This window comes from Microchirus variegatus, assembly GCF_963457635.1.
Source record: "Microchirus variegatus genome assembly, chromosome: 15".
NCBI lineage: Eukaryota > Metazoa > Chordata > Actinopteri > Pleuronectiformes > Soleidae > Microchirus > Microchirus variegatus.
In genome coordinates this window covers 16,477,553-16,621,731 of record NC_139816.1, presented here as the reverse complement: position 1 = coordinate 16,621,731, position 144,179 = coordinate 16,477,553, and the positions used below count along the sequence as shown (strand labels likewise).

The 144,179-nt window shown below is 41.2% G+C and overlaps 10 protein-coding genes across 14 annotated transcripts in view; 5 read left to right on the top strand and 5 right to left on the bottom strand.

The window, feature by feature from the left end:
* Window positions 1-21,386, bottom strand: part of LOC310937461 (receptor activity-modifying protein 3) — a gene marked incomplete at its 3' end in the record, with an annotated part of 41,208 nt that extends 19,822 nt beyond the window's left edge. The window contains exon 1 of the mRNA XM_083901741.1: window positions 21,260-21,386. Within this exon, the coding sequence (XP_083757867.1) occupies window positions 21,260-21,311 (52 nt within the window). The 5' untranslated portion in view covers window positions 21,312-21,386. The remainder of the gene's footprint in view (window positions 1-21,259) is intronic.
* Window positions 21,387-45,264: 23,878 nt separating this feature from the next.
* On the bottom strand, window positions 45,265-56,959 carry slc22a17 (solute carrier family 22 member 17; the record flags this gene model as incomplete). Its single annotated transcript, XM_083901860.1, has 9 exons — window positions 45,265-45,541; window positions 47,212-47,323; window positions 48,149-48,372; window positions 48,475-48,580; window positions 49,996-50,120; window positions 50,842-51,007; window positions 51,720-51,874; window positions 53,184-53,287; window positions 56,483-56,959. The coding sequence occupies 9 exons, from the start codon at window positions 56,957-56,959 to the stop codon at window positions 45,265-45,267; spliced, it is 1,746 nt and encodes a 581-aa protein (XP_083757986.1).
* An 11,350-nt stretch (window positions 56,960-68,309) lies between these two features.
* ngdn (neuroguidin, EIF4E binding protein) lies at window positions 68,310-71,978 on the top strand. Its single transcript, XM_083901372.1, has 11 exons — window positions 68,310-68,331; window positions 68,582-68,641; window positions 69,061-69,132; window positions 69,239-69,376; window positions 69,463-69,547; window positions 69,657-69,709; window positions 69,890-70,007; window positions 70,150-70,324; window positions 70,431-70,584; window positions 71,619-71,682; window positions 71,866-71,978. The coding sequence occupies exons 1-11, from the start codon at window positions 68,311-68,313 to the stop codon at window positions 71,883-71,885; spliced, it is 960 nt and encodes a 319-aa protein (XP_083757498.1). The 5' UTR covers window position 68,310; the 3' UTR covers window positions 71,886-71,978.
* A 1,442-nt stretch (window positions 71,979-73,420) lies between these two features.
* On the bottom strand, window positions 73,421-85,684 carry pabpn1 (poly(A) binding protein, nuclear 1). 3 transcript variants are annotated; one of them, XM_083901402.1, is made up of 7 exons: window positions 85,267-85,684; window positions 82,987-83,095; window positions 82,539-82,606; window positions 81,746-81,852; window positions 80,506-80,593; window positions 79,246-79,397; window positions 73,421-73,942 (listed from the first exon to the last, which is right to left on the bottom strand). In XM_083901402.1, exons 1-7 carry the CDS (start codon window positions 85,399-85,401, stop codon window positions 73,747-73,749), a joined length of 855 nt encoding a protein of 284 aa, XP_083757528.1. In that variant the 5' UTR covers window positions 85,402-85,684; the 3' UTR covers window positions 73,421-73,746. The 3 variants fall into 3 exon arrangements, with proteins under 3 accessions (XP_083757528.1, XP_083757530.1, XP_083757529.1); XM_083901404.1 differs by lacking the exon at window positions 85,267-85,684 and adding an exon at window positions 84,853-84,953; XM_083901403.1 differs by having other exon boundaries at window positions 73,807-75,035.
* Window positions 85,685-87,370: 1,686 nt separating this feature from the next.
* On the bottom strand, window positions 87,371-99,219 carry zfhx2 (zinc finger homeobox 2). The gene is made up of 5 exons (XM_083901852.1): window positions 99,184-99,219; window positions 96,216-96,374; window positions 95,307-95,367; window positions 90,975-95,143; window positions 87,371-90,396 (listed from the first exon to the last, which is right to left on the bottom strand). The coding sequence occupies exons 1-5, from the start codon at window positions 99,187-99,189 to the stop codon at window positions 89,959-89,961; spliced, it is 4,833 nt and encodes a 1,610-aa protein (XP_083757978.1). The 5' UTR covers window positions 99,190-99,219; the 3' UTR covers window positions 87,371-89,958.
* thtpa (thiamine triphosphatase) lies at window positions 98,940-101,533 on the top strand. Of its 2 annotated transcripts, none has more exons than XM_083901851.1 (4): window positions 98,940-99,050; window positions 100,453-100,522; window positions 100,725-101,222; window positions 101,329-101,533. In XM_083901851.1, exons 2-4 carry the CDS (start codon window positions 100,453-100,455, stop codon window positions 101,436-101,438), a joined length of 678 nt encoding a protein of 225 aa, XP_083757977.1. In that variant the 5' UTR covers window positions 98,940-99,050; the 3' UTR covers window positions 101,439-101,533. The 2 variants fall into 2 exon arrangements, with proteins under 2 accessions (XP_083757977.1, XP_083757976.1); XM_083901850.1 differs by lacking the exon at window positions 98,940-99,050 and adding an exon at window positions 99,869-99,931.
* Window positions 101,534-107,302: 5,769 nt separating this feature from the next.
* On the top strand, window positions 107,303-116,154 carry dcaf11 (ddb1 and cul4 associated factor 11). Of its 2 annotated transcripts, none has more exons than XM_083901593.1 (15): window positions 107,303-107,496; window positions 108,826-109,015; window positions 109,682-109,809; window positions 109,906-110,024; window positions 110,178-110,242; window positions 110,382-110,482; window positions 110,702-110,848; window positions 111,637-111,691; window positions 111,950-112,018; window positions 112,661-112,718; window positions 113,328-113,513; window positions 113,661-113,814; window positions 113,942-114,094; window positions 114,285-114,391; window positions 115,129-116,154. In XM_083901593.1, exons 2-15 carry the CDS (start codon window positions 108,840-108,842, stop codon window positions 115,204-115,206), a joined length of 1,596 nt encoding a protein of 531 aa, XP_083757719.1. In that variant the 5' UTR covers window positions 107,303-107,496; window positions 108,826-108,839; the 3' UTR covers window positions 115,207-116,154. The 2 variants fall into 2 exon arrangements, with proteins under 2 accessions (XP_083757719.1, XP_083757720.1); XM_083901594.1 differs by having other exon boundaries at window positions 107,303-107,570.
* A 997-nt stretch (window positions 116,155-117,151) lies between these two features.
* On the top strand, window positions 117,152-119,609 carry fitm1 (fat storage inducing transmembrane protein 1; the record flags this gene model as incomplete). The annotated part of the gene is made up of 2 exons (XM_083902009.1): window positions 117,152-117,441; window positions 118,300-119,609. The coding sequence occupies 2 exons, from the start codon at window positions 117,152-117,154 to the stop codon at window positions 118,967-118,969; spliced, it is 960 nt and encodes a 319-aa protein (XP_083758135.1). The 3' UTR covers window positions 118,970-119,609.
* A 102-nt stretch (window positions 119,610-119,711) lies between these two features.
* Window positions 119,712-127,506, bottom strand: psme1 (proteasome activator subunit 1). Its single transcript, XM_083901354.1, has 11 exons — window positions 127,337-127,506; window positions 127,188-127,220; window positions 126,712-126,774; window positions 125,817-125,918; window positions 125,084-125,159; window positions 124,321-124,418; window positions 124,137-124,205; window positions 123,952-124,019; window positions 123,324-123,378; window positions 123,138-123,224; window positions 119,712-120,672 (listed from the first exon to the last, which is right to left on the bottom strand). Exons 1-11 carry the CDS (start codon window positions 127,373-127,375, stop codon window positions 120,592-120,594), a joined length of 771 nt encoding a protein of 256 aa, XP_083757480.1. The 5' UTR covers window positions 127,376-127,506; the 3' UTR covers window positions 119,712-120,591.
* Window positions 127,507-138,867: 11,361 nt separating this feature from the next.
* On the top strand, window positions 138,868-143,961 carry pck2 (phosphoenolpyruvate carboxykinase 2 (mitochondrial); the record flags this gene model as incomplete). The annotated part of the gene is made up of 10 exons (XM_083901785.1): window positions 138,868-138,935; window positions 139,538-139,722; window positions 140,547-140,617; window positions 140,833-140,968; window positions 141,063-141,250; window positions 141,780-141,942; window positions 142,043-142,258; window positions 142,420-142,557; window positions 142,676-142,771; window positions 143,492-143,961. Exons 1-10 carry the CDS (start codon window positions 138,904-138,906, stop codon window positions 143,959-143,961), a joined length of 1,695 nt encoding a protein of 564 aa, XP_083757911.1. The 5' UTR covers window positions 138,868-138,903.
* Between the last annotated feature and the right edge of the window lie 218 nt (window positions 143,962-144,179).

Sequence of the window (144,179 nt, the reverse complement as noted above, 5' to 3'; positions counted from 1 at the left end):
TGTGCTGGCTAATTCACAAAAAGATACTCCGACACAGTATTTTTATTTGTTAAACCGCAGACTTGGCACCAACTGTTTACTACATTGTACTAATAGACCCATCACATCAGGATGTGATTAAAATAACGCACAATGACAGTCCAGCAGCAGGACTCCCTTCAGTATGAGCTCTGATTAACAGCGGGGAGGCAGTCTGAAATTTAATCTGTTTCATCACCAGCAGTGAGTGAGTGTGTGTGCGAGATTTGATGGAGTAGTTGTTGTGATTCATGCCAGAGTGCGAATTATCGCTGCTTGATTAATCTCTCATCCCGGTGTCAAATCACTACCCAATTCCCTGTGGATTAAGGTATATATGATATATAATGTCAGAGCGCTGACTTTAGTTTCAATTTCCACTTCCGCTCTTTGCATCCATCTGTTCTAGTCCAAAGACTCTCTCTCTCTCCTTCAGCTCAGACTTTGGACTCCACAACCTCCCGAGGGAAACATCTGCTCTTCAGCAGCAACATGTTTCTCGAAGTTCACCGACTGCTCTCTAGTCTTGCCTCGTTCAAGTAGAAAACAGCATGCACTGCACCTGCTGCTGGGTTCCAGCTCATGGCCCTCCATCATAAAACTGCATCACTACAGCACTCATTCTTTAAAGAAGTAGAGGAAATGTGACAAAAAAAAAAACAACAGTGTGAACTCTTCACCTCGTTAATTAAGGAACATTCAGGTCTATTAGAGCCATTGAGGGGGAACATGATGAGAGTTCATCACTGTGTGCTTAGCTCCTGTCTTGAAGCTTTACTTAATGTAGCATACGTGAGTGTTCATTAAAGTGTGCACCAGCCAAAAGTTTATTTAAAACATGGCGTAGAACTTGAGCAAAATCAAAGACTGAAGCACTCGAGCAGCATGCGATGGCAAGAAAACATCCATGTATAGCACAGGTGATTGAAAAGATGTGGTTTCAGAGTGCAGCAGTGCTGTTGTTGTTGTGTTTTTTTAATCTAAATGGCCATAAGTCTGTCTGATATTTGCTGGTAGTGGTTGATGGGTTTTTAGATGTGTCACGTCTTTACATTTTGTTATTTAAAGTCCAGTTTGATATAAAAGTATAAAGCTTTAAAAGGCTACATAAAGCCTTAGCTCCTCACCGTATGGCTACTATAGCTCATATAATGGCAGAGCAGCCCCTCAGCAGTGGATGAATTGTGCCGGTGTGCTTCATCTGTCATTGCCTCCACTATCACACATACTTTGAAGGGTGAGCGCTGCAATTTCTTTTCAATTTACTGAAACCGCGAGTGTCTGAATTAACTGTGTAAAAAAAGCTGAATTAATGAGCTGAACCTCAGGTGAGTGACACGCTTTGTTCTTCACTGCATGTGTAGTGAACATTTAAAAATGTATTCCTTAATAATTCACAGCTTCTATAGAAAAAAAAATCAATCAAATCTCAAGGTTCTGCACACAACAGAGTCATTAAAACTTGCATTGTTATGGTACAAAACCCGGTCCTTTTAATGGGACTGACTGAATTACTTTGGTGCTGCAGAGCATCAATTCATGCCAATCAGAGTAAAATGTCAGTACCTGAAGGCACAGTGAGTGAGGAGAGTAACATGTGAGAGTGAGAGCGAAAAACCACTGCTCCACTGTAAAACTGTGAGATACAACACAGATCGGTCACTTTATTTGATGAGTTTTTCAAAATGTAAACTGCATTTTAAATATTCTAACAGTGACCAATAAGAGTTGGTACTAGGGCTGAACAGTTGCAAGCTCAAATAATGGAATTAGCGAATGGGAATGTCTGCAATTTAATCATTCTGTTCTTGTTCGTTGTTATGCCAATTAATTTAATGTAACACATTCATGTTACAAACAATTCATTCCTTTAACTCCTCATCTTTTCATTAAAGTACACTGGTTAATATTTTGATGGTGTTGCTTCATGTTTCACAGTGAATATTAAGCCCAAGTTTGACTTAAGAAATTAATAAATTTATCAGACAAAAATCGCAATTTTTATATTTTCTATAAACTGCTCAGCCCTAGTTAGTACTAAAAATTGTACTGTTTAAGGTACCACTACCAGTACCGGCACCAAGTCAAATGGCACCAACTCAAAACCCATCTGTTTTCATTTTCCTCTCTGTACAGGTCTTGTTTTATTCATGCTTGTGGTGTTTTTTTATGTACAGTGACCTTGAGCACTCTGAAAGGCGCCCTTAAATAATGTGAAAGATCCCCAAGAGGGATAACCACAAAATCACAATAGCGATCGATTGGAAAGGGGGGGTGGCAACACAACTGTATAGAGCTACTACAGGCTTTCCTAATTACATTAAGCACTAAAATGATTAACTAAACCGCAGCTGACTCAAAACCAGAATTGTCCATGAGATCCAGAAAACACGAAACGAAAGGCAAAGGCTGCCCGGGAGACCTTTGATAACCCGAAAGGCTGAAGTCACAACAAACTCTCCAGCACCACAATTTATACACTGGGAAACAGGAAACTGACATCAAACACACACAAAGTTCTAAGTTGGTGTTTATAGATACACCGACAACCTAAGAAGCCACAGGGAGAACCTCTCACTACCTCTGAAGGTGAGACAATGAGAGCAGAGCACTGCAGACTCAGGGTATATGAACACTCTCCACACCTGGGCTTAATCAACACCAATCAGAGCCACACACACCTGATTGTAGTGAGTTGATTCTCCCACCACTCTCACAGAGCCTGAGGATTGAGTGTCCTCACAAAGTTAAGATAAGTTTTTCCCCTATAATGAAGATTTGAATTGACATGGCAGCACACATTGTTGCAGCAAAATGTAATCAGATATAAATGAGCATAGAAATGAGAGCAAGAAAAAAACGCATCATTATAATGTACAATAACAACACACAGAAAGCTACAGTATAAGATCTTCACATTTTTAGGTCTACAGGACTGAGGTCACTGCTGCAGGTCACTCAGCACAGCAGACATTGTTATGCTAATGAAACCTTTCCTGGACACACAGCACCTCAGGATGAAACCTCATCACTTCAGATTTTAAAGAGGAGAAAGTGATTGAATGTCATCACCAAAGTTTATTTAAGCACCTCGGTGTGAGCAGAGTATCATGCCTGCAAATTAACATTTTAATAACTTATTTAATGAGTTTTTTTTGCTTTGAAAAAAATAATAATCTGCATGTTATGCCCTCGTCAAAAGGACTTTAACGCTGAAACTACGCTTGTGTTGATAAAGCGATGACTGACTAATGAAGAGAGAATAAATATGTCTAATCCTGGGATTATTTATATACTTAGAAGGTTGTCAACTGCTATAGAATGTTCACACCTATAAGCAACAATTAGTGCATATACTAAGATTATAATAAGAATTAAACCTTCTCTCAATTAGAAACCATTGCGTGATCATGGTGTTACATTAAAACAACATCCAACCTGTGAAAACTAAATAAGGAAGTGAAGACACGTGTAGGCGTTCTTCACTGGTTAACAGCATGCCAGTGGAGAATCAGCTCAGCTGGCATGAACGCTGAACACTGCCAAGCTGTCATCAACGGCCTGTTAGTTTGTCAGGATAAATATAGACGAGAGGAAACGGAAGATAAAAGAAAGCGGATAAAATGCCAGCACCGTCCAAACGGGTGAAGCCTGAGCAGAAGTGTCGGATCAGCCTCGACATCCTCATGCCAAAAGGGAGGTGATGACTGAACAGTGAGCAGGGCAAAGAAGGGGTCGATAATAAGGGTCAGAGTGAAATATTGAAGCAAAGGTTTGGGATTTGGTGCAAATTGATCTACGGATTCACCGGATGACACCGCAGAAGGTCTTGAAAGGTGGAATGATGTCTGATTTGATCGTGTGGGTTTTGATGTATCTATCCATCCATCCATCCATTATCTAGCGCTTTATCCTCCTATCCTTTAGGGTGCTGTGCCTATTTCAGCTGACATAGGGCGAGACAGGGTACACCCTGGACAGTTCGCCAGTCTATCGCAGGGCCACATATAGAGACAAACAACCATTCACTCACACTCTCACACCTACGGTCAATTTAGGGTAACCAATTCACCTAATCCCCATATTGCAGATTTTTGGACTGTGGGAGGAAGCTGGAGAATCCGGAGAAAACCCCTGCACACACAGGGAGAACATGCAAACTCCATGCAGAAAGGCCCTTGTTCCAACTGGGGCTCGAAGTTGTTCAAACCAGCAAGAAGACAGGGAACCCCGCAAAGGTGAGAGAGCTAACCACTACACCAACCGTGGGCCCACACAAAGAATATATGTAATATATAAATTAGCAAATTAGCTGGTACTTTTCCACCAAGTGGTGTAGTGTAGTTCAGCTCGTCACTGTGGGACTTGGAGTGCTACACCAGAAACATGGCTCGCCTTTCCACCATATGGTGTGTGGGCCAGATGGTGAAAGTCGAGTCAGCTCTAAAAATATTGCGAGCATGACACAGACCTTACCCACATGGAAACAGAACTTTCCCGATATGATCTTTTTCTTTCTTGTAAACATGTGCCAGGTGGTTGGTGTAGTGGTTAGGCCTCTTGCCTTTGCAGCAAGAAGACCCGGATTCACGACCAAACAAGGGCCTTTGTGCATGGAGTTTGCATGTTCTCCCCGTGTGTGCGTGGGTTTTCTCTGGTTTCTCTGGTTTCCTCTCACATTCCAAAAACATGCAATATGGGGATTAGGTAAATTAACTTAACTTAAATTAAATTATAGGTGAGAGAAATGTCTTCATACATGTAAAACAACTCTAAAAGCTGACCTACTTGTGCCAGAAACAGAGGGACAGGAAAAGAAAAGAAAATTAACATAAAGAGAATAGACCAAACAAATTCCAAACACAAGAGGAAGAAGACAACAACGATGAAGATAGTGACAATGAATGCTGTAGAGCAGGGTTACTCACACCTGGTCCTGGGGAGCCACTGTCCTGCATGTTTTAGATGTTTCCTGCTCAAAAACTCCTGATTCAAACAGTTAGCTCGTCAGTAAGCTCTGCTGAAGCCTGATAACGACCCATTTATTTGAATCAGGTGTGTTGGAGCAGGGAAACACCTAAAACATGCAGGACAGTGGCTCCCCAGGACCAGGAGTGAGAAACCCTGATATAGTGCGAGAGAATTTTTTTCAGGCTGGGACCCGTTGACACCAGTTCCTTATGCATATAAAGCTGAAAAAATACAAATCCTTTGTGGATTCTCTAAATTTCTTATCGTGTGTACAGGCCCACAGTATATCCAACAAAGAAGAAAAACAACATGACACAGTAATTGAAGAGCAACAATAGACGTCATCCAGCATTTCATGTGTTTTCTTGTTGTCGTGTTTATCAGAAGAAGAGGACAGGCTTGGTTTGAGAAAAGGCTGCAGATTGCTCAAACAAAAAAAACAACTTGTCTGAAACGTAACTAAGGTTTGTTATGGTCAACACCTGAATATGACCCATAGTGACATTTCGTCTCAGACTGCAGTCTTTCTAGCTTCACCCTATAGGAATCGGACCACCCCAATGAAACCCCAATGTAAGGGACCAAAAACTACAGTGTTACTTGGTTATTTTGGTACCCTTCTAAACTTGTAACAGTTGAAATGTAAATAACAGTGTAATATATAAAACTAAACCAAACTTTGGGGATTTTCAAGGTGATCAGTCTGTCCATGTAATTAGTAGTATAAGGATTGATTTCTCATGCAAATGCTCACATGCATCCCTCATTGTTAAACAGGGGCAGCCCATGGCCAAGGGGAAAGGGAACTTGGCTAACCCTAACCCTGGACAAGGCACCCAATCCCCATTGCTCATTGTTAATTGGACACTCAGCCACGTGGGAGTCACATTCAGTGAACTCCTAGTGCCGGTCCTCAGCCTGGATAAATGGAAGGGTTGCGTCAGAAAGGGCATCCAGCATAAAAATCTCTGCCAAACGAAATATGTGCATCATCCGTTGTGGTGACCCCGAGGGAGGGAGAAGCCAAAGAAAGGAAGAAAAAAAATCCCTTGAGGTTTAATCATAATGACACTGGTGATCCTCTGAAATGCTCCAAGACCATAAACTTCCACAAAGACTAAAATCTGAAGTTTGAAAAACCAGCATCTGCACTCTACATCTGACTGTTGTTGTTTTTTAGTTATTCCTTGAGAAATGTATGAAAATGCTGACTCATTTCTCAATTCTGCAATGTTTAATAAAATGTGGGGGGAAATTCCTTAATTGGATTCAGTCTTGAATGAGTTCATCTTTGGGTCGTACCCCCACAACTCAAGAAGCTCCATCTCTCTCTCTCTCTCTTCTTTATTGCAACAGTATGCAGGCATTATTCAGATTTGCAGACTGAGCCTGAATACATTTCAGGAAGCAACATGACCTCTCCCTCTCTGCTCTATCAAGCTCCTTTGAAAGTGTTGGTATTGTCCGCAGTGTCCCTGTGTTCTCCACCTGCAGGAAAACAAGTGAAGTGGGCTGCGTCAATGACGAGGAAGTCTTAGTTTGTTTGCATTGCAATGTGACACTGAGACGGACCAGACAGAGGCAGAGCAGCAGAGTGGGTGATTTATTTTAGAACATGATGTGTTTGTAAGGCACTGACTTACTGAATTGTTATGTAATTAAATACATTATACAATCAAAACTGAAGGTTGTAGTTAGCTGCAGTAATTACCTTACCGAATAGATTTATTTTGTCTTCATTTGTTCTTTCTGTGGGGAATTCTCACCTCCCAGAACAACGACTACAGTCAGTGAAGCAAAGAGTTCAGGGGGATGTGTGTTTTGTTAGGGTTATTTGTTACCTCTTTAGGACTTTTTTATAGACCTCATGAAGACCAAAGCGAGGTTCTGATACAACAGAACCTCATATCATAAGGATCATAAGTTAAGTTAAGATCAAAATTAGAATTGTGGTTAGGTTAAGGTTATAGGGGTAATGCTTTGATTCAGCTCTGCAAATGAATGGAAATCAATATAGAGTCCTGTTACCTCCCGAGATGTTAACCAGGGGATGAGGGGAGGAAAACAAAATAAAATATTTCCCAGGAAAAAGGAAACGACACGGAGGTTGATCAAGGTGTATAAAATAATGATATTTCCTTAAAAGGATAGGTGTGTGAATCAAAACACTGAATCGGTAACAAGAGAGTTACAGGTTTCTGGCCCAGTCCAGTCCTTCCTGTGTTTAGTTTGCATGTTCTCACTCAGTCAGATAGTTTTCTCCTAGTTCTCTGGTTTCCTCCCACAGTTCAAAGACATGCAGATTCGAGGATCTTGGAAATTGGACATTCTAAATTGACTATAAGTTACAGTTGAGAGTGAATGGTTGTTTGTCTCTATATGTGTCCCTGTGATGGACTGGCAAACTGTCCAGGATGTACCCTGCCTTTCGCCCTATGTCAGCTGAGATTGGCACAGCAACCCTCATGTGGAGGATAAAGCGGTAGAAGATGGATGGATCACATCTGTGTTGTGCTCCCCTCCATTGGCCTCTATTAGTTTTGAAGTGGATTTTGAAATTGTATTGTTGGTTGTTTTAAAAGCTTATTGGAATGGCACTGTCTTTCATGTCGGAGCACTGAGGACAAATAACCAGATGCTCTTGGACCAGGCTAAAATCTGGCTAAAAACAAACATTGATTCTTGTTATTGTACCTTATTGTCTTCACCACACATTATTAATGTGAGCGTAAATAAGCATGATCACACATTTACATAAGTTAAACGCAGAATATTCTATTCCCTTTTTATTCTGGTCTTGAATATTTGTGATAATATTTAATTAATGTTTTTTTTGTTTTTTTTAAAAGATGAGTGTAACATCCTTTAAATTGAGTAAGGATGGATATGTTAAAAGCAGGAGCTACAGCTCAGACTTTGACCTTCCAGCAGTAACAACTCTCTGTGTCTCGGCTGTCGATCATCAGCATTCGTTATCAGCACAGCTCTCTCTTTCTGTCTCAAGAAGCAGAGGCTGTAACAGACACGACCACCATGTCGTCCTCATCTGACAAAACAACATGGAGAGAATGTTGTTGCAGTTGACATTTTGACCTATTAGATCATGCTGCCTTATTTTAGAGCAGATCTCTGAAGGTTCAAGGTAAAAGAAGAGGAAGTGGAAACAACGCCATGTTTTCTGCTCATATTTTAATAACGTCTCGTCCTCTCCACGACGGTAAATAAAATCCAATCTCGCGCTGACTCAAGTGTTAAAACATTATACTTCGTGTTCGCTGAAGTAATATGTTAACACTGACTGGAGTTGCTCTAGTGCCAGTGTCCTTGTACGGAAACTTTAAATTAAAAAGGCTCTCATAAGGTTGAGGTTGTGTTTGAATGCTTGAAATTTAAATAGGCTGTTGCAAGATTGAAAGTGAGTTTTGAAGGCGTGTGAAGGCAGATTCTGATCTCCAACACATGGTCTGACTTTTAAATCAGTCCCATATTAATCTGACCTGCGTAAAATATGACCGAACACGTTCTGGTACCGAATGTTTTCACATTTGACACAAACGACTATCGGCTTTCATGTGTAAGAGTGATGCTTTGAATGCCAGGACTCTTTCGTATCTCACAGTTTTGAAAATGCATAAGTGATTTATCATGTTTTTGCTTTTGAGTATAAAGTTCAAGGCCAGAGATGATTTAGTGTTGTTACTCCAGAGTCTGGAAGCTGCACTCCTTAAAAGTGCTGGCAAACACACTGTGAATTCTTTCCCACTACAAGAGGAGCGGGACAACAACTCGCTCTGTCATGATGCTGCGGAATTTCCCAAAATGTCAAAAACTAGGATGTTGTTATTAAAATAATAATATAATAATAATAGTTGTATCTGTAGAGCACCTTTAAAACACAAGTTTATACAAGTGTTTTTGTTTTACAGGCAAAGCAAATGAAGGATAATCAAGGACAAGAGAAACACAGAGACAAAGTCATGGAAATTTAGACCAACAAATGTCAAAATACAGAAAAGCAAGGGTGAATATGAAGATAAAAGCAAATTTAAAAAATGTAAATAATAGCTTTTAAGCAGTGATTTATATAGATTCCACTGAAAGTGCGAGTCTTGTCTCTTCAGGAAGGTCATTCCAAAGCGAATGGAACCCGATGTCAAACGTGCAGTCTTCACAGCAGGTTCAGAAAACCACTGATAAAGTTTCAGTAATTATTTTTCACTGTCGCTTCCTTTTTATGTTAATTTTCCATACTGATGAAATAATCCCACTAGGTGAGAAACAGCTCCCAGAGAGGATATTAGATATGCTAAAGCACTTTTTGTGGAGATGGGCACTATTTGATGGACCTTCACTGATTAATGAAATTAAATTCTCATGGTGAATTTAAATGCAGCGAGAGGAGCTTACATACAACAACACTCTGCTGTGGTCGCACTGGTCACTGCCTCAGGTACCAATCACAAAAACAACAATATACTAAACATTTATTTGTTGAGATGTGCTTTTTTTGTTGCCATAACACCTGAGTGAGTCCCGTTCCTAAGATTTGCATCTTGATGTGAGCTGCTAGTGTCAGACCTGATATATTGATGGTGAATTTCAAATAACATAAAACCAATCAACATCAGTATTCATTATCATAACTGCTTTTTTAATATTTCTTATAATTATATTGTTTCATTATTAACAGTATAACATGTTGTTGGTCTCTCTCTCTATTCTTTCTCTTCCATCTCATCTTCCAACTCTTTTCTCTCCCCCATTTTCCTCCTTTTGAACTCCCCCTCTATCAGTCTGGTTTTGAGGTTTTTCCTGTTAAAAACAAGGTTGGTTTGTTTTCTCGACTCTCACTAAGATGCCGTACAGACCTGGTGTTAACACCTGCCTCAGTGAATCTGATCACACATGGATAGCACTTATAATATGACACCTGGCTTTAAAAATCAGCAATTTACAATACATCACTGTAAATTGATCTGAACTGAATCTGTTTACTGTGTACTGTTATGCCATATTACTGTGATGTAGCAGCATTTTCATGTATAAATACTCTATCTTGCTTCACAATAGTAATGCCAAGCACTATAGTACTGTGCTTACTGTATTTTTCTATACAATACGTAACAATCTATCAATTAAATATTGAAATAGCCACACCTATAGTAATTTCACAATAAAACGCATACAAATACAGCATTATATTTCAAATAATCCCAGTTAAAGCCTGGTTATTAATAACCGGTCTGAGAAGTGTACAATTGCTAGCTTATTACGTGAACTGCTGGTTTTCTCTATATCGGGATTGCCAGTTCAAATCCCTGCAGCAGATATAAAATCCATGGATGATGACACAGCTCTCTGACCTTCCACTTCCCTGTCAGTGTTGCTCTCACACTGATTAGAAAACTATATTCTGCTTTGTAACTCATGCCCAACAAATATCAGAGATTATAGAGATTACAGAGATTACAGTGGTTGAGGGCTCTGCTACTGAGGGAGCACATGCAAATAAGAGTGGAAAATTATTTGCAATTGATAACTACCTTCTAATAACTTTGTAATATATGGCCCAATCTGAAACAAACTTGCTATGATGGACGATGGGTAGTTGCTGAAGACGTCTATGCGACGTTCGCACATTCAAGTTTGAAAATATCGCCTCCTTGTGGTGACAGAAAAAAACAAATAAATGTAAGTTTCTTTTACGATTTTGGGAATAACTTTTACAGGAATTATCGCATCCAAGTCCAAATTGGTGAAATTACTCACAACACATTGTGCATTGTGTTTGTTGAATATCATGACATGGTTAAATGGTGTTCCCATAGGAAAAGTGCAAACTTAGAACTTTGGGAAACTAGGTCCTATTTCAACCACACTAGCTATGCTTAATTATACTCCCGCCCCGAAGACTTCCATATGAACATATTCCATTTTCTCAACAGCACCCACTAGTGGAGGCAGCTTTCTTCAGGTGATTTTTTTGTGTACAGCTGCACATAAGGTCTCAGCCTGAATTAAATGATAATAAAATCCAAGTCTTTATGAAAGGTCTGGGCAGGAGAGAAATACCTGCCACTCACACTGTGACTTTTTGAAAATGTCGAGTTTGACAGCTAAACTGACAGACAAAAGAAATCCCAGAGTGGGAGCCACCGAATCAGTTTCTATACCCACACAGTCCTCAGTGAGGAAAGGTAAAGTGATCGACTGCTGGGTGATTATTGTTCACCTCCCAGCTGTTGTGCTTGGTGAGTCAAAGACATTAATTCAGAACGGAACAAAGCAGCTGCTGAGGTAAATCTTCAATGAAGGTCAGACAATTTCGGTCCCAAAACCTGGTCTCACAAAAATAAAAAATAAAAAATCAGGTTCTCACAAACTAAGGTCGCAAAGATCTTTCGCTTCTCTCGAGGTGGAGCACAAGGTTTGTTTGAGTCAGAGCGGAGGAGGGTTTGGAGGTCAAGGAGGGAGGAGAGGAGGAAGATGAAACTGAAGAACAACACATGTGCAAGACAGAGGGGAACTCTGGGTACTTGGCAAACAAAAGCAGGAAAGAAGGAAGGAGAGGAGGGAGGGGGTTGTGCTGGATGACCATGATGGAGAGAGACAAAAATAAAATGCCAGGGGAGAAGAGAAGAGAGAATCCATGATTGTAGAGAGAGGTAGAGTGTTTTTGTTTGCGAGGAGGACATGCAGCTCAGGTGATGGGCCACATCGACTGCTGATCACAGGGCTGGTGGTAAGGCAGCATGCTGTGTATGATTGTGAGGGACTGTGAGGGGATAACGGCTGTATATAAATGCAATCCATTTACCATGTGGAGAGAAAAATTACAGGCCAGCTTTAGGAGAACAGGCCCTGGGGAGCGAATCCATCTGTCTACAAGCTATCACAGTTTGTTTGTGAGCACTCGAGCTGCTGCAGCGAGAAGCTCCTGAATGTTTTTGTCTGGAGAATCTAAACAGAACAGTGCCATTAAAGTGTTTGTGCACAGAAGTGCATGCTCACACATGTCAGGCTGTTGGTGACAGATAAGCAAACATGGATGTGTTTCAAACGAAGTTAATGAATTCCTAGTTTTATCAAGTGGAATAACATCATTACGAAGGCTTAGTGTCATCAGTATTCTGCTATGCTTCAAGTCAAAAAGAGCCTAAAGCCACTTTTTTTTATTCTCCCTTTGACAAATATCAAATTCAAGCAACGGAAAGCAAACATTTGCTTTTTGAGAGAACACTGTGACAAGTGTTAAAGCTGCAGAACATGACGTGGAGATTACTTTTTCAAAAGGTATTGTTCTGCCTCTGTGAACTGAAATGATGGCACATTATTTGGATGTTGCATTTTTCATCTCAGTGAAGTAAAACTAAACTATAAGACCTGATTGAGAGAGCATTTTGTGTGCACTATAGGTGGGAATCATGGGATACCTCAGCAATAATATCACAATACAATGATTCTGTGAGAATCAATATGCTGGAAGAAGACAATTATATAGCGATACATCACGCTATCTGTCTAACTGAAGGAAACAAAAACGTCTGTGAAAAGTGTTAAAAGTGCAGGATTTCGATATTTATTCACAACATAGAGAACAATGTGTATTGAACATGGATGAGGCATCTCTTAATGTAGCTTTCTCTGCCGCCGCAAGGGGTTGTTTATCACCTTATTTTGTTAATTAAAATATCAGCATTTGCCCTGGCATATGGATTATGATATTGCACAAAGATGGACAATGATATGTCTCCAAATCAATATTTAATATTGTTGTATACTCTGGCACTGAGCAGTAGAATTCACTTCTTAAACTTTCACGGACTGTTCTTCCTATTCAGTCAGACTCCTACTTGTTTTCAACCGAGTGCAATGTTGCTGTTGCCTAACCTGCCTTGACATAAAACAAATCACTTCTTGTACGCAGTGAGGTAAGTTCTAAACAACATTACACTGAGAAGATTAAAGTTGTGCTCATAGGCTTAATCAGCATTGTGTGAATTCAGTTGGCAACGATTTGAGTGTCACAGACATCTCTTTCTGTTTAGTTTCTCTTCAAATTAAACACTACAGCTTTATCCACAGTAGAAACAAACAAAATGCCCGTGACAGTGGTAACAGTTGCATGGATACACACAAAAAGACAGAGCTGTAAATTCAGATGTTCAGTGAAAATGGCTCAGTTTTTTCTTCTCGGATAAATGAGCTGTTTACAATCCAGATTCTTTTGGCACTTTGATATAAAAAATAAAGTGCTCAATTTTATTTTTTTTTGCTGTTTACTTTGCCACTCTGACACATTAAATTGCCCAAAAAGTCAAATTCTCCAGACAGACCGCAGTAGCAAACACTCAAGGCCCACACACACAATCAACATGTCAGTTTGTCCTGGCCATTAATTACAGCTCCAGCACAATCTGTGGGACGAATGCCAGCAACAGCCGTGGAATGCATTCTTTACTCTCACTCTCAGTCCAGCTCTGGCCACGACCTCATCAGGGAAGTGACGGACAAACACACAGAGACCACTAAACACTCATATAATACAATCAGGGAAATGAACAATCAACCACCCAGTTTTTAAGTCAATGCATGACTCATGACTCACATGATCAACAGCACACAACCTGTTTTCCCTGAAGAATACATTTATCACGCAAACTGTTCGACAGGAAAAAAAAAAAAGCCAACAGTCCGTCCATCTCTCTCTCTCTCAGGGACAGCAGGGGAGGACAGGAGGAGGAGAGACGACATATCATCATATGACTATGACTCAGTTCAATTTACTTTCGGTGCTTTATTTTTTTTTAAATTAACTAATATGTTTCTAGTGCATTTGTGATACAATGTATTTTTGGCTTAAACTTGTCATTAAATTTGTGATGACTAAGAGACTTGCAATAGATAAAAAAAAAAACATGGCCACTCAGACAGCTAGTAGCTTACTCATATACTTAAAAATAAGAAATGCACTTAATAAAACCATGAAAATTCAAAATACAGAGGTCTTTTAGGTTTCCTTTTCTCTGCCATTGTAGCTCAGACGTAACTGGCAACCCGTGGTTGCTCGGCAGCTGAGACTCTACTGACTGCAATGACTGGTAAACGGCGGTAGGTGGCGCCACTTGCCAAAACATGATTTCAAAACATAAACATGATTTGTGGTCCGCAAAAGATTTTTTTTTAATGCAAATATTTTGGCTGTACTGTTGTTGTTGGTGAGTTCAGTTTGTTATATGAACATTATTCCTGAGTGACATATTAGGAGGATTTTACGGCCAGTTGGTTTAGATTTATTACATAATGCACCTTTAATGTCACAGCGATTTATCATTTTATGATAAATTGTGCAGCCCTGATCGCTAAATCAAAACTGATAACACACGGTGTAACGTGAAAGTAGGAATATCCTCTACTATCTGTATGCATCTGATATAAATCGTGCTGTCATCTTGTTTATCTCTCAGTCACTGCATGATGTGGGGTTTTCAGACAAAAAAAGGAGCATACAAGATCTGTGATTACCAATTTCCCCAAACAGTAAAGAGAACAGCATTCATAGGTGTTTTTCTCAGCAGGGCAGACGATTATGGCACAACCCAACAGCAGCTCCGGTGAAAATTAGTCCTTATACCAGCGTCTTGTTGCTGCTGCGTCTTTACCACAGTGATCAAACAGGGACTAAAAAGTTGTCAGTTGCCCCCTCACAGAAAAACTATATTGATTTTTCTTGGTAAACACCGTGTGATTGCTGCCTGTGAGCCGCACAGTTTTGATTTTTCTTCCCTAAAGTTCACGTCAGCATGAGCCACGGCCTCAATGAGTGTTAATTAAACATTATTGTTTTCGTGTGAGCCAACAGCTGATTGGACTCCTGCCTGACAGACCGCCAAAAAAAACTCTGCTGCAGCCACAGCTCCGGCTCATTACGCATCCATTTAAACTCAATTACTTTTCATCCACGCTGTGAACAAAAAAATGACTCGTGATCATCAAGCGTGACCTTCTCCTGTCATTATTCGGTCACTTCAGTCATCAGACTCAGTGTTGATCCAGTTCCACACAGTTTAATAGTGCTCGTCACCACATATTCTCCTATGTGATTAGACACATCGACTGAGGAGAGCTGACCAAGAGCTGTGGCCCTCCCTCTGATGACAGCTCCTGCACAGAGATACCACCTCTCGCACAACCGTGTGTTTGTGTGCACTGCTTTAGAGATTAATAACAGAGGATATTGGATTATTGTTCATAAATTGAAGTGAAATACATTAGGGCTGTAGTTAATTATTGTCTTAATTATTGATTAAGTATATGATTGTTAGAAATTTGGTCTAAAGCCAAAATCACTGGGTCAGACATTGGAAAAGAAAAAAGAAAATCCAGTATGATCTGTAAACCCTATGTAAATGCTTAACTGAAGTTAAAAAATAATGAGAATGGACGCAAATGGGTTTTTTTACATATATGTGTATAGTAGATTGATATCTGTATTTGTAGAAATTCAAATTTGTGATATCTATATGTGCCAATTTTGGCTTATTATGTTACACTTACACGTTAGATACACACATTTGCTGCTTTCCACATTTGCGCTGATGGACTATTGCCTATTTATTCTTATTATTTTATAGTTTTTCCCTTTATATTGCTTACATCTATTTATATTACTTTGAAACATTGATTTTTGAAAGCCTCTTTGAAAGTCTTAATTTGGTGGCACTCATGCAAAGGTGAGATGACCAGTGCCTGACATTAAGGCATCATCGCAGATTCTGACAAGCAGCGTTCCAGATCTGACTCATAGTTAGTAAGTATTGAGATAGTGTATCCGGTCCAGATGCCTGGTGCCTTGGTATCTAGTGAGGGAACCTTGAAAGGCGCCTAGTGTGTGTCTTATCCTAAGTTATGGCTGTTAATACTGTACACCAGGTCTGGTTATAGGAATATGTGAGTAATTAAACTTAAAGTTGACTGAAGAGTAGAATTTTCTCTCACATTACCAATTACACTGTTATAACGTGCAAACTATATTGTGATACTGCTATTTAGAGTTCAGGATTCAACCAAGTCTAATTTTAAAATGGTCTCTAAGATGAAAGCACACTCCACATACTCGGTCACACATTCCATTCCTGTAGCCTCTTCCTCAGGAATTCACCACTTTTTCTTGTATCTTTACATTCTTTGAGTTGTACATGTGTAGATACTGGTGGATAATGCATTATCTGAAGCACGTTTCCATGGTTACTATCTTCTTTATAGTCTCTTTTATCCAAAACGAGAGTATATGCCACCGACTGGACATGATAGGAGCGTCTAAAACATCTCTGCATATGGTGCTTCACCGTGGACGGCTGTGTGCTGAGCTCAAAGATCAAGCCTCTCCTGATGCATGAATCTTTAACAAGCATCTGAAAGATTAATAAACCTCCGAACACACACTCACTGCATCTGATATATGTCTGTGGATGACCTATACTTTTTATAACTGTAGAGGCTTTGCAGAAAGATATATTTAATTAAGCCATAAACACAAGAAACACAACTTTATATATAAATTAAGTTTAAAATTCAGACTGAACTCCTGTAGGAGAGGACATAGACACTCAGCAATGAGCCATAACATTAAAGCCGGTAATTTTAAAATCTGTAAACAACACTGTAAACAGTGCCGCTTTTATTTGACAGATTAAAGAAACTAAACTAAACGTTATTTAGTTCAAGAAAGGGGAGACTTTATTTGAATCCACAGCTTTTCAGTTAATTTTGAAGATATTCAGGTTTTCACATATGGTGGATTTGAATATGTGATGAGATGTGGAGCTGGGTGATGAGATGCTGAATCAGTGCGTACATTCAAAAACTGTTCAAAAACACAGATTTTTGATGACTAGCCTTTAACCATGATCAATTTTTAGCATATTCTAAAACAGCTGTGTCAAACTCAAATGACCTGGAGATCCAGTCTGGACAAGAAGAGGGTGGTCTCGAGACAATAAAGTAATTCTAATGTTGAATATAATACATTTAATAATGTGATAATTACAACAAAATGTCTTATTATTACTATTATATAAATATTACTAGCAAATATATTTAGTATTATATTCATTCTATCACCTATGCTTGTAAGGAAGAGGAAGCCGAAGGCCAAGTTTTCATTATAACATGATATTGTTATCGATTGAGTGGCCAGATGTGCCCCCAGTATGACACATCTGGTCTAAACTGTCAAATGTGACCTCTGTAAATGTCTTTATTCTATTGTTTTTATGTACCGTTCAGTACTTTGTGACTGTGTTTTTAAAAGTGCAGCATAAATGAAACCTTGCTTACTTATTTACTGTGTGTAGGAGAAATTCCATAGGGATGAACCGTAAATTAAATATTGAACATTCTTCACAGAATTGTCAGGAACCACAAAATTGCAATAGTGATCGATTGGAAGGGGGGGGGGGGACAACGAAACTGTATAGAGCCACTACAGGCATTAAAGGACTCATATTATACCCTATTTCTCCAAGTAAACTTAAGGGACAGGAAATGACATCAGCCAAAGAGGCTACTGGGAGCTAACAGCAGTTATTTGGAAAAATGATCATTTGCAGGCTCTAGCAGGCACATTGCCATCATATATAACATGTATCCACTGGACGGATAAATCCTCTGAGGCTGGAAGTTTGTGTAGAACTCTGTGCTGCACTGTGGAGCCAAGAATAGAACTTTTCGCAGACTTATGGTTTTCGGATATCGTTGCCCTCGACAGCACTCTTGCGTGTTTTACGGACAAAGCTGAGCTACACGAGACAACTCCAGGAATTTAGCGCATTGTGACGTCCCAATGAGCGCGGAAGTCAAAATCACACTTTCTGAAAGTTAATCCAAATATAAGGATTTAAAGGTCACATAGAGTGGTCCTGTTGCACATATATGTGAGTTGTGGAGGTCTACTTACATATATTAAGTTGTTTTTATGGTCAAAATCCTCCTAGTTGATGTAAACGAGCCGATTGAAATCTGTCCTTTTCGAAGCGCTTGTCAGTCGCGCTATTTTTAGCCATGAATCTCGCCCGAGAAGACAGAGTGTGTTGTGATTGGCCAGCCAGCGTAGAGCCTTCCCACCTGTGTTGTGATTGGCCAGGTATCTGGAAGTGACGTAATCTATCACGTCAGCTCTCAGAAGTGCAGCTCCCTCTCTGGAGCGGTGGATGCATTGCTACTCATTATCAAAACATTGTTTTAACAGTGTTTAAAAATAGCTTTGTCACGACTCCCCGCCGCAGTCCCTTTATGACTTTAAACCGGAGTCAGACCCAGAGTCAGAAGACACTGTTGCTCGTGAAACACCTCCACAACGAACATTATTCTTCTTCTGCGGTTCAATGTACGCAACCGGATGTGCCCGGACTACCGCCCGGAGCAGGACGATCGGTTGTTCAGGAGAACCGCCGCTTACGTAACGTTTACGGGATTTTCAGTGATCTCGTTGAGCCCCGAGATTACAATAAAACACAACTTTCTCAGCAATGGCTGAACTGTTTGTTTCGAACCGTCAGGCTTCATAAACAAGGTAATGACGCAGATACACACCAAAAAAAACAGCGATAATAGGAACTTCCGGTCTAGTTCCGCTTTAACTAAACCACTGCTGGCCAAGCAGCTGACTCAAAACCAGAATTGTACCCAAAAAAAGGCAAAGGCTGCCTGTGAGGCCTTTGATAACCCAACTCCAGCACCACAAGTTATACACTGGGAAACATGCAACTGACATCAAATACACGCAAAGTTCTAAGTTGGTGTTTATGCACCAACAACTTAAGAAGCCACAGGGAGAACCTCTCACTACCTCTGAAGGTGAGACAATGAGAGCAGAGCACTGCAGACTCAGGGTATATGAACACTCTCCAAACCTGGGCTTAATCAACACCAATCAGAGCCACACACACCTGATTGTAGTGAGTTGATTCTCTCACCACTCTCACAGAGACAGAAGATTACCCTCACACAGAATACACCGAAATATGACAATGAATGTAGGTCACTGGTTAGTTGCAGACAGACTGCAGAGACTTCAGACATCAGCAGCTCTTTCCCCAAAAGTCTCACACAGCAGACACTGGAATGTGTCATGTAATGAGTGCCTACATCTAACAGACATCAGCCGCGTGCAGACACGCTGGAATCTCACCAAACTTCTAAGAAATTTTTGGTTTTCAGATGCCAGGGTAAGAGAGAGGAACCCTGAGGCTTCTTCCCTCCCTGAGAGAGAGCATGGTTCGCTGTTTATTGGGTTGAACAGATGCTTTTTCTGTGCTGCAGCTGAATACTTTACACACATCCTGCTCTGAGAGTGAATGTAACAAACCACCCCCGTCTCAGAGGGATGTTCTGGGCTTCTTTGAACATCTTTATTTTCTGGGAAACTGTTTTAGATATGGGCTATCACAGTGAAGTCAGCTCATTTTTAACACACTCTAAACATGAGTTTGACATTTTACTCATCCCCCTTCTTTCTCTTTTTTTACAGTGTTGAATCAGTGTTTACAAACTGAAGGTAAATGGAGTTTGAAGTGAGAACAGGAGCCTGTAAGCCTGTTTTCTGCATGAGCACACATCGCTTTAGGGCCACAGCTGTTACAAGGCAGAGATCCAGAAGAGTCCAAGCTGAACATCCACCGCCTTCAGTTTACTTTGCACACAACTCTTTAAAAAATGCTCAAATGGATTTCCAGTGTGTTGGATCCTTCAGAAGCTGGAAATGATGACCGTCTACCTCTATATGCCTGAATCTGAAGTGCTCCTGAACTGCAAGACCTTGAAATTGAAAACTGATTAAGCCCTTTATCACCTGATTCACGTGTCTACATGGGGAGAAGGTGTTTTCAATCAGTGTCAGAGCAGCAAAAAAGATCAACTCAACAATTGTGAGCGATCAGTACCTTCACGCAAGGGAAGCTCTGCTTCTGATCTGCTGACTCTACGTGTTTCGGCTGTGCTAATAACCGCAGGGATCCAAATAACGAGACATTTAAAGAGAAGCACATCTCCACAGCACCAGCACCAACTGTAGTAAGCTGGTGTGTGTCAACGGTCACAGTGCTGCACCACAGGAAGCATCACTTCATACATGATTTCATCCATGTAGCAACCACCGGCTAATGAGCCAGATCCTGAAATTCCCATTGGCCCCCGATATAGGTCAGGTTTACCCACTGAGGCATGATGCTGTGTTGCAGTTTCACTCACTGAGATCCTGGACATGCACAGATTCACCACAGGTGCATGGTGCTCAAACACCTCCCACCACGTGAGTCTCTCCGACTACGACTGTGTAAAATAAAAGACAAACTACAACATACATCTACCAGACAATCAAGCTCAGTCCTTCTAAAATGAAAAGTGTTTAAGTTAGATCTACTTAAATCAAATTAAACATCCCCAACAGCCCCTCCTGTAACTTTAGGGTCAAACACATCCAACAAAAATCAATTTTATGATGTCAAGGCTTGTGATATGGTTTCTTTTCAGTTGCCATTGTTTTGTTTTTCAAATATTTTGTACATGTTAAAGGGCACAAATGTTTACAATTTGTAAGTATTACCTTAAGCTCAGCATAACACTTTACAGTATGTACAGTGACAACATGGTAAGGGTATGAGAATAAATACAAGTAATAAGTAATAGGAAAGTAATATTTACATCCAAAGCTCTAACATTCAAAATTATTATTACTTATTATAAGTTGAAATTCATCCTCCCATTGTGCCCAACACACATTTCCCATAGTAACTACCAAGCTATTACTATATAGTGATTATATATACAGTATGTATATAGAAATAAGATGGTATTACGAACTTATTACTAACCCTAACCTGTGTATAATCCACACCCAAGAAAACGCAAGGTCGATTAAAATTGAGTAATAATGCCCTAAAATTGCATTTAAGTTGTATTTTCTAAGCGACAGCAGTCATTTTGTGTAGTTATCCTTGTAGAAACGTGTTGAGTAAGACCTATTAAACATAATCTGTTTGATTGACAATAAAATATGAATGGAACTACAAGATGTGCCACTTTAAAAAAAAATAATAATAATACAGAAGGTGCCCTCTTCTTTATTTGAGGCTGTGCTGTGTGCGTAAAAGACAGTGTATGAGCGTCAATCAGCTCCAGTGAGTGTGTGTTTGTGTGTGTGTGTGAAGCTGAGCACAACAAGACCTCGTTGGTTTTATTGAATCAAGAGGAAAAAGAAGATCACACTCACCCAAAATCCCGACAACAAAAAGTTTCAGCACTGCGCACTCATGCGTTTCCATCACGCTTTGACAACCCAGTCAAGACTGTGAAAAGAAACCTCAGCTGCTGTTGCTGCTCCGTTTGAACCGAACCATCGTTAAAAAATTATCCTTGTTGTGTCAAAAAAAAAAACGCGGTCCGTCGTGAGTCCAAACTGTGACGCTGAAAAAAAAAAACGAAATCTGGAATGAGAAACACGGGGGGATCTGATCCAGGCGCGCACGCGACTACCGTCCGGACTGTTCCAAGTCTGATCTGAGCTCAGGACCAGGATGACTGTCCTGCATCCTCTGCTGGGGGAGGAGGAGGAGAGGAGAGGAGAGGAGGAGGAGAGGAGAGGAGAGGAGGAGGAGAGGAGGAGAGGAGGAGAAGGCTCTTCTGAAGCAAACCGAAGCACAGTGGATTATATTCACTTAGAGAGAGCAAAGATTAAACCGCAGCAGGAGCTAAAGATATTATAACTATGGCAAATAAAAAAGGCTGCAATCAAAATCCTAATTCAAACACGATTTATGAAAATGTCTTTCTTTCTGACTTCCAAAGCATAAAATACACAGTGCAGATAGTACACAGAAAATGTCACATTGCATTCTTCTTTTTCCCTTTTTTAAATCCTTTTTTGTGTTTTTGCTTCTTTATTTTGTTTGTTTTATGTATTTTGAACTATATGAACTGTTATTTCTTTCTCTCCCATATTACAGGTATTTGATTGTGTTCATGAAGTTGCCATGTCTTTCTTATTATATTGTTATTTATTGTCATCATTCTATGTGCTTTATACTTACTTGCTATATCTTCTTACCTGAAAGAATATGATTAGTCTATGATTACTATGTGATTACTATGTAATTAAACCATATCCTGCTTCTATCTGACTGACAACATCACCTCTCTGCTCTGAGACACACTCATTCAAATGTTAGAACAACACTGACCTCGTGTGGTTTCCTTCTGCACTGCAGCAGAAGACCCCCTCAGGTTTTTCTTCTGTCAGTCAAAAAACATAATGTGAAATGCACCAACTTTGGACTGTTTGAAACTAAAAATAAATGTTGTAGGGGATTGATGAATGTGGATTTACAGGTACAGTCTGAATTTGAGAATCAACAACATGAATCCATGAGACAAACGCAGTTCACTGGAGTCAAACAAACTGCTGCTGCTGCTGTTGTGATGGTACATGGGGAATGTTTTCTTGACACACTTCACGTCATCAAACACGATCAGAATGTGACTGAGTATTGTCACTATGTTCATGCCCCCAGGGCCCACGGGAGGTTATGTTTACTGTGAATGAAGCAGAAGGAGGTAGAATAAACAGATTGGCAGCCTGATCTATACAAAAATCTGCTGAAATTATATGATGAAATCCTAAAAGTTTAAATCTGAAATAATTAATAACACGGAGATAATAAATGCATAGATTTCTTTTGTGGAGACACGAGTGTTTTGTGGTATTTTGCTGTGCGCTGCATTGCTCCCGCATGATCGCACCATAAACAGTCCCAGGCAGCTCGCATTACATAACACACACACAGTCTAAGCTTCCTTCTTCATCTCTGAACAAATGGAAAGAGTGGACTCCTTTTGCGGGAAGAGGGCGCTAGCCTGACTTCAGAGAAGGAGCCAGAGCTGCCATGTGCTGAAGGGTGTGGACACCTCATGGACACAGAAAGCAGCTCTCCAACATGTTCCCTCTGCTTTTGTTAAGACAGAAGACAACACTGATGTCATGTAACGCCGTAAATCCACCAGGGTTTACTGGAGTTCATACACCAATGTAATTAATCATTTGTTTAAAAAAAAAAAAGTCAGAAGTGTTTGTTTTAAAATGAACCTGTGTAACATCGTGTTCCCAAACCGCCTTTAGATGGCGGAGCATCAGATAAACACTTTTACAAGTGTTGAATCACTGGTGGCCACTGGTGTGTGTTTAATTATGATTACGAGTTGCAGGGAAATTAGTTAGATGGTTCGGTTTCATGTGTTTCGAGTTAAAATACTCACCTTTTGAGATCATGTCTCTCTGTCTTCCTCTCATCAGATCAGCACAGAGAGATGCACTTGTTATATATTCAACAGATGACCTGAGGCAAGCTCTCCGTCTCTGAAACTCTATATCGACACATTTTGTTGTGTTTATTGTGTCTTTGAAACTCTTTACTTTTTTTCCAAGGTTTTTTTGCAGCATAGGTCGTTATTTTGTTGGTGTTGCATGTCATAATAACCTGTTAACAACACTTTAAAAGGTTACGACACCAAAAAGGTCTGCCAAGTACACCTTTAAAGGCCCAAAGTGTACGAATTAGTGACACTTTTCCAACCTTACTTTCCCAAGTGTATACGTTTGTCCATTTGGGCTTGCTGTAGAAACATGGCAATGCACTTATACACTCTTAGAAATCAAAGTGCTTAGTAGAACCATATAAGGTTCTTCGGCTTGTCCTCATAGGAGAACCCTTAGTGTCACCAAGAACCCTTTTAAAACCCTTTATTCAGGAAAGGGGTTTTAAAGGGTTCTCTGGATCAAAATGGTTCTTACTGGAACCATTCTTGAAAAACCCTTTCTTCAGGAAAGGGTTTGTTCAGAAGCAAATGGTTCCAGGTAGAACCTCAGCCCTTATGTACCCTGTAGCACACTACAGCGTGTCACAGTGTCTGAAATGTGAGTATCTGTTTGAAAATTGCGGAAGTATAAATTACAGCAATCTGGTACATTGGATGTGTCATCATCAAGTAGCTTCAATGAGGTTTCCGCCGGCAGATTGCTTAGTGGTTAAAGCATTATACTTTGGTATGATTGACATGGATTAGACTCCCAATTTTTTTAATGTATCTTAATGCCGAGCCCTGTCTATTTTAAGCCCTAACTTAACTCCTTCAGTGGGCCCTAACCCTAACCTCATTAACACTTGTGCCTATCGTTGAGTTGAAAATACCAGTATGTTAAAAATGTAAATGTCCTATGGGTCAAATTCTAAAAATGTACATTACCTATCGTTAACATTCAGGGGTTGAGCAAAACAACCCATGGCTACATTTCAGTGGGAGGACAAGTTGTTCAAAATATGCACCCAAGGCTCCGTGTTCAGCCAATTATTTCACGTATTCCTAATATGTCTGCAGAAATAAAAATATTTTAACATAATAAAGACATTTAGACATCTTCAGAGTTCTTTTGGTTTTATTTTGTAGATGAAGATTTGCTCATTTAGTGCACATTAGCACATCTGTTCTGAATGACTATAGTCATTCAACTGGTTTAAAGCTTAATTCAAGCTCAGTATCACCACACTTAGTGCTTCTCTTTGAATATGAAAACATATTAATACTAGGCCACTTTTGCGATTTTACTGCCCTTAATAAGCCCCTTTATAAACAAATAAAAGTGACACTATAATGAATGTAATTTATGGTGTTACATATGTATCAAAGACTACTCCGAGGAGGTGGAATGAAAATTCGTTTAGGGCCCCATAAAAGCTTGGGCCGGGCCCTGTATACCGTCTTCACTTTGGATCCATCAGAAAAAATGAGAAGATGATGCTATGTTGTTGTCAGAATCAGGGTTCTTAACTTATTGTTTTACTTGTGCATTTTCACAGTAAAACTGTGAGCCTGTCCTCTTGAGCGAACAATCACGACACAAAACCATTTGGAAAACAGTGTGTGTGAGACTGTCTGGTTGTGCACTGTAGACGAGAAAGTAAGGAACAAATCTGTGGAAGCAGCAGAAGAAGCATCACAGACGGGCAGCACACCAAGTTTTTTATTATGTTATTTATTCCTTCAAACTTGATTTTAGGAACAAGTGACACACTGCACCTTTAACTGGAGCACAGGGGCATATTGATATGAGCTTATATAAAGGTTTGTGCGCAAGAAAATATGCAGCAACATTAAATAATGTGGTCTTTATTATAATAGTAAGTAGATTGTAGTTTGTCATTTATTTAAAAGATAAATAAATACATTAAACAAACAGTGATTTTCTTTAGAAACCAGTCATAACAAAGGAGGATTGAACCTTGAGCAGCTGGACTGTGTCCCAGGAAGGAGATGGCTGAGGGAGCAAAGCTGGAGAAAAGGGACGCGGCCGGTGGACGGTCTCACCTGCGTGACTGCAGGTGTTATTACTGTTCAACTTTAACCTGCACGCGGACACTGGCAGCATGCACTTTCACTGCTCCGCTGCTCCTTCTTTTTTTTGGCCTCCACACCACATTTCACAGATGTTTCATTCTGCCCGTGTGAATATTGATGGCTCACTGAACCGGTTCGTGTAGGATGTCAACAAGTGACGCAGGAGCAGCAGAGCTGCAGCAGCTCACAGTCAGAGCTGCTCCGCCTGCGCACAGGACACCACGAGCTGCACGGACCTGGACTGAACGGTAATCTAAACGTCTGTACATGGGTTTTCTTTACCGCACACTTTATTATCGTGTTAACATAATGTCATTGTGCTTTATGATCACTTCTTTTAAATGTTGCTGCGCACTTTTGTTATGTTTCTGAGAGATTGTTCGCCGTGCTCGCGAGTCGGGAGAGCACGACGCCGAATCCCCTTGACTTATCTGTATATTTAATGTTTGAGTGCGCATCGGGGAGCGCACGCGTGTCCCACAGCTAAATGAAAACAACCCGAAGAGCCGTGGCTATGTTTGAGTGAATTCGGCGTTAAAATATTGGATCAGACAATAGTTTAATTCTTAGTTCAGTGTCTGTGTTGACACCGTAGGAAGCGGGACGAGTGGTATTTTTGCTCTATATGTGTGTTATGACGCATTTTGGTAGATTTGAGTGTGATGCCAAAGAAAGTTAGTGCCACTGTAATCCTTAATACTTATTATATAAGTGGTTCTTTGCGTGGTACGTAACCATGTTTGGATAAGGGTTTGGTATTGGCGCTCTCTCCGTATAACAACGCGTGTCGCATGTGAACTATGGAGTATGAATATGCTCAGCTCGGGCCTGTGCCGATGATTGACTCATCCTTAACATCGGAGGATGGAATTTTATACGACATTGTCGCGGATCGCGGTTAAAAACACCAGTATAGTTAAGATTATTGGTGACTTTTCATTTAAATACAATATCACGTGGGTTATTTCAAAAAATGCTGTCTCGTCTTGCTTACCAACATTTAGTCCAAGTTTTGGAGACGGTTATAGATTCTTGATATTCACTTTAAATGTTCTTTGTAAGTATATTTTTATAACATTATAACTTTTTTTTTTACAATGTCATTTTAATTGTAATGTTTGTAACATGTTTTTGCAACATCCTCAACATGTTTCGACTGTGTTGTCAATATTGTGGTGACATCACTTCATCTGGTTCTGCTTTGACACATGGATACAAACTAAATGAAGGTGGATCGTGCAGAGTTGTTGATGTTACGGTTACGTTAAGATAACAAAGCATATTTTGTTATAGTTATTGCAATAATATTGTGAATTGCTATTACCAGGACATATATTTTCATATGGTACGCAGAACACTACAGCAGCACTGTGTGTTTAGCACACGAGCTGACACATGCACATCCAGGCCTGCACTTCAATCCCACAGCACCTCTGTGCTGCTGCTGCTCCCTGTTTATTGTTATATATCATCCAGAGAGAGTGCAATATCAACAGCCATGCTGGAAGCGTGACAGGCACTGAAGGTGTGGCGTGACACACGGAACAAGTCTCACTCTGTTCTGCACATCTGATGTTTCCACTTTACAAAGTCATTAGTTGGGTGAATCCTCGAAAGGACGTTCAGGGTGTCTATCATTAGCCGGGGTGTTTCGTGTGTTTCTTGTTTGCCGCATGTGTTCATCAGTGCAGAGCACATACATATACACACCCACACTTCACTTCAAGCTGACTCCATGTTATGTAAGTGTTAGCTGGCATATTTGGGCACACACCCACAGACAGGCAGGCTGACCTCCAGTGAAGAACACACCAACATACTTGTGTGAGGCACACTGCACAGAATGCAAAGATAACAATTAGTCATCATCCGCCCATGGAGCATTTAAAAAAAAAAGAGCTTCTGCTCACACAGTGTGAACACTGTGCAGCACCAGTGTTGTATCAACGTGAGTGTCCACATTCTCATTTAAATATAAAAAAAAAATATGCATAAGATGTAGCTTTTTAAGTGAAATTGCAGAAGTTAAAGGAAAAGGAAAGATCACACAGCATACATATTTAAAGTAGTATACACTGTAATTTAAGATAAAATACTACATACTACAAGAATACAAACATTGTGGTGTGATTATTTGTTCAAGTTCAGCTGCCAAAAATCCACTGTCTCCTGCTCCTGCTATGTTTTTTGTTTGTTTAAAAATAAAAACATCCTCTGTGATCAGGGAATATCTATCATTGATGTAAAAACTAGACATTTTTAACATGCACATTTGTAACTGTTTTGTGTAACTCCGTGTGCTGGATTTGAAACAGAGAAAATAATCTACAAAATAAAAGACCAGGCCTGAATATGGGTCACTGCAGATTAATTGTGTTTTGTAAGGATTAACTCTGCAGCCACAGACCAAAACAGTTACTTGTATTTGGTTAGTCAAACAGAAGAAAAATAATCAACAATGTATGGAATAATTTGTTTGCTGAACACTTCTTTCTCTTTATAAAACAACAAACTATCGGAAATCTGTTTGGGCTGTGTAGTGTTTGAGCTAATCACATACCGTCTGTAAAGTTTAACATGGGTTAAAAGCTGCGTTTGTAATAATAATAATAATTTATTAATTATTTATAAGCGCCTTTCCAACACTCATGGACACTTTACTTAAACAAACATCAATAGACAACAGGACGACACAGTAAACAGATAAGGGAGTGAAATTACAGAGAGTAGGCTATTTTGAACAGGTGGGTTTTGAGTCAGGATTTGAAGAGGGGAAGAGAATCTGGTGGGAGTGGATTCCAGAGCTGGGGAGCAGAGCAGCTGAAAGGTGCTGAGGCGGGCAGAGGGCACAGTGAGGTGGATGGAGGAGGAGGATCTGAGGGAGCGGGAGGTGGCGATGTGGAGGAGGTCAGAGAGAGACGGAGGGGGTAAGGTTGTGGATAGCCTTGAAGGCGGATTTTGAATTGAATTCTTATATTAACTGGGAGCCAGTGGAGTTGTTGTAGGATGGACGTGATGTGGCGGAATGAGGGGGTTCTGATGATGATGCTGGCACCTGAATTCTAGACCAGTTGAAGTTTAGTGGTTTAGTTTAGTTTTTGTGAAGGAGACAAGAGAGGAAAGAGTTACAGTAATCAGTTGTTTCCATTCCTCTCTTCCCAGAGTAAAATGGTACAGTATGGTCAGGGTGGAACTAGACCATAATAGTCAGCTGATTGGGCAACAGAGAAGTGTCACTCTCTTGCGATAGGTGTAACTATCCATGGAAGTCAAGGCAAACGCTTGCAGTCTATTCCCATATGAAGCTTGACACAAACCGAGTAGGAAAAGAGCTGTTGGATGTCCTCCTTTGTTGTCTGTTGTGTCGCATTTTATATATTCATCAAATAAGTCATTATTCGATGTTGTTGCACCGGTGCAGCGTCACGCTACGTGTCTCGCAGCACATCGGGGCACAGCCCAAACCCTGTCTACGAAAATGCATAGATAGTGAAAACGCCTGCCTGACCCAGGGCTTTACCATTCCAAGCCATACCGTACTGTCACAAAACAAACCATACTGTAGTGGAAAATCTCGGTGCAGTTGGCCGTCAGTCCTACTGAGAAACGGTTGTACAGTGTGATCTGCTGCAGGAGAAAATGAAGGAGTACTTTATTTGGCCATGTAACAGGCAGAAGCACTGGATGAACCACATAATTAATTAATCATGACGGCAGATACATACTTTTGAGCTGCGGTGGACATAGCGTGAGGGCAACATGTGATCCTGGATAGGGAGGTGTAGCACGGGACATTAGAACAACGGCTTCTCATGCTTCACCCACCACACGCCTCATGTCACTTTGGCCAATCCTTGTCACTCGCAGGTTTATAAGTACTAATATGGATGAGATGTAAGATTTGTTCTGTTGCCTCAGGCAGAGGCAGAACACTTCCACATAAAAGGTGTGTTGGCCTTGGCAGGGAGTTAGTAGCTGAAGGCCATGAAGCTCTCCCTCCCTCCCTCCATCACCCTCCCTCGCCCCTCATATTTCTATCTCCCGCTCTCTCATGTCGCATCATGTCAGTCTTTTATTATAGCAGCAGTGATCTTAAGCCGTAACAAAGCCAGGGAGTTGCAGCACCTGAAGGTAAGGTGGACAGGTAGAGCTGGGCGTGACTTAAATAAATAATTGTAATATTTCTCTGTGATCGTACCACAGATCAGTCAAGGTCATATAAGGCCTCCCAATCCATGCATGCGTACATGAACCAGTTAAGTGAAAGTGACTGCGGAATGCATGTAAACTACAACTTCGATGCTGAACAAAGGCTGCACCAGGACTCGTCCATGTTCATATTTATCGCGCCGACTCGTCTTTGCTCTGTGCCTTTACTTGTGTTGTTGGCTCGGTGTGGGTTCAGCAGTGAAAGTACATGTTCCTTTTTGAGTGGGTGTGTTGGCGCTGGTGGTGAGAGCGAGTGTGGAGTGAGCAGCGTTAGCTCATTATGTAACCACGTCTTATCAGTCCAGCACTGTCTAAGTGATAAGAAGCATGTCTGCCCGATTCTCCTCTGACCATAGTTTTCTATCTGCACCACTTTTATGACAACACCCAGTCATTTAGGGCGTTGCATGACAGGTTAACATACTCTCAGGATGAACCTTTCACTTAAATATGTACCATTTATGTATACACGCATGAATAAATCACATAGATGCAAATAGTAGTAACACTGTCACTGTATAAGTTCACTTATAACCACAACCTTTTAAGCATAAAGCCATAATCAGCTACATGTATAAATCGGGACCTGAGTGCAGCTCGGGACACATTTTTCTGTCCAAACCCCGAGTGAATATTGTCTGAAACCAACACTCAGCCTGTATTTATTGTCTGAGACTGACACAAAGTCTACAGTAAGCTAAGTAAGTAAGCTGGAGCGTACTTTGTTCGCCGTGCAGGTGGTTGTTAGCATTTATTTATGGTTACAGTAAATACCAAAAGTTATCGTTGCATCCAGGAAGAAGCAGTTAGTAGCCCTCTAAACACACACACACACAGAGATACTAGAGTTATCACCAGCACTTATGAATATGATAACATTTAAGACTCACCATTAACGCCCATCAGTTCTTCTTTAGTAACTCTTGGAGAAGAGGGATAGTGTTCACCATGGATGGCGTCACAGAAACAGGTCCATTACTTATGAGTTTTTAGTTACTCTCACTATATTATGTCAGTTTAGTAAGGGTTTATGTTGTATTTTCAATAAATTAAACATTAAAATTTTACTCTATGTTGAAATGACAATGAGCCCAACAATCATTTCTGGATTTTTCTCCAAACCTGTCCTGCATCCATGCGCTCTAATCTAAACACTGCACATTGTATCTAAGCTGGGTTTTACTGTCCTGTCATAAATACCCTGACCAAAGTATTTGTGATTCACAGTGTTATTGCAACAGTAAAACAAAATGCTTTGAAATAGTTATTTTAGATTTGTACGTGTAAACTTGTCAGGCTTTCTGTCCTTTATTTGCTTTATATCCGTGAACGAAATGTTATTAATACAAAAACATGTTTTATAACATATTTTAAAGTCAAATAAAATACAAGAACCTGAAATAAGATCAACAATCAGCAATTATGAGGTCCTAAAATCTGTTGAAATATGCAAGTACCCCTTGTGTCACTCAAAATTAATTATTAATTGATCACTAAGACTGTATGGTGGTGAGCTGGACAGCATATTGAAGTCACTCATGTGAAATATTAATTTTGAGGGTAATTCCTCATGATTAACCTAATATAAGTGGTTTTGACCACTACGCTTGTATCGTCCCAGCCCTAGTTTGGACTCTCGTAAACTCCTTGTGTTGACTGTAAATCCAGCTTGTTGTTTACCTCAGCCCTGCAGCTGCTTCAAAGAGGCTAGAGGTACAAGTGCTGGAACCAGCAAAACGTTAACAAACTGACAACATTAATTCTTCTTGTTTGTGTTCAGGTCACAGCACGATGAAACAGTCGATGAGAGGGACCAGCCAGAAACTCCGTCTGGCCAGGACCGTCACCGGTCAACCATCGGACAGGAGAGAACGCACAGAGGTGGAACACACACACACGTTAAATATGTCCTTTTACATGGAAAATCTGTTTAGCCTTGTTTATTTCACTTTGCAGCAGTTAATCAGCTGTTCTGAATCTATTGCAGTAATAACATTTGGAGGGGGTGGAATAAGACGGCAGGAGCCGGCAAAGTCGTGCGGGCCCAGATTCACCACTTCTCTTTACGTTAAACTTGGAGTAAAACTCCTGTCGGACTCCTGTCAAAGCAGGTAAGAGTGGTAGCTGTCTTTTGTTCACTTGGACTAATGAGGCAGGGTCTTGTGCGGTTGTTCAGTGCTGCTTTATCATGCAGGACATTGTGTCACCATCATGTCGCCTCTCTGCGTGTCGTGACAGGCTCGTCACGTATGTAAATGTATGCAGAGTTGTGCTGATCTTCTGGACCAGCAGATGAGATTAAACGGATGGATTCACAGTGCAGCTTTTCCCACTCAGTATCCACATGAAATCACGTGTTAAGTCGCTCATTAGGGGTCTGGGAATACAGGCTCATTGACTTTGTGAGGCTCCTGCAGGACTGTGCCCTCCATTCTTTAATCATCCTATCAGCACTCTGTTTGTGGAGGAGAAGAAGCAGCGTGAAGATAACTTTTCAGGCCCGTCACCACGTTCTGATATGTAATTCTGGCACATGTTTACTGATAAGTATAGAAAAGTGAGATGCAGGTCAAGCAAGAGTAATTTAAAGTATATTTTTGTGACCTTTTTCAAAGACAAATCTGATTCAGCTGCATCACAGCACACAAACAACGAAGGGTCACAATAAGCAGCAGATGTAGCCGTCGCAAACCGCATCTAATGTGGCCCCAGAGACTGGAAGGGGGTCTCTGGAGCACAAGCCAATCACGATTGTTATCTTAATTTCCTGCATGAAGTTAAACATCAACTGAACATGTTGACCCAGTCTGCAGGCAGCAGTCTTTGACACACTATCTGAAAGGGTCAGCTCTTTGTACAAACAAGGAAGTGACCTGAACATAGTGACCCTGCTCTCTCTCCCTCTCCCTGAGAGGAATTTGTTCCAGTGACTCAAGTAGAGGGATGTTAAGCACTTACCGTAATCCAGACTGAACTATTTCACAAGTTAATGTGTCACAAAGCATCTAACATCTAGTCAGCAACACGAGTGAAGTAGAGGTTATATCATATAAGAATTGCTGCCTTGGTTTTGCAGGTACATTTTGAGCATATTGATTGATTGTGTGCTCCAAATGTTCACTTGAACTTAATTTCATGCCACTCTGTGGTACAGTGCGAGTCGTCAGTAGTCAATAAATGGCATTGGTTCTATTGGTTCAACAAAGGCACACCTCTCCAATTGTTTGTGAGCCACCTGTTTGTCCTTTCATGCAGGTGAACAACACAATCGTATTCAGGATCTAATGCTGAGCGTGTGATTGTGTCTGTGCATTCACAGTGAGCAGGACACACACCTGCGATAACATGTGCTTTCATGTTCAACAGTCAAGTACATTGTTCGGGCTTTCACAAGCAGTTGCGAGGTGTGACCCCCCAGTTACACACATGTGACATTTGAGAAAACTGTTAAGTAGGCAAGGAGGAATGCCGACCGCCCTGTTATTCAGCGTTGCTGTGGCGAATGTGAGGTGTCCAATTCCTCAAATGTTTCACACAAAAACATTACAGCAGCAGAGCACAGTAAAAAGTGACAGTGAGATTTTCACACCGTCATTATCATTTCCATAATCTGAGGAGGTTGGAATCTGAAACCTCTGATTGCTTTTTTCACCCCAACAGTTCAGGAAGAATAAAGACCTAGTTCATTTTCCTGTTTCCCAAATTCCGTCTCAAACATTTGGACTATTTTACAAAATCAAATCAACTATTTTACAATGGTTTTCCTCCGTTACTGAGTAATGTCCCCATTGCCAATTAGTGAGTGTGTTTATAGTAAACACACACGACAGTTCTGACCGACCAGGACAAAACCCGCATGCCATCTAGATGATTTATAGCCTTGTCAAATTTAGTTCTTATTGTCTTCAGTTAAAGATTTGCAATGCACCCAATAATTATTAATAGTGTACAGAGAAAGTGCAGCCCTTTGATTGTGTGACAAATGCCGTTGGTAATCAAAGCTCCATACTCATATTTAGTTTGGTAACCACAACAAGCTGAGCGAAGGGTACATCATTTGCATTCTGCAGTTAGCTGGCAGTTGTAACGTGTAATCTTCATTAGTGTGCTCAATGTTTCCTCTCTTCCCTGTTTTGCTAGTTTGCCGGACCCACAGAGGGTTGATACTGAAGACACCTGCTGTCAGGTAAAGAGCATACTCATTTTCTTTTATTATAATGTGAACAGGATGTTTCGCAATACTGAACCTTAGTTAATCCAAAATATTCCAAAACTGAAAGAAAAAAAAAGGAAGAGCTGTCCAGGTGCAGACACTGAGAAGAAGTTGACATAACACATCACAGCATCTTAAGTGACATTGTGTACTTTAGAAAACACCTGAGATTGGATATTATTTTTAAGCGTTCCAAGGGAGTGGATGTGTGTGCTTTGTGTGCACGCTCTTTGAAGGCTCTCATGTCTTTGAAAATAACCCGTTTGTCAAGGCTTGGATTTCTTAAATAGTTGAACCATGGGAACATGCGCGGCAAAGATTTGACTATTGCAAGCAGATCATTTACAGGTGTGATAACATACCTACAGCAAAGACCAGAGGAGAAGCTCTGAGTTAATGAAAATGAATTCTTAATTTTAAACATTTTTTTATAATGAACTCAATGTGTTGTTTGGGAAAATGTGTGTTAGTACACAGACAGTGCACTAAGTCTTCTTCTTTTAACAGGTTAACCAGGGAACATCACCACCAGAAACCCCTGCAGCGACAGCCAGTGACTTGTTACTAAAGACAGTTCCCCTGACAGTAACAAAGACTGAGGAGGTTATCACAACTGCTTGCAATGAACCGGACACGACCAGGGACGTGAATATAAATCACCTTTTGTCAAATGGCGACTCTGGACCACATGATTATAATGGCTTGCACATACTTCCACGTGTGACTCATCCAAAAAGTACTTGCTCTGGTTTAGAAGAGATTAAGGGCGATACAAAGGTGCATACAAAGGTTGAGAACCAAAACAATCTCTCCAATGCTGCTGTAACCATGCTTTCCTCCACCATGGTTACTGTTCTTGCTCCACACTGGAGTGGCCGAATACGAAGGACAAAAAGATTTGAGGGAATTGGAGATTCAGAAGCCCGGGGGATTTTCGAGGTTATGGCCAGCACTGCAACAAACCCTGCTCCAAGCCAACATGGTGTGGAGAGGGTGGTCACAGAAAGATCACAAGCCCGACAAAGAGACCCATTCCTGGTTACCAGGAGCAATACAGTGGAGTGGTCAACTAAGAGTGATTTTGCAAGATTGGACTATGAATCAAAAAGGAAATTTAATCAGCCTTTGTCTCTGGATGTAAACTCTGAAAGAATGGACAACAGGAAACTAGATAAAGGTATTTTAAGCCCTGTAGCGCCAAATGTGTCTCCACTATCTCCCCTGTCTCTTGACCCAAATGAACAAAGGAGAAATCCACAAACTGGCAACCAAGGAGTGCACTCAGCTTTAAGCTCTAAACCAACAACCAGCAGTCTGCTTCTGTCTTTAAGAAGAATGAACTCTGGTGGCATGAGCTCCAATGCTGCCTCTGGTTTGTCTGAAGAAAACCACACAGCTAGAGATCAACAAGGAAACATGCTCACGCCACACCTCTCTCAAAGCATTCTCAATAATAATGAGAAAGACAGGACAAAGTCTGCCCTTTCTCCACAGTTAATTTCTTATAGGACAGCTGAAACCGGGCCTGTCCTTTCACCATCATCCTCCTCCAACCGCAGAGAAGGGAACATGTCTGAATCACGCTTCTTTTCAAATTCACCAACGAACAAAGATACAGAAGTCACACCCTTCGCCCAACAACCCCAAACATGTTCCAAACCTGTCTTTTTGAGTCGAGGAGAATCAGTGATGCAACAGAACTGCAGGGGCTCAAACACCAATACAAACATATACCCAGACAGATCAGTCTCTTCACACAGACATTCCTCATATGATACCTCTGCTCTCCTAAAGAGTAACGCACTTCCCAGAAGGACCACACTGACATCCACTTCATGGTGGAAACAAGTTACCCAGGAAGACAGTTCCTCTGTAGCCCCCAATGTTACACCCAGCATCAATGACCAGCTGAACACACCCTTATTTTCACCCTGTAATGATAGAAGTAACTTGGCTATGCCAGTTCCATCTGACAACAACAGATTAAGAAGTCAAATCCTTAACAGAGACAACAATAACACGACAGAGACATTTTGCAAAGGTAACACGAACATCACTAAGGAGACTCAGGGAGGAACTCACCTCAAAGAAAGAAATGCCAGGGATTCACCTGAGCAGAAATTAGACAAACAGCTATTTGGATCCAGTTTAAACAAAAGGGAACCACAAAAGCCTTATAATGTGGAAGATATGTTGTCTACACCTAAAATTAGCAGAGATACACCACAGAAAACACTGACTCACCGTACAAATGTCAACACGGGTGCTGTAAGTAATGCAAATGTATTTGAATCACCGCCTACTTTCCAAAATCTCAAAAGCTCAGTTAAGCCCACTGAAACCAACAGTAAATACATGAGTGATCATTGCTCATCCAAAACCTGCATCAGACCCATATCTCTACACAACAACTATCCTGGAATTACCAAACTTCTTTCTACTACAACTATCAATAGTCAGAGTGCTCATTATAAAACTAGCACCACACCTCTTGGTTTTGAAAGAAGCTATGCCCCCATTCCCAAGAATTGTCCCCCCAAAACTGTGTCCAGTATCATTCTCACAGGCAGTGCTTTCTCTAAAACAAAGTACGCTCCTGTACCCATCTCTGCATCCATCACCTCCACATCTGGAAGCTATCCCCCATCCACAACTGTCCCAAGCCCATCCCTCCTTACCCCTCCTGCCATCACATCTTCTTCTCCCACCACTGTCACCCACTCTTCTCTCCTAACACCCCCTGCCACTCCAATCCTCAAAAGTCCCAGCTGCTTAAAAAATTCCAGCCCTAAGGACGGGACGATGTTCTCAAGCAGCCCAGAAACGGACCCAAAGAAACTGGGGCTAGAAGGAAAGAAAGTGAGACGAGTAACTTGGGAAGACTCTGTGGATTCTCCGCCCATCACAGTGAAGAAGCCAGATCCACCTGATGTCCCAACAAGTCCTCTGTCTTCCTCCAGATCCCCATGTGTTAGAACCCCATCCATTTTCAACTTTCTGAGATCAAGCAGTCCAACTACAAATACAACTCCTCCTCCCCCCAAAATCTCCAGCCTAGAAGTGGCAAAGGGAAGCAAGTATCGATCTCTGTCATCTGACTCTGCTGATTTCAGAGAGCAAGACAGGTCAAAACAAGAATCGAGTGGCAGAATGACCACTGATCATGTAAGGCAGGACTTAAGTAAAAACAGACAGGAGAGGACATTATCAGTGGAGTCTGGCACAGTCAAGTGCCATCCCTCTACTTCTTTCTCTCTCCCTGCTGACTTTTCAAGTGGTTATAAGCTTCGTTATAGCTCCCCACCGTACTCCACTCTCATGTCTAGCAGGTCAGCACAGGGAGAATCTGTGCCAAAATTACCCAGATCTCCTCTTTATCCACAGACTTCTCAGTCAACGTATACCCCAGAACTTCTCTCACATGCTGACCCCAGTTTAGCCAAGACCATACCCACATCCAAACCCCCCATGTCACAAATTAGCTCACCCAAGACCGTATCGTTGCCTCTCCAAAACAAAACTGCCACACAGGAAAGTTCAAAATGTGAGCTTTCAGAAACTAATGCACTCAAATTTCACACCAAGAATAGCAATCAAGATCTCCAGATTGGTCAGTTATTACTCAACAGAGTTGATATTAGTTCAACGTGTTCGCACGGTGACAAGCCACAGAACCCCTCTTCAACATGTGTAACTGAAACACTGGTTTACAGCATTAAATCCAAAGTAAATACAGCTAGAACTGCGCCACAGAACTCCACACCTAAACCCGTGCAACACACTGCAAACACAGAGGTTTCTATGGAGAACGGGTTAAGTCAACAACCACATACATCACAGAGCAAGGAAGTGTCAGGTAAATCACACAATCATTCAGACCACAGTTCTAGTGGTAGCAGCTCAGCAGGTAGTCAATCCCAGGGTGAAGAGAGCAGGAACAAAACAATGAAGGAGAGTGTGCTCGGTAAAAGCAGGTTCTTTTCAGTGGAGAGCAACAATGAACAAAGTCCAAAGAGAAGCCGGTTTGCTCTCAAGAAAAGTGTGAGCACACCAAGTTTCAGTCTATCAAGGTCAGACTCTGACAGGTCCAACAAGACAAACAATAAAATGGACCAGGTTCTTAATAAACTGAGACAAACATTTAGCACCAAACGGTCTGAAGATGATCTGTCATTTCCGTGGAAATGGAAGCGGGCTTCGCAAGCACCTTCTGTTAGTGGATCGAGTGACATCAGCAGTGTCAGTGATGTCGCTGTTGACAGTGCCAAAACACTAGAGGAGGGGGGATCAATGATGAAGGACAGTGTGAAGGGAACCGAGGATACAAACAGATGGACACAAAACAGATACACCATCATACCACCCCCAGCGACAGGAGATAGTTTCTCCTCTTGGTCCAAAAAATCGTCTCCAGAAACTGGCCCAGATGAGAAAAGTGCTTGTGAAGGGCAAAATGTACAAAGTGCAAGCCAAGCTCACCTCACAGCTCGCAGCCCAACAATACACCCGTTGGATTTTTTTAAAGAGAACAAGACTGATTATAAAACCACAAACCAGTCGCCCACATGCAGAGATCCCAGTCCCAGTTTGAACCCCGACCAAGCTGATGGTTATGCTACTCCGTTCAGGAAGTCCACATCCAGTCCCAGGAGCCCATTCTCCCCTTTCTCCTCTCTTACCCCTATGTCCCTTACCCCTGTGTCCCCATTTTCCTCACCTGATGTAACAGAAGACAATGTGTTCTACAGCCCAAAGATGCAGCGTCGCAGGGAGTCCCCCTCATGCGACGCAGGAGAAGGAATCAGCCTGGGGAGTTCAAGAAGCCGGGCATCCACAGGTCCTCCAAGTCCAGATATCGGACAAGACAATGATCTCTTAGCGTCCTCCTATGCAGACTTAAAGTATGGCATTGTGCCTGGGAGGTCATTTTCTGTGAGCTCTGTACTGTCCAGTCGACCCTCAGGACCTGGACGCATCTCCACAGGTTCCAGATTCATGAGCGTGGGTGATCTCTCTAAACCATCATCAACTTGTAGCGGTACTGGCAAGGACCTGGATCAGGGGTCTGCAGGATTGCCGCCAAGTGAATATAGTGTGTCAAACTACCACGGTGACTGTGGTAAAATGAGGTCAAGGTCACTCCCTCGATCATTTAGCAGTTGCTTGTCAAACTGGAGTTCAGGGGTCAATAATTCTCCACCAAGAGCTGTCACAGCGTCAAAGCCAGCTCACCTTTGGGGTGCTAATGTGAACATTTGTGACTTTGAATGGGACGTGGAGGGTCCCCCAACACCTCCTCCAACACCTCCCTTATCACCAGTGTCCAGACGCATATCCACACCCCCGAGCGTTTCTTCTCCGACCTTTCCCAGCCCGCCAGGAGCACCACAGTCAGCTGAAAGCCAGTCCTCCAGAGGGCACTTGCCCTCCAGAGGTTACGTGTCCAGCCTCAGCACCTTTGAGGAGTCTTCCGACAGCAGCTCGGACACGACAACCGATGATGAATATTTCTTAGAAACAGGTGAAGGTGAAGAAAAGGAGACAGAGTTGTGAAAGCAGGAAAAACTGCTCTCCAGTTTTGTGATCCGGGACTTAATGATGTTGAAGGAAATTAATGCAGGAGAAGAAAGATGGGCAGTGATCTGTCATGAATGTGCAATGAACTTCACTGCTTGTTTACTCTCACATTGTCAGAGAGGAGGTCAACATGGCCAGCTGATTGCCCACATGATTTGCTTCTCCATATTGGTGGTGGCTGTTATGTTAAATGACCAAGCATGATATTATCAGTACAGTTTTTTTGATGTTTAAAAGCACGTAGAGTGGACTGTATAGTGTCTGCATATTAAATAACCTTTGCCGAACCATTACAATTATGACAGCTGCATGGCATTTGTGAGGGAAATACAATAAGTAGCTGTTTTAGTTAAGCTAATATGTAAGGTGAGGGTCTTTGCCACTGCATTTCATCCTGCTAATTAACATAAAGTGCTGAGGTATTTGTGGATAGATGAGATATTTACTATGAGATATTTAATCGTTTGTCTTCTGTGTTTGAAGATTTAAATCTATTATAGTAATTGTCAGCAATTTATTTTCACTTTTTATACATATATATATATATGAAAGGTAGAGTGGTTTTAAAAAGCTTCGTTCTCTGGTATGTAACATAATGTGCCCTAAGCAATGCTTGTACTTATTTGCACAATGACAATCTAAAATCTTAATATATGTATTTTATAAATATTTTTTTTAAAGAAATAAATGTAACATTACCAACAGTATTTGTGGGTTTTTGTCGGTTAATTGTTTACACCTGCGCTCTTGTGATGTGGCGAGTGATTTCATCGCAAACTCTATGGTAGTGTTGTTTTCCATGGCAGCACTTGACAGTATGTGACATTAATTAGTCCAAGGTATGTAAGTAATGGCACTGTAAAAGTTTCAGTGCCTCGGGTCACATTCCAGGTGGCAGGGAGTTTTTTTAATGACCGATATTAAACACAACGTTATCTACTTTACATATGGCGAGGCTGTTTCAGTTGTCACACAGTGTTCAAGTGGGTGTTCCCCTATGTCCTTTGCTATGGCAACGCACACACGCTGCTGTGGTGATAGGTGGGCAGAACACAGAACAGCCTCGCTGTAAAATCATTATTGTATTACCTGCGTGTCTGCTGACTGAGTGTTAGGTGTGCTTGACCGGTGGCTCTCCGGTGTATAATTTTCCTGGGGAGACACAGTTCACACTGACACAGTATAATCCGCAGCCATATTATTAGCCATGATGTCACTGGGGAAGGGCATGGCAGCTTTTGTCACCAAGAGACTCATTTGAACATAACGTTTTTTTCTGCTGATGTCATATTGAGGCGAGTACAGCATTTGTTCCAGGCAGCAGCTCTGAAATCACAGAGTAAAAACATGTTTACAAGCACTATAGTGAAACCTATGGGTAGGTGACAGATGCCACAACAGACATATAACAGTATATATGTTCATTATAATAACTTCTGGATTTAAAGTACAAGCCCACAACCCAAATATAAACACTGCAGGCTTATGTTAAAATAATTGGTGTTTTTAATGAGGTAGCCGAGGTTTATCAGCAAAAGTGAGATATGGTTGTCTGTCAGTCTGCAGCTCATTAAGCTACAGTCCACCAACAGTAAACAGTGAGCTTATTTGGGTTAGAGATGAGCCCATACACTACAGAGTATTAGTATTGGTCTGATACTAGTGAAAAACACTGGATCAGATCATAATGAACTGTTTATCCAAAATCAGTACTGGGGGGTAGCAGCTCTAGCAGGGCCACATACTGACTGGGGATCTCCAGGTGTCAGAAAGGAGATATAGTCTCTCCACCTTGGCCTGCCTTGAGGTCTCCTCCCAGTTTGACATGCCAGGAACAACTCCCTAGGGAGGTGCCCCAATGGAATCTTAAAAGGTGCCCGAGCCACCTAAACTGTCACCTTTCCGTGCAAAGGAGTAGCGGCTCTACTTAGAGTCTCTCCCAAATGATCAAGTTCGGCCGTTGTACCCGTGATCTTGTTCTTTCTGTTATGACCCATCACTCATAGGTGAGGGTGGGAACGAAGATGGACCTGTGGCTCAGCTTTCTTTTAGTCCCAACGGTGCGGCAGAGAAAACACAATACCTCACATCATACTGAAACTCCTTCACTAAAGACTCTTTCCCCACCCAGAGTAGGCCATCTATCGATTTTCTAATGAGAACATGGCCTCTGATTTGGAGGTGGTGATCCTCATCCCCACCGTCGCTTCACACTCAGCTGTGAACCGATCCAGTGATCAAATATCGTAAAACTAAATATATAGAATCAGATAAAATCCAAAAAACTTACAGCTTAGTCATTAGAGGAAACATTATTGTATTGGTATCAGTATTGGTAGATGTGATCTGTATTGGACAAGAAAAACTGGTCTTGAGCTATTCCCCATTTGGACTCTGATTTAAAACACAATCATGATATTAACTTCACTTATTGGAAGAGGTAAAGCTTAAAACGTTAATGATTTTCACAGTAAAATATACTTACTGTGTACAAATAGCTTTTCACAGGACATGATGTGAAATTTATAAGATGCTAAAATAAACAACAGACCAGGAAAAGCAACACCTTTTTCTATCACACAGCAAACCAGTAATAATTAAATAAATACTCATAATAATATTTACAAAATACAAAATGATTTCAAAATAAATCATCCCAAGGTCTATTGTGTCCAAAGGTTAGGTAAAATGAGTATCATGTGGCAGAAATAAAAGATAATGTTTTTTTATAAGTGTACAATCACCTGATTGTATTTTTTTTTATTATCCTGAATGAGCATTTTATCGTCATGGGTCTATGGAGGCCACCATTTTGGATCATCATGTTCTTACAATAGTCCATACTAAACATCTTTTGAGTTCTGATGCTCACCGATGGCTACTCTCCAACGCACTTCCAACTTCTCCAATAAATGTTATTAAATGATTTATTTAAAAAGCACAACCGAGACATTTGTTTGAGCAGCCCCTTTATATGTTTACACTTTGGTTAATACTGTTAAAAACTCACCTTCTAGTCATGGGATTTTTACAAATATTTAACAGGATTTTATTGATGTTCCTTCTTTCCTTTCTGTCCTCCATAGTGGGGCAAAAAACCTTATTAGTGGAGCTTTTTGGCCACCTAGTGGTGTGAGTTCATAACAATACAATGTCACCTGATTTAATGTGCGACATCTACAGGAACATACCATATAACACTTATGTTTGCAGTGTGAGAAGCAAACTGCACATAAACTAATTTAAAGGCCATTTCCAGACTGTGTTTGACCTGATTATAGAGTAAAATACTGTGATGTTTCTACAGCCGTGATCAGAGAAGAGCCAACACCCTCTGGAAACAATGTCTGGATGCTTAAATAATAACAGTTTTCCTCTTTGTTATTGTGCATGTATGCATGTGTCAGCTACACAAACAGCACCAGCACTGCACAGTATTATCTCAAAGAACGGAGCAAAGGACTGGACCTCTTTTCATGCCTAAACATGTAACCATTTCATTTAGTGGTTTGGAAACTGTTGTCAGGAGTTTTAATTACTGGTACTACCTCATTCTGACGTTTTCTTTTTTTCTTTGAAACATGATGAGTCATTCCTTAATCGTTTCTGTGAATGTGTTTGAGATGTGCTCCTCCAGGTGCATGAGTGAAGTACTGTGAATTGTGGTGCATTTAAAAAAAAAAAACATTTATTCTGTATTAATGCTAAATACTTCCTTTGCTGTGCGTCGTGTTGGTTCTTGTGTTGAAGGAGCGACTTTTTCTCTCGCAGATCACAGGTTGCAGTTTGATCTACTTTTGTCGTCAAGAACTAGATGTTCTGCTTGAATAGTTTGCCTTCTCTTTCACTTCTAAGTGTAAATCATCCTCTGTGTTCTTATAAACCAGAGGTGTCAAACTCATTTTTGTTCAGGGACCACATGCAGCACAATTTGATCTCAAATTATGCTAAAATAATAGCATAATAACCTATTACAACAACAAGAACTCTGAATATCTTCTCTTTTGTTTTACATTGAATGAAGTATTTTTTTGATAAAATATGAGGAAAAAATTCGAAAAACAACTGCAATTTCAATAATATTATCCCTAAACGTACCATTTACACATCACACGTGTAGTTTAGTATAGTTTTTCAACAGCAAATTAATCCTGCAGGCTGGATCAGACACTCTGGCGGGCCAGTTCTGGCTCACAGGCCATATGTTTTGACACCCCTCTTCTAAAGTGAAGCAGTTACATGCAGCACTTTCTCTGTTGATCTCCAGCATCTTGTGATTCATGAGTCCATCACTCGTTTAAGTAACAAGTTTTAATTTGACATGAAATCAGGCTACAGAGTTAACAGCATCACAGACCATCAGTGTTGTCAGATATAATATTACTCGAGCCAGGTTAATAGTCATCGTATAAGTGTTTTGTGTCGAGTGTAACATACAGATAAAATTAAGAACTAATTAAAGGCTAAGGTTCGGTGTCCTTCAGTGACTCCTCAAATCAAAACCACCCCCTCACGTCCTCTTACTGCCACACGCTCGCAAAACAAGAATTGACCAGATCAGAACAGGCGTCAGCCAACAGACTCAAAACAAAGAAGGTAACAGTCGTCTTTGGTGTGCGGCAGAGGCGGAGTGGAGGGGGGGGTTCATTTGGAGGCTTCGGGCCCTCTTCAGCTCCCAGTCTCACTTCATGGAGCGTCATCATCATTGGGCCCTCATTTTTCCAGCATTGATACACATTAGAGTTCAAACAACAGGGGACTAACACGTTCACAGTCCTGCCCAATATCTGTGTCTGCTTACACAAAAGTCAGTGTTTAACTTCTAATGTTTGTTTCTACCCATCTTATTCTTTTACAGCAGAGTGGCCATGTAGAGAATTACTGAAACAAACAAGAGGAGGAGAAAAAAAAAACCTTCAAGTTCCTCTAAACGTGCAGATAGCAATGTTACGAGATCAGAGACGTCAGGAAATGTCAGCTTTATTCCATGCCAAATTAGCAATATATAGCTTATTAAAACTCTTAATAATTTATTGATTACACTTATTAACTTAGGTTTTAAATATAGCTGGCTCCAGGCCAGATTCAGTAACTGCAGAGAGAAGATAAACATGTTCATTGAAGGACAATTTGTTAATTTTTTTGTCTCTGATCCAAAAGGAATGTTGATTTAAGTTTTAAATTTGCAGACTGGTCAAATTAACCTTCATTGCTTAAAAAAAAATCTGTGAAAATCCTCTCTGCTTTAGAGCAAACTGTGCAAGTGTGCATACCGTCTCCAAAACTCAAACAGCCACACAAGTTAAAGAAACTAAGTCTGAAGTATTTACAAGGCAAGTGTCACTCACAATCCGTCTCTGCTCGGAATGGAACCCTTCATGCTAGTTTTAACATTTAGTGTCGTCGTACACAACAAACATGACTTTAAAAAAAAAAAAGGGTCTACGCAGCTTTTAGATGCACTCTAAAAAATTATTTGCGACTTTGCGGCATCTGGACCGTGAGTCGAAAAAGCAGCTAACATCTCTGTCACAGGCTGTGTGGGGGAGCGTCCACCATCTGTCGTGAGGAGATAGTACTAAAGATACTAAGTGAGTGTCTGAACATCTGAACAGAAAGATGAAGAGCAATGGCTGCTCGATCATCAGCCTGTGTTTGAAATGACTAGAGGTCTACAGTATATGTCAGGAAATCTCAACCTCTTTCTCTCTCCGTCCATCTTTCGTCTCTGCACTGCTCCTCTGTGGGAGCCTGACAGATGTTAATGTTCCGGCTGCACGCCACTCTGACTGATGTCAGCACAGTCCTTCCCCCTCTGTCTCTTTTGTCTTTTAAGTCTCCGGGTTGGGTGTTGCGAGCAGCGGCACATTGTCCCTCCTCCTCCTGCCCAGCGGGGGGCGCCTGTACTGTTCACCGTCGGCCAGCGTCTGCGGCAGCGGTTTCCTCTTGCTCTCGGGCAGCAGCAGGATGGACAGCACGGCCAACAGGGCCAGAGACGAGTAGACCACGTGGTGCAGGAAGTAGCCATAGTGGTTCCTCAGGTCCATGAGCGGGGAGCTGAGGCGGCCAACGCAGCCCAGAGCGAGGACAGCGCCGACACCACTGCCCCTGCACAGACAGACACGACAATCACATTAAACCATGACTAAGTTTACTTTTTCAGATTCAGGCCCCATGCCCTCAAAGATTTTGGTATCTTCTGTGTGTAGTGTGCAGTGTTTTGAATATAACTAAGTATCATAGTTCATTTTTATTCTTCTGGTCCATTCCACATGTGGTTATACCATCTCACACCACCAGACCTTATCTCTCTACAAAAAGTAAACATCTTTCTGTGATACAAATATCAAATAAATGAATACATAAATCATAAACTCCCATTTTGCCACAAAATGTCCCTGTGTGCAATAGAAAAAAATGGTGTCATCTGTTGATTATTTTCTCGTTTAATGGAGTAATTGTTTGGTACATAAAATGTCAGAAAATGTTGATCAGTGTTTGTCAAACCAAGAAATGATCCATCCATCCATTAACTAACGCTTTATCCTCCACCAGAGATTCACGGGGGGTGCTGTGCCTATCTCAGCTGACATTGGGCAATAGGCTGCGTACACCCTGGACAGTTCGCCAGTCCATCGCAGGGCCACATATGGAGACAAACAACCATTCACTCACAATCTCACACCTACTGTCAATTTAGAGTGACCAATTCACCTAATCCCAACCTAGAAATGATGATATTCTCAAATGTCTTGTTTTGTCCACTAAACAAAATGATTCAGTTTATTGATTTATTTGTTGTGTGGGTTATGGTTAGGTTTAGGATCTGCCAAGCAGCTGACCCAAAACCAGAATTGTCCAGGAGACCCAGAAAAAAACTAAACGAAATGCAAAGGCTACCCGGGAGACCTTTAATAACCCAAAAGGCTGAAGTCAAAACAAACTCTCCAGCACTACAAGTTATACACTGGGAAACAGGCAACTGACATGAAACAATGAGTCAGTACAGAGCACTGCAGACTCAGGGTATATGAACACTCTCCACAGCTGAGCTTAATCAACGCCAATCAGTGCCACACACACCTGATTGTAGTGAGTTGATTCTCCCACCACTCTCACAGAGCCAGAGGATTGTAAGTGCCCTCACAGTTATGTGGAGCAAAGAAACCACAAAATAATCACATTTAAGAAGCTGAAACAATCAGAAATCTTGTTTCAATAATAAAAAGCTTCAAACCAATCAATTATCAAAATAGTTGTTGATTAATTCAGTGATCGATTAATAATCTAGTCATTGTTTCAGCTCGACAAGGAACTAACTGAATAATGCAGATGTATCCTTTGTCTGTCACCATTACACTAAGCAATCCATGGTAACATCACAATGACACATGTATGCCAAAATGTTATCTAATCCAGCTTTATAGCAATTAGTATGTTGATCAGATTAAATAACAGTAATGTTTCAGAGAGATTTTGGCTGAGTAGCTTAGAAGCAGTGAGCTTGAAGCATTTTCAACCCTTCATTTCAAAAAATAATAAACCATGCTCTAATTTAACTGCAATCTCAGTAAATAGGGATTATTTTCTTCTCTGTGATTTGCTGAATCCTCTAATGTTCTGGTTCGCTATAATAACAATAAAGTAAAAGTCAGCAGTTCTTAAAATAACAGTAACACCTACATCTGCATCTTGAGACATTTCTCACTGTGAGTGAATGAGGGGGGAATCCAATTTATCTTTAACTTGGTGCAGAGTGTTAGTGTGGGCTGTATTACCTGATGATGGTGGGCATGATCTCTGCAGTGAAGAGGATGCAGAGGGAGGCAGTGGCCTGAGAGGAGAACAGGCCCAGCGCCGAGAACACTGTGATGGCCGTCTCACTGAGGTCTGGAGGGGAAACATAAGGAGGAGAAAGACACCTATCAGATCTGATGCATAATGTTGATTAAGTACAACATTTTATACATCTCGGTTTCAGACGACATTTTATAGTTTGTTGTTTGTAGGGACATTTAAATATGCCAGAATAAAGACATTAGCTAATGTACATCTGTACTCCCTTGGCAGGTTGATGTCATAAAACAAATCAGTTAAGTATATACTGTATATACGTGACAATAATATCAACAAATGAGGAGAAGCAGCATAGGCTCTGTTTCGTTAATGAATATAATATGATGTAGCGGGGTTAAGTAATTAATAGAGCAAACTGTGAGGTGATTAAGCAGTAATGTCCTCATGGGACGATGCCTCTGCCCTTTTACCCCCATAATACATGAAAGCACTGCCAGACACAGCCTCGACTTTGCTGCCACTGCAGTGTCCTATATAAACTCAGTGTCATGCTCATTATCAGCCACATGGGGGAGACCCTGTGTTTCTACACCCAGCTGTGAAAAACACAAAGGAATCTGGTTAGTGTTTTTCCATGACAGGTTTAAGTTAAATCTCTCGCTCATAATCTGTAAGGAGCCAGGTCAACGTTACGCACGTGGAGCAACAGTCTGACATGACAACATCTGATTCACTTTAAAATGCGTTCCAGTTCAGAGGGGACAAGTGAGTGACGTTTGATTCCCCCCGTACAAAGTGGCGTGAGGGAAAAGGCAGGTGATGATTTATGGAGGTCCACCTTGTTGGCAAGGGCTATTAATAGCTCTGCTCATTTAACTCTGAGTGCCCTTGGAGGAAATGACATTGCTGCTGACTTACACTCCATGAGTCCGAGAAGGATCAAAGAAGCCAAACCCGTCATCGTCATGGAGAGGAGCAGGATGCCACGGCGACCGCACCTGTCCACGGTCGCCCAGAGCAGGAGCCAGGCGCCGCCGCCTGCGCACACTGACAACAGGTACATCCAGTAGAAACTGGGGGCGGTGCCTCTGACGTCACCTCGGAACGAGCTGTAGCAGTGACTAATGCCATGAGAGATGAACCTGAGGGAGGAAGGACAAAGAGACGCAGAGTGAGCAGCCATGTTTTCCCCAAACTCACACAATTTCACACAGGACAGGAGCCGAGGATGCGGGGCAACTTACGATGTGAAGCCAAGCACACACAAGTTCTTCCAGATGTTCCTGCTGTGGAAGAGCTCGGGGAAGGACAGGTGGGGTCGGGAGGAGGTGGTCGGCTCTGAGTCCAGCTCTGCAGGAGACAAACAGGACAGGTTTCTCTGTTTAATAACAAAATATATTCAGTTAATCTGTCTTTTACTGCACAGCATTCCAGACAAAGACACATTTACTGACATCCCTGGAGACAAAAAACTATTTCATATCATATCATATTAAACTAAAATTGACATAATATCTTGATTCCACGGTGTAAAAAGTAAAATATTACCGAATCAGAGTAGCATTGGTGAATGTAAAATGTCAGTGCACTGCGTCTTTAATAACATAGTTTGCTACAGTAGATGTTGATCTGCTTTGACTGTGATACTTCCCCTCACAAATCCCAGGTGACTCCTGTTACCGGAGGTGATAACAGTCAGATCCCAGATGTTTGTGTAACTCCCAGTGTAGAGTAACATACCGTCTGTTTCTGTCTGACCAAGTTTAAGGTTTCTATGCAGAATTCATGTGATGTTACGTAAACTGTTGTAATCTATGCAAATGTGAGTCATTTGCAGACACACCAATATCTGCCATTAAGCTTGTTGAGTTCGTGTATGACATTTAAAGTCACAAACGATGGAGAAAAACACTTTGGCTGTTGTAAATGGTTTTATTATTATGATTCGTAATTCAATTTGAAATTAAACACTAAAATATGAAGACCTGAGTACTTGAATAATCATTGTTTGGTCCATAAAATGTCAGAAAATGTTTCGTGTTTTTAAAACCTAGAAATGATGATGTTCTCAAATGTGTCATTTTTTCCACTAATCAAAATTATTCTGTATTAATAATTTCTTTGTTTTATTCACTTTTTTTAAAGTTGTTTTTATTCTTTAAAAAAAAAACTCAATCGAGTCATTGTTTCAGCCCTAATTTTAGCTTTGTCTAGGGTAATGCAGTATCTGCTCAGACAGTACTGACATCACTGAATATCCAGCTCAGATTATTTCCCAGCTGCTAGATCTGTTGGTATGCTCCTTTAAAATTCCATCTTGACACAGGAACATTGAGCTTTCAATAAATAATGAGTTAGAAATTGGCATTATTATGTGCAAGTGGTAGTGGTGTGCGATAGGTGCTCAAACAATAAGAAACATATCAATAATGCAGACTGCATAAACTGAACGTGTATTCAGACTGATGAGTTGCTCTCATTTTAAAAAGCAGGATGTAGAAGTAAACCTGTCGCTATATGTACGTACACCAAACCGATGATCCCTAACCTAAAGATGTAATAAATAAGTATTTAGTAAGTATTTAATACCTCCCTTGCCTAAACCTAACCTCAACCTGGCCTCAACCCATCCCAACCTAACCACCTACCCAATGCAATGGTTGGCACACAACCAGGCCTCAGCAACAAAACCCTACAAAATAACCTTAAAAGTCGTGAGGACCAGCTAAAATGTCCTCACGTGGTCCAAATGTCCTCACACACACCTGTGAAGCTCTCGTCGTCCCTCAAGTCTCTGCTTGAATTTCTTCTCTCGCTGAAGGGGTTCATGTCTGAAGATCGCTCTGACAGAAGGAGCCAGCGAGGAGACTCTGGAAAAACCCCAGGAATGCTGCAGGAGAGCAGAGAGGGAAAAAAAACAACTCAGCTGACCTTTACTAAGCACCAACACAATTAGGGATTAAGTGCTTTGACTCCAACATGGAAAAGGACAAATATGGGTCAAGAAGTAGCCACATTCTTTATTTATTAATCCAGCTTTTCTTCTATTCATATTAAAAAGCCAAACTTTATTGCCAGTAATCTTTCTATAATTAATTTGATTTTGCAAACTGCAGTGAAGGCTGATTTTGCAACAGAGGTCTTTAACAGAGTCAAGGCTCTTATGTGCTCTGACAGGAGCAAAAGAGCTCAGGGCAATGAATGGACCTGAATCAATACAATCCAATAGCTTTCAACACTTCAGTTGGCATCAAGGCACTCTGACGACAGAAGGTTCCTTCATTCGCCCTGTTTTACTCTGCACTTTCATAGTAAAATGAAGTCATATTCAACAAAAAATGTTACTTGTGACTTAAAGATCCAGAGATCCAACATTTTGGTTTATTGGCAGGAATTGAATATACTATCTATATTTTTCCTTTAGACCAAGCAGATGTGTGTTTTGAAGCAGGAGTGAACTGCTGAAATCAGAGAGAACATCTTTTCTAATATGAAAAGACCATTCTAGTCCCCTGATGCAATGCAGTGTTCATGGAGGAGTTTGTTATATTTGTTATAATGGCCCTAATATCCATATACTGGACCATTAAAAGACAAAAACTTCAAAATACCCATAGCTGAGAAACAGTGTTAGTGGTGCGGCCCCAGCTCCCAGCAGGCCCCTCCAGGACTGACAGCCCAGAGCCACAGCGAGCAGCAGCAGCTCTCCGGCCACAGTCATCAGCCCGGCCAGCATGGTCACCACCAGCCTCAGTGAGGGTTCACACAGCTCCAGACCTGTCGCACAAACACAACAGGTTTGTTAGGTGATGTGAGACACACCTTCTCTTGTGCTGCTCAATGAGTCAAATCAATTTTAACCACTGAACCCATAAATGTTAAATGTGCAAACAAACAAACCACAAAGTCTGCTGGGGAGTGTAAACAGTAGGGGTGGGGGAAAAACCTATGATATGATTTTTATTTTACGTATAAATATATATAGGAAGTTTAGTTAATCAGTGTTATCTGCAATCCAGGGTTTTGAGACATGTTTCAGTTTCATTTGAAAACGTTTTAGCACAGCATGTTATTTTCTTTTCTTGCAGCACTAGCTCAGTGAACACTGAGCAGGAAAAGCTATAAATACTCTATATTATGTACTTGGCCTGATTGTATTTATTTTATTAAAGAGCAGCAGCAGCTAAATGTAGCAAGTTAATTTAAAAACAAAATGTTATGTACCTCTGTCCCATTCACTTTAGATAAATGTGCATTGATTGTGGAACTATGACTCATGTGTTATTGTCTCAAGAAATCATTATCATTACATTTTGGCTACAAGATGGAAAGAGAATTGGAAATATTGATATAGTCGCAATAAATTAAGTCACAAAACAAAACAAATCTGCATCCAAGTATCGAGCTAGAGCTGAATCATGATAAAAAGCACATCAACCCATCTGTGCAACTTTGAAATTTAAATAAATGTGTATGTCCTAATACTTACGGGTGATGTACAGAATGAGGTAGACTCCTGCACTCGCAGCTGCCAGACAAAAACGCATGACGATGAAGATGGGGGGATTCGGAGAGACGCAAACCAGCACCCCAAACACCACAGACAGGGTCAAGGAGGTCAGCAGAGTCTTGGACCTGCCCAGTCTGCAGAGACACGCAACAGTATGATAACACAACAGGCAACACAGTGTCTACAGTGTCTTAGTGACTTATATGACTTCCATAATGTTCACCTTACACTCAAACTAACAACAAAGCCACTTTTATACATGTCAGTTACAAGTGATTCGTGTTTATAACAACTTTCTTTTTACATATTCAGATTCATTCTGTATTGAAACCCTCATCAAACAAATAAAAACTGTGTCATCACTACTTGACAATTATCTAACTTCCAGCTTCATGCACGTGCAGCACTTTCCCTGCTGTAGATGGGAACTGTTCCCTTTTCTCCACTGTGTCCCTGTACGAGGCATTATTTCTCCAGTCTTAACAGACAGATGCTAAGCTCAGTTGGTCAGCAAATTAATGAAGGCTGTTAGCTGATTAAACTGGCATCATCTCCCTCACAGTCCCCGCAGAACTGCAGTTCCCCCTGTGTGCGTTTCAGTCTGACAGCACTGAGCAAACAGACAGCTTGTCAGAGGTACTTGGGGTGTGTCTAATGCAGACTGAAAAGCGCGGAGTCCTGAAATAAGCTTTTTCTTCTTTATTGCTAGTGTGTAGTAAATTAATTGGTAACATACTGTGTTCAGTGTCTCAGTATTTGGCAAAAATGATTTCCCACTGCGATGAAAGGCACAGTCAGAACAGTGCTAAATCTGTCAACTGTGCGCAACAGTTGCTGACTGACAGGAAACACTGACAGACTTGGTGCACTTACAGCAAAAACAAAAATACATGTTTAATGTTGAACATTTAAAAAGAATTAAAGTGAAGGACACCTTGGACAGGTCGCCAGTCCATCGCATTTAGAGTGTTCAATTAACCTCTACATGTTTTTGGACATGGGGTAGGGAACCAGGATTACTCGGGAGAAAAACCCTCACATCTGCACACAGAAAGGTCCGGACCAGGATGCAACACCAGCAACTTCGTAAGGTGAGGTAACGGTGTTAGCGACTGTGTGTTCTGATTGGTCGAATCTAAATTTAAAAATGCTGCTGAGTCACCAGCTGAGTCACCACCTTAGTCAAGAAAAACACCAAATTATATGAGCTGTTCATCCCTTTTGAGGAGGTTTACACCTGTGTGTCCAAATATACACATAGCCTTTCACAGCAGGTTAAGACAATCTTTTTATTTGAATTTGTGCTTCCGAAACACTAAATATCTTGTGTGCATGCGTGTGTGTGTGTGTGTGTGTGTGTGTGTGTGTGTGTGTGTGTGTGTGTGTGTGTGTGTGTGTGTGTGTGTGTGTGTGTGTGTGTGTGTGTGTGTATTTGCGTACTACCTGTCAGCAGCATATCCCAGACCCAGACAGCCAGTAAGGACACCCAGGATGAAACACACCTCCTCCACCGGCACCAGCCAGTACTGACCACACACCAGATCCCACTGGACAGCACAGACACAAGAGTGGAGAGGGTGTAACTCGTCAGGCAAACATGAGATTGTATCAGGAACAGCAAGAGCATCCAACAGTATGTTTAGCTCATTGGTTAACCTATTTATATTTACAAAATAATAACAAAAGCATGTTACACATTTCTCAGATTTGCAGAGCATTTTCTCTAGCCTCATGATAAAGGCACAGGAATATTTCAAGCACTAGTATTATGCAGTATCGTAGTGTATTATATATAGTTGTAACACTAACAGCAGCAGGAGCAGCACCAATAATAATAGCAGTGTTAGGGACATTCTTGTCACGTGTATTATAAAACAGTGCAGCCACATGGAAAGTCACCACTTCTGTTAACCCAGATATCTGCTCTCACATCTGAGTTTTAATCACATCAAATCAACCCACTAATTTGCACTCACAGCTGAGCTGTCCACTGAAGGCAAAAATGATTTTAATGATGCAGAGAGAGTGAGGGAGTGATGGAGGGAGAGCAGAGGGCCAGTGATAAAAAGGCCTTGTATAGTCTGAGCCGGTGCAGAGCTACATAAAAGCCTGTTACATACTATCAGCCGTCCTGTTGCTAAGGCACAGAGTCACAGCAGTGCTCAGTACCCGGGTTAAGGGCAGCAGCACAACTCACAGTGCTCATGAGGGTGGAATGCGTTGGACAACAGAAGGTAAAATGCACTGAAACCAGTTTGGAAACTCCTCTGACTGGTTTTGTAAGTGACATAGGAGATGTGATTGAATCAGATCTGCGCCGGAAAAACTGAAACCTGCTGCCACATCTCAGACTCCACGTGATGTCGCGCCGACTCACTGCCACACTGGCATGACGTACGTAAGAAATGTCAAGACAAATTATTGAGCTTCATTATAGTGATGTAACCAGCCTATGGAAATGGAACAGTGCTGTTACACAGTCCGGTTTATTGATCTTTGATCATTGATATTTGAAATGCTGATACCTCCAGCTTGACACACCCACTCATATACAACGATAATTATAATAATAATAATAATAAGTAAACATTTGGCTTAAAATGTAAAAAGCATGTTATATATGAGAGCTCATAGATCCACAGCACAGAGAGGTTTAGTCTTGTTAAGTAATTAAGTATTTATTGATCAGAAGCGGACGTGAAGCTGATCAGACCTCCTTCCTCCTTCCTGCGCATCAGAGTGCCAGCTCAGCAACACAAAGCAAAGCAGCACTGAAGGAACAGCAAAAAAAAAAACTCTATAATATGTAGCCTGAGGGATGAAGAAGACTATCAGCTTCTTGTTGTTCTGAACAGATGTATTTTTTTATACATGCTGCTGCTAAACACTCCCCATGGCAGCGTTTTTGTAAGTTCAGCTGCAGTGGTGTGGGTGGATTACCAGCAAAATGCCCTAATACCACAGCCTGGAAGACTGGGTGTGGTTCCTACATCAGTAAGCACAGAAATGAAAAACAGACACACAACCCGCAGGCCTTAGAATAAGACTATGAGCGGCCACTGAAAACAGTGACAGCACAGGTCCAGTGGTCTTATAAGGGAATCCAGCTCTGGATCCTGGGATCTTCTCTACACATGCAGTCTACAAGGTGACACAACACAGTCCTGCTCTGTTGCATTTATTTATCACATGTAATATCGGCCAAAAAAGTCAACAAACATGCAAGAAACACAATATGAAGAGCAGGATCAGCAGACATGTGAGAACCATAGGAAAGTCTCACATGTCATTTAGAAACAAGAGCTCCACTGTCAGCCTGAATGATTAGGTTTCCCTTAGGGATGCAATGGTATCGCCAGTTTCATGATACAACTGTGAACCTGTGATGAATCGAAGAATAGGTTTTCTGGGTTGCAGCCGCAGTGGAGCAGAGCAGAAGAAAGCGAGTTGAGACTTTGACCAATCACTGGGCAAGTTCACAGAAAGAGTGGGAGGTGTGTTGGTTGTTCTGCTACAATTACTCAAACTCTGCAAAAGAAACTTGAACAAGGAAAGAGTCTAAAAGAGAGAAACTCAACAATCAACTATACTATTGTGTAAGGAAAGACTAACACTTAATCTTTCACATATCAACAGAAACTCAGTGCCTCACCACCAGAGCTCCCCTTTGTCAAAAGTAGGTGCCTACATCAACTGTACCTCTGACAGGTGGGTGATAAATGTAAGTGTATTCTGGACCCTGCAGTAAAGATTGGCTTCATTATTTCACACTTGTAGTCTTCAGACCTGACCCACAATTTCACTCTCACACACACACACACACAGCTCCATCTGGAAACAGTGAAATAAAAAAATCAGCACACTGCTCCTTGAACAAGCTCTAACAAGTCTTGACTGTAGCTGCTCAGAGTGACAAGTTAATCGCTCATCTTTGAACAAGTCTGTGTACTTTACCCCCTCCTGCCATCACGACCCTGCACACACACCTGACGCTGAGCAAAGGCATGAAGTGCACTTCCATTAGAGCACTTCATGTGTTACATCACATACTACAACCTACCTCACATGTGAAAGCACAGAAAGAAAAGCACAGTGGGAGTGGGGGAGTGTGTGAGTGGACATTGTAGCTAACCTGACCAGAACCTTGTTTTGTTACATAATCACAGCAAAGAACAATCTGTTTATTCACTCTTTCAGATTTTTAAGTTCAAAATTAATGTTTTCTGTAGCCTCAGAATAAAGGACCATGTTTTACGAATGCTGCCATTTTGCAACGCTGTTATTACAGCAACAGACAAACCAGCTGGAGTACATATTTGAAGGATTTTGAAGTACATGCTTATTTCGCAGATGAAGCACGACATCCTCTCTGGTATGAAGGTTTAGCAGCAGTGTGTATGAGACAACAGCACCAGACTTAAATGGATCGACCACTGCGCACATTCATTGACACAAGGTGTGCAAAAGAAAATGGGATCAGGGATCTCTTACATCTAAACGTAACGTTTAAAAAGGGAAGATAAAAGCTATGATGGATTACAATCAAAAAGAATCAAAGCTACTTCACCAAAAGCAAATGAATGATCAGAGAAGCTTTAAAGTTTCAGAGACTTTGTGAGGCTTTGCAAAAAGAGAGCCGGCGTGCTCAGCAAGATGATTAAAGGAACAAACTTAAGTCCACACAAACAAAAGCTGAGACAGTAAACCATGCCAGGACTGTAAACAGAGAAGTGGAGTTTTACCTCAGTGACTATGTTGTTCCTCAGCCCCTCTGTGACGTTGTAGTCCCAGCCTGCCTCACAGTCCACCACTGCTGACTGGCTGCCGTTGACATACTGCTTACACTGGGATGGGCCCCTGCTGTCCCCAGGCCCAACAACCTTCTCCCAGGGCAAGGAGGCATTCAGGACCTCCAGTGATAGTGGAGGCCCCGGCAGGTGGCAGTGGTGGGGTGGGGCGAGGGTGATGAGAGAGTCGGACGCAAGCAGAAAGGCCAGAAAGAGGTTGGGGAGGATGGAGAGAGCAATCAGCACCCTCTGCTTCTTCCTGCCCAGAGCCAGCACCATCACCTCACCTGTGGGAGGCAGTGAAGGTGGAGCAGGGAGGGAGGAGGAGGACGGGGCCGGGGAGGATGGCACGGGGGACGAGGGGACAGATGGAGGGGGAGCGGGACATGGCGAAGGGGAGACAAGTGGGGGAGAGTCCGGGGATGTCATCATCTGATGGGTTTACAGGCAGAGGTCAGAGTTGTTGTGGTGGTGTTTTCCCACGTAGAAGGGCAAGAGTGGGAGAGCTCTGCAGGAGACAAAGATCAGATCAGCGACATGCAGAGGTGATTCATGTGAGTGATTCATGTGAGTCCAAAGAGATTATTACACACGTCACAGGAAAAAAAACTAAGCAGACTAGCAGAGCCACCTGTCTCCTACTATGAGCAGTCCAAAAAAATGATAACCTCATCAGGCTGACCTAAAACTGTCATAACTGTGATCAGCCCCGTCCTCAGCTATCTAACTTTGTCCTAAACATGTTATAAATGTGTCCTTCAGCAGCAACCTTGTCCTAAACCTGTCCATGGCTATGTCCTCATCGTACTAATCTTGTTCTTAACCTGTCCTAACCGTGTCCTTGGCAGTATAACTGTGTCATAACCTTGTCTTCAGTGATCTAACTTTACGGCACACCTGTCCTAACTGTGTCCTCAGCAGCCTTTGTCTTACACATGTCCATGTCAGTCTTACCCTGTCACCATCCCTGTCTTCAGCATCCTAAACCTAGTCTAACCCTGACCATTGCATTCTGTGTCCCTGTCTCCTGCAGACTAGCCAATGTCCCAGTCAGTCTAACCATGTCTCAGTCCGTTTTTAACAGTCTAACCCTGTCATAACAGTGTCCCAAATCAATCTAGTCTAGTCTTTTCAAGTCCTCAGTCACTTCCTCTGTGGGGGCACATACACTTCTTCCAATCAGGACTTCCAGTCTCTAACACAGGAAGAAAAGAAAGAATTCCCAAAGGGTTACATAAGAGCTTTCACTCGGGGATGTGGGCGGGAGTAACCCACCAGGGTCTATCCTGTCCGGCCTCTGTTGACGCACTGACCCCCGAAACAACTGAGCAGCGATGTGAGCGGAATAAAACGGTGATGTAAACCAAGGTAACACACGCAGCTGGACCAGGCGAGCCACACTGTGGAGACAGGACTCACACCAGCCCCGGTACAGACCCTCAGCCCCCGCTGTCTCCTCTTAAAGAACATGTATAGGGCTTTACTCACCTCTGGAACGTCGTTAAATACGAGGGGAGATGCAGCCGACCGTTGTCTCCTGAACACATCCACACATTGCGGGCTGAGGAGGGAGGCACAGCGGAGTCTTTTCTCCACCCGCAGTTACGGTCACTCCTCCTCTGTTACGTCCGTGAAACCGAGAGACATTTACCAAGAGACGTGTCGTAGTTTGACTAACGGCGACACAACAGCTGTAGCTGACAAAGACCACCGGGGCTGCTGTCAGCCAGTCAACCCAGAGCGCGGCTAACCCTCCGCCGCTTGGAGATGTGGGATGCTACGCCGCTCTCCTGCTGTCGCTGCCCGACTCCAAGTGTCTTACTGCCGACATGACACCCTCACACCATGAGGCAGCGGACGAGTGCGTCAACTTCGGCTCAGAATGAAAACGTGTCGGTTGCTGCGCCGGTGGCGAACAAAGAGACGTTGGAGAAACGGCGCTGGGAGAAGGAGAAGCCCGTGTGTGTGAAGGTGCGAGGCTCCGGGTAACTTCGACAATGATCGGCTGAACCCGTCAAAGCGACGTCCCCTCGTGTCATTGTTGACGAAGATCGTTTCTGTATGAGAAATGAGTCACTCCGTGCTGAATTCACTTAATGCACGGTCACTTCCTGGTTTCCAATCAGTCAGCCTGCCTATTTCCGGTGAGCTGTTTGTCAACTATGTAGAGACGTTGGTGTCTATAGAAGTTACCAAGAGTATTTATATTTAGTGACAAATTAGTGGAAGTGAACTGGCCAGCTTATATTTTAGCAGAAATGTAAGTGACACATGCATTTAATCAAGTGTGCTCTCCGTCAGTCTGCATATATATATAAACAGAAATGTGTCTAATAAAATATAACTTTCCGCTTTGTTATTCACATTCTAAAGGCTCTGTGTGTGTAAGAATTAGTGATGTTTAATGGTGACACTGCACATTGTAACACATGGAAGCCTTTTCCAAGTGCATCAGGGAACTACGGTGGCCTTTAAATACAAAAAAGCATGTTTCACTTTTACAGAGTAAAAGCCTCTGCTTTATATATACATATATATATTTTATTTTTTTTAGACCCTACAATATTTCAGATACAGGCCTCTACCAAATGGTTGAGACGTCTGTTCATAATAAACCTTGTTTGCACAATTCATAAAGTACAACATTCAGAACAAGTCACATTAAGTGTTAGTGAGTTCAGCTTGATGCATTTTTCTATGAGATATAATTTGGTCGACCAAATGGTTGAGTAGTACCTTAAAGAGTTGAAAAGACAAAACACCCGATCTGGTTGCTCTATCTATTCAAGCTGCTGAAGAAGTATGGCAGCACAAGGCCCTTGCCTAAACTACATGTTATTTTCATTTTAGAGCGATTATACACTTACTGTATATAAACATACTTATGTGCAGTATATTCAATTTCTACAAATAACATTTTCATCATTTTCTGACATTTAAGGGTTCAAATATTGAAATTAACTTAAAGTGTGTCCAGTGTGTAACAAATGTATTGACAGAAATGGTCTGCCTGCACTTTTATGTGTGTACCACCAGTCTTGTATAAAGTACCCAAAAGGGATTCTTGAGTACCAAATCTTACCAGAAAATGAATTTGGTAGAAGTTGAAGCCACTTTTTTTATAATATAACTTCAGTAAAAGTCTTAAAAGTATATTTACATTTACTGAACTTAAGTATCAAAAGTCATTTTCTGATAACAAATGTACTTCCTTTTTAGAAGTAATACACTTGCATGTCAGTGATCTGAGATATTCTGGAAAACCAAAGGAGCTGAGGAGAAAATATCATCTATTTTTAAAGTTCTGCAGTTTTAACAAGAATGTTTATACTCAGTGAACGTGATGATGGACATAATGGCAGAGGTGGTACACAGAACCAGTAGCAGAGTGACACATCTGTCCTTTGCGTGCTCTCTGCTACAGGAGGCCTATTTGTAGTCCTGAGCCACCGCCTGGTGGAGCCACAATAACACAGTGATCTACAGCTCCTCCATGATTCAGGCTGCTATTCTCATGAATATATCATTGTTCAAATGTCGCTTGCAAAGACTGGGAATGTAACACAGTGTTCTCTCGTTTATCGTTTATATTTTATTTATTACTGCTGCAGCTGCAGCCGCCCAAACCTAACAACTATGTCTACTCCTCTTGTGATGTACAACAGTCTGACTTTTTGCAGGGTGCTGCACAGGGAGTTTTGTGAGCAGTCACAAAAGCCAATTAAAAATTATAATTAATAAATAAAACAGGAAATAAACCAAGTCGCGTTTTCTTAATAGTTTGTCATCTAATGTATCTGCCTTTTATCATAAAATATATGGAGGGGAATTACTACATTATACATATATATTAATATGTATATACACACACACACATATGTATGCTTGTGTTTTTTATTTAAATAAATATTTATCTGTTTAAAACACTCCCTTACAGTGTTTTCATGAACAAGCACCTTCTCTATGGCCTGGTAATGACAGCTGACCTACACTTGATGGCACCAGCACAGTTTTGTTCCTGTGAACACAGCACAAGTGTGATTTAAAGTGACATCACTTTAAACCTAGCTTAAGTGCTTGAGTGCAAACATGAAAGGAGCCGTAAAATGATATAAATGTTATTGAGACAACACTTTAAGGTCTGTTTTATGTTACCGCAGCAACACTGCAAATGTGGATTCACGTGGCGAGTTTGGTAGCTTTCATTTTGTGTCGACGACAAAAAGGGGGCCCTTCCAACCAGTGTTCATCACCATTATGTTATAAATAATCTGAGTTCAAAATTATTGTATTTATTTTTTTAAATGAATGAAATAACATGGAAAAACCTTGTAATAAGTAGGTGAAAATATAAATGTAAAGAACAATAAAATACTGTAAGTAGCTTTTAAAAAACTATATAAACTTAGTAAAAAAAGATATGCATTACATATTACATATTTAAGGATGTTTCCTACTGAGGTGAGGGGAGGGGAGGCGGCTGGTCACTGCACATTTCAGTAAAAACAGCCCTCAGTCTCCAAGTGTCGGGGGGCCCCCTATCAATTCTCCCCAAGCAGTTGCCTGCCTTGCCTGTTCACAAGCTGCGCCTCTGGGGATGAGAGATAATTTAAAAGTCATATATTTACACTTTAGGGTTTGTAAGTTTGTGATTTAGCTAGTTGATTTTTAACAATTAATAGCACCCACAGTCTATGCCTATGAATTCACTTTTGCAAAATCTGCAGAAAGGATGACTTAAGGGCTATAGAGCAGGGGTCTCACACTCAAATGACCTGGGGGCCACTGAGCAATGTAGTCTGCTAAGGAGGGGCCGTCAAGTAAAAAAACAAAACAAAGGCCAACTTCTTTGGAATTATCAATTGTTCAGTGGGAAGTGGGCGATTTTGCAATAACTCTCTTTCAGACGATTATTTGCAGAATTTCAAAATAAAAGTGTGTTGCTATTGAATAATGTAATTTACATTAAAAACGTATTTATGATGCAATGTGAATCTGTTAACTTATAAAAAAAACATACAGAAATCACTTATTATAACTTGATATAAGGAGACAGGTCACATGAAATCAATTTGAAGGCCACATATGGCCCCGTGCAGTGTCCGAAATGACCATGAGAGGGGCTGAGATTCCACAATGGAAGTCTAGTCTGACTGTGAGTGTGTGACAGTGGACCGTGTGTGACAGTGGTAGTGGGACGCTATCTGGGTGCCATCACAGCAAAGTATTTCACATGTGTGGTGGGAATCTGAAGCAAAGACAGCAGAGTGCCAGCTATAAACACGGAGGAGTGTTGGAACATGGAGGAGGGGCCCTGACAGTGGCTGAGCACCATTACCTGCTTCCACACTGAGGTCCACAGTCAGAGAGCATGAAAAAGAGAACACAGATGTCAACAATATTTTCCCAGAAGTATAATCCAATTTTATTTATGTATGTATTTATTTCTACATTCCCCACCATTGTCTTAATCTCAATCAATCTGGAATTCATACTATGTGAACTGAAAAAGTACATTCACACGTGCCTTTTTAACTTTGATAGAAGGTAATTTAATTCAAACCCTTTTTATCGGTCCTGGAACAATATGAATGTACAGTATATCATTTATTTGACTGTTCTATATTTAATTGTGTAGTTTATTCTCTATCATCAGAGTGAAAATATAATATAATGCATTATTATTATTATTATTATTATTATTATTATTATTATTATTATTATTATTATTAATAATAATAATAATAATAATAATAATAATAATAATAATAAATTAAAAAACACGTCAGAAAAACCAGCTACAGTCAATTTAAATATGAGTGTGTAGGTTTGATATTATGGATATTATAAACCTCTTGTAACTTTTACAATTTGCTTCAGTAATAATACAAACATATTTTATATATTTATTATATAATTATATAATTTTTATATTTGTTTTTAAAAAGAATAAACATGAGAATACAAGTGCAAAATAAGTGGACGGTGTGTAATCTAATATATACATTTAAGTGATGAAAAGTGCAACTGCAGTGTTAAAATGTCAAGCACAAAAGTGGACAAAAGTGAATGTTTCTGTTGTCTGAACTGGAGCCACAGACAAGAGTGGAGCCACTGTGTGTGTGTGTGTGTGTGTGTGTGTGTGTGTGTGTGTGTGTGTGTGTGTGTGTGTGTGTGTGTGTGTGTGTGTGTGTGTGTGTGTGTGTGTGTGTGTGTGTGTGTGTGTGTGTGTAGTTTGTAGGGTCTGCTGCTGTTGGGTAACCTGGAAGGGATTAGGTGAAACACAGTCTTTCTTCACTCTGTGGAGATGTTGCAGTCCTGGGACCACAGATTGCCCCACACGACGCTGCAGGACATTTCAACAGACACGGTCGCACAACAAAAGACGTGTGTGTAGCGCCTGTGTGAACGCACACTGTGTCACACTTTCACTCTCCTTTCTGTAAATCAAGAGAGATTATCACCTGTAACAACGATATGAAAACAGGGTTCAGGATTATGTAACAGGGGTAGTTGTTTTAAAGTTACAATAAATATTGTGTTAATCCTTGTGCTGTGTTGCTGCCTGTTTGGAGAGAGACATGATCAATGTGTTGTTTTAATGGGAATGTGAACAGCTGATAAAATGTGTTGCAGTCTTATGAAAGACAACCCACCTGAAGAAAATCAATCATTCAAGTTATTAAATCCTATGCCTTTTTCACCTGATGAGAAATGCAAATAAAACCAATCTCCTATATCAATTTACATATGTATGAATTGTGTCATATTTGTACACACAGTTTACACAGGTGTAAGTTTATTTAAATCTATCAGTACGGCGCCCGGTGACTATCCTTATACATAAACTTTGTGAAAATATTTATATTCTTTCATTTTTTTAAATTCAAACAGTTAATGAGTGAATGCCTTTGCAGTTCTGTATTCCACTATAACTCCACAATTGGAAATACGCTATAGTTATTTGTGCATTATATATTATGAAATGTAACTTTATGTACAGTATATGAGCATTTACAAGCTCGGTGAATATTAAGATACACACATATCTCTAAATCCTGTTTTTGGATTACAACTTCCTGAGAAGTTTTGTATGCATTTTTTTCAATTAGGTAATACATGTGAACAGTTAAAATATATATATACATATATATATATATATATATATATTTTTTTTTTTTTTTTTTTTTTTTTTTTTTTTTAATGGAGCAAGTCATTGTTATAGAACATGCTTGGATTTACTACATGGGATTGAGATTGGGATTTTGGACAGTATTGTTTGTGCTTTTGTGCTGTTGCAATCATTCATGTATAAGGACATGTTGAAAAATAAACCGTGTCTTTAAGAAAAAGTGCTGTCTGCTGACAAAATTCAAAACACCAGGCTGTCCCTCAATGTATGGAAGAAGACTTGCAAAAGGTTATGTTTTGAGAATTATGCATAACCCAGATTTTAAGACGAGATATGCAATTTAGACAATGGATAATGGTACAACATGTTATTGCACTATAACTAAAATGGTGTCTTGAAATCCTTTTATTATCTCTCAAAAACATTATAACATGAATTATTATTTTTTTCAGGTACCTCCAGGTATAAGGAATTGCAGTAATCACCCAAAAGACACCTCGTATCACAACATTTACAAAACTTTACAAAGTTATTCTTCCTTATATGTTAAACAGAAATAGGAGAAGGAGTCTGGCCTGGAGATATGTGAAGAAACCTGAACTGATATTTGTGAGGGTCAGGTCAGGACTTTACTCATTTCAGATCGTGGCAGGAACTCTGCTGGAAATGCACAACATGGTATTGAAAAAAGTAAAAAGTGACCTTCTGGATAAATGCTGGAGGAAGTGCACCACACGTATGGGAGATAATATCAATATTTTGTTCTGCCTGTCGTCTAATTAAAGAGCTGGTTAAAGAAATAAGGACTGTTTTTGGAATCTGGAACACTGGACTGCATTTATTAGTGAAATATACCACATAGAACATACATACCCATTGTATGTGTAGATAAAGACTAATGTTTCGTACTAATGTATGTTCCTTTATCTGGAAAAAAATATATATATATTCAAAATGATTCCAAACTGTAAGACTATATTTGTTTAGTTGGACCTTCATTAACATATATAATATCATATTCACTCTATTAAATCTGTAATCGAAATTAATCAATCTTAATGTGATTGGGTTTAAATGTTATTGTATTGAAGAAGTGTTTTTTAAGTTTAAAAAGAGGAAATGTATATAAAAACAGAGGTGAACATCTGTATTGCTTTATTCTGGTCTTTGTGGGGACCAATTTTTGACAATTTATAAGACGAGGGCACATTTATGCATACGTTTTTCCATCTATTACTAATTTCACAGCCATTTCTGTCACATTTACTGTTTTTTTTAGAATCAATAAACCAGCCATTACAGTAACAAAGCTGAGATGATGTCTAACATAACAATTAAAATTGTAACTTCAGAGTGAAACAGAAGACTGAAGTGGGAGTCATTGTCTTGGCTGCTCTCACAAGAACGTTCAAAAGCTTTTTGCCAAATGACATAACGTGAAACAAAAAAAAAATGTGTGTGTCTTGCTTGTTGCCCCACCACCACCGCCTCCTCGCCCACCCACAACCACCCCCCTATCTCTGTGTCCCTTCACTACCATCACAGCCACAGGAAGGCCCTGGCAGCCCGAAGCACTGATACTATCTCTGTGCTCCTCGTCTCCGTCCTCCACTGTGTCGAAATCTTGCCCATCCCACAAAGGGAAACCGCTGGTGCACAACGGTCCGCGGCGTGACGTCCGTTTCTGTGGCTACAGACTTATGGTAAATGATGTGACAGGTGCATGTTCCCTGACGGAGGATGCAGAGGAGGATCAGTGAAACATCCTGTGGACTGCATGTCAGAGTTAGATCAGGATCAGCGTTCCAAACGTTTTGCATGAGATATTTTAAGGTTTTCTTATAGGCAATCATTTATTTCATTTATTTCATTTACCACACGTTTATTTATAAAGCACATTTACACACATTAAAGTAATTCCACGCTCACTTGGGTGTTTCTGTACAGAGAAAGACACTTAGAAGTTATTGAATCTTCAACAAACCACAGGTTGTTGTGAAATCCTGTTGTGCAAGTATCAGGTCGATAATTAGGCAACGTTTTTTCGTTAAAGCGAATCAAGGAGCGAGTCAGTCTGTGGCACAGCATCTGGAGCCCCTTTTTCCAAAATGTTTAAAAGATGCTCCGGTGTGCAAGGTCATAGACCATCCTTTCAGAGGTCACAACAAACATACCCCCCCAAAAAAATGTTGTTTATTTGCAAATATCTGATTACTTAGCACATGTTTTTGTTGCCGTGACTGGCAAACGTAAGATTTCTCCATGATTCTGTTGCACACAAGGCTTGAACTGTTCTCTGGATCTGAAGTTCTTAGAGAGTCCCAGGAAACTGGCAATGCTGCTGGTGTGTTGCACTTTTCCTCTTGTCACAGTTTTAAAAGTCTGAGACTATAATAAACTAATTACATTCATTAAAAAAGAGGCTTCATATTAAAAAAAATTCTCAATCCACCACTGTGCGTGTGAGTGTGAGGCCACTGGATGTGATGCATGGACCTGGATGTTGTTTTTTCCACTCTGCTCAGATCCCAGTCTCTCCTACTACACCCTCCTCGACTCCCTGCATGTGCCGTTGTGACAGGATGTGTTTGAGAGTGTTTAGCTCCTCCGTCAGCTGCCCTATCCTCATCTGCAGCTTGTGGTTCTCCTCCTGCAGCTGCACCGCTCTCTGCTGCGTCAGCAGGATCCTCCTGCGAGCCTTGTCCCGGCTCTTCCTCACGGCGACGTTGTTCCTCTCGCGTCTCAGCCGATACTCTGCGCTGTCCTTGCTGATGCTCCTCTTGCTCACTGGGGCCCTCACAGTCGGTCGCAGGAAAACCGAGAAATCCTGGAGGTCACACAACACGACATGTTGCTCACACTGATGAGTTTGAATATTTATTCAAAAAGACAAATAAAAAGCCTGTCATGTTCACCTGCTGAGTGTTGGCGTGGCTCTGGTGGTGGTTGGTGCTGACCACGTTTGACATGTTGCTGAGGCAGGACGTGGAGTACGGCAGGTACGAGAGTCCCATCATGTGCTCGGCCACTCTGTCCTCGTCGCCCTCCCTCATCATTCCCTGAGACTGGCCGTACTGCAACATCTCCATGTGAGCCAGCTGACCGCCGGCTTCCGTCTGGACAGAGGTGACGGGGCTGAGAGCGTGAGTCTGACCTGGAAACACATTGGCCCACTCCTGGATGACAGAGGACACCCTGGAATCAGACATCTGTACAGATCCACAGGAGGGATTGGACAGTTAGTGGATACTTGTCCACTTATTTGAAAAGAAGACCACTGTGTGAATAAATCAGACAACTGCAATATAAAAAATAATGCTAATTTCTGCTTGTTAATTAAGTTGTAATAATTATTAAATATATATGAGGTATTAGATAATTCAAATTAGGGAGGAGAGGAAGAAAATAATAATAATAACATGCCATATTGCAGTTTATATACATTTTTTAGACACATTCTACAACATTAATGCCATAAGCTCTAAAGCTCATGAACCAACGAAGGATTTTAACTAAAGAATATTTAGACTTACTGTTTACTTATTGTATAGTCAGTGCAGTATGTGTAATTCAGAGGTACCTGAACCTTGCTTAAGTTTTTCCAACAACAAAAAAACCATAGCAGCTAAAGTTAAAGCTGTAGTGGGTTTTAAAAGGTAAGAGTTACTGTGTATAGACACCACTGCCACATACAATACATGTGTAAACAAATGTACACATTTACAGTAATATACCGTATTTGAGAGCAAGCAAAAAAAGCTCATTTATATGATCTTAGTGCAAAAACAACATAACAACATTTAAAATCTTAGATAATTCACTCAATTCATATTTTAGTAAAATTCAAGCAACAGTGTATATAATGACATGGTTATTTTAATGACTTTATGAGCAAATACAATTGGAAGTGCTCAAATGTGAATATTTGTTTCCCCAGTCGTCTGTGAAGGAAAACTGTGGCTCTTTTGGAGATTTGATGAAGTAAAACCTACATTTACTTATTACTAAACTAAAAAGCAAATGAATTACAAAATAAAAATAACTGTTTGATGCAACCTACATTCATACATAAGGACAACAGTAAAAATTAAAATAAATTTTTTTGTGGTTTTCTAATATTATTTCACAGCTGTGAGCTGTCAGACTCTGTGATTACGTTCTATATTTGTTGTTATTCACGTAGTTATTATTTAGATGAAGTTGTATTTATATGTAATGTAAGGATGTAGAGCCTGTTTGTTTAAAGGTGTGTTTAACAGCTGCAGAATAAAGTTCAGATGAGACTCACCATGACTCTTCTTCAGGGTCCAGTGAGGTGTGTGACAGTCAGAGGGGCATCAGGTTCTCCTCATATGATGGTGATGGTGATGATGATGATGATGTTCACTCCATCACTTCCCCTCCCTCCCTCTCTCCCTCCCTCCCTCTCTCTCTCTCCCTCTCATGATTTAATATAATTTCTCTCTCAATAATTCGGCGGTGTTAAACATTTGCATTAGTCCGTCACTATTATTTTGTGTGAGTTAAAGTAGCATAAACATTTACGTCTGCTACATTTCAGTTTAACGGCCATAAACGCCGACTCCACTAAAGCGATTTTAATAACGCTGCACGGGGCCATCCGCGGCTTCCGTAGATCGGCGTATTCAAAATGGCTGCCCCTGTTGACAACGTGAGTAGAGCTCAAGCATCTGTTGATTATTAAAATGCTTCTTTCATCTGTCAGTGTGTGATAGGTTATATAGGTATTAATTATGACCATTTTATTTATTTCGTATTCTGCCTCTGATTCTCACCTTTTTTGGCGTAGTCGCGGTGGTTTTAAAGACGGAGCTAACAGCTAGCCACCAGCTAACGTGGTTTCCTGCTTCAGTAAAAGTGTTTTTTTCTTTAAAAACATTGTATATTTCTTTTTCTGACAGGATTTGATTGAAAGTGATTTACCCCAAGCTGTGCAGCTGCTGAATAATCTCACAGAACAGGTACGACGACAACAACACACTGCGTTCGTGTAGAGCTCCAACTAACGATTATTTTCATGATCGATTAATCTGTCTGTAATGGAGCAATGGATGTGTTCTGGTTGTTAAAGTACTGGTCTTAATTTATCACCCATCATACATCAGTATGATAATTTTTCATCTGTTAATGGGTGGTCTGTGTGGTCATGGTTCATCAATAAATCTTGTCTTTTCTTCACCCGTCCCAGTTACATGCTTATATTTAATTTAATTTAATTTATTATAATTATTATTATTTATCTATTTGCGTTCATACTCACCAGTAATCAAAGTGATGTAAGAGTTGTGGAATTTATCGCATTGAATTGTATTAATTACTTGTGAGATATTGATTTTTAGTAACTTTCTTTTTTTTCCCCGACTGTCTCCTTTTTCTCCAGGTGGTTTCGGTCACGAGTCATGTCCGTGAGCTGCTGACTAAAGTCAAAGATGATATATTTGAGACATCAGGGGTGAGCTGATAGAAAATATCCTTACTATGAATGAATTACTGTGTGTTTGCCCCCTTCTCTTGTCTCTGAGTAATGTGTCTTCTCCGATTCTGTCCTCTCTCCGCAGGGTTTGTCTTTCTTGGACCTTCGCTATCACCTGCTGCTCTTCTACCTTCAGGACCTCACACACCTGATCAGCATTAAGGTTGAAGGAGGCAAAATAAAAGACAGTGAAGCCTTGGACAGGGTGGTCTCCATCAGAACAGTGAGACAGTGTGAATGATAGAGCAGCCAATTCATAACTGTGTACCTCACCTCGGGTTTCATCGCTTTCTCTCTTCTTTTTTTAAGGTCTTGGAGAAGATGCGACCTCTAGATCACAAACTCAAGTACCAGATTGATAAACTGGTTCGTACGGCTGTTACTGGCAGTTTAGGTAAGACTGATGACACAAAGATTTTGTCTTGTTTCTGTAAAAGATACAATTTTGTGTCTGTTGTTTAGTTAACAGCTGCATCTCTTTATGTTTTTGTTGTTGAATGTAGCTGAAAATGACCCACTGCAGCTGCGTCCAAATCCTGAGAATCTCATCAGCAAAGTAAGTCACCATCAACAAAAGCTCCCTCAGTGTCGCATTGTTTCCTCCACCTGACTGACACTCATGTAATCCTCACACAGCCCTTCATTCTTATTCTTTAGTCTTTATTGCTAAAACATACATTGTGATGAGACGTTTATTTGCTACAGTCTGATTTGTTGTTGTTTTTGATCAATCAAGCTGGATGAATCTGAGGATTCTGAAGGTGAAGCTGAAGGAAACGCAGGCTCAGAGAAGAAAGCAGCCCACTCTAGTGGCAAGAAATATATACCACCCAAGATTGTCCCAATGCATTATGGTAACGTTTCTTTTTTCTCTCTCTCTTTACTTCCTTTTATCAATACATTAAAGCAGCAAGAGTTGAGTATTTGTCGTAAAAGTGAATGAGATTAATGATGTCTATCATGCTGCTCACAGTTTTGTTTTTCCTCCTCCCGTAGAGGATGATATGACTGAGGCCGACAAGAAAAAGGCTCAGGAGGAGCGTCGGAAGCGAGCAGCTCTGAGGAGCTCTGTGATCCAAGAGCTGAGACAACAATACAGCGACGCTCCCGAGGAGATCCGAGATAGACGAGACTTCCAGAGTGAAAAGGACAGCCGCGAGGAGACGCACAGGTTTGTTGTTTTCCTTCACATGAGGCATTTCTTCACTGTGAACCGTCACCGTGATGATTATTATTACACATGAGGTATTATGTGTAACTTTTCTTTTCCGGTGCAGGAAAAACTATGAGGAGTCGATGATGGTGCGTCTCAACCTACCAAAACAGCAGAAGAACACCAGGAAGAGAGGCATGATGGCCATGTCCAGCCAACTGAGCAGTATCACACACTTCAGTGATATCTCAGCGCTGACCGGTGGTGAGGGCAGACAGGTGAGCGTCTTACTCTGCAGATATGGGGACACTGCTCTGGTGGATAAGCAGCAGAGCAGCTGACCAAATTTGAGCATTTGAAAATGTTTAAATGGAGGTGTTACATCATGTAAATTTCAGCCATTTTTTGATGTATTAGAGGAGTTATGCTAACTATTTGGACTGGAGAGAAACAGTCCTTTCAGTCCTTTTTTTTTTCTCTGTATTTGCTTTACATGCACTTAAATCCCTAACTTCTAATACAGGGCATCCTCACCATTATCATACTGAGGTCTGATAAACTAAGTAGTCATAAAACTGTTAATTTATTTTTTATAATAATATTATCAACAGAAAACAGTAGCCTACTACTACTAGCCTACTGAGGCATCCATTTTGCTTTACACACCACTCCCAAGATGGTGGCTAAGTTGACGCAGTCTATTTGTATACGTGTACAGTTGTGTTCTGGGTTGTTTGCAGTCTTATTAGGTTGCTAGGCGAGTGATTCAAGTCCATCTAAAGTGAGTTAATGAGCCTTTTAAAGTGTTTATTTAGTGCAGTTCAACCTGCAGGAGTCTCTGAATACTGCCAATGAACTCTGAATGTTTTCACTCTATATTAAAAAACTGCAGCTCTCTTTTAGTGACTGTCAAATTTACCACTCCGAGGTATTTATATTGTTATAACATATAACAAAGTGCTCCAGCACAGATCCATAAGTGAAAATAACTCTAAAGCACTTACTAAAAAATGAGCTGCAGAAATGAAACCAGGGAGAAAATGTGTCAGACGAGACGGACAACTTCTTACTATGAATCTTTTTTTTTAACTGATGTTATCAGTTCGCTCACAATCACAGGGCTGATCATTTGATGTAGTGTTCTCACTTCACCAGTGAAATATGAAGAACAACTTGTTCACTCGTTCCCGAGTGGGCAGCCTCTCAGGCCACAAATGGAATAGTTTCTCATCAACTCCCCTCCATTCACAATGAATTAATGAATCTGCAGTTTTAATTTGAAGAACTCTTCCTGTGTTCTTTTCCGACGCAGGACGATGACGGCACTCGTGCCAAGAAAAAGAAGAAACCCATGAAGAAGAAAACAAAGAGAAAAGGTGAGGATGTTAAATATTGGTGCAACTTTTCCCAAAGAGACTATTTAGTTTCTAACAAGTATATTTATATTTCACATTTGTTGTGCATTTAATGTGAAGTGCTCTGCTCCATGACTGTGGAACAGGCATACTTTAATTTTATAATCATATTTTTCTAAATCATGCTTTGTTTTGGCTTTGCAGCTTTCAAGAAGCACAGATAGACCTGACACGTGGAGACCAGTTGATACATCCAGTAACCATCACCCGCTGTATCATTGCTATATCTGTTGTATTAAAAATACATTCTGTGACCCTTTTACTTAATGAGTTCATTGACTTTGTGGGGGAACATGTATTTCTTTTCCTCCTTTAGAGGGCAGCGTTGTTGCCTTCTTGTCAGAGGTGACACAGACGACAAACACTGGAGATTTGCGCTCATTTCAAGATTTACTTCACTTTTTTTTCTTTCTGCTATTAAATAACTGCCGATTGCTGCAAGATCCAACAAGAACATGTGCAGCAGGACATCTGAGACATTTGAGGACGAGATCCACTCAGTCCACTTTGATCTTTAATGTGTTGAGAAGCAGCTGCCACATGTTCATGGTCCTAATCACTCACTGCAGCTTCATATAGAACCAGCTAACTGAACACAAGGACAACAAATGGTTTATATGTGGCTAGAGAAGACCCAATAAACTGAAGGTTTAATGATGGCCATTTTGGTAAAAGTATCACTTTGATGCAGAGGTGGTTCACTGCCAGTGGGTCCATAGAAAATATACTCATTAATTTGATACAGAGATGCATATTTCCATCTTTTTCACCTTCTGAATTCTCATTTTGTAATCTTAAATAGAATCAAGCAAATGAGTCACATACTCCATGGGACATATATGAAGAAGGTCCCTGAAACACTGGTGTCTTCAGAGTAAGATATCTACTTTATAGAAGTTATACTTACTTAATATACATAATGTGCTGAAGGTCATCGTTCACCTTCAAATAAGGTCAAATATTTACTGTGAACTTGTCTAAATATATGCATCTGTTTGACCTAATCCTGGAGTGTCAGGCTCCAAAACTCGGACATGGAGCAGCTACAAAGACGGACACACTTAATGCATTAAAGATCAAACGGATGCACGACATTGTTCATTAGTCATTTAAATAGTTTTGTGATTTCCCGGCGTAGAAGAAAACAGGTGATGGATGGAATAGCTTCACATGACTCATCTGGAGCCTCTACATTGTATGAATGTTTAAGTCACATAACCAGAGCTCTGCTGAGGGACTCTCATACAGCAATAATGGCCAAAAATAAGCCCACACTTTCCCGCTAAAGGGTCACTTCAGAAAGAGGTCACCTATGCTGCAGCTCAGGCAACTTTAGCACCACCTTGTTCACATCACGCATACGTCTTTCTGTGGCTCCAGTGTGTATTCATTGCCATGGTGAGTTTCAGTAATATGCCTTCATTAATGACAGCACTCGCTCAACCCAGGATTCATCCACTCAGCATTTGTTCAACCTGCAGCCTTTAAAGAAAGACAGACACCAGCTCATTTTTACACAATGTTTTTTTTTTATTTTTTTTTTACCCCTACTTACAGACTCATGGGTTAAAAATAAAAATTAAAAAAAGCAAAATGTTTGAAACCCTCTCCCCCCTTTTTTTTTTTTGAAAAACGAAAGGAAAAAAAAATAATAAGCTGTCTCCACACAAACCCCTCCCCTGACCTTTCCCGCCCGAAAAACAACAACTCTGGCCCACTCCTTTATATTAAATTAATGATCAATGTCGTTAGCACGTCAGCCTTCCTCAGACAAGCCGTGACTGCACTGCGCCGAGTCAGAGAAAGGGGGGGCGCTAAAAAGTTTGCACTGTACACCCTGGTCTCTGGTCCTGCCCTCCTCACTCTCTGCCGCTCAGCTGTGTCGACTTCAGCTCTCTGGATAGAAATCATGTGTTGGGTTGGCTGTCGGTTACAGGCCGTCTGTACTGCTGTGTGTGTGTCTGTGTCTGTGTGAGTGAGTGAGTGTGTGCGCGTGTGTTAGTGTGAAAAGCACTAAAAGCATCATCAGCGTTTGCTGTTGTAGTAAATGCCCCCTGCTGCGGGCCTGTGGTCACCCTGCCCCCCACCCCCGCCCCCCCACACGGACAGGATGGGGTGAGTGTGCATAGCAGGAGCAGAGAGAGAGAGAGATGCTGCAGAGACAGTGGGGGGGGCCGGCGCCACCTGGGGAGGGGTCGTCAGCCTCCACTGGTCCTGAAACCTGAAACGACAAGAAGTGGTCTAATATACAGAGAGAGGAAGGGAGGAAGGGAGGGAGGAAGGGGAGGACAGAGGGACGGGGGAGGGAGAAGGGATGGTGCATGGAGGGGTTGCACGAAATAAGAACACTGATGCCTGTCAAAAAAAATTGAATGAGGTGTGGTCATGCCTGAACTGGGGAGGCGGGGGGGGCAGCACGACAACAATCTCCACTCAAGAGACAAAAAAGAAAAATGAGTGAGTCACCCCACAGAACACTGAAGGTCCACCACTGTTCCAGAGAAACACACAATCCTGAGTGTGATGGGCCAAAGGTGGGGTGGAAGTGGTGGTGGAGGGTTTGTATGATGCAAGGGGAGAGGGGGGGGGAGTCAAGGGTGAGAGGGGCAGAGAACGGTGGGCACAGAAAGGGCGGTAATAAACTACAAAAAACACAACACTCTGGCTGGTGGACGCTTCACACATGTATGGTACAGTAATTTTAAAAAAAGAAACAAAAAAACTAATGAGCACACTATCCTCTCATATAGCCGCCGTCCCACCACCACCCACCCCACCCACACTGCTCTGGTGGTGGTGGTGGTGGTGGAGGTGGTGGTGGAGGGCGAGTGGGTGGGCTGTGTAAGTGATGGAGTGAAAGCAGGAGGTCACAGCCAGACCAAAGGAGACACATCTGCAGCCTGAGATACTGTCAACTTCCCCCCCCTCTCCAACATGACCCACCCTCGCCACCCCCCACACAAAAAAACTACCAACCAAGTAATCTGCCACCGTGGTGTTTGTTTTTTTTCCCCCTCAGTGGCCTGCTGATACCTTACCAGGGCTGACTGCATCAACCTCGGCACACGCACGCTCACACACAATCGCACACTGCGGCAGTCAGTCTCTGTCCACCACAGGGTTTCCTTTTTTTTCTTTTTTTCTCTCTTCTGGGGTTCTCTTCTTTTATTGATGGGGAGGGAGGTTTGTTTTTCACTGTTTTTTTTTTTCTTTAATGGGAACAGAGAGAGGGAGAGGGGCAATATAGTAAAGGAGTACTGGGGAGGGAGGGTGTTTAGTAAGGGGAAAACCACGATGTTGTTCGCCCTCGGCCCCTGGAAAAGAGAGAGAAAAAGAGGGTGAGTTTTTTTCTGGTTGGCTTAAGAGGACGACACCAACTTTTTGGTGTGATATTTTGTAATAAATAGAATAAGTGCGTGTGGCTGTGGGCAGAGAAGGTGCCTACATGAAATGTTGTATACAGAAGATACTCGTACGAAAACGAATCACAGAAATCTCGGGAGACATACCATCTTAATGGTATTGCGCCTTCCTTACAAATGTGCAAGAATAGACTACAGTGCTGAGAACAGCTTTGTGAAGAGAAGAAGTTTGGTTTCCAGATACAAGGAGAAAATTATTAAAAGTGTATGTGTGGGGTGTGAGGGGACGACAAAGGCCCTCCCTCTCCCTCTTTCTCTCTCTCCATGTCTCTCTCTGTGCGAGAGCCGCCTCTGGGGTCACTGTGGGGAAACACCGTGAGGACAAACAGCACCACACACAAACCCCAGCAGGATACCACACACATATCCACATACACACACATACACCACAACACAGAAATAACTGACAAGGAGGGTGGGACAGCAGAACGCACAGACAGAGGAGCACCTCAGTGGTAAACAAACAGGTCACACTGGGACTAAAACCAGTGGTCAATAGCTCGATGCTCAGGTCAGGCTGCAGTAATGAACCCTTGTTTCTGGGAGTGAGCACTGTGAAGGTCAATCTGAACGTGTGAATGCGCATGTATCTTTTCATGTACGTGCAGAGACACGCACGGCACATGAGCACAGGGTAAAAACCAAAACAAAACGCTTCATTCGCATCATGACAAAGTCTGCTAGTGAGTCTTCTGGCTCACATTTAAATCTCTCTCTTTCACTTTGCCAACTTGGGAAGATCAACAACATCATTAATAGACGAGGAAGCAGAGAAGACACCGTCTGCAGCCACACGCTGTTACTTAAGAGGCTGCGAGGACCAAATAAATGTCACAGATATGACTGTCTGTAGTCCAATCAAACACAGCTGATGTGGACCCATCAGGCTTCACTGAAACCACCCTTCAAGTCAGTCACCACCTTTATGCTCTCATCATTAAACAGCACTACAATTCACCCAAGCTCACAACAGGTCCAAGCGAAGATTGTAAACACCAGGGACATGTTTCGACAAGACAAGGCACTCGTGAAGCGGGGTTAGGGTTTCTATGCAGGTCATGGTCACAAATTAACACAGCTGTTACAGAAAGTGAAGATAAACCATGTTACAGACCTGCCAAAATTGAACAAAAGCTTTGTTTTTGTGACATTAGAAGTGGTTACTAATAACATGCTGGACAAAGGGTTTCTCACTCCTGGTCCTGGGGAGTCACTGTCCTGCAAGTTTTAGGTGATTCCCTGATTCAAATAAACGGGTCATTATCAGTCTTCAGCAGAGCTTACTGATAGCTGACCATTTGAATCAGAAACCCTGTGAAGTTATAATTACTTCAGCCTTGAGTTCAAGTCCTATTTGAAAATAGAAGACATAAAAGCTCCCAAAACATCTGCATTACCTCCTACTGGCTGGCTGTGGTACAAGTCATTGGATAGGACATGGACCAAATCAAATAAAACGACAATTCTTTCAATGACCTGTCATTTATTCTCGGGCTGCAATGATTAATCAATTACTAATTTAATCGTCAACTCTTTTGATAATCAGTGAGTTTTTTTTTTTTTTTTCAATAATCACAACAATTTCTGAATGTCTTGGCTTCATTGCACCATATAACAAAGAAATCATTAAAGCCGAATCTTTGTGTGTACCTGATAACTACTAAATTAGTCAAATCATATTTTTTATAAATTTTACACAATATGACAAGGGATAGCAATGTTGATTTTGTCAAATGTGCTTGGGCAGGTCTGCTATGCTGTTTTCATAGGAAACACAGTTACATTAAAAATATTGTTGGCAACAAAACTAATTCCTGGACCTGGTCCATGTTGGTCATTCAGCATGTCAACTACCCATCATATCAGTACTTTGACTCTGTGAGATTACTTTTAATAACAAATCATCTTTGTGCCTTGTTCTGCAGTTCAGACCAATCCAGTCAGATAAGCAGCAGGGTTTGTGTCTCCTGGTATGTGTGGGAGTACACAAGAGTGATTAGAGAGATTCTGACCATGACCCTCAGAGGAACAGGGATGTTACCAGTTACTTAAGGCAGTCTTTGCTAAAACGGGAATTCCTTGGGCAAATACTAAAAGTCAAGGGTAAGGGCACAACATGAAACACAAGAAAAATGGGCCTAAGGGATTATAAGACATCGACTTGTGCATGAAGAGTTTTGGCCTATTTCCAAAATAAATGCATCTTTCTTTCAAAAAATGTTCCTTGGTGAACATTGAAATAGTTAAGAGCTATGGTCTGAATGATCCTCATGACAAAGCAGATTCTCTCAGTGGCACAGCTCGTCGTATGTGTTAGGGAGCTGGCTACTGATCAACATGTCTGGCACCACATGCCCCTTCTCAGTCTCGACAGAATTAAAGTAATAAATAAATAAATAAATAAATATGGCTACACAGACAGAGCTCTACCATCACTCTCACATGGGGTGACATTTCTAGTAGCTTTAAACCACTCAGTGCCTTTAACTCCATTGACATAAAAAGGCTGTGATGTTCATGACATACAAACAGTGTGGCTCCTGTTTAAAACCAAGTGATTTAATGGCATGATGGGGTTTGCCAAACCCCACTAGTGACGATACAAGCAGGGCCCCACAGCACAGTGACCATTTTTCTCCCCGAAAAACAGTGAAGAAGACTTCTATAACCTCTGTGCACAACACTGTGATCAACACCATGATTACAGTCATAGACCATCCTGCAGTTTGAACTAAGTAACAAAACAGGTTTTGAACAAACAAGAGCATCGACATGGCCAGGTGAGTTACTCATCAGGTCGACATAACCACACAGTGAAATGGTTTGCACTTAGCTATAAACTGTCCCAATTATAAAAAGAAGCTTTCCCACAAGACGTGCAAAACAATGGTGCAGTCTCAATATTCACTTTCTAAAGCAGGGTTTCTCACTCCTGGTCCTGGTCAGCCACTGTCCTGCATGTTTTAGGTGTTTCCCAGCTCCAACACACCCGATTCAAATAAATGGGTCGTTATCAGGCTTCAGCAGAGCTTACTGACGAGCTGACCATTTGAATCAGGTGTGTTTGAGCAAGGAAGCATCTAGAACATGCAGGACAGTGGTTCCCCAGGACCAGGAGTGAGAAACCTTGTTTCTCGACACAACTACCGGTGGTAACTGCAAGATGGATAACAAATAAAAGGACATTAACTGTCAAGTAACAGCTCCACTAAGTTGAAGAGAAATCCCTGCTTTCAGTGTTCATTGTTGCTGTTACTCATTAGCAACCAACTGCAGAGCTGACAATGTGCTTCCTGTCTACACTGGTACAAGCCGTGTATGTCAATAGTGCTTTACAAACAATTTTTTTCTCCTCTACTACGAAACTCAAATGCTCACATGAATGGAGATTGTTTTCGTTTTTAAAATAAAAGCAGGATTGTTGTGGGTGTCGCTGTACAGAGTGCATGTGAGGCCTGGGAAGAGCAGAATGATGTGCACAGCCACACAGTCAGTTTGCCTTCAATGGAATGGTTTCATGTGATGTGGCATGCAATGAGCCCCTCAGTCCCACAACTAATAATGTGACAACATAGCAGGTTTAAGTGACCACATTTCTACTGTAGCCACTAATTAGGATAATCCTCCCTGACAAAAACTGTGTGATGTTACTGATGTTATCCAGGCATAAGTGTTTTGTTTTTTTAACCCAGGAGGAATTCATTGTATTCTGTTACTACAGTAAATGTTATCATAAAACTACTAATAGAACTATTTAAAGATTTCTACAAATATAAAACTTGATGTGGAGTTTCTGTGAAAGTGCTCAGACTGCTGTACTTACCTGTACTTTATAGTACTTTTAATAATGTTCTCTGATGTAAATAAGAGACAGCAGTCATAGACAAGAACATTAGCTGTATTTTAACTAATCAAAAACATGCTACGTGTGCATGTTATGTTCTTGTGCCTTTGTTACCAGCAGCATGTTGCACATGTGTTGCCTCCTGTGTTTTTCTGTCTAGTTTGTCCTGCTTCCCCTTTCTCACAGTGCCAAGAGTACATGCAGATGCAGTTTTTTTCCCCCAGGTCTGAAAAGGGAGGGAACATGGTGTTGGCTCACCTGAAGGCCCGTCCTCTGCCTCTGGGTGGCGTGTAGCCACTGTAGTAGCGTGCACGCGACGAGAAGCTTCCTCCCCGTGATCGGAAGCGAGCACGTGGAAAGCCACGGTCTGTGGTGCTGATACCCGGTCTGTTTGTTCTCTTAGCGCCCACCTGAGGAGGCGGGAGAAAACTGGGCTTTAGTTGAAAGGCAATTGTGATGTTTCTTCCTGTAATTAGGTACTATCGTGTTTGATTACATAAATCCAACATTTGGCTTTCAGTTTGAAAAAGATATATATATATATATATATATAAGATATAAAGACATCTTTTTTATGACAAAATCATTAAACCATTCCATTCAAATGCAAGTGCTCATCCACCAGTATGAGTAATAGAAAACAAAAACTTAAACTATTGTTGGAATGAAAGAACTGAAAATATGTATGCATCCATTAAATCAACCAACTAGGTCAGAACTGGCAAACATGTAGTTAACAGTGTTTGCAGCAGTAACTTCCATCTCATTCAGATTATTTTATAAAAGAATATGGTGGACTGGGAGGTGTACAAGTTTTTACACCAAATGGTGGCAGTAATGCAATGTTCATAGATGCAAGCTGCTGTTAAACCCCACATAAGAAGAGTGTTCCAAGTATTCAGTAAGTCCAAAGCAGCTGTTAAGTCTGTCCAGTTGATTTTAAAAAATATTGGAGACCACAGACACAACAAAGTTTTTATCTAATTTGCAATGTTTTAATCCTGAGAACCAGGGTTTCTCACTCCTGGTCATGAGGAGCCACTGTTTTAGGCGTTTCCCTGCTCCCACACACCTGATTCAAATAAATGGGTCGTTATCAGGCTTCAGCAGAGCTTACTGACGAGCTGACCATTTGAATCAGGTGTGTTTGAGCAGGGAAACACTTAAAACATGCAGGACAATGGCTCCCTGGGACCAGGAGTGAGAAACCCTGGATGAGACGATTCAGTCAAGACACAGGACTACACACTATTGAATCTAATGATTTCAGGGAGGAGATTCCACAGATTTGGGATCTCACAGAAACTTGGGTGATTTAACACAACTTCAGAATATATTGTGCTGAGAAATGTTTTTATACTATTGTCAGAGGGCCAGATCGGGACCAAAATCTGGTCAATTATCCTGGGGCAGGCTTTAACAATACACTTACTCGTGCTGTTCTACTCGACACTTTGACAATTCAGTGATGAACAATTTGTTATGGTCTCATTGAGAAAATGGGACAAAACGTCTTACCTTTATTTGCCTTCCTCTGAAAAGGGACTCGTCCAAAGCCATGGCCGTCCTAACAGACTCTTTGTCTGCAAACTCGATGTAGGCAAACCTAAAGAATAAAAACAGTCACTCTACAGAAAGACCATGGTTCATTATAATCATACAAATGCTATACTTTAACAAATCCCCTGTTTAGTATCATCATGGCTAAATAGTAATAAACAAAACAGTTGAATGATTGACTCCAATTGACAACACAAATGCTTGACCTTATTGTGTGACTTAGACCACACCCTGTTCATGCCTGTTCATAAAGGTTCAACAATCTCATGACTCTTGGTGAGAAGCCAAGTTAGTTCAATCGACTGAGTCAAGTATTTGCCTGCTGGAAAAAAATTAAAAACACCAATGGAGCCCCAATACTGCGAGTCGCCATAGCAATGGGGAAATAAAAGGGCAGAGACTCCATTTCACTTCAGTGGAGCCACAAAGATTAATGTGTGGTTTTAATGCCCTTTACAAAACAACAGCAGCCGTAAAAGAGCTGGAGTCAAATGGTCTTTAACACCATTATATTTTTTAATAAATAAATAAATATACACGTCTGGTGATATGCAGTAAAAAAAAAAGGCAGCTTCAAATTCATTGTAAATTTTCAGTCAAAAAAATGTAAATCCCATAATTATTCTATTTTAACAAGTAGTAAATACCTTACTATGCTTACTTAGTCAAGCTTTTTAAGTGTTCCAAGTGTACAGTCAGCTTCATGCCCAGATTTTCAGTCTAGTTAAAGAGCATTTCATTGTCCTCAATTGAGTGATCGAGATAAGTGAAATGAAAAAAGAGTGATCTAGTTTTAAGACATGAAATTCATGAATGGGGAGGTGAAGTATTGAATCAGGAGCTTCTTCCACCTCAGCAGGAGACAAGAGACCAACTTGGATTGCATTGAGGAAAAGCTGCCAGTGAGCAGGTTAGACTCACAGAGCCAGTTACCATGGTAACCCATTCAAGAGTATCCCTCCTCATCCACTCAACCCCTCTGTCTGGAAAACACCCCATCGTTCTTTGCACGGATAACATGGTTGCCAAGACTTGCAACCAGAACTAATGTTTTTTTAAACAGTGGTCCACACGACGCCACACTAAACTATCCAGCTCAAGTTGTGCTATTTGTGCTAAAGAAAATCTCACCCACTGTGAGAATGTGGTGCATTTACAGAACATAAGGGGTAGACAGGGTTATAACAATGGTTCTTACCCCTTGGGATGCCCTGTGTATTTGTCACACAGGATGGTGACTCTGTTTACTGAACCGCAGCCGTGAAAATGAGCCTCAAGCTCTTCTGCAGTGGCACCATAATCCACCTGTAAACACAAAAACACAGTTGTATCGTCAATACTTCAGTGCATGTACATCTTCACATTAGAAAAAACTCACATTAATGTGGATCACTGTTACAAGTGAGAACTTCTGAAAAACTGTTTGGAATTGACCCAGAGAGATCATGTGGTACTACCACACAAGTATCACCAGTATCTTCAAACATCCAATGATAGTATCAAGTTATATTGATATTCACTGTCACTACAACTTTGAGTGACACTAGCAACAAGACACCCGCCATGACTGAGACGAGTTACAAAACAAGTGTTGGCTCGCTGCTTCCACAGTTCAGATTTACGAGACAGTAGCCCCAGTTTGCCAGGGGGAACATTGGAAACTTTGTTCTAATGGGATCAAAATTTAACTCACTTCGTGCTGGGTTTGACGAAACCCTAAAACTGCACTTTTTTTCAGAATGATGTTAACAAAAACCTTATGGCAACGCTGCAAATGTAATGAAGTTTGTTTGTTCATTTTAAAGGTCCTTCAAGAACCGTAAAACAATTTTCAAAATAATATGAAGTGTAAAACTAAATAATTGCTTTCAAGTCACTGTTCGTTCAGAGCTTCCAGTGGAGATGATTACAGTGTCATCTTAAAATGTACAACAAGACAAATGAGGCCACAAATAGCCTCTGTACGAGAGAACAAAGAGACAGTTACTCACATTTCCGACATAAATAGATCTGCCATCTGCTTCCATCTTCTCCTCGATGGACATGATGACGGGGCCGACTGCACAGCCATGCACGAGAAACAAAAGAATTAAATTAAACCAAGAGGATTCAAACATCCACTTTTTCTAACTGCATGTTGTGCGAAATCAACAAACATTTGGCAAATGTCTAATTTCAAGCATACGCTTGCTATAATTTTCAACTTGGCTTATAGGTGGAGAACAAGTATTAACAGACCAATATTTCTTTGTATTGCATTCTAATTTCTTAGTTAAGACTTTTGTGATTTGTAGCTGAGGCAGGGTAATAAATGTCCACAAATGACATTTTAATTTTACTATATGTGTATGGGGGTAGTTAGTAGGCTTGTTTATCTGTAATGTGTTTCTATCACCCATTAACACCAATACTGACACACCCCTAAACAATAAAACACACCTGGTGGGGGGCTTAGATTCATCTGTTTCTCCACCTCGTTCTGCAGCTCCTTCAGCTTCTCTGCCTCTTCCTCCATCTCTCTCACCCGAGCTTTGATTGCCTCCAGCTCCTGCAACACAGAAACAACATCCTTTAGAGCTCATAATACTTAAAGATTGACATACATCTCAAGTCCAGCTGTAGTTTTGGAATGAGAGTAAAAAAGCTGCACAGCAGTGGGGACCGGGCAGCTGCAGTCCCACTTTTGGCCCACCTTTCTGTTGAAGTACCATGTGGTCTGTCCCACAAGGGATAGAGCTAGACACACAACACTGTTGATTGGTTAAAAACATAAAACGACAATTAAAATATCATGCATTACAAGTTCAACAGAACTTTGTTTCTTTTGTAACAAACCTATGTTGGGTGGGGCCTGTGCTGGCCAGGACATACCCCGCCTTTCACCCAAAGTGAGCTGGGAGCATACGATGCATTACATTCTTCTTCACTTAATTTCTTGGCGGGCTGCACAATCACACTGGCTATATTTCTGCCCTCTTTAAACTATGGTTTTCACCATAAAGTCTAAAATTGGAAGTCATTGCATGATACTAGAAATGTGACCTTAAGGCCATGTCGTGCCTCACCAGCTATTCAAACATGAGCAGATGAATAAACATGGGCAGATGCAACTCAGAACCCAAATATATATATATATATATATATATATTAAAGTAAATGCAGTTCAATGCAACATTTGATAATACTCGTCACATGCAAATGCATACTTTTTTTTTTTTATTCTGTTATTCATACGTATGATATGACACATTATTTTGGTACCCATCTACAAATAATCTGTATATACACGTTTGTTGCAGCCTTAGCCCAATTTAACCCGTTTTGGAAACATAACTGGGAGGGTATGTGGGGTAATGAGGTCAGGAGACAGAGAGAAAACCCCCACAACGGAAATGAATATTCCTATGGAGAACAGCATAGAGAAGGGCAGCCGACCCTGCTGTCTGACTGTGGTGCACTGCAGCACAGAGGAGTCAGTCACTCCAGCCCTATCCACAGCTGCTGTGGGGCGTGATATTGTGGACACACATGCTTCATGTGCAATAGGAGCAAACCTGCACAATGACACACTGGCGAACAGCTAGGTACCACTGTGTGTCCGAAAACCTGACTGATTCATCGATTCAGTATCGATCATGGACAAACGAAATCAACGTTTGCAGCAGGTCTGCTAAACCGAGACACTCGAAACAACGGATTCGCTGTCAGTGGCGTTTTGTCGCATCTTCAGTGACCCCCCCTCCCCTTTTTCCCAAATCCTCTCCAACAAAACGGTGTCGGATGCAAACCCAGCCCCTCAAATACCGCAGACTGCTGCTTCTGCGTCGTCTGTCTACTTCACACCCTCCAACCGACCTGCACCTGCACCAGGTCCATTAATAAAATGAAGTCGTCCCTCCGGTCCCGTCTATGCCTCCAGCCTCCATCTCAACAGGGCTGGTGGAACCATGCAGACCCCGCCGAAGCCCATCACCAACTATCGTCCATCAGGGCAGACAGAGGCGATCGGCTGCACGGGGGCCATTCTCCACCCCATCTTTGTTAGACCGGTCTATGTGTTAGCTTGCCGCGGTCTCGGATTCTCATGGCTACCAAGTGATAGCTAGCCTACTAACCGTGTGCAAAAATGTCGCATTTGTAACGTGTATGGGCGATGACAATAGCCGACAGGTCGCTGGTTATTTCTGCAGCGGCATTCGATGCATCGTAAGGACACACTGCTGCCACTGGGTTACTAGCACGAGCACACCCCGGCGGTTCAGACGCAGATCGGTGGTGATAAATGGAATAGAAACATGCTATTACCGTAAACAGGTCGCCTTCTCAAGCAAATGGACTCGCGGAACAGCGGCGGCCTGTCCTACCGTCGCCCCTGAAGCTCTCCTGCTTCTCCGTCTCGCATTTTTTTGCAACGAGTTTTTTTCCCCCCCAGCGGCACTAGCTGCTCCCTGGCGCAGAGAAACTGGTGCCGCTGTTGCGCCAAGATGGCTGTCGGCACCACGCATGTCACCACCCATTTTTACTGCACTGCGTGAACCACAATGGCGGTTATTGTCGACCAGGCGACAGTGGTAACGTAAAACGCATGTGACTCAAGATTAGTCAGGAAAAAAAAAATCAAGTGGACCGACTGTTTTCACACACCAGAGCAGAGCCGACCACGGCATGTCACGGTATCCATGTGGGCTCTCGCCGGCTCAGACAATGCCCTTCACTTACCGGATCTTCAATCGAGGCCTCTCCCTCTTCTAACCCCGGGTCTTCGTCGCCGACACCATGGTCTTCCATTTCGGGGTGTCCAGGATCCGAATCTAGTAGAGACTCCTCCGTCAGTCCGTTGCCGAACTCCGCCATTGCCCTGATCCTGCTGTACAGACGCTCCTCGTGGCCAAACCAACGTTGCAGGCCCCGACTCTCACGCGGGGGGTAGCGGAGTGAGCGGGCGACGGAGAGAAAAAAACGGCGGAAAACGCCGCTTGGTAAAGTTAAAATGCGGGATAAATTGCGCGTGAGAGTTCCAGCCACTACTCAGACAACGCACAATGGTGGTCAGAAGCTGCCGTCTGACCCGCTGTCTCGTAATACTAGTCCGGGTTCCCGGTTTATTTACTAAAAATGTGTACACGGAAAGGCGATAGAGAGGTTCCGTCCCTCTACTCCAGACATGGACGCCGGGGCGGAGCTACGCAGTACTGCGGGCGTACAACTCTCAATCCCATTCGTCAGCACACGTTTCGTCACAGACTTTTGTGACGTATGCCACGTTCCTATTGGACGACTCAGCAGGACGTTCCGGTTTCTATATTAAATGTGAGCATTTGATTAGATGAAAAGTGTGTCAATCAAAACCTGGCAGACGAAAGTCAATTAGATGAGCCAATGATTAAACGATGGTAATTTTTAGTTCGAATGAAAAAAAAAGACACGATCTGAAATCAAATCAGCTGTTTGATGATCGTTCACTCCAAACTGTGAGATACACTACAGCTATCGGGGAAATAAAAAGAAGTTAACGACACGACAAAGGCCCACATCTTGTCCTTTGATGAGATGTTTCACTTTGAACTATGTGATGACTGTGAGTTTTTCTTGAATAATGACGAGAGGAATTAGGAATTCTGAATGAAAGCGTGATGTTTGGAGCGAGACGAAAGAAAACAATTAATAATTAATTAATATAAATAACCAACCTCATGAGGGAAATACATTTTTGCCTATTTAAAGATTTTCGTTCCTTTTCCTAATTTTAGGAGGGAAAAAAATAAAAAACAACATAGTTCTGTTTGTGTGCATGAAAGATTTAGATATAATTACACTACAACAGAGTTGATCCATTTTTTTGAGCAAATGTCGTGGAAACTGGATTAGTTTTTTCATTAATGTGTAAAAAAAAAAAAATATTGCCCATACTCACAATATTATTTCTACAAAGTGAGCACATCAATATACTGAAAGGTAGCCAAAATGATTATTTAGAAGGATAATTTCTAGTTTGTTTGTTTTTACAGTTTTCCTCTAAAATGTAGCCAGTTGTCACTCAGTAAATTTGTCAGTTTTTATCAGAAACAAATCCTCGGGGAAGCTTTTCAAGATTTGAAAGTATGTATACAGTGCTTTATTCAGTTTTTCAAAGGTCTCTTTGGAGCCATGCGTTCAACTTTGCTGTACGTCCTTTTGTTTTCCACAGTCAATGACTGACCTAGTTTTCGGTCTTCGTCAGGTGAACTCCCATGTATTTGATTTCTGTGTCCTCCTCTCTTTGAATGTCAGTGTTTCTGATAAACCCAAGCAAGTCCTGTTGCCTACAGCTAACTACTGAAGATGACGATGACCTGGATAATGGAGAAACCTTTCATGTTTATTGTGTTAATCCTAGTAGTTATTGTTGGTTTCTTCAAGAGAGAGAGTGTTGTCATGTTAGCTGAACAAAAAAACTTTACAGTATATTTTCTGTAGCCAATATTAACATGATGATGAAATTAAATGATGAAATGAGACAAACCTCAGGGTTTCCCAACACCTTAATCTGGAAAAAAAAGTGGTATGATTAATTGGACAGCCTAACTAGATTCCTAAATAATCTATATAAATCAGTCGGTTCAATTTCGTTTTATTGTAGATTGGCTTTGTTAGTTTTTGAGCTGTAATCTCTTAAAATTATGTTCTAATTTATAGTTAGTCTTAGTCATGTGTCCCAAAAGAAAAAGTGTATGTCCTGTGTGTAATTGTGTAACAAGCACGCAGACTGTTGTTCAACTGATTTTATTTCTTTTTTCGTATATCAAAGAAAGCATAATGGAGACCAACACAAAAGGCAGGTACAAGTGAGGAGGGAAAATTAAGCTTAATCAAAAATCTAACAATTCATAACAACACTGCCACTATTATTGTTCAATATTCAAAGGAATACCTTACTCTTTTGGAGCAGAGGTGGCATTTAAACCATTATGGATCAATAATATTCAAAAAAAAATAACAGTGATGAGTAATGATAAATTGTATAAGTAGTAGTACAGTTATAACGATAGTGATAATCAAAGTGACAAAACAGAAGAGAATAAAAAGCAGATCTCCATAAAAACCTATCTAGTTTGGACAGTGCAACACCGTGTGTGTGTGTGTATGTGTGTGTGTGTGTGATCCCAGTCTTGAGGTCCAAGCACTGATGTCCTTGCTTTACAGACAAGTTACAGGTTTAAACAGGAGTTATTATTAATATTCATGAAAGCACATTGTCACCCTCTTTGTTTCAAAAAACCACACCAAGTGTCGTGTTAATGTTTGTGTCTTTTTTCTTTTAAATGTCTGTAGCTTGTGCGAAAAAAAAAATGAAAAAAATTGTGGACTAGTGCAAGTGTCAAGCCGTGGGATGTCCTTTACAGTTTGCATTTATGAATGCCTCTCCTGCTCTGTCAACCTCAAGATAGCTTTTTGGTTTTTGAATGACAAAGCAATGGGAGGATTACTTTGGAATATCAGTTATTTTTTTAATATATTTCTGTACAAAAGTTCATGTTTTCATTTTGCATTTTGTTAAAACTATCAATAGTAACATTAATATACAACTTAAATCGAAGGAAAACATCTTTAGTATGTTATGTGTCCTTCAACACAGCACCATCTTATTAGCTCTCAGTCAACACATTTAATGTTTCCCAATTTGCTTGCTAGACTGAAGTATTTCTTAGTCCCTTAAGGATACAGGTAATACCCATCTTTCTCCCTTGTCACTGTTTCCAGATGTCGGGCGTCTTTTTCACAGCACGTACATTACCAGGATTAGTAACTTTAAAAAGAACTGAACAAAACGGAAAACAGGGGACAGAAATAGTGTGGGAAACGGCTCATTTCTAGCCCCTTTCTATAAATATTCACGAGGATTGATTTTGGCCTAAATAAAATCTCTTATACCAATTTTAATTGCTTTATGTTGACATAAATACTGAGGTGAATAAAAATGTAGACCCTAATGTCATCACATCACCCATGGAAAACAATATGGTAAAATTTAAGGAATCAGTCTGCACCTCTAGGCCAAATGTAGATGAAATTAATTAACCAACATTATACGAGGACCACCTCGGCTTGACCTGATATACCTGGTGGTGCCTCCTCTTAAGGCGGTCATATTTCTAAACACGCCTACATTGATAGAAAACTTTCTCTCTAAATCGGTTTGAAGAGCTGTATTCCAACATGAGATCAAAAACATTTGGGTGGAAAGTTAAATCCACAAGATCAAACATCTGTTGTAAAAAGCACAATAGTTGGTTTCTGTTGTTCTTGACAACCAGAAAGACGAGAACTTCAGACACGATTTTTCATTTCCAATATAAAGATGCCATTCAGAAACTTCCCATTTTGGAACAGAGCTCTTCTCCATTTGTTCCTAGGTTTGCATCTTTCACAAAATTATTCTCACACCTAAAGCATGTTTCATTAGACTAGAAAAGCAAAATTGTTTTTATTTCAGGTGATTTATATTAAGGCATCCAACATGCATTATTGTATCTTCCCATAAAAAGACACACTCGCATCAGAATGCTTAAAAACATTTCAAACAATGTAAAATGTGTCAAAGTGCGCTATGCCAGGACTCTGCGTTCCTTGGCTTCTTTTTGCCCTGTCTGTTTGGATTGTCGTGAAAAAATGAACATGTAACTGGGGACAATTCAACAGCCCTGTTCTCTCTAAAGTACCTCTTTTTTTTCTTCTTTTTTTTTTACATCCCAAGACGATAGACAACAGTCTTCAGATCACACTGCCATGGCAAATTAAAAGGTGACAGTCAATACCAGTTAATCCTCTTTCAATTGTTCAGTCCAGTCATGTCTTCCGCAAGCGATCTTTGCTTTACAAGTGAAAGGAGGCATAAGAAAAGCAATTCCACAGGAGCAAACTGGGAGTTACTAATGCGAGTATTTCATGTTATTATCCCAAAAAAGTGTTTCTGGGCCCACCTGCAAATGGCCACTTCCAAAGAGGAAATGCTTTTGCATCAGTCTTTCGGGTAGGACAGTTCAAGCATGGCAAGTTGAGTGCCTTTACAAACTCGGAAGTTCACTGAAGTAAGGTATTATATAACCACAGGGTTAGGACCAAAAGTGTTTGCACAAAGTGTATGAGGGTCGAGGGAAACTTGAGACATTTATCACTAATCAGACAGCAGCTGATTACGCGAGACACAGCGTGGAAATTGTCTGCTGTTGCGCTGACTCCAGGTGAAGTCTGTAGATTAGTGGATTGTGAGTCAGTGAAGGTTGAGCAAAGGATAGCGGGTGCAGGGGGAGCAAACCTCAAAAACTAAATGATATTAGCTTTTGATGAGTGCTCAAGTTTGTTTATTAAAAGCTGAGGAGCCCAAATGGGTCCAAGAATAGTCAGTGTGCAGACCAATCCTGATCTGAGTCTTTAACTGTTGCTGGTGACCGTTGGTGGAGGCGACTCAATACTCATCTCTCCTCCAGAACCTGCACCAGGGCTGATAACTGGAGAGGAATGAGAGACCTGCGAGCCCGGTACAGTGCTTCCAGGTCCGCCATTACCGGTGCCATTTTTGTTGACGAGCGTCGTCGGCTGGCCAAAGTTAGTGGTTCTCAGGGTTGCCAGGTGACGTGGGGAGAAGACATGGGCCCTCGCTGCAGCTCGGGACTCAAAGGAGACATTGCAGACGTCACAGCGACCTGTCAGGGACTCCTTTGACACTGCCTGTCCAGCCGCCGGGGAAGTTGGAGGTTCGGTAACTGTCAGATGAACTGGTTTGGGCAGGATGGGACGATTGGCTTTGAGAGCGTTGTACTGCAAGTAGCTTCCTGAGCTCAGGTCCAGTTTTCCACCTGACAGAGGAGACTGAGAAAGGGAAAGTGGGAATGGACAGACGGCGACAAAGAGAGAAAACATTTAGTGTCATGTTTGTCAAGGGATTGATTTGTTGCAGATTGTATCACAAAATATTTTCCAATAGTGAGAGTAATGCTATATTGCATTACCACTGTATTAACATATGCATCTTTAAAAAATTATGTATCATTGGATTATGCATTGAGAAACATAAAAACAAGAAACATCTCAATATTTGAGTTTATTCACTCGATGCAGAACTACATATTTAGATAAGAGCAAGACCTAATGCTGCTGATGATGGCAACATTTCACTTTCAGAGAGAAAAAAAAAAAGACATTTGCAACTTAAATAAATTCTTACAAAAATGTAAAAACACAAATAATTTGACTGCCAAGTTTCAAAAACAAAATCACAATAATTGACTTAAAAATGATTGACTAAACAAGAAGCCTTTTTCATAGTTCGTAAAAAAAAAAAAAAGGATATGAAAAAAGCCTCTTAGTTTCAGTGATTTTTATTACTCTAATACACACTAATGTAATTGTCTATTAAACACCATTCACATTAAATTATGTCCACTTACCAATTTTTCTTGCTGCAACCTCCAACGCTTCTCCTTGGCTCTGGTGTTTTGGAACCAGATCTGCACCACTTTGAGTGGCAGATTGAGCTCTGTACCTATTGCCTCACACTCCATGGCATTAGGGTGAGCACAGGTCTCGTAACAGGACTGCAGGATGGACAACTGTAGGCAGGACAAATGTGTGCGAGGCCTGCGGCTGGATGAGTGGGGCAGAAAACCGCTTTCTGTTGGACTTGATTTCGCCACAGCTGGGGTGTTTGGGCTGGCCACTTTGGCAGAGCTGGGGGTGTTTGGGCTGACTGGAGCAATGCTTGGGGTGGGTGGAGGGGGGATGGTACGAGAAGGCGTATGTGTGGGGAGAACCAATTGTTCTCTTGATATAGTGTTGATCTTTATGGGGACCTTGGGAGTCCAGTAGTTAAGCCCATTCTGTTTTTGTGCTACCACTGTTGTGGCAGAAGGCCTGTTGTTAATGGGAGTTGAGGGCAGCTTGGGCACCATGCGATTAGTGGTCCCTGGTCCAGGACCCATCTCATTCTCATCGTCTCTCTCGTCATCTGTCTTTTCCTCCTCGCTCTCATCTTCTAGCTTTCGTTTCTGTGCTGGTCTTGGGGCAATGGGGATTGGATCCTTGGTCGGAGCCGAGAGAACAGGGGTGGTGGCTTTGGGTGCAACTTTGACCATTGTGACATTGCTGGTTGTTTCAAGCTTGGTCTTTGGCACTGCACTGCTGCTCAAAGGAGAGACCACAGTAGAAGAAACAACCTCTTTAGGCTTGATGGGAACTGGTGTTACTTTTTTCACCATTATTGTTTTGCCCAGATCCTTCACAGGCTCACTCTCTGTCTTGATGACGGTGCGAACAATTGGAGTAATACATGCAGTATTGGGCTTGTTAGAAAATATGGGTTTGGTGAGAGGCCAGGTAAATTTGATGAGAGGTTTGCCAACTGCTGCCAATGTGCCATCACTGATAAATCTGACCTCACCCTTTCGTTCCCTTGCTCTCATGTTCTGGAACCAAATCTGAACAACCTTCTTTGGAAGGTGGACCCACTCTGAAATCTGTTCAAACTCATGTTTCCCAGGATTTGGGTCTTTGAAATAGCAGCCATACAAAATATCAAGTTGGTCAGCTTGGATGATGGTTCTTGAACGTCGCATGTCCCGATACCTTTTTCCTTTAGCCTTCCTCTGCTGCTGCTCTTGCTCCCTCTCCTTTTCCTTCTCTCTCTCCTTTACTCGTTCCCTTTCCAATAGCAAAGCATTAGTTTTCTCTGTCGCCCTCACGTAAATACTAGACTTCGTCACATTATTGCAGTTAACAAGACTCATACTGCTGTTGGAGGAGACCATGGCACTCACAGGTTCAGGCTTTACTTGGACGACTACGAGACCTCTGGATGTAGGCCTTAGGCCAAGCCCATCCAGCAATTGCCCTTTCTGTGCTGCAATTTTGTCAGCCAAAGATGATGAAGAGGAGGCAGATTTTGAGCTGTTTTTCCCCATGCTGAGGTCGAGAGCAGACTCGCAGTCCCCACCATTTGGCAGATAGTGAGAAATTTGGTTGTGCGAGGAGAGAGACTGCGACAAAGGAGAGCTTGAGAAGCGTGTGATGGTTGGTGGATTTGTAAAGACTGGTATCTTGCTCCCATCAATCAGTGAAGGGGTAAGAGAGAGAACATATGGACTGATGAACTGGGTAGAAAAGTGAGCTAGGGACAATGGGAGTGAGTGTAAACCACTGGTTGGATGTTCCAGTGTATGGAGTTGCGAACTTGGAGGATCCCCTTGGGCCTCCAGCTCTAGATCCACATCTGGGTCCTGTCTCTCCTTCTTCACCTCCACCTCATCATGCTCAAACTCCCCCTTTTGTTTTTTCCTTTTGGCTCCCTGACCCTCATCATCTTCATATTCCTCCTCTGCATCAGAGAGAAACACAGTTGTGGAGCGCAAGACCTTTCCTCCAACTGACACTTTATCACCATGAGCCTCCCGCAGCGCTTCACCTTTAGCAGGGCTCTCAGTACCCTCCCTCAGAGATCCACTCGGACTCTCCTCATCAGACACGATGACAGAGGTGTAGACCTCATTTTCAGAGTCAGATGTAAGACAGTAATCTCCCTGACCCTCCATTCCAGTGTCTCTCCGTCTGCGTTTCCCTCTTGTACTGGATAAATCCATTGCCTGACTCCCTGAAGCTTCAGCATCATCGTCGCCTTCTGCTATAATCAGGGAGTTTTCCTCATCATCATAGTCATTGTCAAAACTCTGGTTGTGTCGTTTAACTCCTGTCAAACCTTGCTGGTTTTCTAACTCCGTCGCCCTCTGCTTTCTTTTAGCATGCCTGGCTTGATTCAGCCACCTCCGTACCTCTTCTTCAGAAAGCCCCACCTCTCTGCCCAGTGCCTCACAGTCTTCACGGGGAGGACTTGCAGCATCAGCCTCGCTACGTGACTCAAAGAATGCCCAGAGAACCTCTGACTGGAACTCTGACAACACTGGAAGTTCTGAAGTAATTGATCCTATTGTAGTACAGAAGGATCTTGTTTGGTTGTTAGTTAAGGCATTTGTATTAGGGCTGGATTTTGGGGTCCCAAGAGAACCACAAGGGCTAGTCCCTGATTGTGATTTTTGTGGAGTAGAATCAGGACTAAGCATAAGGTTTAAATTTACAGGACTGAGGGTGGAGTTGCTGGGTACAGATGCAGAAGGCGAGAGACTGTTATTGCGGAGGCTTTTCTCTGTGCCCGCTGGGGAAAGATTCAGGCTAGCTGCTTTATCACCTTCCAGGTCCAACTGATTAGTCGAGCAGTCTCCATCTGTTGTGCTATCTCTACTCGCCTTCCCATTGTCTTCATTACTCTCAGCCTTCACTTTTTCTTCTGTAATGGGACACTGTGCTTCTTTACTGTCCTCTTTCTTAGGCTTCTCTATTTTATTGTTATCTGTCTTCCAGTTAGCTCCGTCCTTGATCTGACCTGGGACCTCAACTGCCTCCACACTCTGCTGGCTGTCTTGTTCTCCCTCACATTTTATAGTCTGCTTTTGCTCTTCGGGCTGTACGTCCACTGTAAGACCTGCAGAGGGCCATTGGCTCTGTAAGCTGTTAAGTCTTTGGGTTAGGAGAGCTTGCTGGGCTGTGCTGAGACCAACAAATGGCACACACTGTGTGAGGAGCTGGCCTTGCTGGTTCTCTTGGTGCTGCTGAGTTTGGGCTTGCAGCCCATTCAAGATCAAGGGCATGACCATTTGATGCTGAGGCACGAGCTGATGTGCGGCTGTACCAGGAGCTGCACCGGCTGCAAACAGAGATGGGAGGAGCGAGTGTGAGAGGGTGTTTTGATTCGATGTGAGGAGGGTGAGGAAGGCTGAGACTGCCTGAGCTGAGGCCACAGGGGAGGTGAGAAGGGAGGGAGCCACTTGTGAAGTTTGAATCTGCTCTGCGTCTTTTGTAGTAGTCACCATCACTGTTCCAGGAGCAGCACAGTTGGTGGTTGTCACTAACTGAGTGGATCCATTTCTAGATGAGCTACTAGTATTTGGAGCAGTGGGAGTGCTGCTTCCTACACCAGCAGTGGTCGCTGCACTGTTTGCAGCATGTGCAACAATTCCAGCATTCCTGCTGCGGGTCTGATGCAAGACAGATTTCATATGGCTCTCGAGGGTGATGGCGTGATTGTAAGAAACTCGACATACAGCACATTGGTAGGGTTTATTTGATACGTATGGCCGAGACAAAACAGGAACTGAAGGAGATTGAGGATCATTTTCGCCACCTTGTCGGGCAGAGCCTGTCGTCATCCTCTGAATGTGGGATGCAGAGTTGTAATGAACACTCAAGGCAGTTCTGCTGGGAAAAGTTTCCAGGCAGGCATTGCATTTGAATGAGCGGGTGTTATTTTCACGTCGCACACCATTTTTACCAACTGACTTTTCACTGGCTTCTGGGATTTCTGTGTTTTCAGCTGCATTTTTCTGTTTGGCTCCTGTGAGTTCATCTCCCTCCTCTTCTGGCTCAGGCTCAGCTTCACCTCCCAACTGTTCCATTATTCTTTCTTCCTCCATCTCTTTGTCTCCTTGAGTCGGGGTAGCGTCTGAATTCTTGCTTGATTGGGAGGGCTCTGAACCTACGTCTTCACCGGGCTTTTGTTGCGTGGATTCAGAATCTGATAAAAAGTCATATGCAAATGAATAAGTCGATCTTTAATGTTAAATTAAATCGGTACTGTAGTTATAAACAGAAAACACATTCTACCGTTTGTTGTAGTGTTCAATGTGGTGATTTTCTTTTGATGATTTACCTATCATTTTAGTATTTTTCATCCTCACCTGAAGACTTTTGAGCACCTTTGTCCTCCTCTCGCTCACTGGCACTCTGTTTTAGAACAGCCTGTTCAAAGAAAATAAAAGTCTGAAAAGCCTGCACAGAAAACTTCCCTCCCCAAACAGCTCCTTTAGGATGAGATAAATGCTACGTAGCTTTGGAGCGGCACAACGTTTAGGCGTGACCCGTCGTGTGGTTATATTACTCATAGCAAATTTAACTAGCCTTTCATTTGCAAATTACCCTTGAGGCATACATTAAGCCGTCTGATTAGTTAACTCACCATGACAGCTCCCTTTGTTTCTACACTCTTCATGAACATAACTTTTGAATCACAAATCAAACTTGATGTCCACACAGGAAATTGGTATGCAATAAATGTTTAAGGAAAATATTCAGTGCTAATGTCAATAAAACACCACCCTCAATCACAACTCAAACTTCTCATTGCTAATCTACTATGAACACAGATTCATAGTAATATTTAGTATATGTTATTATCAAGTAGCCAACAAATATTAAATGCATTCATGTAGGGATGCTCAATATTATCAGCATACCACATCGGTACCAGCCGCTTTAAAATGCATTATCAAAAATCAACAAATATGCCCAGATCCCCTGATAGGACTAATGACTAAAACAGTAGGCTAAAAAGGCTGCTACCTCCTTGACTTCTATGCTGTTGCCCTCTAGAACAATTATATACACAAGTAAGTAAGTGAAAATAAATATATATATTATGCTTACATGTCTGCGAGAGTTGCCTTAAAGTTTGTGAGTTCCGTTTTAGCCTCTTTCAAGGGTTCGATCATTCTCTATACACCACTCAATATTAGTGACATGTGTGACCTAAAGTTACCCCTTTCACAGTGTATAATATGCGTGGGGTTGAGGGTGGCAGCCACACTTACAATGTCCAACAGTCTGTCGACACAAGATGGAAGTACACTGTGTTGCTCAGTGAGATGCAGAGACAGGGAGGATCTGTCTGGTTGGCCTTTTTGGCAGAGGGGGCACAGCCACTCTGCCACCCCATTGCTTTCACTGGTCGGTGTCTCTCCAGACTCCTCCTGACAAATTAAAGAACATATTTAAGAATGTTTCCCCCTCTGTTGATCACACACCAAATAAAGGACTGCACAAATAAAAAAATAAAACAGAGCAATATGGAATAAAAAGGTAATTACATGAGATCAAGAAAAGTGTATTGTTATCGTTTCATGTCTGTCTGATAACCAGCATTTATTATGCTTAAAACGCTGAATGTAAGCCTTTTCATAAAGTAAGCAACAGTAAAACTAATCCTAGATCAGGATATCTCAGTCCTACAAGTCTTTGAAATTGCATTTTGACTTCTTTTTAAACATTAACCATGTAGGGAGGTCCCCACTATTTTGTCAACAATTATGGTATCAGATAACACAATAAAGCAATTGTTTAAAAGACACCTTTGAAATGCAAGGGAGTATCCATATGACACTTTCAGCAGGTTTTACATTGCACTGTGGTGAATTAGGTTCACAATGAAAATGAAAACACACCATTGTTCCAGACCTCTTGGCATTAAATCTATCTCAACACAAGGAATGGGCACTGAGAAACAATAGCAAAGTGGCATCAATTCCTCATTGGCCAGTGTCAATAAACATCTAAAGAAACATTTTTACACTTCATTTTAGAGTGGTTGGAAATCAAACAATGCGAGCAGAGTCCACTATGGTGTAGCTTGTTACATGAGGCAATTACATTTAATGTTGTTTAATGTGTTATTTACTCTTGAAACATTGTGGTGGCTGAGTACTTTGAAGAAATTCTATTGTATGTGCAAAATAATCCCAGAAACAACAATCAGTCAAGCAGCACAGAAGTCAGTCCAACCCATTCTCTATCACTAAAGAAGGGACATGACGAGGAAAAACAGCTGATATCACATTTATTGCCATGTCAATTGAAAGAGATGTGCAAGCATTCCCAACAGTGGAGTCTATTTGTTTATGCAGAAGAACTGTTTCTCTGGTGGTGAGGTAGGAAATACACTTTTCCTACACCACTCCCCTGTGTTTAGGCACCCTCGGCACCAGATTAAACATTTAAGCATTTAGCAGACACTTTTATCAAAAGCGACTATAAACAGTGTCAGTATTAAAAATATGTCCTGGTTGAGTCAAATGTTTTGATGCACAAGTTGTCAAAGAACAATCTGAAAACTGAAAGAGAAACCACTGTTCATGATATGACAAGAAAAAAGGAAAATAGTTGGAAATGTCAATTCAGCATTCCCAACAAATAAATTCCTAAAGATGCCTATCCCGACAATGATCTAATGCCACATGTGCACATACATTTTTCAAATGCAGAGCAGACTGAATCATTAAGTATCAATGAACACAGCTAGTATAATTATTGGTATTGATAAAAATCCTGGCCATAACCATACCCTCAACACACTGATCTAATACCACATGTGCACCAAATTTATTAAATGCAGAACAGACTGGAGGAGAAGCAGCAAATGATAACATGTGCTGCCTGACAATCACAAAAGTCCCCCTGCCGCCCTCCCTTCCTCCTCACTCTTTACCAACACAGTGAGCATGTGAACAACATGTTAACGTCGATCAGAGATCACACTTTGCTCCACACACAGTTTGGAGCTGCAAGTCAGAACAGATCACTCCAACTCTGGCGTATTTCCCTTCAAACATCCATAATCCACGATGCAGCTGGACATCAGGCTCAATGCCACCACAGCTACACTCCTCACTTCCTCCTCATGCCAATTAGCAGGCTAGCGGGGTTATTCGACTATATTCCATTCCGACAAGGCTGCATCCACACACTACACAACCTTTAACAGCCCTTCATCGCAATGTCATAATTAAAATCCGTGACAGAACCAGACTGACGTCTCTTTGCGCACACTTGGCTAATTAATGAGAAGTCTAATTAGCTACGCCGACATGAGATGAATCAATTAGCTAGCAGCTAGGCTGAGTAGCGACTCAAACGTCGCATTAAAGCGGCGTTTCTTTTCGAGCTATTGCCGTAGTTAAGTGGAAATAATCCCGCAGTGAAAACCACCCTCTTATGTGTGCCATAACACTGGTCGCTGCCTCTCCGTTCCAAACTCATGAAACCAGAAAAGGTTGAAAACAGTCGTGTGACTTTGCTAGCTATAGCCTGTTAGCAGACAGATAATTAACTGCCACCCCCTCCCATCCCCCCACAAACTCTGCCCTGGTTCAGGTGGGAACTGCAGCTCCAGCATACAGACTGGTACGGAGAGATATAAAAAATAAAACACTTGCTGGACTTCAGTTCACAAACCTCGGCCTCGAGTTAGCTCCGTGTCCCGCTGGATGAGAGGCATGTAAACGCCGATCCTCCGCCGCCGCTCAGCGGAGACCGAGGCCTACACAGCCGTTTAATTAACGAACGTGGCTCCGTTCACAGATGTGTTAGAAAACACTCGCCCCCCTCTCCCTTACCCCCCGCCCTGCAGACCCCCTTTAGACGCGTCCTATCGCTGAAATCCAGACCTTAAACACTTCGGCGCAACACATGTCCATGTAAACTGCAATTTAACCGCTTGTGCTGCCGTTAAGTGGCTCCGAAAAAGCTCTGAAGCGGAGAACAGGGTGGCCGCGGTCGGCCCGACGGTGGGGGTGGTGTCGAGAGAGCGAGCGAAAAAGAGACGAGAGGCAGAAAAACTTTGGGTTTAATGTTGGATTTTTGCGAACGATCGGGTAAGTACGAGGCTCGATCCGTCGTCTCTCGGTTGTCCGGCAGTGGCAGGCCACTCTTCCGCACAAAGCAGCGCAATTAATCGATCACAAGCGCGTTTAATTAAGTTGAGAGCAATTAGCTAATGCGTTTTACCTGCATGGTCTCCGCTCCAGCACGCACACACGCACACGCTTTCTCTGTGGCTCCTCAGAAGTGAAAAGTTTTCTTTCCTGCCCTCCTCTCCCTCTCCCTCCCTCTCCTCCTCCCTCTCTCTCTCCTGCTCTCCCCCTCCCTCTCCCCTGTAGTAAACAGACCACAGCTCCCCCCGAGGGTGGCTGTTGACATTCAGAGGGACACGGATATATAAATCCTTATATAACCCACATATCACTGCTATATTATATTATGATCACTGCAGCCTGATGAGTCCGTGCCTCGTGGACACACTTCCATTGAAGTGCGTGGATTACAGGATCCCACCCCATCACTCCCCCAACACCCCTCCCTTTAAAATTAAACCTTCCTCATTCTTACATTAAAGGTGAATACGAGTCCTCGTCCTGTCCGCCTGGACAGTTAGTGTCAATCTGACGACCTTAAAAAAAGGAATGCGATGCGAGACAGGCGTGGGCTGTATCCCGCGTGTTTCCCCACAGACAGTCACTGTGGCGTAGGGCGTCTGTGGGGGTAAATTATGATGAGGAAGGGCGGATTAAAACTGCACCACTTACGTCCATGCGTTTCTGGGGCAGGAAGGTGAAGCTCCTCAACACCCTCATAGGTGTCTGTAACTGCGCCTGTGCAGAATACATTTTTGCTGACGTGTAGCAGCCGCCCTGCTTCATCTGTTGCTCGGATTTTGATGCCGAATTACGCGGACGTTGGGACCTGACCTGTAAAGGTGTGCGAGGCTGTAGTCCGCGCTGCCATGGCTCGTTTTAAACCTCTCCATGGTTCAGTTTGTGGATTTTTACGTGAAGTTCACGCGCGGGTCTGCTGCAGCAACATCAGTGCAGCATCCGCGTGGGCTCAATGAGTCAAATCTTATCAGAAAGAAATACTATTCTTTACTTAGATAAAATACGACTATTTATATAATAGTATTTTATCATGCAAATATAAAATGCTGCAGGCAAAGTGTACATGTACGTTTATTAGTATTAGTAGTATTGTGTAATTGGATTATTGTTGAATATTGTATATTACTGTATATGTGCATTTTGATAAATTAATCTGCACAGCAATTAACCCCTTTAAAGTGGTACAAGGCTAGATCCATTTGTGTACAACGTCATCATTATTATTATTATATTATTACCTGCCTGTTATACAGGATGCAGACTGTAAGTGGTGTAATAGTGAATTTAGCTGCACTCATGATCCGACCACTCTGTTAGTGTTGATGACACTGTGTCATTTCAGATGAGTGTGGAAGTGGAGAGAAAGTTCACATGCAGTGCTGACACACTGAAGACACTGGAGGAGATCGGGGGTATGAGTTAAATTTGTCTGCCATGCATTTACACAAGGGTAAATTTAGAGTTGAGGTGCTTGTCTGATGCTGTGATCCCTGTCAACTTTCAAATCTCCTCTGGAAGTCTTTTACAACCTTTACTGTCACTCACTGCTGATTGATTTAAAGTGACTGGTCATGTGTGCTTTTATTTATACATCTCATTCTCTTTCCTTTCCAGTCTGCGTTGGTCAACGTCAGTTTCACGACCAGTACTTTGACAACCCTCAGTTTGACCTGACTCTGAGAGACATGTGGCTGCGTAAACGTGAAGGATGCTGGGAACTCAAGTGTCCAACAGCAGCAGTCAGTGGGACAGAGGAGATGGGTGGAGAGCATAGTGAGGCAGCAGCGCTGTGTTCTAGCTACAAGGAGATCACAAACCTGCATGAAATTCAGCAGAGAGTGATGGAGGTTATCAAAGATGTTTGTGAGGACAGAGACGCGGAGACAGACTCTTCACAGCAGGAGTCGTGGCTGAGAAAAATGAACCTGTTATGCTTTGCAGAGTTTACAACAGTGCGGCGGTCATTCACTTTAGAGGAGGAGGAGGGGGTGCACATAGATCTGGACCAAGCTGACTTTGGCTACCATGTGGGGGAGGTAGAGGTGGTCATACCAGAGGGAGGAGATGTGCAGGCTGCTCTCGACAAAATTGAAAGAACAGCTCAAAAGCTGGGTGAGCTTAAAGCCGACATGCCAAGGCTTTTAAATCACAAAGTAACACACATTGTGTTTATGAGGTGGGATGTTAATTTGTCATTTCTTCTGATCTTCCTTCACAGGTCTGACTGGGCATCAAAGAGTTAAAGGAAAAATGCATATTTACCTCGAAAGAAATAACCCTGCACACCTTGCCAGATTGGAAAGTGTGCACAGATCAGAGACTGGGTGAAACATATGCACTTTAGTGTCTTGAAACTGTGTTTTTATTTGTAAGAACAAATCCAAGATATTTCCAGCATTTAAGATGAAATACCTCTCCTCTCCACCTGTATTTTTTTTTGTCCTATGTACTGCAAATGGCAGCTGAGTAACAATCAACACATAATAAATGAGGTGACACCCACTACCATGTAAGAGTGTTTTTGTTAAAAAAAAAGAAAAGTGATTATTTATTACTATCAAATGATGTAGTAATAGATAATCATTTAAATATTTTCTTTATTGTTTCTTACATCTGTTATATGAAAGAAAATAATAATAATTCAGCTCAGGCAGCAGCTTTCTTTAAGTCTTGTCCACTTTATTTACAATCCCAATTTCCATAAAAGTTGGGACACTAACTAAAATCTATAATAATTTTAATTTACTGTATTTGTAATTTAACAGATACAACGTTGATTTGATCTATTTGTACATATCACTAGAATGTGACACTTCAACCTTAACCGTTTTGCACAAAGAGGAAGCTATGCATGTATATTTTGTGCAGAAATATTTTCTGCACAAAAGTTCCTGGACTTCAACAACATCACTTCTCAATATGTGAAGGTATCACTGATGTGGAGGCTTATATCCAGGTGTATTCCCACTTTCTGGATTGATATTATAAAAATGAATTTCCCAGATATTAAGACACTTTTTACATCGACACCACTGACCTCAGACCAGTTTCATGCTGGTCGATCTCTTTCCACTGCTCCATGATGACAATTTATCAGCATGTGCCTGACCACAGCTTTGACCTCAACACGCCTATAGATGTTCAAGTGTATTTGAGCTGGAAAGGGAAATTAATCTGTGTTAGCATGTCAATAAAAACCAAAGACACTTTAATAGAATGTCAATTACATACTGGTGGAGGTTTACAATGTGAATTTTAACCATTAACTGAACAATTTTAAAATGATAATACACACATATTTAGGACTCGAAAGGATATTGCATTAAAGGAAGAGACCTGTGTCTCAAATTATGACAATCAGTTGCCAGGTCTTATAATAATCCTGGGTGGAGCTGTACACAGTATATTTAAGCTGTTCAAGTTTAAAATGGCACACGACATCCTCCACCCACCGCCTGTGAGTTGGTGGCACAAATAAGTAGACATATTTGGCACTTATGTTGGGCATATTACAGTCCAAATTTCTTGTCAGTTGAGCCAGGAAAATTCTGGGGTGCAGCTTGTCGCTCCAATTATGATTTATCATAACATTACTAAACATCTGATAATAACAAAAATTAATCCCTGTGAGGTTACATGGAGAATGTAAAATAATATGATGAACGAATATTTATATTTGATTATTTTGTAGGAGTTTCTTCATCATTTCCTTATCAAGGATCCTTAGCAACTTCCTCAGAAATAAATGTCCATGATAACAAGATTCTCAGCTGTTTAATAAGCAAACTGAGCTGTTTCTAAATGTGCATTTTCTGTGGCGACATTTAGACCTGAAGAAATACTCTGTTGTGCTGATAAACAGACAATATGCTGACAAAACAAGTCATGTTGTTGCAGCGTCACAAACAGCAGCCTTGAGTCCAAACGACTCCCGGCGCTGTGGCTGCACAGGGTCACTACCTGTTACTCACCTGACCTCTTTAAACATTTTTATTTGTTTCACTTTTGCAACCAAACACACCACAGTCAATCATGTGCAATGTGCAAGATCATCATGTGCAATAGCTGTGCATAGTCATCATTCTATATAGGTCTGGAGAAACAAGGTCAATTGGGAAGTGCTTGAATAGAAGAGAAATGAATAGATCTTCATTATTGATTATATCATCTTGTCCTCTCCTCTGTAACAGAAGAGGACACAAGGGAGAGGACAAGACGGAGGGAGAAGAAGAATAGATCTTTATTGTCACAATGCACAATAAAATTGGATGCAAACCTACCAGTGCAACATCTGCATTTAAGAAAGATACTATGGTATATAGTATGACTTATTCGTTATTGTAATTAATATAATTATATTGCAAAAGTCCACAATTAGTATGTATGCAGTTTTCAAAATAACAACATTTTCATAAACAACAGAGCTTCTACAGGTTAAAGTTTCAAGTTTTTAGTGTGATCTACCCATACACTTAAAGAATCCAATCCAGACGCCAATGATCACACAAGTTGACAGATGTAAAAACAACAACGCTGGTGGTGCCCTGGGACTTTTACAGGCAAGGCAAGGTTTATTTGTACAGCACATTTCAACAACAGGGCATTTCAAAGTGCTTTACAATGAAAACAAATGAACAATGAAATACAGCAGCAGCAGCAGCAGCAGCATAAAATATATAAAAGGCCAAATAAAACACGACAAAAACATTTAAACAGAGACATAAAAGAAAGTTGCAGTTGTGGATGAGGTGCAGCCGTGATACTACTTTTATTTTTATTTAAACAGGTAGGTTTTCAGGCTAGATTTAAAAGAATGAATAGATTTAGGAGACTTCTGCACTCTTCTGGGACCTTGTTCCAGATATTTGGGGCATAAAATCAGAAAGCAGCTTTCCCCTTTTAGTCCTGGTTCTGGGGACACAGAGCAAACCTGACCCAGATTACCTTAGTGGTCTGGATGGTTCATAGTGATCCAGCAGGTCAGAAATGTATTTTAAGCATAAACCATTCAATGTTTCATAGACTAACAATATTTTAAAATCATTTGAAAAATGTTTAAGGACCACAGAAGTAGAGTTATGTGTTCCACTTTTCCCCTGAGTGAGAAGATGTGCAGAAGTGTTCTGAATCAGCTGTATTTAATATAATTACATATGTAACTTAATATAAGTAATAAGTTATTATCAGCAAATGACCCTACATTTCAATTGATTGTTGATTTATCTTAATGTTTTCTTAAAGTGTTTAACATATCCAGGACGATAAAAAAAGATGATAAAGCAGAGTATGCATGCTTCAGGACGCTGACCAGGACATGATGTCAACCGGCACGGCTTGTTCTTCTAACTCAGTGATTCCCAAAAACTAGGTCAGGACCCACAGATGGGTCACATTTTTAGTCCCCTCAACAAATGTATGCCTTTTAAATAACATACCAACATGACAAAACATACCGTGTAAATGATTTACGCAAAACTCAAAATGATATTAAGGTGTTCAGATGGGGCTGTAAATGAGTCATTACATCCTGTGCAAATTTGCTTGTTTCAGAAACACTGCTCTAACTGATCCTGGATCACTCGCGCACACGCCTCCATGTATGAATATGTATATTGTGTATTTTTGGGGGGGGATCTGCTATTGCCTGTTTGCATTCATTTGGGATTAAGTACTCACTTGTGATGACTGCAGGCTATTGTCTCTGGCAGCTGGTTTGTCGACCAGCTCATGCTACTCATTGTTTCTCTCATTTTTGTGGGTGTGACTTCATCTGGAGCAAGTCAAGCGGAGAGAGAGAGAGAGCAGTATTTTTGGACTATTGCACATGCGCACATGAGGACCTGCATTTGGACTCATTTATGTGTAACAGAGACTGCACGTGACTTGTGCTGATTCTGCCCATTTTGTATGTACATACATACAATATGTATGTTATTATTTTTTCTGTGTTTTTTTTATGCCAGTATAGGTTTTCCATGGTGAGCGCAGCCTCATGGACATTATAACCGCAGCCATTTTGACATGTTTTAGCAGAACAAACACAGGTGTTGGTGATCACATTAACGATGGCGGCTCTGTTCAGTCCATGCAAGTCAGGACAGTGTGACAGTGGGCGGGCATGCAAATTGAAACTGAGGAAGCCATCGTTAATTTGATTATTTACACCTGTGATTTTCCTACAGTGACCGTGTCAAAATGGCGGCCATCCAATAATCTCTTCTCTGTGACGTTTTTATTCTGAAAGCTGCTGCAGTTCCTTCCATGAATACTTCTCCATGGTTGTAGGTGTTTTTTTCTTTTTTTCTTTTTTCTTAAACCATACAGTGCCATCATGTCTGACATGCAAAGTTGATAGACACCAATATCCTCTCAGATGAAACACCCTCCTCTCGTTGTCTCTGCCATAACACGGATGTATTGATAACCACCCTACACTTTTGATAACATAAGTTACCAGAGGTGGAAAAAGTACTAAAATATTGAACTCAAGTAAAAGTACCAATACTTTGATGAAATATTACTCAAGAAGAAGTAAAAGTAGTCATCTGAAGTAGAAGTAAAAAGTAGTTCATTTGAAATGTCGCCCGGCGCGACACAGGATATTACGTCACTTTTGGCGCATGCCCTCTATGTTCAGGCGCCAGTGCTCGTGCTAATCACGTCATCATTTGTCTGTAGGTCTTCATTGTGCTAAATTTTTATTTTGAGTCAGTAACGGATAGGATTTATAAAGTAACTAAGTACAATACTTGAGTCAATACATACTCAAGAAAAATACAAAATCCTGATTTTAAATTGTACTTAAAAAAATACAAAATACCAAAAAAAAGTATTCATTACAGTAACTTGAGTAAATGTATTTTGTTACTTTCCACCTCTGTAAGTTACACAAACAGATAATAGTGCACACCGAGAACACACAAAAATGTGAAGTCATCATCACAGTTACAAGTGTTTTTTTTTTTGTCTTTGCCAATATTATATAATATATTTATTTTCCAACTCAGTTATTGTCTGGGTCATTAAGGAAGGCCACAACATCAATGCTGCACTGAAGGCTCATCAGCACCACCTCATGTGGAGGATCTAATAATACCATAATGGCCACTAGCTATGACATCCTCAAAGAGGTTTCACCAGCAATAAACAATCATCAAAAACAATTCCCAAACATTCATTTTCATTTCATATATGTATATCTGTGCTTAAGTTAAATTCTGCCTTGCTGATGTTTTTTTTTTTGACACATATTTGTTGTTAATTTTCCAATTATAAATTGCATTATTCTCACTTATCCAATAATGCAGTGAATTGCAGTGTCATTTTAATTGGTTCTTACTGAGGGATATTTGTCACAATTCAATGCTCAAAAAACATCTTCATCATCTTACACCCACGGTTCTCAAACTGTGGTAAGTGTACCAGCAGTGGTACGTGAGCTGAGGAATTTTCTGCACTATACCAGTGTGTTAATTATATGTGAGGAAGAGGAGGAGGATGAGAGAGCAGATTATCTTATCGGGAAACAATCTGGCTCCAGTGAAAAGTCCATCCATAGTAGACTTTTAATAATTTAACATTGGTGTTAATGGTGTTATTTCGACAGCTCAATATTTTCTCAGGTGGTACTTGGCATTAAAAGTTTGAGAACAGCAGTCCTACACTAAATGGAATAACTGCACCATAATGTAAGTCACAATAAAAAGGGGAATTCAAAATATAAAATGGCGTTTTGGAATTCTCTTGATTAATATTCACATAAAAAGAATAATACTGTAAATAGTATAGTAAGCACCAAGGTTTACTAAATATGACTCAACATTCAATTAAAGTAATATATGTTTGGAGTGCATAGTGAAAGTTTCTTATAGCTGTGTTCTAAAGTAGAGCTGTCTATCAATCTACATTCATGAACATTATATTATAATTTAACATATATGTCATGCTACTACTAGTAGTAGTATTACTACTACTACTAATAACATTATGTTAATAATAAATAAATAACATAATAACAATATAAAAACGGGTTTTTACTCGTCTAGTATTCCCAACTAACGATTCGTTAGTTTTTCTGGTTTGTGAAGCCAGTAATAAAAAAATTAAATAGCTTCTTGATTTCGAAAACAAGTGTGTGTCACGTGACAGTGAACGGGAACACGCAGTTTTTTTTCCCTCTCTCGTACGTTTGTAAACAACATGGCGGCTGCTCGAGTGGCCCTGCTGGCCCACTGATAACACTGGTCGAGCTGTCACAGCTTCAGCTCTCCTGACGAACACGTCTTCTGTTGGACCGCGTCCCACCCATGACAAACTGCTCTGCTGTCACACGAACACACCGAGCTGGACCGACGCGCCGCCAAGAAGGCCGTTTGACTGACAGAAGGTAATGTTTAAAGCGTTAGCATCCTCAGCTAGCCCGTCTAAACAGACGAGCTTACGGACAGACAGAGGGGAGAGGTGAGCACTTCTGCTGTTGTCTCTGCTTGTCAACACGAACCGTTACTGCTAATGTTACCCATACATAAGAAAACACTCTCACACTGTCTCATATTTACACACAGGTAGACTTTTTAGTCATATAAGACTACATGCTTTGTGCTAATATTTCTATATTTACATTATAGATTATCTAATATGTATACTATCATGACAATGATTGACAGATTATTAAAATATGAAAATTATTTAGAATATATTTTATTTAATAGGGATGGAACTATGCCACTTTTCTTGTGTCCCATACCGATATCACAAACAAGTATCTACCGATATTAGTCCGATACAGTCATTTTAGACCATTTATGAACTATGAAGCTGTAAACAACACATTTATGCTGAGTCAATGCAAAAATGTTCTCCCAGAAAGAAGACACAAACAGCCCAATCATAACTCAGCTAAAATACTTTTGTTGATTTTATTTAAATTTTTACAGTCTGCAATATGTAGGATTTTTGGATTGCATCAGATTTAACATTTTTATCTGTCCGATATTCAACCCATTATTTTCGACCAGTATCGGACCGATATCGATTCCCATCCCGAAGTATTATGCTTTAATTACATCATCATAATAAATAACAATTTTTAGATATCTTCTGTTAAAAGGTAGTTTTTTTCTCTCCACTAATGCCTGGAATTGTTGGGTTTCTTTTCTCTCTATAATATTGTAAATTGCCTTACTATGTACAGCGTCTTGAGATAATGTATGTTTTGAATTGAATTTAATGTTTATTATCATTGTATTATTATAAAAAGACTGAGCTAAACATATCTGATTACACAAAAAAACAAGATTATACTACTGTAAAATGCGTGATGTGATTGAGAAATCAATTGTTTGATGTAAGGTCACCATAACTTAACTTCCTGTCCTCTTAAGATGGGGCCTCGTTACGCAACTTTTACAGTCATTACCGTCTTTGAAAAGACTTGGAGAACTTGTTTGTAGTTGGGTGGGTAAACAGGACATGCTACCAGTTTATGTCCAGAGTAAACTCAGAGTCAGGTCAGGTCTGTTACCCTCATTCACGAACAGATTTCTGTTCCAACTAGCCATGCCAACTGTCCCCAACTAGTGACTCGGGCAAACTCTGCCCAACTGTGAATGGGGGTTCAAATTGGCCTTTATTTAATGCAGATGTATGTTTACCTAATTAGTGTTTGACCACCAACAGCACAGTGTCGGATAACTTCACACCACTGTCTCGTCAGGTCCCCTTCAGTCTATGGGCTCTCAGTCCAGTTCTGGGATGTCTGGTGGAAGGAACTCCATCAGTGACAACCCAGCTGAGCAGCCTGAAGCAGAAGAACCCAACAGAAGCCGCAGGACGGCGGACAGACAGTCGGCAGCAGCAGAGGAGGACGTCGACTTAGCTGAAGTACTGGCTTATCTACTGAGGAGGTGACTTGTCCTACACTCTGACACTGACAACAACACTTAAACTGAAAAAACGCACACAACCAGATTTCATCCATGACGTCACACGTTGAGCTGATGGGCTAATTCGGCATTGTGTGAACTGATTTGACAATGGTTTGAATGTAACCAACATTTGTTTATGTCACTGTAGTTTGAATTATGTAAGTTTGTACATTTTTGTTTTGTTTCAAAAACATGAAAATATCTTACAAGAGTCTATTCAAATGACTTAATAGAGGGAAAATTGTCAGTGTTTTTCTTTCAAGTGGGCACATTATTGTAACTTCACGTGACATTCTTATGCTGCTAAATATGGTGGAGATTGAATTTCCTCTTTTAAAATTATTTGGGGTTGGAAAACAATCCATTATGGTTGGTTACACAAAAGCTCCAGGAAGTGGAAATGAATAAGTAGCACTTTCTCTGCCCACTTCAGTTAGCATGCAACCACCCTGCAATGAGTCACTGATCCTTTACTTGTTGAGTGGAACACTGTATAATAGTTTTACTCACCATGTAGGACTAAAGTTGGTTTGTCGTCGTAACACTAAATTGTTTAATGTGGTTAATATTTCAAGCGCTTACATGATTGTTAAATTTGTGTTTTGTTTCGGGGTGTCAGACTGATAAGTCATTTGTGATGTGCAGGGGCCAGGTCAGACTGGTCCATGGCAGTGGAGCCACTGGGCTGCAGCTGGTCCAGTCATACTCTGACTCTGATGAGGACAGCGATGGAGCCTGGGAAGGTCGGCTGGGCGACCGCTACAACCCGCCAGGTAACACCTCTGTCCCAGACTCTCCGTAGAGCCAGTGATTATTTGTTAAGTCCAAAAAAAACTTTGTTGGAGTAACTCTTTTTGTCTGCTTCTTAGTGGACACCCAGCCAGACACGCTTGAAGTGGACCAAAGTGAGATCAGAACTCAGATCCTGCTGGCCACAGCGTCATCTTCCCTGAAAAGCAGACGTAGTTTCACCAACATGCTAACAGAGGTCAGACTACTGAGACACAAGCAAAACACCAGAATAACAAACTGGCAGAATTCTACCACTAATAAATTGCAACTAGGAACAAATATCTTTGTTTTGATTTAAGTCTACTGACTAATTTATTGGTTTTTCGTCAATGTTCTCTTCACATTTTAGAGGGAATTAGGCAGATGTAGAGGCTCCAGCTTCTCTCATGGGGAGTGCAGTCATATACGCACACAGTAAGAGTTCCACATTTCAATTCACATTATCAGAATGTGATGCAGAGACAGAATAAAAAAAACTGTCTCGATTAAGCATTAACTTCTGTCTCAGTTGATATTGATCCTGTTTTTTTTTCGTTTTGTTTTTTTTCCACAGTTTTTTACCAAACTATGTTTCATGCAAGGACACCTACCAGCAGAAAGCCTTCTGTGGAGTGTACAGTGATGATGGCAACCTGTTCCTCTCTGCCTGCCAAGGTAAACAACTGATCCCATCCAAGATGCCAGAGGAACTCAATCAGAGCTGATCATGATCTTCAGGGCCATACGTCGTCACAATATAGCATTGTTTGACTTAAAAATGTCTATTTATGTTTTTGATCACTTTGATAGCGAACACTCGGTAAGTATTTTCTCATTGTGATGTTGACGTTTAAAGAAGCATTCAGACTGGATTTCTTTTCTTTTCTTTTTCAGACCAAAACATCCGCTTGTACGACACCAGCAGGGGGCGTTTTAATTTACTGCGAACAGTAAAGGCTCGAGATGTTGGCTGGAGTGTGCTTGACGTTTGCTTCACTCCTGATGCTCAACATCTTCTCTACTCCAGCTGGTCTGACTATAGTAAGACTTTGTGTGCTATCATATACTGTAAGATGCAATCAGCCAATCGTCACAGTGTTTTATTTTTTCTGGAGAGGTGGATTGGACAGTAGGATATCCACTGAAAAGAACAGAGTATGTCGCTCATCTCCATTTATTGTATGTATTTGTAACTTAGGTTTTTTACTCATAGAGTTGTGTGAATTAGATATTCTCTTCAAAGCATGACATAGATCTACATTCCTATGCATCATAGTTTGAATGAGTTATATTCAAATAGTTGGCACTAAAGATATTACAATTAATTCATTGCTGTAGAGGGAGTTTTTATTCAAACTGTTCTGCAGCCAGTAGAGTAGCCCTTCAGATAGATTCTCAATTAACAACTGTTTTGGGTTGTTGGGTTGTTCTGCGTCTAAGCTGACAGCTGAAGTGTTTACAGACCTAGAATACCAAATCAGGAAGCTGTCATGACTGTCATGCCTCTGTCTCTGGAGTGCCAGCATGCTATCTGAAATCAAACACAGAATCAGCAGAATGTTGAACATGTTTGGTTCGCTGTAAGCAAGCACCGCCAAAAATAATCATAGGTCTGCTTTTAATGGCAGCACAACAAAATTGCACTTGATTGCATTGACTTAAAACTGTCCAAGGTTCAGTTTACTTTGATTTAAGATGAATACTTTTCAGCATCATGATTAATATGTTCAATATTTTCAGGTCAATACTTCAGAAAACACTAATAATTTGGTATTTGTAGTTTTCTCGTCCAATAATCGTCTGCCTGTGTGTCTGTGTCTTCTCCACAGTACATATGTGCAGTATAGATGGAGACAGTGAAAACCACCTCGCCCTGGACCTCAAGTTAGTGTTTCCCTCATAGTAACTTATAACATTATGGAGAAGGTAATCTGTCATTCCCTGTGTTCATTACCACCTGGATGAATGATGCTGTCACATTCGCCCTCCCACTCTGTGTGTTCTTTTGTTCACCGTCGACATCATTGTTTCAACAAAGCATTGCCAGTGAAGTCACACGCCCTTCATACACATTGTTTAACAGGTGACACGTGTCAGTTTTGTATTTATTTTTGACATAGCATACAATGTGTGTGTTTGTAGTCCAGATGAGAGGAGGTTCTGTGTGTTCTCCCTGACTGCATCCACAGATGGCAAAGAGGTCCTGGGAGGGTGAGTACACGTCACGTTTCTGTTTTTCATGGCAGTGTGGAAATTGGGACTGAAATGTAAAACCAAGCAGCTGTTCATGTTTTCTGATGGATGTTTGTTCCAGGTGGAAGTTGAATTTGAAAGAGACCTACCTTTAATATAAACGCAAAGGTGTTCACTTAAAAGCTTGGGTCTACTAGTCTTTCTGGTTCTGCACTATAGACGGCAAAGTAACGACGAACAAAGCTAAGCTGTTAGTTTAGCTGTTAACTGTGGCATTATCTTTGTGCCACATTGCCAAGTATGTGCATACTTTGTTTTACTTTATGTTTTGTACATACATTTGTTTTGTGCCGATAATCAGATCGGTAGATAGACACGGTGCAAGCTGTAGTAGTGCGTATCGTACCGGTGCGACAACATCGAACGCGACAGACAACAATGGAGAAGCTCATTTTTTTCTGCTCGGTTTGTCTCAACAAGACGTCAAGCTTTGTATGAGAATAGACTGCCGTTTGTTGATGAAGCACCGGTCGCAAGGGAGTGACACTTTTGGAAACACGCCATCATTTCAAGAAATGCATTTTGACAAATAAGATTTTGAAGAAAGTGTTACAGATAGAGAATATTAATTACTTTTAACTGTCTCTCCTGTGTTTTCAGTGCAAACGATGGCTGCCTTTATGTTTATGATCTTGAGCAGAATAAACGAACATTGAAGGTCAGTGTTTAGTTGTCAGTGCATGTGTTGTTTTGTTTGTTTGCGTTTTGCTTGCATTGCTGCATCATTGATTGTGCGTACCCCTGTTTCTGCTTGACAGCCACAGCTACAGACCTGCATGAGCTCACATGATATTTTACTCTGCACCCTGCCGTCTGTAATGCAGTAGAAAGAGGCCTCTCTCTTTCACTCGGACTGTGGGGTTAACTCCACCTGCGTCGTACTCCCACAGCCACACACTGTGTAGAAGTCACTCGCTGACCTCTGCCATCTGCTTCAACATGATGTGACACCTTCTATTACCTCTGCATTACAGTGTCTGCTATTTGCTCTGAATTATTGTGTCCATCTCTTATTTTCTTTAACATCCTCATCAGTGTGTGTGGCTGGATTTAAAGGTCAAAGATGTTCTTTTCTGTTAACAAATCCCATGAACAGACTAAAACCAAACTAACAAGTACTGTCACATATCTATTCTATATTCTTCTGAGCCATAAAGCTCACAAGTGAGCCACTCTGTTGCACTGGCTGCTTTCATCTCATTAAAAAAAACCCAATTATTTCAGTCTCCTATCAACACTCTTAATGCTTATTGTGTCTCTCCATCAGATTGATGCCCATGAGGATGACGTGAACACGGTCGCGTTCGCTGACGGCTCTTCCCAGCTGCTCTTTTCTGGCAGCGACGACGCACTGTGCAAGGTGTGGGATAGACGGACGCTGCGGGAGGACAGACCTCAGCCTGTCGGACAGCTGGCTGGACACCGAGACGGCATTACCTTCATCCACAGCAAGGTGGGAAAGACACTGCTTGTGTATAATTAATTACATGCCCAATTTAACCCCGGTGGAGTAATTTTTAGTCCAGTACAATGGTCTCAGCTTCAGATGCTCAGGTTTTCAAAATCTGGTCTCCTCCTCCTTGTGTTGTGACTGTGCCAGGGTGATGCTCGCTATCTGATCAGCAACTCCAAGGACCAGTGCATCAAGCTCTGGGACATCAGGAAGTTCTCACCCAAAGAGGGCTTGGCAGCGTCCCGTCTGGCTGTGACTCATCAAAACTGGGATTACCGCTGGCAGCAGGTTCCTCAGAGAGGTGAGTTAGGAGGAAGGAGAGGTCATATGGAGGAATAATGGAAGATTGAAGTCAGGTATATGATTACTGTAATGGGATTGAGTTCTGCTTGGGATTAGTCTCTGTTTATCAATTTATTCACTTTCAGCTCTGAAGAAACACAAGCTGACTGGCGACACATCAGTGATGACCTACCGGGGTCACGGCGTTCTCCACACCCTCATCCGCTGCCGCTTCTCACCAGAGTTCAGTACAGGGCAGAGGTTCATCTACTCGGGCTGTTCCACAGGGAAAATCATCAGTGAGTGTCACCACATGCCTGTGTGTATGTGTGTCACTGTTACAGAGCGCTGGAATATTTGATTGCTGGTGCTCACGCTGCCACATTTCAAGTGAAGCCTGCATATCTGTGGTGTTAGTGTTTGTGTATCACAGCTACATGACCCTGCATTGTTTTAAATGTATGTGTGTTTGTTTGTGTGTGTGTGCAGTTTATGATGTACTGACAGGCTGCGTGGTCTCCAGACTGTCTGGCCATGATGCCTGCGTGAGGGACGTCAGCTGGCACCCGTATGAGTACAACATCATGAGCAGCTCTGTGAGTAATACTCACTGGAGTCTCTATCTAACCCTAACCCTAACCCTCTCTGCCGTGTGTATTAAGACACATCATCGTTGCTTTGGTGTCCACACAAGAGTGCAACCTTAAGATTGTCAGATTACAAACTGACAAGAACCCGTTGCAGTTCCTGTAAGCTATTGTAAGCGACTGTCACCATGGTTACTGCTTGTTTCTGTTCATAGAAATGACAATACAGTCAATACACACGTAGATATGAAATTATTTTTTTTTTTTAACTCTACAAAAGTTGCTGCTGGCTTCATTTAGAAAACTATTTGGTATTTTTACACCATACAGGCAGAAACCTAGACCTTCAATGGCCTTGTTACCCACAATGCTTCCTGATTGGCTCCAATGGACTAACACTAGTGAATAGATATCGCTGCATTCAGCTCTCGCCATTGCTTTTTCATGCTTTTTTTCCCTCACTGCAGCTTAGCAACCAGTCGCAAAAAGATAATCTTCTTCCTGTGCTTCCTGTATACAACGGCATGCACATGTTGCCCAGTGTATATGAACGTGACATGCATTACTTCTGGCCACTTCTGATAAAGAGCTAAAATGTTTGTCTTCGTTGAGATCATTTTAGTTTTAAATGAGTTTTAAAAGATTTTATGTGGAAACTCTTAAATTATGTTTTTAACTATGATTAATGTCACAGACAGGAAATGTACGTTTTAAACGCCCTGTCCTTCTCCTGCGTTTGTCCACAGTGGGATGGAGCAGTCCGAATGTGGGAGCACAGACAAACGCATCCTTTGGACGAGGAGAGGAAGAGAGATAAAGACTGACGGCCGGAGAAAAGAGACGAGATGTCAAGAGGAAGAGAGAGAGAGCAGTACAAACAAGGGAGACATTAAGCCCAGAAGGTCTGGGAGAGACTTCAATGTCTATTCAAATCAATGCTGGATATTAATGATCATAATTATAACCTAATTGTGCTCAGTTGAAAGGCATCTTAGCCTTGAGGTTTGAGCACATGTAGATGGACTACGTTTTTTTCTGTTCGTATCTTTTTCTTTTATTCAAAAGAAGTTTTAGTTGGTCTGAAATTAAAGAAAAAAAAAAAAAGTGCTGAAGTTCAAAAAAAGCTCAGAACTACTTAAGTAATGTTATGGTAGTCCATATGAGAATCAATGTTGGACATGGCAGGAGGGTCTGCAGATAATTGTGTACAAATGTATAGTATTTTAATGATGTGTTGTGTTCAGGGAGTGTCTTTAGATTGTTGTTAGCGTGCTGATGTGAATTTCAAGGGCTGTCATATTCACATTTAAAAAAGAAAATAGCCCAGTGCTTTATTTGCCAAACATCATGTAGATTTGTAGAGTTTCCCCCACTGACTTCCTGTTGCTCAGCTCTGTTCGCTGACCAGGTTTGTCCACACACTGTCAGTATAATTGTCCCGCCTCTCAATAATGTTCATGTGAATCCTCTAGAGACATCTCAGGTCTAAAGAAACTCCTGGCCTGAAGTAGACTTTTCCTGCGTCAGCACTCAACTCTGTAAATACAAGCCCTGAGCCAATAATAATAATAATAATAAAGTTAATATTGTCAGTTGTTTAATCAGAATGACAAAAGTAAAGGACTAAAGCAGGGTGAGGATCTGTTCATGCAAATTTTCAGGTGCTTCTATCAAAGCCAGAATCTCTCTCAGATTATTTTACAGTTGCAATAAGTTCTTTATTTACATATTCCACAACGAAATGGTAATAAAAATCACTTTCAAGCTTTATCTGCAAAAAAAATGCTTCAGTTTCATTATTTGTACAGTGAAAGTAAACTTCTCACATGATTTTCTCTTTCCTTCCAACTCTTAATTTAGTCGAATCCTTGGGACAGATCTGCTTTTATCAGCAGCAAATGGCACGCAGCTGACACTTTTAGCTGCTGCGGGAACCAAAGCAAAGTCGCCTAAAGGTCGTTGTGATGACCAATGCAGTAAGTACTCTAAAATTAGACTGAGATTCAGTGGCATGTCTGGATTCAATTACACTTATTGTTCCCGCTTAATACGGGTTTGCTTCCTCCAAAAAACCCTCATGATTAGATCATTAAAGTCTCAGCCACAGTGTTTTTCATTATCTGCCAAAGGAAAACAAGGTAGTTTTGTTTTGCTTTTCGAAAATGTGGAGTCATTAAGTGCGGTCATCAGAACGGCATGTTACTATTACAGTATTAAATTGTGATGCTACTTGGGATTTGGCAGCTGATGGTACTTGGGATTAAAGTTAGATCTGCAGAGACATGGTTCTGCATACATGTCCTCCAGCAGTGTTTTTCTGAGCATGAAGTTCATGCAAAGACTAAATTTATTCCATTTGAGAGGTTTAAGAGGCTCTGGGCCTGAGGACTGGGCCTGCAAATAAAAGAAGTGAACATGCTGTGGATGAAATGCAGCTGTCTATGAAACCAAATGTAGACTGGCAGCAGTAAAAAAAAAAAAAAAGAATAAATCTGAGTATCCTAATGGGCTCCAGCAGCTGATGTGAAGTCACTTTTAGTCTGTGTTTGGGCAGAGGGAGGGGCTGCAGAGGGTAAAGGAGCAGATGGGTTGTATTTTTATAAAACATGTGCTCGTCCTGCACGTCTGACAGTGATAAAGTGGGAACGTCCCACAGAGGAGCTGCTGTGACTTTCAGTCAAAAGACAGCGAGGCAGACTCAGGGACACGAAAAAAAGTCTGTCAAAATCACCAGAAGTGCCCTTGAGAAGACAAGTGGACCAGAGGAACATGGAGCTGAAGACGGAAAAGTCCTTGAACGGCCTCGCGACAGGCGTCGTCACCTTGGAGAAGTTGCACAACGTGGCTAAGGAGTTGACACTTCCAGGGAAGTTCATCTTCAGAGCCCTGGGTGCTGCTCTGGAGTCTGGAACAAACCTGCTGGCCACCGTTCTGGGAAGTCAAGTGGTTAAAGGACATTTTCACCTCATGCTGTCTGCGCTGGTGCTGTTCGGGCCTGCGCTCAGTTTCTGGGTGTCAAAGTTCAGCATCTTTGCTAACAGCCACCATTACCTGTACAGGTGAGAATCTGTGTCGACTTGTCTTTTTGGCTGTGAATGGATGATCATGCAGGTCTTCTTTCATTAGACCAGTTAGATGTAAAATGGTGATACTAAACAGAACATAGCAGGATGTTCATGTTTGTGTTCTGGAATTTTACCATATTTCTGCTATTTAGGAGTTTATAAAAGGTCACACATTTTTATTATGTATGATTCATAACAATAATCAGTGCTTTACAATGTGGTCGATTCAATACTAATTAATCTGCCAATCATTTGCCTCCATTATTGTTATTGTAGGTACAGTTGGGTGAAACTAAAACACTTTTACAAACTATCAAGTGTGTTACTATAGTTTTTGGGTTTTTTTTACAGGATACATTGAGGCTGTGTATGTGTTGTCACATTAAGGCAATCAAAATGAAAGTGTTCTCCTTCATGCAAATCAATGTTGTTTTAAGAGGTCCAGTGTGAAAAATCGAGCTAATCTTTCAAGACCTGGGGTGTTTTTATTGTCAGAATGAGCCTTTTATATGACTCAGAGTTATATTACCCTCTCTGGACTGAAAAAATCTAATCAAACTCTTGCTCTAAGAAGGGCTTTTCATGTTTCATGCAGCCTGAAGTCCTCTCCCATGATGATACACTTAAATAGGATATAAGATTTTCACCTCATTTCACTTTGCAACTTCACCCTTAGATGCTGCACACTGGTCCATTAATAGCACCTGCATGTATCACAATTGCAGGTTAACACAAGTATGGATTTTAAAGATTCAGTGTCATATTTAAGGGTTTTTATTGGCAGAAATTGTATCTTCCACTTATAATATTGTTTGTATGAGGGTATAATCAAAACTCATCTCTCCATTACAGGAAGTTTCTGAGATCCACCTGGGGTTGGACCTGGATCTTCACCACCTCCTTCATCCTCCTCCTCTCCCTCGCGGCCCGGCGCTCCCTCTCTCTTTCCCTGCGCCACCTCTCACGGTTAGGCGTGGTTGCTTTGCTCTGGTGGGGGTGCCAGCGTCTCCTCACCCTGCTGGAGGACGCGACGGGGACCTGTTATGAACCGATGGCGGTCGCGCAGGGCGACGCCCAAAGCTCCGCAGGTGCACCGCTGCTGCTCCTGCATGAGGAGCAGACCAAGGCCTCCTGCCTCAGAGCCAACATGATGTGGAGGGGTTACGAAGTCTCGCAGGACGTCCTCATCCTCTGCTTGTGCTGTCTGCTGCTGGTGGAGGAACTGTCAGTCTTTGGAGCTCACATATCTAAAGCGAAGCTCCAGCAGGAATCACCAGGAGGCCCGTTAAGGTTCATCTTCCTCCTGTGTGTAACTCTTCTCGGTGTGTGGATGTTACTGCTGCTGTGTTTGCTCGCACACTTTCCTAAGTTCCCCTCCCAGCAGCTGGGGGGAGCTTTGGGTTACCTGGGCTGGAAAGGACTTTACCAGTGTTGGTACAGACTCACACCGAAATGGTGTTTTACTTGTTTGCCAGGAGACGAACTTTTATCCTCTGTGGACTCTGGAAAACTAAATCACTAAACTATTGAGTAGATGAAGAAGGACAGTGTGACCTTTAAAGCTCAGGAAGTTCGAAAAAGTCTCCTCATTAAGCCACTTAGTATATAAAAAAGGACATAGTCTTCCAGTTTGGACTTCTGGTTTGAAAAGTGAAGCCTAGAAAGTAGGTTTAGTCGTTGGAGGCAACTCTGCTGGTTTCAGTTTGAATGGAAGTATATGGGAAAAGGAGCCAACGTGATTTATAACATCAATGTCTGTAAGGAAATGGTCTCAATCGCTACTTCCAGGTCTTCTTCAATAGAACAGGGCGTCAGGGAAAGCAGGGTTTCTCACTCCTGGTCCTGGGGAGCCACTGTCCTGCATGTTTTAGGCATTTCCCTGCTCCAACACACCTGGTTCAAATAAATGGGTCGTTATCAGTCTTCAGCAGAGCTTAGTGACGAGCTGACTATTTGAATCAGGTGTGTGTTTGAGCGAGGAAAACATCTAAAACAGGCATCTCGGACTCAAATGACCTGGGGGCCAATGCACATCTATTGTGGTCAAGAGGGGGCTGGCCAAGAGAACAAACGTCTACTTAATAATACTATTTATGATGCAAAATGAATGTATTAATATCATATATATCATATAAAACAGACATTTATTTTAAATTACATCAATAAAAGTGTGGACAACTGTAATGACAACACATTTCTATATGTAATTGAATGTTGTATATGGTGCATTTAATAATGGGATAATTATGATAAAGCAAAGTACATGTAGTTTGACTCTGGTATCATCCAATGGGTGCCTGGTTGACAAAAACTGACATGTCATCAGTCAAATTGCACATTTTGAGGCTTCGATAGGGCCTGCTCAATTTGCAATCACTACCACTAGACTACTTCCATTTTTATATACAGACAATGTGTTCAAATATGTTCCTGTCAATGTCCTTTTCAACCACAGAAAGGAGATTAAAACGGACAAAGTCCAACAAGTAGCATCTTGAGCTAACAGTGGGCAAACTCTGCTGTTTGCAAAAACAACTCCGTCTGAGTAGAAGTCTGTGGAAAAATGATCCGAATTCTCACTTGATTTATAAATTCCAACAAGGAACAGGAGTAAATGGAGGAGTTAATGGTCTCGCACATTAGTAACGGGTCTCCTCCAATAGAACATGATGTCAGTTGTGTAAATGATGTTCCTATTTAGAGGAACATACACATAAATAAAGCAAAGAACTTGTAATTTGACACCAGTGTGATTGACAGCTGGTATCATCCAATAGGTGACATCTGTCGATATCTGGTTGTAAGAACTGACATGACAGAGGTGAAAGTGTGAATCTCAATGTTTGAAAATAGCTTTGTTTTGTAACCGGACGTCTATTTTTATATACAGTCTATGTTTACAACACTATATAAGTCTGGTAATACAAGGATATAATATGGAAGTTGTTTCAAATCCTTTTTGGGAAAAATACACTCATGCAGGATTATCAGAATCATGTTGCTTTATTTTGTAATCTGAACCAAAACGTGCATAATATGAGACATTTCTGTGGATCCGAGTTGGTGTTTTGTTACTTGATGAGAGTGTCACACTAGACTCTGCTGTATCCAGTCCGTGTGTGTGGCAGTGAGCCGATATCAGCCTCAGTAGATGAGTGCTTTCCCGTCTCCTCTGGGTTTCTTAATCTTGTCATAGTTCTTGGTAATGATGTCAAACAACACAGCCTGAGGGGACAAGAAAAAAAAAGACAGAGACAGAGGGTGAATGAGGGACAGGGAAATTAAAGAAAGCGGCTGCCAGATTCAGAGCCCCCTGTATAATTGTGTGAAACAGCTCCTTTCATCATCACCTGCACCGCTGCGTTCATTAACAGCATCAAACACAGCAGGACAATATCCAGAGGACGGAGACAGACAGTGATTAATGTCCAGGAGACGGAGCGCGGATCAGTTTAACACAAGCACAGCAATTAGTTTAATTACCATCCTATTAAGAAGAAATAGATTCATGTATCCACCTCTCCTGCTGCTGGGACACAGCTGGAGTCTTTCACAGTGTTGTAGTGTTGGTAGTTTGCTAGAAAATGTGGTGACTGGTTAACACAGGTGACACACAGGGTTTGATAAATGACTTTGGACACCGTTTAAGTCAAATATCATTATGTTTTTGTCTATTTTCAGATGTTTCCCTGCACAAACTAAGGATCATTCTCAAATCAATTTCAATCATTTCTGTTCGCAAATTGCAAAAGCTGTTATTTATTTATTATATTTGTATGCAAGTCTTGTTCCAAATGGTGAATATAGGTCGAGCAAAGTCAGCTACGGACAGAAACCGAAAATATATACAAATTGTTGGATTATATGTACAGTGTGACTTTTTGTCTTTGTTCCCTCACGTTGTTTTGATTGTTGAGTTTAAAAGCAACAAAAAGTCCCTCTCAAACATTAACTGGTTATTATTTTGTTTATTTAAAGATATGTTTCTGTTATTTTGACATGTATATTTTATTTTGTGTTGTCATCATGTTGAAATTAAATAATTAAAAGGTACATATTATACAAAATCAACTTTCTAATCAGTTAAATACATTTAAATCATTTGAATTACTTTTTATTAATTTTTGGGACTGAGGAGACCCTATCAGTCAGCAAAGTTTGAAAAAAGATGAATCACACATGTTTTTGTGGTCCTCCTCAGTCTAAGTACTGGAGATAAAACACGCAATGTTGACTTCCGCGCTCATTGGGACGTCACAATGTGCTAATTTCCTGGAATTGTTGTCTTGCGGAGCTCCGCTTTGTCCGCAAAACATGCGAGAGTGCTGTTGAGGGCAACGGTATCCGAAAACCGAAGGTTCCAGCCTCAGAGGATTTATCTGTCCAGTGGATACATGTTATATATGACGGCAATGTGCCAGCTTGAGCCTGCAAATGATCACTTTTCCAAATGCTAACTGCTGTTAGCTCCCAGTCGCTTCTGTGGCTGATGTAATTTCCTGTCCCTTAAATTTCGTGTAACTTTTTTTTTAGGTGGACCTAAAGAGATACTACTAAACCGAGCGTTCTGAACAGGGCTGTTTTGGCAGGGTGATTGAACTGCTGTGGTGCTTCATCCTTATGCTATTTTGACCAAAGCATGTCACAGACATGTTCATTAGGACACCAGGGAACTAGGTTAACTTGGAGAAATAGGGTATAATATGACCCCCCTTTAACTAACTCTCTGTGTCAATTAAAACAACACAATAGATTGATGTCGGCAACACAACCATATTTTTCAGATCCACGGTCCTGCCTATTGTCCTGCTCCAACACACCTGAAATGGTCAGCTCGTCAACGAGCCTGATAACGAGCTACTGATTTGAATCAGGTGTGTTGGAGCGAGGGTACAGCAGTGAATCCCAGGACCAGGAAAAAGAAACACTGCTTTAGAGTCTCTGAAATAATTATTAATTATTAGTTCTGTTTTACATTCATTTATTTAGGCTAACTTTACACGATCTGAACACAAACGTTCCCACTTTTTATTTTGTGCTTAAACGAGTGTCTTTGGGTGGAAATCTGCACGCGGTGACGCAAAAGTGTGTGAAATTTGATGTAGTGTGAATGCCATGTGGCTAGGTGGCACTGTGAAGCACTGCCATACAACAACACCAGGAGCGCGAGCATGCGTTGAAACTTCCTTCTACTTCTTTCTAGAAGCGCAAAGTAGCCCACAGTCAAAACCAAAACAAGAACTTGGCTTAATAGCTGAAATGACTCCTGGATATGCATCTGAGCAGATAAGGCAACTTGAATGTCTGACTGATGGATATAATCCGACATGTTTGTTGTTGTTTGGCTGTACTGCACATGGATCCGACGTCAACGCGTACGGAGGATTGCCGGCGTGAGCAGCTCAGAGCACACTTTTGCGTTTTCAACCCCTTAGACGGGAACGCGATGGTGGAGCGTTTTTAAGATTTCCACTCTGGAGGGTGGGTTCATTTTTTTGAGTTTTTAAGCCCCAAAAACAGTCGCCGTCTAAACGAAAGGCACATCTGATAAAATATTTTGTCGGTTTCACCCGGGAGCGTTGTCGTGTAAAGCCAGCCTTATTAAACATCTAGATATTTTACCCGAATATTCAACCCTACTTTGAACAGTCAGAGTCCTGACAGTGAACAACACGGCGGACGTGGCTTACGTAAATGTTGCGGATTTCCGTGACGATGAGGCGCAGCTCAGAGTACTGATACTGATCCAGCTCGTGGACCAGCTGTCTGTAGTCTCCCTGCAAGCACAGAACACACACGTCATAAGGACTGAGTTTATGCGATTAAACATAATAAGACTGAGTTTATGCTGGCCAGGTCACAGTGAAGATACTGACCACGTGAGGTTGTTTGGAGGCCTTGGCCACAGCGTCGCCTCTCTCACTGTAGTATCTAAGAAAAGGAAGACGGGAGGAGTTTCTTGTTACTCATTTTGAACATTCCTGTTTGTTAAAATAATTTCAAGGTCAAATCAGGAACACACAGTACAGTTCTGGTTACAGAGTGTTAGAGTGAGTAACTTTAGCTGAACATGCTAAAATATTCAACTTTTATTTTCTCTAAAGTTTGAGTTCCATCATGATCATGGACTTCCTCCATGGATGCTGAAAGTCCTATGAGTCTAGGGAGAAACAAAGATTTCATTGATTTAAAGTAAGAGATTAAGACTTAAACTTTTGGTTGTAAATGTACGAGCCATCAAAGTACACAGATAATAAACTATTTTTTGATGACATGTATCATATATCTGATCTTCTTCATCGCTGCAATTTTTATTTAAATTATGGAAAGAAATTAAGTAACTAGCTGGTGTATGTGTACTTGTATTTATCCCTTTGTGGGGTCAAAAAAAACATACAAACCTATCTTTGTGGGGCATTCACAAATGTAAAGGGTCTTCAGGGTTAAGACCTGGTTTTAGGGTTAAGGTTAGGCACTTAAATGTGAGGGTGTGTGTGCTTTTACTTTGAAAGCTGAGTTTGGAATCCCTCGACCTTGGTGCGTGTGTTGGTCATCAGCTCAAACACTTTCTCCTGTTGGGACAAAAGCAAAGCTATTCACAAACAACCGACTTCATTTAAACCTTTAAAGATCAAACGTTATCAAAACAGTAAGGAGAGAACATACACAGATTATGAGCACTCACTCACCTGCACAGCCACTCCAAAGTTGTTGCCATCTTCAATTTTAGGGATTTGGAGTTGCACCCACATTGACACCTTCAAGAAGCATGAAGAAAAAACGAAGTTTTGGATCAAACGAATGCTGATATTTAGAAGACAGTCTCTTCATATGGAATGAAAAAAGACAACCAAGATAGAGAGTCTGACTGACCGTGTTGAGCTTCTCCTTCAGTGTCTGGATCTGAGGCTTGACCTCCTGCAGGACACTCTCCACTCGCTCATTGACGCAGATGGGACCACAGGGAGGCCCTGGAGGACACATCATCACAAAACATTACTACATCTCGCTTTAAACGCAATCCTTCTACAAACCTGAACCATGATAAATTACTTATTATAGTTTGTATTGTGCTGTAATTACACATTTGTGCTGATGCGTTTTCCACCTGACCATAACTGCCATTTCAGTAACTTAACAGTGAAGTCTTCTTTTATCTTAAAAAACACACACCACAGGCTGTATATGAAGCATAATTGCAAAAAGAACTCTGTTTGGGGTAAATAAGCCTATTTCCCACCTGATTTATAATGTCACTATAATGTTTCCAGAGAAGTTAATGGAGTCTTCCTCATCAGTTGCAGCGAGAACATGATGTCAATTTCATACATATGTTGCTACTGAGAGGGAAACAGTGTGATTGACAGCTGGTGAGCACATAGACTTGAAAACAGAGTTTTCATTCTCGTAGACTCAGATTCCCTAATTGTATTACACAGAGGCATTTCTGCACACCGATCTTCTTTGAAGTTATCACAATAACCAGAAAACTGTGACCTTTAACAGGGAGGAGAAGGTTGTAATGACGACTGGATTAGCACATACAAATACCTACTTTTATTCATCAATACCCTTTTCATCTCCATATTCAATTAGTAATTTGCATTTTCACCACCACCTCTGTCTTCCCCCTCACCTGACTCCTCGTCCTCTTTATCGCTGTCCTTGTCCTTGTCCTTGTCCTTGTCCTTCTTCCCCTCCTTTGCCTCCTTCTGCAACAGAACAACAGGACGAACCAGGTCAGAGATTTGACATTTCATGACAAGAGTTGTGTCCCGTGGCTAAATGAAGATGTCAGATGTTAGATTTTTTTTTTCTTTCTAAGAGCGCCTTTCCTCTCAGTGAAAACCCAAGCTCAGTGAAACTCATTATGTGTTCAAGGCCTGCTGAACACATTGCCGCTTTACACAGAGCATTCATGTCAGCACAAAGGTATAACCTGAATACGATGTAACCCTCTGATAGAAGCTGAAATCACAGCAGACGGAGATGTCAGTTCAAATTTCTTTGAAAGAGCACTCAACAGAACAGGCTCCCTCTCTGACCTGAGGAATGGCTCAGTGATTGTTGGTCAATGGACCTCAATTGAATTGTTTTGTGCTGATATATTAAGATACTTTTATTATAATTATAATTATAATAATGATTCAGATAAACAGCTCGTTATCAGGCTTCTGCAGAGCTTGATGACGAGCTGACCATTTGAATCAGGTGTGTTGGAGCAGAGAAACATCTGATCTGGAACCACTGTTGATTTGTTGAGATTCCACAGTTAAATATGCTTTTCTAACCCCTCAGTGCTTAATCTGTACACTATCAACAGTTTATTATCATTATTTGCACTTATTTCAGACTACAGTGAGACTGACCTCCTCCATCTTCTTACGTTTGGCCTCCTCTTTCACCGGGTCAGGGATTGGGATGTCCAGTGGGGCTTTCAGGGATGCCAGGTCATCACAACTGGAAAAAGTCTAAGAGCAAACACATATTCCTAAATGTCCTGATGTACTGTATCACCATTTCATCAGACAAAAGATTTGTCACAAACCGGCTCAGGACCCCAGTTAGAAGTAAGTAAGTCATTATGCTCACAGTCTGTTACATAGAGTAGACAGCTTCAGTGTGTCGCTTGTTTGGTTTAAGATTTACACATTATTTTAATATGCAGATTTTGTAGCCCCATAAGAGAAGGCCCAACTGAAGAATATTACGAGATATTTAAGTCCCGATACAATATTATCATGATATTGCGATACACTCACAAGCCAGCTCGAGTGAGAGTGAGTATTTGGCACCATCTAGTGGACTGAAAGGTCAATTTATTTTTTCAATGCTAATCCGCAAAAAAATGTATTGTTTATTTATAACATCGCGGACAGATTTGCATAAAATTTTCAGGAAAAGTCCGTAATGGGACCAGGAACAAGTGATCACCATTTTTATCGCTATTTTGTGGGGGGCTGACCTGCCTTGGCGGAGTTCTGCGCTCTCCAAGTGCTTCTCTAAATAAGTGAAGATGCCTCATGGATCAGAAGTAAAACATCTTCAAAAAAAATAGGAATTTTTTTTCAGAGGTTTACAATGCTGTCGGGTAATAGTTCTTTAATTAATAGGCAACAGTTAGGTATGTGGCAGATGAACTGTTTGGGTTACACAGTCTGACAGCATGTCAACTGAAAGTAATGGTAATCTTTTTCCCGTTGGGCCGTCTACGTGATACTTTTACCCCAAAATTTTGCTGCAAACGTGACAAAGAGCAAATACCTTCAGAATCATCTGCAGCTCTTCAATCTTTTGAGGGAAAACCTCTGAAACCAGCTTCTCTGCCTGAGTGAAAATCAAAGATATTATTATCTGACACAAGTCACATCAACATGAAATGATTGACTCAATGAAAATGATATATTCCTCAAGGTCCAGTGTGTAGGAATTAGTTGCTTATAATGGAGAGACTGCAGAGCTTAACAAACTGAGGACTCCTCCACTCACCCCTCCTTTTCCCAAGTGTGTCAGGGAACTACGGTGGCCTTCACATACCATAAAAGATGCAATTCTTCCTCATTTGCGTAGGTGCAAGGTGGCGGCCTCCATAAAGCAAGGCCCTTTGTTAAGTACATATAAAAGATCTAGTCTAAAGCTTCAATAGCCAAACTCTAATTATTTTATTGGTAGTATATATATTTATGCCAATAGCCCTTCCTTAATGTTACACACTGGACCTTTAATTGCTGCACACTGACCTCTTTGGTGAGTCTCAGGGAGAAATCGTCCACCTGTAAACGGTAAATATCAATTATAATTTCATTTTCACCAGTTGGAAAAGGTGAAAACTACTATTGCTGCTTCCTGTATCAACCAAACACACACACACACACACACGGCTGCTCACCTGTTTCTTCGACTCGAAGCGAATATCCATAGCAGCCATGTCGATAAACAAAAGTGTAAAGTGTAAGAAAGTTGATAAACTCGCTGTGATTGAAAATCAGCGGCGATCGGCAATACCGAGGCTCGTCTTTTATCGTCTTTATTTGACACCGACACACGACACGGACAATTACTCAGCAGCAAAAGCGAAAATGAAAGGAACGGTTCCGTACTTTCCCGTTCAAAAAATATCCGGTTGCATTGTGGGATATGAAGTTTTATTCTGACAATAAACACAACCGGCAGACTGCCTGTTGTGTTTATTTTCAGAACAAAACTTCGCATGAACAACCTCGAGCATTTACGTGAACACAGAAAGCGTAGATTCACAGTATTGTTTCATGAGATTTGGATTTTATGGTGGTGTATATATATAGATATAGATCTATAAATAAATATAAATGTAAGAGATTTTACAAATGTGAGAATATTGCGTCACCATGTAGCTGACATTCAGATAGATAGATAATCATTGATTTAATAACACCACAACACGCCCATTGTACACGATCGAAAAATGGGTCAGCTACTTCTGTAGCTCCGACTGTGTCCACTAGGTGCCGCTGTTGTTCCAGTTGAGGCAAAGCACTGTGAACTGCCCTGTGTCAAATTACAGGATTGTGATACACTATACTTGTGTTGCGTGTGTGTGCTTTATCTTCATATCATGTTTATACACATCCTTTTGTTTTTGTTTTTTAAATACATGTGGTCAGTTCAGATCTCCACACAGAAACATAATCACCGAAAGCAACACACTTTTGCTGGCTATAATGTGATGCTGCCCATATCACATTATAGCCTCTGAAACAGAGACATTTGGAAATGCTGTTGCTCCCATTTTAGTTTAAAGACCGTTTACTCTTGATGGGCAGAAACCGAGACTTGAAATGATGACCCAGTCACTAACATTGCAGTTACCCATGCTTTCTCACTGAGCCCTTCAATTGTAAACGTACACCTTCATCTTCCACCACCCAGGTTACTTTGGGTATTGCCATAATCTCATCTGTCTTCCATCTTCCCACGTCCAATAAACCACAAGCGACACACAAAAAAAACAAGCACACATTGTGTGGAGGCAGTCTGGCTGTAAGTGGTCCAAACAAGGGAAGTCCAGTGCATTTGCAATGGTCAGGCCTCTTGTGCTGGAACAATCAGACCCCAGGATCCACCTGGACACTCACACACACATCATTCAATCAAGCATACGCACCTGCAGCCATCACACACAGATCCATAAAATCTAAAGTTGATGCCACTTTTACAGTAAGGATCCCACAGTAAGGCACCACATTGGTGACCACTGGTCTAATATGATCTTTGTGATTTGTCGTGTTTTATTGTTTGTTGTTTTGAAGTAATGTGCAACTCTCTGTAACTGTTGTAACTCTTTGTAACTGTGATATACTGTAAGCATAAATCAGCTGTAGAGCAAGTCGTCTTTCAAATTGAAGGTCCGGCTCCAGCTAGTTTACATGCCATTGTGTCCTTGGGCAAGACACTTTAACCCCACGTTGCTCCTGACGGTTGTGTCAGCACTGTGTGAAGTCGAGTGAATGGGTGAAAATCTGTCGTGTAAAGCAGCTTTGAATGGTCATCGAAAACTAGAAAAGTGCTACATAAACACAGACCATTTAATCACCTTCTTATCAGTTACAGCTCGTCTACAAGCAATGAGCTCAGAGTACTAAGTCCCATGTGGTTGACATTAAAGCATTTTTTTTAGAATTAAGTTGAAGCATGTGTGTGTTCATTTATTGGACACAAATATGCAGCTGCAGTAGTTTTGTCTGACCTCCAGAGCACCACCACTATTAAAAACCAATGGACCTTGTTCTGAATTTATTGCAATGTGAAGGTGCATGTTTACAACAATAAAAGCCCTCTAGTATCAGTGTCTATGGAATCATCAGGATTATCAGAAGATAATCCTGAAGGTGAACTAAGGTAATACACCATGTATTTTTCCAAGCTTTGTCTGAAGGGACGCCCACAGCCAGAGAGTTTGAAGACCTCCACTTTAGCGGATTATCGACCACTATAAGTCCAAAGGGGCATCTCCCCTTTGGCCCAGTACATCATAGGCCTGGTGTTGCACGTCTGAAATCACAATCACCCCTTTTGATCAGATCTGTGTGGACAGAGCTGGTCTGACACATGCAGGTTTAGAGCAGAAAACAAATACAGGATCCTGAAAGAGGTCAGAGCCACTGAGTGTAAACAAAGTCTTGATCACGTCACTGTTACAGCCTATCATTGTACCAACATACTGTGTTACACCACAGTGAGACATCAACCTCTTGTTTTATCACATCAGGGAGTAAAAAGACCCCTCATAGATTGACTTAATGCGTTTTTCTTCAATTCTAAAGTCTTCCTTATATACATATATAATATGTATATATATATATATATATGTATATTGATATATAAAGGGTTTAAAGGTCATGTTTGTATTACAATGCGTGCACCATTAGTTATACATTCAGAATTCGACTGTGTGGTGTGAGTGAATCAAACTCTAACTGCAGTGTTCTTCTGTTCAGTTAGACTGTTGAGAAACCCTGAGGGCAAAGGTGACGCGTGTGACGAGCGAGTCGTGCAGGCTGAGTTGGAGTGAGGTGGAGAGATTTGAGAACGTGTCAGTGATTCAGTCACATTGGCACAACGTGTACATGAAAAAAGTGGTTTCCTCACACACTGACAGTATTTACTGAAAAGACAGATCGTACAATATGTGGTATATTGGTGTGCAGTGTGCAGTTACAACTACTACTACAGTAAAATGAACAAAACAAAAATCCCCAAAAGTGGTAGCAGCACACCATGTTGCAGCATTAAAAAGCACTTCCTTTTAAAACTTTGATATGCTTATAATCTTTAGCTTCTTTTAGGCCTATTTTCTTGACACTATATTGTTGTTATACAATTTGTTTGGCTATTAACTTGATTCTAATGCTATTACTTGGAGCTACAGTTGTGGCTTTACATTCATATGCTGTGGTCAGAAAACTCAAATGATGAGGTTGGCTTCATCATAATGTTAGTACAAAACAAGGGTGATGTTGCCATTTTGACTCAACCTTGATATTGGGCAACTGTGTGTTCAGTGTTCTTTAGTCGTCCAAAAACAGAGAAGCTTTCCCAATATTCCTCATCGAGACTTAAATGCATGCAGAGAAGTATTGTCTGTCATTATTTTAACTGATTGTGTTGGAACACGTGTTGCAATGCAAGCAACAGTCCGATGCTCTAATGTACATTTTTCCTATAGAAAACACATGTGATATATGTAAATCTAACCAGTCAAAGACTTTGAAGGTTAAAGGTTCATTTATTGATGAGAACAAAAAGACACAGAATGTGTGATTTTATTTCTGTCATACAGGACATACTTTTAAACGAAGAGTAAGTTACGTTACAGGGAACCAATGGATGAGTGATCGGCCGTTTTGACCTTTAAATGACAAACATGATCCCTTTAAAATCCACACGTCACTGCTGTGTACACTGAAAGTCAAATGACAGAACAGAGCTAAATGATTAATTTTGTTTCGCTGTGTCTTTGCTGCATGTCCGAATGACACCTGAATGTGTGTGTGTGTGTGTGTCTCTGGTTGACTGCTGACTCTGCAGGGCCAGAGGGCTGGAGTTTAACCGTTGACTGTTGAATCTCTCTTTATCTTCTATCTACCGTACAATCTTATGTCCGACCCATGTCTTTACTTCCCCACTGTTATACAGTGTGTGTGAGATCTTTATTCCTAGAAAGAAACATTACCAGGACATTCACCATTTAAATGCAGGATGCAGGGACGCTTGTATTTTCCTTTACTGTCTTAAATTCGGCTGATTCACATCTGAAATCCTAAAACTTTCACTCATACAACAACAGGCTTATCAGTGTTGTAAAAGTGATCGTAACAGACACACTCCTTTAAAGGACTATATACAGTAAATCAGTGGGAAAGCACTGCAGCCAAACAAGAACCAACTAATGTCAACAAAATCAATCATTTCAGCTTCCTTCTCTTGAGGAAGACAAAATATTGGCATATTCTTTCCAATGTTCCATTTGTTCGTATGCTGATGAGCACATGGTATTTCTCACAGGTAAATAAAAACAGGTTTAATTTGATGATATCATCTCAGCTATAAATTAACAGTTACTTTTGTAGTTTACCAGCTTTGAAATGCATTAAAATGACTATAAGCAGCCGGCAATGGCTTTCTGATTCACATGTTGGCCAAAAAGGCCAATTGATTGGGATGTTTTATCTCAGAAACTATGGAAAAGTCAGTCAAAAACACTGTTGCACAGAAGATGTGAAATAATCCATGACACAAATAAACTTTGGGCATAAGCAACGATTAAACAGGGAGCCCTTTCAGGCCCATTTTCTTTCTGCACATAGACATTACAGGGTCAAACCAGCAGAATGTGTAAACAACATTCAGTGTGTTTTGTCTTGAGGAGAACTGCTCACCAGTGTAATATGTGTCATAACTGTGGTGAGAGCCTCTTGAAGTCACATACATATCATAACCCTGATGATGTCAATGGGGTCACAAAATAACAACAAAAAATGTATTCCACAATAGAGGATTTGCAAAATAGCATCTCTGTATTTGAGTTATAAAGCTAACTATAACACCATAGTTACATCTTTTCTAAAGTGTTTTAGAATAATATAAAACTTCAGTTCACCTTGTTAAGTTTGTGGGTTTTTTATCCTGTTACCCATGTTTCTGCTCAATGAGTAGTTTTTCTGTTTGTGTTTTACTTTTCCTCCTCCATTTGATTATTTTTTTGCCGTGTGTGAGTTTGTTTAATGAAAAAAACAAACTTTTGTTTATGTTGAAAACTTCGTAGAGTCCTCAGTTTTTGCATAAACATGACACTGCTGATGTCTGGTAGGTTTAAGAAGAAGAAGAAGTATAGCAGATTATAATAATGTATATTCTAAAAAAAATGGTAGACAAAGAAAATTACTGAATATAAGTATCATTATGATGCAGTGCAGTACAGTTAGCAAGTGCAGTTAGCATTACAGTTCATCCTAAGTGGTGTTAAAAACATTCAAGGGTCTTAAATTGATGTGAAAACCTGAAAAAGAAAATAGTTTATTCATAAAATAATGTTTCATGTTTTGTTTATTATTGAATAAGGATATCTAACCAAATAAACAAACAAATAAAACAGTTACAAAACAAAATGTCCTCCACAATGGAATATTTACTAGATTTACATCGTTGTATTTGAGTAATAAAGCTAGCTATAGCATACTAGGTACAGCTTTTTGTTGTTGTGTTCCAAAAGTGTTTTTTTTGTTTGTTTATACCAATTATATAAAACACAAAACTTCAGGCTAAACTTGGATAAGTGTTATAAACACGATACACAGAGAGAGTCTTCGTGTTTTTCTTCTCCAGCTGTGTGTGTGTGTGTGTGTGTGTGTGTTGTGGGGGTGGCTTCGTGTTTCGTGTTTCCGTATCTTGGCTCGCGTTTCCGGGTTTCTGGCTCCTCTGCAGCGGCAAAAGCCGGTAAAACTTGCATCAGCCGCTGTGTCTGTCGGTGAACTGGTGCATCAGCAGCATCAGCAGCAGCAATAGGAGCAATAGGAGCAATAGGAGCATGGACAGAGGCAGAGCAGCAGCAGTAGAGTTCAGGACTTAGATACACACACAGAGTAGAGCTGTAAACAGCTGTGGACTGTGTGCTCAGCAGCATCCAGGTGTTTCAGTGTGAACAAAGTACAAGGTCCTCACACAAAACACACACACACACACACACAGACAGACAGACACAGTGCTGCTGCAGCAGCTCTCTCTCTCCACTTCACACACATGTGCCTCTTTTCCTTACTCTTTCCTTTTTTATTCTAAGCTGTTTTGATTTTTTTCAACATGTCGTGTCTTTTACTGGGAGTCATACGGAGGTGAGTCACTTTTATTATTCAAATCATTGTCGTGGCTTTGTAACTAAAGTACTAACCACTATAGGTAAATGAATGCTCCAGCTCAATGTGTTTTGGAACCAGAAATGGGGAAGTTAGCTGCTCATTTGTATAGTGAGGAGAGTCTGTTGTAAAAAACTTCTCATACTCACACACTTATGAATGAACTGAAGAGAAGGCTGTTTTTTTTCACACATGGTTGGACACAATTAGACCAAAACATGACAGCATTTGACAAGCTTTTATTTTGAAAAACAACATACTGAAACAACATTAGGACGAATTGTGTTCACAGTACACATCAGTGTTACATCACTGTGTATGTAAGTAATGGAGTGTTCTTCTCCCCCTCCCCCTTCTCCTGAAACTTCACAGAGAGTGAATACTCCATGTTTTTTCTCCCCCCCCCCCCCCCCTCTCTGTATGTGTGTTTTTATTTTCCCCATAGACACATATGTAAGATATTGATTCAAACTATGGTGGGACCTCTGGGTTACTGCTGTGTTTTCTGATTGAGAATTCAATGAATGGGAGTCATTGCTCCACCCCTGTGCATCTAAACGTACACTGTGTACGATTGTTGTCCCTCTTTATGGGCTCTATAAAAAAACAGTATGGAGCATTGGAGCTATGTTCCAAGTATTCCAGATCCCATATGTAAACTCTGCCCTCAAGGATGCATCAGGGCGTTGTGGGTGTGTCTGACTGTGGAGTTTGGGGATTGGCCCGCAGCTTTGGAGGTGGGTTTTGAACTTCAAACCTGTTTAACTGGAGGCAAGACGGTAGAGAGACAGGCAAATGGTTACCATAATATATGTCTTGGAATTCCTCCTTCGTCTGTGCTGCAGATGTAGAATATTAGATCTGGTCTGATATGCTTTTGTCATGATACATGAGTGCCCTATCTGATTTGTGGCATATAGTATCAGTAAGAGTATTATAGTTGCAACTCTAGTTGACTTTTATCTAAATTGAACGGGACAGTGTTACATAACATGTACAGCAGGGGGTTTCGGAGGAAACTGCTACAATAAGCTGCTCTTGTTAATAGTAAAATGGATACAAGTTGGTGTTCACTGAGCTGAAAATCTTTTTACAACCCTGGATTGCGTATCAGGAACTGATAAACCAGACTTGCATATGTGTTTTTGCAGTAAATTGGCAACATTTAGCAACTCAAGTTTGTAGAAATATAAACATTCAGGGAGAGAAAACACTTTTTAAAAAAAAGTTTAAAACTCCCAGCTGAAGTCTGAGTGAAGCATGCATTTGCACTTCCCTTCACGGGGGATGGGGTGAGGAATGGGGAGGCAGGGACAAAGGCATGGGGGGGTTTTGAATGACTGCAGGGGCGAAATAGGTTCAGAGGTCATTGGAATAGCTCAAAAAATTTCGACTCAAAGACAGACCAGAGAGGTAACGGCCCCACCCTGCTGCTCCTCCTCTCCTCAGCAGTTTGTGCATGCATTCCCAATAATCCCAATCACACTGGAGATAATGTTCAGCACCATTCAGCTGGTTACAGTAATGAGCGGTATGACATGGAGGGGCGAGGACATTGATTTACTAGATAGATAGATAGATAGATAGATAGATAGATAGATAGATAGATAGATAGATAGATAGATAGATAGATAGATAGATAGATAGATAGATAGATACTTTATTCATCTCACAGAGAAATTCACAGTTCAGCAGCTCCAGAATATGTTACAAGATAGAAACATAGATACTATGAAGGAGACTAAAGCACCGTGGAGCATATTTTGTCATCATGTGGGGGTTAAAGGTCAGTCTGGAGCAGGGGTCACCAACGTGGTGCCCGCGGGCACCTGGTCACTTCACTTCACCTCACTTGCATGTATCCGTATGATCTGTCAGTAAAATATCTTTGATATTGTTTATAAAAACTGGTAATCGTTAGGAGTAAGCACTGGAAGGAATGTGTATGCAGTTGAATGCATAATATTAATCATTTAAATGGTAAACAAACAAAAAAATATTATATGGTAGCCCTCCATATTATTTTTTACCCTTAAGGTAGCTCTCTGTCTCAAAAAGGTTGGTGACCCCTGGTCTGGAGTGACTGTGATACAATAACTCTACTGTTGTTTTTGTTCACTGAAGAGTCTAGGGGTGCAGAGTCGTACAGTCCCCTCGAGCACAATCACATGATCCACATTTCATGTTTGAACATCTTGGCATTTCAAATGTGGTTCAAAGCATCAATGCTGACTGCAGAATTGACTGTACGGTATGGTATTGTGATTTCAATATGAATCATAGTAAGACATACAATTTCTATATATAAAAAAAAACATTCTGTCATTTTCCGAAAAAGTACTATCAGACCGATACTGTTACTGTGTATTGCAACACCAAGCTAAGGCCGTAGTCCGACTAAGACGGGCAACCGAGTCGGACTCCAGTCCGACTAAGCATATACATGTAGGCGGTATGTTAGTCTGACTAAGACTAGCTCGATTTAAGTCCGACTAACATGTTCACATGACATTCAGAAAACCAAATTATTGTCTTAGTCTGACTATTAACGTGCATGTAAACAGTTGCAAGTGTGAGAGCCTTCATTCATTCATCACCTGAAGAGGTAATCCTCATCGTGTGTATTAAAATCCACATTTCATTACCATCTTTACCCAAAGAAACATTTTTTTCAACTCTTAAAATATTTTGAATATTTCAAAATGAGGTCCAGACAGAGGTGTGATGAAATCTGTCTGCTCCTGTGACTGCTCACACATCAATGGCTAATCAGCCGGTGGAGCAGAGTTTGGACCTCGAGCCTTGCTGAGCTCTTTACCCTCTCACTGTCACGTTACATGTTATCTTCTTTCCATACATGAGCGGAAGAGAGTGTGTGCATGATATACACACAGTCGGTTTGAGTGACCTCACGTGACAGGGCCGTCTGTTATCGTTCTTTCAGACAATGAAATCCAATTACTTCTTTTATCACCACCACTTCAAGTGATATCTAATGCTAACTGCAGTTTAAATTATATAATGGAGGCCCAACATGGATTTTAAAAATAGCCCTAAAAATATTTAAAGGCGCCATATGTAAGAATGTGGCCAAAAACGGTTACTACACTCAAATTCAAAATACCGAGGTCTTTTAGGTTTTGTTTTCTCTGCCATTGTAGCTCAGACGTAACTGGCAACCCGTGGTTGCTCGGCAGCTTAGACTCTACCCACTGCAATGAATGGTAAACGGCGGTAGGTGGCGCCACATGCCAAAACATGATTTGCCATCCGCAAAAGATTTTTTTCAATGCAATTATTTTGGCTGTTCTGTTGTTGTTGGTGAGTTCAGTTTGTTACATGAATATTATTCCTGAGTCTTTGTGACATATTAGGAGGATTTTACGGCCAGTTTAGATTTATTACATAATGCACCTTTAACCAAGTTATGTCACATGACTTTATATTCAGAATATGTTAACATATGTTTTTATTGTTTTTATTTCCGATAATCTATTAGACTGTTATACTTTTCTTAAACCTACAAGACGCCAGGAATGTCACATTTAGGACCCAATATACATTTTTTAACATAAACGGAAATTGTTTTTTGATTAAAGAAACAACTTGTGAAGAGCAGAATAGGAAAGCCACAAATTTAACTGGGTGAATAGAAATGAAGTAACCACGGTATACACTAGAAAACGGTGATAATCAAACACAGGTGAAACAACGAGACACGGGAATCAAATTAGGGTGTGGCAGACAATCAAGTGGGGAGACAGGACAGGAAGTAAAACTTAACAAACGGAAATACTAAGAACATTTACAAATTGAAATACTGCAATATATAATGGGAAACAAGGCACAGAATAAAAGTCCAGGACGAATATTGTACAAAGAAAAGCACCAGGGGTTATGACAAGGTCAGACCGATCACTGATCAGACCATTTTGTCAAGTGTCTAGTTTACAAGGACATTAAAAGCCCCATCATGGATGACATGGCTACAAAACATGATTATTGATAATCACAGGGTATCCGTATCCGGGTCTTAAAAACTCTTAAATCGAATTTAAGGCCGTAAAATGTCTAAAAATCTTCTAAAAATACAACTTTAAAAGGTCTTAAAAATCTATTAACGATACTTTTATTTAAAACATCCATAAACTTCAGTCTCGCTTTGTAATGTTTCGATTTTTGAGGATGCAATAACATAACTATAACATGGAACTAAAGTAGGTCACCTGTGCTGCCCGGTGAGAATTTATCGAGCACCACTAGCTAGTTTGCTGTGTGCGCCGCCAAGGTGTGTTACAGCTTAGCATAGCAGCGGAGAAAACTTAACGAAAGCCCACAGGGTGAGTGCAAGTTCAACGATTTGTGGCTCCAATTTTCCTTCTTTTCTACTTTTTTGCCATTGTGGATGTGAAATTGGTCTTAAATTGTATTCATTATGGTCTTAAAAAGTCTTAAATTTGACTTGTTGAAACCTGCAGAGACCCTGTAATCAGTCAACTGCTGAACAGTGAGGGTTGACGACAACAACTAATTGTTGTTTTCATATTCTCTATGAACAGAAAACTTAATAAACACAGAAACATTTTCCACACCTAAAAAATGATACATGTTATGTCTGAAAGTGTGTTTGCACAATGCAACGACATTATATTCATATACAGGTGAAGTTTTGTTGTGTTACTTTTAAGGAAATTAAATTACAACAATTGTAGTTATTGAATTGTCGCCCGCACATGTATAATGTGTACAACTGTATCTAAGTACATACACATTTCAAGGGGTCATATGAGGTCATCCACAATGAGTATACATAGATAATGAACAAAAGAACAAAGGAGCACTGACACACTCACTGGTTTTTCCATTGTCAGAACATGAGACACACGCACACAGAGGCGTGTGTTAGCAGCTTCCATAGCAGCAGTCCTTTCAGTAGCTTGTGTTTGTGAACATTATGCTGTTTACGAACAGTAAACGGCCTCCTGTCTGCCTCTGTGAATGTGTCAAATGTCTCTTTTGGTCACATGGGTGACAGTAACAACTTAAGTTAATTTCCTAATAACACCTATTGGTATTGTAGAGGTGTGTTGTGTAATCAGCATTAATACATAATACATGTGGGTATGTTGTAAGTGAATTACTGATGGTGTTCTTGACAAGGGCTACAGTTATTGTTTCCTGAATCAATTAGTTTGGCATATAATGAAAAATGTTGATTGGTGTTTCCCAAATGTCTCCAACCCGTCTCTCAATGTCTCCTTTTGTCCACAAAACAATGATGATTCAGTGGTATGAGGATTAGACTGCATTAGTATACGTGTTGCATCATCAGATTCTTGTCGAAACAGCCCTAAACATTCTCGCGTTCTTGTTTCGTGTTTGCAGGAAAGGTGGCGTCGGTGCAAATGTCAGGGTTCGAGCGCTGTCCTCGCTGTCCTCGCTGCCCTCCGCGGTGGCCGAGTTTGTGAAGGGAGCGGTGGACGAGTGCAAGCCCTCTGGGGTCCATGTGGTCACTGGGACAGCAGAGGAAACAGCCAACATCCTGGCAGGTCTGGAGAGGGATGGGATGGTCAAGAATCTTCCTAAATATGAAAACTGGTAAGAGGCTTTTTGGTCATGCATCATAAACAATAAACTGTAACAATTGGTGTGACAGAAAGCAATTTTACAGTAGCAATTTGGGAACAATAAGACAATAGTAATATTATTTATAGTATTATTTCTTTGCATTAACAATGGAAATATAATAATATAATAATTATTATGTTTGTATAGCTATTACGCACATGGTATCCTCCAATAAGACTCATTGCCAAGCTATTACCTGCAGATCGCATTGTATTATTTTAATATTATCTTGTATTACCACACTAACCCATGTGTTATTATATATACAGTACAGACCAAAAGTTTGGACACACCTTTCCATTTACTTGAATGAGGAAGTGTGTCCAAACTTTTGGTCTGTACTGTATATATATAATATATATATATAATAATAATAATTTTATATATATATATATATATATATATATATATATTCCTGTCCTTAATTTGAAAAAAACCCCAAACACATTTTTTTAAAACTCAAAAAAGTACCTCCTATAAATTCTACGGTGCAGGACCCAAATGTATACAGTATGTGTACAAATACATGTTGAATTCTCTTGCATGACATCCCTTTTTACTTCGTTTGCCAGTTGGTTGGCACGTACAGACCCTAAGGACGTGGCTCGGGTGGAGAGCAAGACTGTCATCGTGTCCAAGAACCAAAGGGACACCATCCCCATCCCTGCTGACGGCGTGAAGAGCCAGTTAGGCAGCTGGATGAGCGAGTCAGACTGGCAGAATGCCCGAAAGGAACGTTTTCCTGGCTGCATGGCAGGTATGTTGTCGGACGATGATAAACTTCCTCTCCCTTGTTGTCATGAGATGTCCGTTTTCAACCTTGCTCTACACACACTGTCTTTGAATTTAGGTTTTCAAACTAAACGGGAGCCACCGATTTAAAGTAATGTGCGTGAAAAAATATGAATTAAAATAGCTACTTAATATCAAGTAGATTTTTTTTTATTGGGTGTGGTATCATCAGGTGTGTCTGGTATTCACCTGTTCTTCCCCTTTGTTTCCTTTGTGTCTCAGGTAGGTATGTATATATCCATTATGTATGCAGCTGTACACTACAGAAATAAGGGTTCCAAAAATGTTGTTGTACAAGGGCTGAGGTTCTACCTGGAACCATTTGCTTCTGAAAAACCCATTCCCAAAGAAAGGGTTTTTAATGGTTCTTGGTAACACTAATGGTTCCAGTAAGAACAATTTTGATCCAGAGAACCCTTTAAAACCCCTTTCCTGAATAAAGGGTTTTAAAAGGGTTCTTGGTAACACTAAGGATTCCCGGTGGAACCGTTATAAAACAACCAAAAAGGGTTCTCCTATGAGGACAAGCCGAAGAACCGAAGTTATATGTTCAAATGAGCACTTTTATTTCTAAGAGTGTAGTAATAACCACCTATGCTGAAAGTCTTTTGACTTTATTGTATTTTATGTTACATTTGGCTTGTAAGGAAATTGGATTCTGCAAAGAAATGGCCATGACTTCTCCAAACAGTATATTACAATAATATACAATACTGGAACAATACGGCTCACATTCTCAAGATAAACTGCATTCAAGCGAACATATATGCTTCTCTTTTATCTCTGCAGGTCGGACCATGTACGTGATTCCCTTCAGTATGGGTCCCGTAGGCTCTAATCTGAGTAAATACGGTGTCCAGGTACTAGCTCTTACTACTTAAGACCACTTAACCACTTAAGTTGCTCTGCTCTGACACACCTGATTCAGATGAACAGCTCGTTATCAGGCTTCTGCAGAGCTTGATGACGAGCTGACCATTGGAATCAGGTGTGTTGGAGCAGGGAAACTTCTAAAACTATATAGCAACGTTTCAGGATGTCAATCAGGATGACTGACATTTATTTACCCTTCAAGGTGACGGACTCGCCGTACGTGGTGGCCAGTATGGGGATTATGACGCGTATGGGAACACCTGTTCTGGACAAACTGGCCGAGGGAGTGGATTTTGTCCGCTGTCAGCACACCGTCGGACAACCTTTTCCCCTGAAAGGTGAAAGATTTAAATATCTGAAAACAAGTATTACTGCTTCTTAAAAGAGGATTTTTCACATTCTTACTCGTATTTATCTTGTTTATTGTTCCAGCCCCTCTGGTCAACTCCTGGCCCTGTAACCCAGAGAAGGTGCTGGTATCTCACCTGCCAGACACCAGGCAGATTATGTCCTTTGGCAGTGGATATGGAGGAAACTCTCTGCTGGGGAAGAAGTGTTTTGCCCTCCGCATTGCCTCCAGCATCGCAAGGGACGAGGGTTGGCTGGCAGAGCACATGCTGGTGAGAGTGAAGGATGTGCTGTTGTGAGATATTAAAACTCAGAACTCTCTATGTGCTAAATTGAATGGTCAACCTATGGTGTAAAACATTGGCTGTAACATTTTGTACCATTAAAGAGCCCATATTATACCCTATTACCCCAAGTTAAACTAGTTCCTGATGCCCTAATGAACATGTCTGTGTCATGCTTTAGTCAAAATATCATAAGGATGAAGCACAATAGCAGTTCAATAACTCTGCCAAAACAGCCCTTTTCAGAATGCTTGTTTTGTGCCTGGACATTTACATGTGAATGAGACCCAGGTAAACACACATCCACTGCTTCCAGGGGAGTGTCGATCTAATTTACTATCCACAGCCATACTGTCGCCACTTATCACCTATTGTAAAGCAAAATGGCAGACTTTCTTGTTTTTTCTTGTCTTTTTCTTCCTTCAGTGTTTTTAAGTGACAGAGGGGTTGAGTAAAAATAACGGTTTGTGCTTTTTTTGATACTACATTGTTATTCACCATTCGCTTTCCTCCTCAGATCCTGGGTATCACTAACCCTCAGGGAGTGAAGCGTTACATAGCAGCAGCTTTCCCCAGTGCCTGTGGTAAAACCAACTTGGCAATGATGAAACCGTCTTTACCCGGCTGGAAAGTCGAGTGTGTGGGAGACGACATCGCATGGATGAAGTTTGACAATCAAGGTGAGACTCATTGTGTTACTTTTAAATGTGTATCTTGAGGGGTCACACGGTGGGAGGATGGAGCAGTGACATAACTCTCATCATGCGTCTGACTCTGCAGGTAAACTGAGGGCCATCAACCCAGAGAACGGTTTCTTCGGCGTAGCACCAGGCACCTCAAACAAAACCAATCCCTTCGCCATGGCCACCATAGCCAAAAACACAGTGTTCACCAATGTCGGTGAGACCAGTGATGGAGGAGTGTGGTGGGAAGGACTGGCCCCCCCTGCAGATGGTGTCTCACTCACAGACTGGCACGGCAAATCCTGGAAGTCGGGTAATATTACGCTTTATGTTTGATCGTTTGTTCATTTAAAGTGAACTTTCCTGGAGTAAATGTTATGTAGTGACCTGATCCGTCACAGTTTGCACACACTGCAGATTCACTAAATATCATCAGCTGCATAGATTCAAATCTTTTTTCCTCTGCGTAAACAGGAAGCTCGATTCCCTGTGCACACCCCAACTCCCGCTTCTGTACTCCGGCCGCTCAGTGTCCCATCATTGACCCACAGTGGGAGAGCGAGGAGGGCGTTCCCATCGACGCCATCATCTTTGGAGGCAGGAGGCCAGAAGGTTAGCAGCACATTTGTTTTCACATTTTTAAGTGTTAAGTGTTACACGGTATTTCTCATTGTATAAAAGTAAGTAACATGACAAGTAAGTAACGTTGATGGTCTGTTGGGTTTTCCAGGCGTCCCTTTGGTCTATGAGACGTTCAACTGGCAACATGGAGTTTTTGTTGGAGCTGCAATGAGGTCTGAGGCCACTGCAGCTGCTGAGCATAAAGGTACAGACTCACACACTTTCCCTAAAGTTGAACGTCCTGTTCATTACTTGTTACTGATTTACAGCAATGTAGCTTGTGTTTTAGGATTGACTCTCTCTTTAATCCTTTAACACCTAAGCCTCAAAATGTCCGTCTGGACTTTTGCTTATTTTAACCATAAAAGGCCCATTATTTCAGAATACCTTTCAATATCTAGCATTTATTTACAATTTACTGCACGTTAAAATAGTGTATTAACAAATGAATTTCATTTAAAGTACAGGTGTTTTTCCAACTCTCTCCACTCTGGTGACAAATATGCTTATTCGCTGGCTTCCTGCAACAGTGCGAATGGAATTGCCGCAATAGCCACATGTTGGCTTTGATTTGACAACTTCAAGTAACCATTGGAATTTTTCCGATAGCACAAGCTGTTGCGTAATTACGGTAATGCAAAGTGTGCTTGAGCGAATCTGCGATATGCTCTGTGTTCAAGGGTTAAGGTGATGTAGTAAGATAATGGGATGGTAAGGAAGTCGATGGTCCCTTTGCACAGCAGCCATTTTGACGCCTCTTTTTGAGTTTATGTAATTTAGGACAATGTGGCAGTGAAGCTAAATGGAACACATGCTTTTCCAACATTGTCCAGTCAAAGTGGTTGTTGTTCAAATGGGCCCATTATCATTGTTACTAAAGTCTAAATCAAACTTACAAACCATTCTCTTGCCTGTTTTTCTTCAGGCAAGTCGATTATGCATGACCCCTTCGCCATGCGACCATTCTTTGGCTACAACTTTGGCGACTACCTCGCTCACTGGCTGAGCATGCAGAACAGAAAGGCCCCCACTCAGCTGCCCAAGATCTTCCACGTCAACTGGTTCAGAAAGGACCCGAGTAGTGGCGCCTTCCTCTGGCCGGGCTTTGGCGAAAATTCCCGCGTGCTGGAGTGGGTCTTCAGGCGCTGCAGCCGGGAGAGGGAGGATGAAGCTGCCAGGAAGAGTATTATCGGTTGGTTGCCAGAAGATGGTGCCATCAACACTGAAGGCCTGGGCAGCAGTGTGGATATGGGTGCCTTGTTCGATGTGCCCAAAGCTTTCTGGCAGAAGGAGACCAAAGAGTTGAGAGCCTACTTCACTCAGCAAGTCGGAGCTGATCTGCCCCCGCAGGTGGAGGCTGAGCTGAAGGCTCTGGAGGACAGAGTGCACAAGTAAATCCATCGCGACAACACAAACAAAGGCGGTCGTCCCTCGTGACGCAGGATCACATCATTACGGCGGAATCAGAGTCGCTGCCTGGGTTTACAAACAGAGAATGAAGATCTGGTTAGTTAGGTTAATCCAGTTTGTATGAAGCATAAAAAGATACAAAAAATGTTTGGCCGAGACGTCGCTGTGGCGCAGGAACATCCTACGTGTCTCTCAGCAGAGGG

Coding starts and splice junctions, on each gene's coding strand:
- psme1 (XM_083901354.1), bottom strand. CDS start 127,375: ATGGCTGCTATGGATATTCGCTTCGAGTCGAAGAAACAG. Junction 127,221..127,336: donor GCTTCGAGTCGAAGAAACAG/GTGAGCAGCCGT, acceptor TACCGTTTACAG/GTGGACGATTTCTCCCTGAG. Junction 123,379..123,951: donor TTCCAAACTCAGCTTTCAAA/GTAAAAGCACAC, acceptor TCCTTTTCTTAG/ATACTACAGTGAGAGAGGCG.
- zfhx2 (XM_083901852.1), bottom strand. Junction 95,368..96,215: donor TCGACAGACTGTTGGACATT/GTAAGTGTGGCT, acceptor TTCTTTGAACAG/GCTGTTCTAAAACAGAGTGC. Junction 95,144..95,306: donor AGGTGCTCAAAAGTCTTCAG/GTGAGGATGAAA, acceptor ACTTTTTATCAG/ATTCTGAATCCACGCAACAA.
- thtpa (XM_083901851.1), top strand. CDS start 100,453: ATGAGTGTGGAAGTGGAGAGAAAGTTCACATGCAGTGCTGACACACTG. Junction 100,523..100,724: donor GACACTGGAGGAGATCGGGG/GTATGAGTTAAA, acceptor TTTCCTTTCCAG/TCTGCGTTGGTCAACGTCAG. Junction 101,223..101,328: donor AAGAACAGCTCAAAAGCTGG/GTGAGCTTAAAG, acceptor CTTCCTTCACAG/GTCTGACTGGGCATCAAAGA.
- pabpn1 (XM_083901402.1), bottom strand. CDS start 85,401: ATGGCGGAGTTCGGCAACGGACTGACGGAGGAGTCTCTACTAGATTCG. Junction 82,607..82,986: donor GAATCTAAGCCCCCCACCAG/GTGTGTTTTATT, acceptor ATGGCTGTGCAG/TCGGCCCCGTCATCATGTCC. Junction 73,943..79,245: donor GGCAGAGGACGGGCCTTCAG/GTGAGCCAACAC, acceptor TTGTCGTTTCAG/GTTTCAGGACCAGTGGAGGC.
- ngdn (XM_083901372.1), top strand. CDS start 68,311: ATGGCTGCCCCTGTTGACAAC. Junction 69,133..69,238: donor ATATATTTGAGACATCAGGG/GTGAGCTGATAG, acceptor CTCTCTCCGCAG/GGTTTGTCTTTCTTGGACCT. Junction 69,710..69,889: donor CTGAGAATCTCATCAGCAAA/GTAAGTCACCAT, acceptor TGATCAATCAAG/CTGGATGAATCTGAGGATTC.
- dcaf11 (XM_083901593.1), top strand. CDS start 108,840: ATGGGCTCTCAGTCCAGTTCTGGGATGTCTGGTGGAAGGAACTCCATC. Junction 110,849..111,636: donor CTCCAGCTGGTCTGACTATA/GTAAGACTTTGT, acceptor TCTTCTCCACAG/TACATATGTGCAGTATAGAT. Junction 114,392..115,128: donor ACAACATCATGAGCAGCTCT/GTGAGTAATACT, acceptor GTTTGTCCACAG/TGGGATGGAGCAGTCCGAAT.